The sequence below is a fragment of the Bufo bufo genome, chromosome 6, assembly GCF_905171765.1.
Source record: "Bufo bufo chromosome 6, aBufBuf1.1, whole genome shotgun sequence".
NCBI lineage: Eukaryota > Metazoa > Chordata > Amphibia > Anura > Bufonidae > Bufo > Bufo bufo.
This window is the reverse complement of record NC_053394.1, coordinates 213,956,447-214,100,625: the sequence shown is the minus strand read 5'-3', so window position 1 is coordinate 214,100,625 and position 144,179 is coordinate 213,956,447.

Below are 144,179 nucleotides of genomic sequence, written 5' to 3'. Positions count from 1 at the left end.
GTCTCTCCTATGGGGGCGGGGTTTTTCTTCGTTAAGAAAAAAGATGGTGGTCTTAGGCCATGTATCGATTACCGGAGATTAAATAAAATCACTGTCCAGAATAGATACTCCCTCCCATTGATTCCGGATTTATTTAACCAGGTCCTGGGGGCAACCTGGTTTTCCAAAATTGACCTGAAAGGGGCATACAATCTAATCCGAATCATGGAGGGAGACGAATGGAAGACGGCGTTCAATACTCCGGTAGGACACTTTGAATATCAGGTGATGCCTTTTGGACTCAGCAATGCCCAGCTGTGTTCCAAAACTTCATGAATGACATTCTTAGGGAATTCTTAGGTAAATTTGTTATTGTCTATCTTGACGACATTTTGATATTCTCTCCTGACTTCGAATCCCATGTGTCTCATGTTAGACAAGTATTAGAGGTGTTGAGGGAGAATCAGCTATCCGCTAAACAAGAGAAATGTGTCTTTGGTGTGCAGGAGATTCTGTTTCTAGGGCATGTTCTGACTCCTCACGCCTTCAAGATGGATCCTGGTAAGGTACTAGCAATTAAGGAATAGTGATGAGCGGGAGGTGCCATATTCGATTTCGCGATATTTCGCGAATATTCGCATGAATATTCGTGTTATATTCGTCGAAATCGAATATTCGCAATTATTCCAATTATCGTGAAATTATTTTTTCGCATATTGCGAAAATTTATCTTGATAGTATAAGGCAACGTTCCTATGCTAATGACTATGGCTAGGCTAATATGTGTATTTTACGAAATTTCGTAATATTGCTCTAACTTCGTCTCTTAGAATATTACGAATATTCTAAAAGACAAAGTTAGAGCAATATTAAGAACATTTGCAAAAGTCGAAATTGCGATGCGAGTAATATAACACGAAATAGTCGCATGAAGATTTCAACTTAGCACTGCTATATTCCATATTCTAGCCTAATATGGAATATAGCTGTGCTAAGTTAGCACTGCTATATTCCATATTAGGCTAGAATATGGAATATAGCTGTGCTAAGTTGAAATCTTCATGCGACTATTTCGTGTTATATTACTCGCATCGCAATTTCGACTTTTGCAAATGTTCTTAATATTGCTCTAACTTCGTCTTTTAGAATATTCGTAATATTCTAAAAGACGAAGTTAGAGCAATATTACGAAATTTCGTAAAATACACATAGATTGTATTTAAGCTAATATACTGCTATAGTAATAATTTTTAATAGTGTACATATTTTACAAAACTTAAGTTCAGAAGAGGCAAAAAAAAATTACAGGAAAAAAAAGGGATTATAGCACTATATTAGCTAAATTACAATCTATATGTGTATTTTACGAAATTTCGTAATATTGCTCTAACTTCGTCTTTTAGAATATTCGTAATATTCTAAGAGACGAAGTTAGAGCAATATTACGAAATTTCTAAAAGACGAAGTTAGAGCAATATTAAGAACATTTGAAAAAGTCGAAATTGCGATGCGACTAATATAACACGAAATATTCGCATGAAGATTTCAACTTAGCACTGCTATACTCCATATTCTAGCCTAATATGGAATATAGCAGTGCTAACTTAGCACAGCTATATTCCATATTAGGCTAGAATATGGAGTATAGCAGTGCTAAGTTGAAATCTTTATGCGAATATTTCGTGTTATATTACTCGCATCGCAATTGCGACTATTGCGAAATTTCGTAAAATACACATATAGATTAGATTGTAATTTAGCTAATATGGAATATAGCAGTAAGTTGAAAACGCCACTGACTGGAGCAGCCAGGAAGCCAGGAATCCAAAGGACAGGTAAGAACAACTTTAGGGAAGTGGGAAAGAAAAAAATATAATAAAAAAAAAAAGAAAAAAAACGAATATTTCCCTTCCCCCTGTGTGTGTGTGTACGCGACCGTTACAATGAGGTTGTCCACATCTCCACCTCGTGCTTATACTCTGATATGCTCGATTCCTTGAAATCTAATTCAATCAATAGTGTCGGGATGCTGTCTCAGGATGTGCTGAGCAATTGGTGAATTGGCTTTGTTCAAGATATCACATAGATGTTCACCGATACGGCGTCTAAATTCGCACTTAGTTTTCCCCACGTATTGCAAATTGCAGATACATGTTGCTACCTATATCATCCCAGATGTTATGCAATTAATGAAGGATCGAATCTCATATCTCTTGCCTGTGGTCATGCTCACCACCTCCTTTCCCTTCTTGATAACCTTGCACGACACACACCCACTAGAGTTGAAGGTACCTGATGGTCTATTGGGCAACCATGTTTCCGATACTGGGGTGGAGAAAGAACTGTGTACCTATCTATCTCTCAGATTGCAACCTCTACAGAATGTTATGAGAGGATATTCTCCCACTAAATGCCCCACTATCGTATCAGACTACAAGTGGCCCCAGTTGTCTTTAAGAACCTTACGCACTGACCTATGCGCTATATCAGATGTGCCAATGATTCTCGCTTTAGGGTCAAAGTTCTAAAAAATGTTGATCGCGCTGCCTATGAGTGTAGAATTCCAATCCCAGATTAGATTCTTATACCAAATGCGCAGTTGTTTCACCTTGTAGCCAAACAATCGGTTTCCAGAGGCTGGTGCACTCACGTGCACCTGCACCCTAGAGAGAAGTTATAACACAATAGTGAAGTTCCACTAGGTAATTCCGCATAAAGCAGTTTATTCTACTTACAAAAAGGACATAAAATTCAGCCTTCTAAAATCAATATATTCTCATCACAAAAAGTCCACCCTACCCGGGTTTCGCCAGTCCAGCTTCGTCAGGGGCGATGGTATCCTCTCTCACAGGTGCGGTATTTATTAGTCCTAGATCACATCCACGGACCGCCCATCTATGCAAAAACCTTTTCTTTTTTGTTCCTCTAGGATACTCATCATAACTCCACAATCTTACTTCAAACAATAAATAAACATTCATTTCTAAAATCCACAAATGCTAGCGGTATTTTAACATAAAAATATAGCTCCTTCACTGCTTCCCAGAGCGTATAATCCCCACATTTCCAATAACCCTCCCCTTTCCATTCATAGAAAGGTCACATGGTTACACTCCGATCACATGGTTCCCTAGAGCCAATCACAACCCACTATATTCTGTTCATTCTTAATAAACTTTAACAGGTATCCAATGACAGCGGCAACACACCACCCCCCACTTACAACTCATCCTCATTCCACCAAGCACTGCTTCAGATCGAACTCAGCATTTAACCCTGCTGGTTTTAGGGTCCCCAATCTATATATCCATCCAACTTCCTTGCGGTTGATATTAGCAACAGGATCCCCCCCTCGCCAATTCCTCTCCACCTTTTCCAAACCACTAAACTTCAAACCCGCTGTATTTTTCCCATGCATAAGCTTGAAGTGTAGTGGAACACTGTGGTCCTCTTTGCCCTTCCTGATATTCCCTATATGTTCCTGCAATCGGGTCTTCAGTTTACGTAGGGTTCTACCCACATACTGGAGCCCACAAGGGCACTCCAGCATGTAGATAACCCCCATCGTCTCACACAATATTTCCCCTTTAATCTTATGTACCTGCCCTCCCTTCGATACAACTTCCTGCTGGTTCTTTTGTCTTCTTGTCCTCTCTGGTGCGGTTTCTGCAGACACTGCAGAAACCACACCAAGTGAACTGATCTCTACTTTGCTTTTTATTTTTCACTAAGCAGCTATGTACTAGTGCATCTTGCAAATTAGGTGCTCTTTTAAACAGGACTCTCGGCCGCTCGGGGATAACTTGTCCCAACACTGGGTCATTTTTTAAAATGAACCAGTTTTTCTACAAATAATTTTTTAATGGTCCTACTTGCGTCTTGTATTGGGTGAGGAAGGTGAATTTAAAATCCAGCATTTTATTCTCCTTATCTACTTCCTTATTTCTATTTGTATTTTTATTTAACCCCCCTTCCCATTCTTCCACTTCTTTCCTGACCTTCTCCAAAGCTTCGGGGTTATATCCCTTCTCCTCGAACCTCTTCTGAATCACTCTGCTTTGTTCTCTGTAGTCTCTGACCTCAGTGCAATTACGCCAAACACGTATGAATTGCCCCTTAGGAATATTTTGTTTCCAAGAGGCATGGTGGCAGCTCTGCATATCGATGTATCCATTCACATCTGTTGGTTTGAAGTACGTGTTTGTCTTCAGCCGACCTTCCTCCAAAAAAATAGTCAGGTCCAAGAATTTAATACTAATGGGGCTCATTTCACTGGTAATTTCAGGTTGAATGTATTCTGGTTTAGACTGTCCATTAATTTTTCCAAACCCCAACGTTCACCTTCCCACATAATTAGACAATCGTCGATAAAGCGCTTCCACAATATCAACGTACCTCCCTCCTGAACTTTCTTTAGAAGGGGGTCAATAGCTAACTTCTCCCAGGCAGCCATATAAAGATTGGCGAAACTTGGAGGTGAACTTCGCCTCCATCGCCGTCCCGGTCAGCTGGAGATAAAACGCTCCATCAAACCAAAAATTGTTCTTACTAAGGCAAAAATCCAAACATTGTAAAATAAATCCTCTCTGCAAAGGTGACATACATTCATCTTCCTCCAAATAATTTTGAATCGCCTCCAATCCCAGATCTTTAGGAATGACTGTGTAGATGGAGGATACGTCAGCAGTCGCTAGCCACAAGTCAGTATGAACTTCCCCAATCTCTTTAATGATATTCTGGACCATACCCGTATCCTTAAGATAAGATGCTGTTTTACCCACATATCTTTGCAGAAAATAGTCTACATATTCAGTAATGCCGCTTGAAAAAAGACTGGAGACCCGAAACAATCGGCCCGCCTTCAAGCTTATGCATGGGAAAAATCCAGCGGGTTTGAAGTTTAGTGGTTTGGAAAAGGTGGAGAGGAATTGGCGAGGGGGGGATCCTGCTGCTAATATCAACCGCAAGGAAGTTGGATGGATATATAGATTGGGGACCCTGAAACCAGCAGGGTTAAATGCTGAGTTCGATCTGAAGCCGTGCTTGGTGGAATGAGGATGAGTTGTAAGTGGGAGGTGGTGTGTTGCCGCTGTCATTAGATACCTGTTAAAGTTTATTAAGAATGAACAGAATATAGTGGGTTTTGATTGGCTCTAGGGAACCATGTGATCGGAGCGTAACCATGTGACCTTTCTATGAATGGAAAGGGGAGGGTTTTGGAAATGTGTGGATTATACGCTCTGGGAAGCAGTGAAGGAGCTATATTTTTATGTAGGAATTAATGTTTATTTATTGTTTGAAGTAAGATTGTGGAGTTATGATGAGTATCCTAGAGGAACAAAAAAGAAAAGGTTTTTGCATAGATGGGCGGTCTGTGGATGTGATCTAGGACTAATAAATACCGCACCTGTGAGAGAGAATACCATCACCCCTGACAAAGCTGGACTGGCGAAACCCGAGTCGGGTGGACTTTTTGTGATGAGAATATATTGATTTTAGAAGGCTGAATTTTATGTCCTTTTTGTAAGTAGAATAAACTGCTTTATGCGGAATTACCTGGTGGAACCTCACTATTGTCTTATAACTTCTCTCTAGGGTGCAGGTGTACGTGAGTGCACCAGCCTCTGGAAACCGATTGTTTGGCTACAAGGTGAAACAACTGAGCATTTGGGATAAGAATCTGGGATTGGAATTCTACACTCATAGGCAGCGCGATCAACATTTATTGGAACTTTGACTGTGAAGCAAACTTTACCCACGTTGCTTGGTGGATCTGCAGCGCCGATAAGTAACCACAAAGATCAGAGACTGTTTGTTTGAATTTTAGCATTCTCGCTTTAGGGTTATCACTGATGGCGACTTTTGGATGCAGCAAACTTTCTCTGTTGCATCCAGCGGCATGATGATATGCTTCCTTCAATGGTTCCGCTGGGTAGCCTCTCCGACTAAATCTAGTTCATAGATCATTTGCCGCAGTCCTAAAATCGTCTCACTCCGAACAATTCCACCTTGCCCGCAGATATTGTCCTTTAGGGATGCCACGCTTCAGCAGGAGTGGGTGACCACTCTCCCATCTGAGCAGCGTGTTTGTGGCTGTCGGTTTTCTAAACATGTTGATGATGATTGTCCTATCCGGACCAATCTTGATGCACAAGTCAAGGAATGTCAGTTTCATGTCACTAATCTCACTGGTGAAATATAATCCTAAATCATTCTTATTAAGGATGGAGACAAATTCCTTAAACATTGAGGCAGTGTTATCCCAAAGAATGAACACGTCATCGATGAACCTCAGCCACAATGTGATGGATGAGGCCCATCGACCCATGTTCTCCCCAAAGACAACATTTCTCTCCCACCAGCCCAGGTATAGGTTGGCGATGGTCGGGGCACAGGGACTGCCCATCGCCACCCCCTTGAGCTGGTGGAAGACCTGTCTGTCAAAAAGGAAAATGTTATTTGTTATGTCCCTCTTCAGGATGGAGTCCAGCAACTTGATGACAAACTCATTGTGTGATACTAAATGGGCCCCTCTTTGTGCCAGAAACACCCTCACAGCCTCACACTCCCTCTCATGCGGGATGGAGCTATAAAGGGCTTCCACGTCCAAACTAGCAAGGAGTGTGCCGTTCTCACATGTCACGTCATTCAAACGCCTCAGCACATCCATTGAGTCCCTTACGTATGAAGGCAGACTCAACACAAAGGTGCGCAAGATCACATCGACATAGTTGCTGACTTTTTCTATGAGGCTCCCCACTCCCGACACTATAGGCCTGCCCTTTAGGGGATTAACCCCTTTAGGTATTTTCGGCAAGGCGTAAAACACAGGGGTGATGGGGTTGTCAGGTAGCAGGTAGGTGTATTCATCCCTGCTCACCAGGCCATGTCTTTTCACCTCCCCCAGCATGTGTCAAGCTGATTTTGAGTGTATCAGTGGGGTTACTATGGAGTTTGGCATAACATGATCTGTCATTTAGGATGCGTAGACACATCTCCCTGTATGCTTCCCTACCTAGAACCACCACATTCCCTCCCTTATCGGAAGGCTTTATGCAGCGATTCTAAGGCCGCGGATTTACCAGGGGGAAGATTACATTGTCCCTGTTCATACACATGCAGCGTCATGAGTTTTTCAGTGACAGTCATGAGGAACGCATCCAGAGAGGAGTACTCAATAACAGGCGGATACTTCTTAGAGGGTGATTTGAGGTGGGTGAAAGGGCTGGTGCCCACAGATCTTTGCCCTTCCTCCCACAGTTCTGCCAACAGGCGAACATCAGACAGTTCTTCCTCATCTATGCCTAATCTTCGGCATTCATCCCAGTCATGGGTGAGGAAGAACTTCCTCCATTTAAGCTTCCTAAAAAAGAGGTTAATGTCCTTTACCCAGATGAACGGGTTATATTTACATACTGGGACAAAGGACAACCCCCTGCGCGACAGCTCCATCTCGGTTCTTGACAGGACTCGATCAGATAAATTAATTATTTGCAAGTCTCAGCATGTCCCGAGTGGAGTTATTGATTTTTCCTGTTTCTTAGGGGGTAGTTCTGTACCCATGCCTAAACCCCCCCCCCCCTGTCACTCCTGTCTGTCCTGCCTTTGCACGATTCCTGTTTGGTCGACAACCCTCGTCCTCTGCCTTAGTATTTTTTTATATTCGCAGATGATGCTGCTATAATATCAGCCTCTATTTCACCCTCTGAACAAGAGAAATCTGTCTGTTTTCTACGTTTGTTTTACTTTTTCTACCTGTAAAGCTAAAGACAGTACCCTCCTTAAAATCACTGGTATCACGCACATAGAGCTTATGCTTCCCTCTCCTGATATATCCAGTAAATCTCTGTACTAATTGCTGTAGTGCACTTTTCCTTTTCTCAAAATTGGGGATGTTGTAAATGCATTCGCTGATCTCAATCTGTTCCTGCAGATCGCTGGTGGTCTTGGCTAGGATGTTCTCTCTTCCTTAGTAATAATTTCATGAGACAAAGGGAGGATTCAATGGATTCTTTCTCTATTTCCTCATGAATGATTTTCCTCTGATTTGACCCTTAGTGTTCGGTAATACTGGAATTCGCAACCCCCTAGGAACTATTTTGTTTTTAAGATACGTCTCTAGGGTCTGCGTCTCCCACCATGACCAAACATGTTTTTTATATATTCTTGTCAGGTTTTTAAATATAGAGGAGATACTAGCCGACTGCGAAGAAGTAGGTAATTCCTGTTTAGAGAATACTTCCCGCGGGTTACCCAGCCAATTGTCAGAGCTAATATCACTGGATAAAAAAACCTTCCATCACTTATCTAAGGCAGCAAAGGATCAAAAATGGTTCACTACGTAAATTAATGCGTTGTAGGCGACTACCTTGCAATGAACGTGTAACTATAATATCTGTGGTCGCTAAAATATAACTTTTATTAAATTATCTAAAAAAGACATATGGAAATTCTCAAATACATATATAAACTACATATATACACTGTCTTGGGTGGCACCCACTACATGTATACAGGTGATACCGGCCAAACCCAAGACTGTATGTATCGCCAGGGGGGCAGACCAGTGACCAAATCTGGGATGAATACACCTACCTGCTAGCTGACAACCCCATCACCCCTGTGTTTTACGCCTTGCCGAAAATACATAAAGGGGTTAATCCCCTAAAGGGCAGGCCTATAGTGATAACCCTAAAGCGAGAATGCCACTTGCTCCTGATGAAGGGGAAATCTTGATCCCCGAAACGCGTTGAGCCACATATATTCTAATAAAGGTGATTTGATCAGAAGCACACTGCCTTGCTGCCATCATTCACTGAGACTCTACACACGATCCTGGCCAAGGGGGAATCGTCACAGGTGTTTTATGCTTATCCTGCTGACGACCCCCCAGTGAAGTAAGTGCCTCACTGGATGTTTTCTCATCCATTTTATTCCTTGTTTTTAACCTTTGTTTTTAACCTTTGCCTTCTACCTTCTGCGTAAACCGCAAACAGGGACCTCATTTTACTTTTTCATTTTACTTTACCTGCATATCGGTCTCAAACTAACTTTGTACACTATTTTATTTTATTTAAAGTTTTTTACCTATCTGTATAATATGCTAGTACTATAGCACCAGGATACCATATTCTTGACCTTTTGTACGTTCCCCCATTACCCTTGTTTTTTGATCCCCTCCCTTGTGTTTTTTGAAATCTATAGTGTCGGGAGTGGGGAGCCTCACAGAAAAAGTCAGCAACGGGCTTCCGGTTCCGGCGCTGGTATGAGGAGACGCGTTTAGCGGAGCTCCGCCACCTTCCCTAACAGCCTTATCCTCCGATTACCGCCTACCGGCTCAAGTAACCACACAAAGTGTGGCAAGTGTTGGCAGACAGCGCTGGGTGCATGGAGAGATACCTGCTACGTAATGGGAAGAAACCGGAGGACGGAGAAGAGCCCAAGATGGCGGCCGAGATTGAGACCACGCCGCGGGTAGTTGATTTGAACCAGCCCCTGATATCCTCACAAGAGGACTTGTTCCAGTCTACCCCGCTACCAGCTGCAGACCTCAAAAGGCTGGCATTAGAGGTCGCGGCCCACCTGGCACCTGATCTCAAATCTACGCTGGCAGCGACGATACAGGATTCCCTTACAGAGCTGCAGGAAGCCTACAACCAGCAGGGATATCGCATAGACGAACTTGAGCAGAGGACGTCATGCGTGGAGGAAGACATGCAGGGCACACAGTCGCGAATAAAAGTGCTGATGCAGACGGTGAACGAGCTAAAGGATAAGGTCGATGACCTTGAAAACCGCTCATGGCGCAGTAACCTCAGGTTAGTGGGTCTCCATGAGGACATACCGGGCACAGAGCTTAAACACATTTGTGAGTCAGAACTCCCCAGAGCGCTGGGACTGTCGATTCCCCGCAAAGTGGAAAGAGCGCATAGGCTGGGGTCCCTGCAGAGCCCTCCGGAGGGATCTAAGGAGGTGGCTAACCGTTCACAGAGAGGCAGACAGGTCATAATGAAGTACCTCGATTTCTCTGATAAAGAGGACATTATACGCGCTTTTAGGGCACGAAAAGAGCCTCTAACCTATAGGGGGCAGAAGATCATGCTTTTCAACGATTACTCGGCAGTGATCACAAAGAAAAGGAGAGGTTTCAGCGAAATATGCACTTTACTGTTTCAGAGGAAAATCAGTTTTCAACTACTGTATCCGGCAGTGTTAAAGGTGAAGTGTGCAGATGGAGTCTTCAGGAACTTTAATAACGCCTCAGATGCTGCAGCTTTTTTTGCTCAAGGCCCATATCTCACCGAACCTGAGGATCCAGTGGAAAAAGGAAGAAGAGGGTCACAGAGTCCACAATCAGGCTCTCAAGGGACTTCCAGAGACAAGCTGCAACGGAGAGATGAGACCCTGCACTTTTCGTCTGGCAATCAGAGGAAGCAGCGAAAATGAGAGGTGCCATGCCTCATGTATCTGCGCCTTCATAAAGGGGGATGTAAGAAATAAGTGAGGGGAGTGAAGGATCGGGTGGTTTTCAATCCTCCATTGTAAGCTATTCAGGGGAAATTGTGTGGGTTGAAAAGATGGTACCAGAAAAAAGTGGAGCCCAGGATGTAATGTTTGGGTCACTGGCCTGTACAGGCTATTCAGGGATGTTTGTTTCTGTTTTTTTCTCATGTTTTAGTTATGTTAATGTTGTCCTGCCAATCTCCTCGTCTCATACAAACGACAGCGGGGGGAAAAACCTTCTAAAAATGTGGGGTGATGATTAAGATTGTAACGTGGAACGTCAAGGGCCTGCGCTCCCCACAGAAACGCATAATGGTGCTACGCCATCTCAAGCGCTTGAAGGCAGATATTGCGGTTCTGCAGGAAACGCATCTCCTGGAGGCAGATTTTATGAGAATGTCAAGGCTCTGGGTGGGCAAGGTATATGGTTCTCCGGCTATACAGGGCAAGGCGGGTGTGATCATACTGGTACACAAGAACTTACTACATAGGGTCCAGGGTTACACTGCTGATGATGAGGGCAGGGTGTTGATTCTGACATTGAAAGATGGGAGCAGGAATCTCAACATATATAATGTTTATGCACCCAATGTACAGCAAGGTCATTTTTTTGCCTCCCTGAGAGATAAGATACTGGCAGATCAGGTGGGAAATATATTGGTGGGAGGGGATTTTAATGCCACAATGGTGGAAAGCGAGGATCGTAAGCAGTCAGGGGCGGTGAGGAATAGGGCTCATGGGAGAGGTGGGGTTTTGTCTTCCCTTACAGAGGACATTGCTATGGTGGATACCTGGAGGATGTCACATCCGGATGAGAGGGACTTTACCCACTTCTCCCATGCGCAAAACTCGTGGTCCCGTATAGACTACTGGTTGGCTAAGCCAGAACTCTTATCCAGAGTTAGAAAGGTAGTTATTGAAAACCTGGTGATCTCAGATCATTCGCCAGTGGTTCTGTCTTTGGCGGATATGGAACCAAGAGGGACAGAATACATCTGGAAATTCCCGTCTTTCCTTGCTGAGGATGAGACCTTTGTAGAACTACTACGGGGTTGGTGGCTGGAATACAGCACTACTAATCAGGAGCATGAATCTGACCCTCTTCTTTTCTGGGAAGCAGGCAAGTCAGTTATACGGGGCAGACTGATAGCATACATAACAGGTCTCAAGAAAGCTACGAAGGCACAATTTATTAAGTGTAGTCAGGCGGTCCAAGGTTGTTATAGGATTTTTGTGCAATCTCCTACGTCAGAGAACAAGGAAAAGTGGAGTGCAGCAAGGGAGGAGTTCGAGATTTGGGCAAAGAGAAAGGAAAGCTTTCACACAGCTAGATGGGAACTGGAGCTGCACAAGTTCGGTAACAAGGCTGGCAAACTCCTGGCAAATCTGGCTAAAGGGCGTAGACAAACAATCCCTATCACCCATCTACGTGACTCAGCAGGGAAAGTTAGGTCCCAACCCCCCGACATCCTGAAAATCTTTAGGAGTTACTATTCTGACCTATATAGTATGCCTCCTGACAATGTAGGCTTGGGCCCTAGTATCTTGGAAGGCTTAAATCTCCCAGTGATAGCACAGGAGGAACTAGATCAGCTTAATAGGCCCATCACGGAAGAGGAAATCTTGAAAACGATAGCACAGTTACCTGGGAATAAGGCACCGTTCGGGTGACTTCTATAAAGCCCTTAAAGCACAAATATCACCGATACTATCTAAACTGGGAAATGTCCTCTTGCAGGGGGGGAGGTTATCTGCTCAAATGAATATGGCACACATACGTATGCTCCCTAAGGAGGGTAAACCAGCAGAGGACCCCGCGTCGTACAGACCTATATCCCTCATTAATCAGGATGTTAAAATCCTCTCGAAACTTATGGCCAATAGATTAGCATGCATCCTCCCGAGCCTGATCAGCCCATCACAGGTTGGTTTCATTAGAAACCGGTCAGCAGTCACCAACATTCGTCGAGTCCTGGCGGTCTTGGATGAGGTGGGTCGGGGGAAGGGAGGGGTTTCGACGCCCTCCATAGTCACTCTTGACGCTGAAAAAGCTTTTTATAAAGTACATTGGGAGTGGCTATGGAGGGTGTTGGATAAATTTGGGGTGAGAGGCTCTTTTAGGGAATACCTTACTCAGCTTTACACAACTCCTATGGCCAGGATAGGCATGCAAGGCTTTCTTTCTGACCCTTTTAGCTTACATAGGGGAACAAGGCAGGGCTGTCCTTTATCCCTTTTGTTGTTCGACCTGGCTGTAGAGCCTCTGGTTCGTCTTCTAAACTCGGGCGGGATTTTGGAGGGTATTAAAATAGGGAACTCTGAACTGACAGCTATTTTTTTCGCAGATGACATACTTTTATTTATGGGTAACCCTGTGTCAGATCTACAGGCAGTACTTGGTCAGTTCTCAGGATTCACGATAAATACAGCCAAGTGTGCTCTTCTACAGCTGGGGAGAGGGGAAACTATATTGAAGCCTGGGAGTACTTTAGAAGGGATACCGGTGGCTAAAGGTCACATTACATATTTAGGTATCAAGATAGGTCCTAGGGCAGAATAATTATACGGTCTGAATTATACCCCCTTATTAAGTAAGGTGACTAGTGAGTTGCGTAGATGGCAGAACCTGCCCCTACCCCTACTAGGCAGAATCCATTTAGTCAAAATAATCAGCTTCTCCAGACTCCTTTATCCTCTCCAGACATTACCCTTGCTGATTAAGCATGTGGATGTCAGTAGGCTCCATGGTGAGGTGACACACTTCATCTGGAAGGGAAGGAGACCACGTATAGGTCTGAGGAAGCTGATGGCCCTTAAACTGAAAGGGGGAATGAACATGCCAGATGTCAGAATGTATAACCAGGCATGTCTTCTTAGACACATTATTGACTGGCTGCGCCACACAAGTTTCCATTCTGATTATTCTTTGGAGAGGGAACTTTGCGCACCTTGGGATCCCTGCACCCTATTACACACGGCCTTGAGAGCCCTACCCATGCATCTGCGGAATTCGATTATCTTCCTCCACACATGGGTAGCGTGGAGAATTATTAGGAAGAATTTACGACTGTGTCAGAGAGTCTCGAAATTTTTACCTCTGTGGGGGCATCCGGAATTTGAACAGGGAAGGAGGAATGCTCTGTTTAAGGAATGGAAACAGAAAGGAATACTGACGGCCCAGCAGTTGTTACACAAGACTGAGAATAGATGGCTATCATGTCAGGAGGTTAGGGACATTTTTCACCTGAGTCCTTTTCAAACTATTCATTACTCCCAGGTTAATAAATTCTTAACTGATAGGCTGAGGGATGTCTCTAAGGAAATTGCGACAAATGACTTTGATAAGATAGTAATGAAGGGTACAGGCCCACAATCCATTTCTCTATTAAATTCCCAATTAAGGGTGATTTTTGGGGATGGCCTGCCACACCTAGCTTTTCGCCCCCATGGGCTCGTATATTAGAGGACAACGAGGCAGGAGAGAAGATTCTGAAGGGATGGTGGGCCATGAGGAATTCAGTCATAAATGAAGTTTGGAGGGACATACATTTCAGGATAATGCATAATGCTATTTATGCTTTTAGCCTCCCGACAGGTCCCAACAGGTTGGACAGGATCACCAGTTGCCCAAAGTGTAAGGTCATGCACACTGATCTATTTCATGGTCTTTGGTCCTGCCCCCACATACAGGATCTATGGAAGCAGGTGGCCCAAATATCTAAGGATAGTTGGAATTTGACGGTCCCGTTGAGCCCTATGACCTTTCTCTTTCATTATTGGGAGGAGCTAAAGGATGGGGTCCTTCTGGAGCGGAGACTACCGACCCTCTTCCATGCACTCTGTATGGTAACTAAGAGGAGCATTTTACAACATTGGCTCCGGCCTTCGGTCCCCTCAAGGGATGACATTTTAGCATGCCTTAGAGAGCTACTGAATCTGGAGCGAGGGGATGTTATGAAACATAAGGAAGGGAAGGGAGGCAGGTTCCTAAAGAGGTGGAGAGGCTTTCTGACACAGTTTTTCTCTGACTCTGATATTGAACACATCATGAGACCCTTCACTTTAACAAAATGGTATCTGGAGGAACAGTTGAAGGGGTCGCTAGGGCGCTTGGCACAATAACAGGTTTCCTACAACCACCCACAACGTTACTAATATGTTGATATCATTATTCTAGACCATGTCTGTCGAAAGGTATGGCGAATGTTCTGGCAGGAGGTTAGTTAGTTTCGAATAGGGGCGGGGGGGAGGGCAATTGAGTTTTCAGATTTGGGGAGGGGGGGGGTTTAATTTGAAGGGTTATGAAAATAATTAAAATAAAGGACAACTTGTTTTGAGTCTCTACTGTATACATAGACATCAATGTCTGTTTTCTGAAAATATTTTGTAACAAACATACAATGCTTTTGAATTGTACTTTATGTATGTCCTTTCTTTTGAAAATGAAAAATTTTCTTGAAAAAAAAATAAAAATAAGTCAGCAACTAAGTTGATGTGATCTTGCGCCCCTATGTGTTGAGTCTGCCTTTATACGTAAGGGACTCAATGGATGTGCTAAGGCGTTTGAATGACTTGACATGTGAGAACGGCATACTCCTTGCCAGTTTGGACGTGGAAGCCTTTTACAGCTCCATCCCGCATGAGAGGGGGTGTGAGGCTGTGAGGGCGTTCCTGGCACAAAGAGGGGCCCATTTAGTATCACACAATGAGTTGGTAATCAAGTTGCAGGACTTCGTCCTGAAGAATAACATTTTCCTTTTTGACAGACAGGTCTTCCACCAGCTCAGGGGGGTGGCGATGGGCAGTCCCTATGCCCCGACCTTCGCCAACCTATACCTGGGCTGGTGGGAGAGAAATGTCGTCTTTGGGGAGAACATGGGTCGTTGGGCCTCATCCACCACATTGTGGCTGAGGTTCATCGATGACGTGTTCATTCTTTGGAAAAACACTGCCACAGCGTTTAAGGAATTTGTCTCCCTCCTTAATAAGAATGATTTAGGATTATATTTCACCAGTGAGATTAGTGACATGAAACTGACATTCCTTGACTTGTGCATCAAGATTGGTTCGGATAGGACAATCATCACCAACATGTTTAGAAAACCGACAGCCGCAAACACGCTGCTCAGATGGAAGATTGGTCACCCACTCCCGCTGAAGCGTGGCATCCCTAAAGGACAATATCTGAAGGCAAGGCGGAATTGTTCGGAGTGCGGCGAATGATCTAAGAACTAGATTTAGTCGGAGAGGCTACCCAGCAGAACCATTGAATGAGGCATATCATTATGCCGCTGGAGGCAACAGAGAAAGTTTGCTGCATCCAAAAGTGGCCATCAGTGATAACCCTAAAGCGAGAATCATTGGCACATTTGATATAGCGCATAGGGAAGTTCGTAAGGTTCTTAAAGACAACTGGGGCCTCTTGCAGTCTGATCCGATAGTGGTGCATTTAGTGGGAGAATATCCTCTAATAACATTCCGTAGAGCTTGCCATCTGAGAGATAGATTGGTACACAGTTCTTTCTCCACGCCAGTATCGGAAACATGGTTGCCCAATAGACCATCAGGCACCTTCAACTGTAGTGGGTGTGTGGCGTGCAAGGTTATCAAGAAGGGAAAGGAGGTGTTGAGCACGACTACAGGCAAGTGATATGAGATCCGATCCTTCATTAATTGCAGAACATCTGGGGTGATATATGTAGCAACATGTATCTGCAATTTGCAATACGTGGGGAAAACTAAGTGCGAGTTTAGACGCCGTATCGGTGAACATCTATGTGATATCTTGAACAAAGCCAATTCACCAATTGCTCAGCACATCCTGAGACAGCATCCCGACACTATTGATTGCATTAGATTTCAAGGAATCGAGCATATCAGAGTATAAGCACGAGGTGGAGATGTGGACAACCTCATCCTCCGCAAGGGGGCCCAGTGGACTTTTACATTACAGACAGTGAAACCACGTGGGCTGAATGATTACATCTCGTATACCAGCTTTATTCAGTGACACTATTCTGGTTAAAGTTGAATATGCCAGCATCACCTGTAATTTGTATGACAGATAATGTCCTACAGGTGTCAAGCCATGATGCATTAGTGCTGGCTCTATACTGGTTAATCTCTGTACATTGTTGTTGTTATATATTATCCATGTGGCTGTGATTTATGCCATATGGACGTCATCTTGCACTTTAATGCTTATCCAGGCGTTTATACGCTTGGTAACCATTCACACATACCAGTTATAGCGTTTATGCTGGTCCTGTGTTTTCTAGCAGGGTTCCTTCCTTGTCAGTTTATATAGGGAGCATGACCATACCTGGAACAAAGTTAACCACCGATTAGTCACTTCACTTAATATTTCCTACCTCCTATGCCTCCGAGAATACTGTACAGAGGCGGGACAGGGGCGCGCTTCTGTTAAGCAATACCCCATATCCATTGGTTCCCGCAAGATGACGTTCGGCATAGGGGGCGTGGCGTTCTCTTCTTTAGCAGTGGAGGAGGGCAGCCGCGCTACGGCTGTCCCAGTGCCGCAGGCTACGTGCTGCATACTATGCACCAGAGCGTGTGAGCACATTTGTGTGTGTTTGTATGTGTCTACAGCGCTCCTGATGTTTGGGGTTGATGGAGGAGCATACATTACAATAAATCCACCCCCCACAGATTTGGTCACTGGTCTGCCCCCGTGGCGATACATACAGTCTTGGGTTTGGCCAGTATCACCTGTATACATGTAGTGGGTGCCACCCAAGACAGTTTATATATGTATTTGAGAATTTACACATGTCTTATTTAGATAATTTAATAAAAGTTACATTTTAGCAGTTGTTAGCAGATATTATAGTTACACGTTCATTGCAAGGTAGTCGCCTACAACGCATTAATTTACGTAGTGAACCATTTTACATCCTGGAAGTAGATCCACTGTAGATCTTATTTCTCAGAGATTCTGGTGGCCAGGGTTGCATAAATGTGTTGAGGGTTATGTAGCAGCTTGCGAGACCTGTGCACGCGCGAAGGTGGCTCACACTCGGCCATCAGGATCTCTTCTTCCTTTGTCCATCCCATCTCGTCCTTGGACGCATTTGTCCATGGACTTCATGACTGATTTGCCGAGTTCCTTTGGGAAAACTGTGATTTTGTTGGTAGTGCACCGCTTCAGTAAGATGGCTCACTTTGTACCATTATCAGGTTTGCCCAATGCGAAAAAACTCTCGCTCAGGTTATTGATAACATTGTGAAATTTTATAGCATTCCCTCTCATGTGGTGTCTGATAGGGGGACGCAATTTGGAGGGCGTTTTGTTCTCGTCTGGGTATTCAGTTGTCTTTCTCTTCGGCTTTTCATCCTCAGTCGAATGGGCAAACTGAGCGCACTAACCAAAACCTGGAGACCTATTTGAGGTGTTTTGTCACTGAGAATCAGGATGAGTGGTCCTCGTTCTTGTCTTTAGCTGAGTTTGCCTTGAATAACCGTAGGCAGGAGTCAACTGATAAGTCACAATTTTTTGGCGCATATGGTTTTCACCCTCAGTTTGGTACTTTTTCTGGGACCGAATCTTCTGGTATACCGGTAGAGGAGAGATTCTGTTCCTCTTTGTCATCTATCTGGCGGAAGATTCAAGTTAATAAAAAAAAAAAAAATGGATGAAAGATATAAACGGATGGCTGACAAGAGACGTATGACTGGTCCAGACCTGTGTGTGGGTGATTTGGTGTGGTTGTCCACTAAGAACATTAAGCTGAAGGTACCCTCTTGGAAATTGGGTCCAAGATTTATTGGCCATTGTCGGTCATTGTCAATCCGGTGGCGTTTCGTCTGGAACTTTCGCAGGCCTGGAAGATCCATAATGTGTTTCACAGATCCTTGTTGAAGAAATATGTGGAACCATCTCTTTTGCCTCATCCTCCGGTTTTGGTTGATGGTAATCTGGAGTTTTAGATCTCTAGAATTCTCAACTCACTTGTTCTTCGGGGTTCCCTTCAGTACCTGGTGCATTGGAGTGGATACGGTCCCGAGGATAGAATGTGGGTTCTGGCTACAGATGTTAATGCTAGCCGCCTTGTGAAGGCCTTTCACAGGGCACACCCGGATAAAGTTGGTCCTGGGTGTCCGGAGGTCACCCGTAGAGGGGGGGTACTATAACGCCCTGCCCTTTGGGTGTTCTGAGGAGATCTGTCAGAATTTCTGCACGTGACTCGATCTAACAGTTTGTTTTGTTGTGGGTTTGAGCAGAATCCCACCTCCTCCCAGGTGTTATTCTTTAAGTAATTGGTGAGGCTATTTATTCCTCTCTCTCCCTATAGCCTTTGCGGGTTATAATTTTGCCATGTGTGAGCTCTGAAGTTTGGTGGATCGTCTGCTCCAGCTCATCTCTAGATACAGTCATGTGAAAAAATTAGGACACCCTTTGAAAGCATGTGGTTTTTTGTAACATTTTTAATAAATGGTTATTTCATCTCCGTTTCAACAATACAGAGAGATTAAAGTAATCCAACTAAACAAAGAAAACTGAAGAAAAGTCTTTTCAAGATCTTCTGTAAATGTCATTCTACAAAAATGCCTATTCTAACTGAGGAAAAAGATAGGACACCCTCACATGTATTCCCTCTTAAATTGGCTCAGATCTCACACAGGTATATCACACCAGGTGCACATAATTAGTAGATCGTTACTCTGCATGTTGAATGAGGCTTGCCCTATTTAAACCTCAGACATTTAGTTTGGTGTGCTCCTGACTGTTGAAGTGAGAGTGAGCACCATGGTGAGAGCAAAAGAGCTGTCAGAGGACTTCAGAAAAAAGATTGTAGCAGCCTATGAGTCTGGGAAGGGATTTAAAAAGATCTCAAAAGATTTTGAAATCAGCCATTCCACTGTCCGGAAGATAGTCTACAAGTGGAGGGCTTTCAAAACAACTGCCAACATGCCCAGGACTGGTCGCCCCAGCAAGTTCACCCCAAGAGCAGACCGCAAGATGCTGAAAGAGGTATCCAAAAACCCTAAAGTGTCATCTCGAGAACTACAGCAGGCTCTGGCTACTGTTGATGTAGAAGTACATGCCTCTACAATCAGAAAGAGACTGTACAAGTTTAACTTGCATGGGAGGTGTGCAAGGAGGAAACCTTTGCTTTCCAAGAGAAACATCGAGGCCAGACTGACATTTGCCAGCGATAAAGTTGACAAAGACCAGGACTTCTGGAATAATGTTCTTTGGACAGATGAGTCCAAAATTGAATTATTTGGACACAACAGCAGAGGACATGTTTGGCGTAAACCAAACACAGCATTCCAAGAAAAGAACCTCATACCAACTGTGAAGCATGGAGGTGGAAGTGTCATGGTTTGGGGCTGCTTTGCTGCAGCAGGACCTGGTCAGCTCACCATCATAGAATCCACGATGAATTCTACTGTGTATCAGAAGGTGCTTGAAGAACATGTGAGACCATCAGTTAGAAAATTAAAGCTGAAGCGGAACTGGACCATGCAACATGACAATGACCCAAAACATACTAGTAAATCAACCAAAGATTGGCTGAAAAAGAAGAAATGGAGAGTCCTGGAATGGCCAAGTCAAAGTCCAGATTTGAATCTCATTGAGATGCTGTGGGGTGACTTGAAAAGGGCTGTACGTGCAAGAAACCCCTCAAACATCTCACAGCTGAAAAAGTTCTGCATTGAGGAGTGGGGTAAAATTTCCTCAGACCGATGTCGAAGACTGGTAGATGGCTACAAGAACCGTCTCACTGCAGTTATTTCAGCCAAAGGAGGTAACACTCGCTATTAGGGGCAAGGGTGTCCTATCTTTTTCCTCAGTTAGAATAGGCATTTTTGTAGAATGACATTTACAGAAGATCTTGAAAAGACTTTTCTTCAGTTTTCTTTGTTTAGTCGGATTACTTTAATCTCTCTGTATTGTTGAAACGGAGATGAAATAACCATTTATTAAAAATGTTACAAAAAACCACATGCTTTCAAAGGGTGTCCTAATTTTTTCACAAGACTGTAAGTCCTTTTCCCTTTTTCCTTCTGTGTCTGTTTTGACTAGGCCTCTAGGGAGACGCCAGCTCCTTCGGTTATTTGAAGGAGCTTGGTGTCTCTTTCCCTCTTCCTTACAGCTGAGGGTTTGGTTCAGTGTGTTTTAGTCTTAGGTACGTGAGCATGTGCATGTACCTATATTGTGCCATATTCTGTTTCCTTCCCTTATCTTACCTACCGTGACAATAACCCCCCTGCTTCAATCAGTTTTTTGGGGGGGCAACTGTTGTATCACACCAGTAGAAATTATTTGTTCCAATGGCGATTGTCCCTATCTGTAGCCAAGGAAACACAGCAATACCGCAAACCGGTGCTGTACTACCCAAATGCACTATATATACAGTTGCAAGAAAAAGTATATGAACCCTTTGGAATGATATGGATTTCTGCACAAATTGGTCATAAAATGTGATCTGATCTTCATCTAAGTCACAACAATAGACAATCACAGTCTGCTTAAACTAATAACACACAAAGAATTAAATGTTACCATGTTTTTATTGAACACACCATGTAAACATTCACAGTGCAGGTGGAAAAAGTATGTGAACCCCTAGACTAATGACATCTCCAAGAGATAATTGGAGTGAGGTGTCAGCCAACTGGAGTCCAATCAATGAGATGAGATTGGAGGTGTTGATTACAGCTGCCCTTCCCTATAAAAAACACAAACCAGTTCTGGGTTTGCTTTTCGCAAGAAGCATTGCCTGATGTGAATGATGCCTCACACAACAGAGCTCTCAGAAGACCTACGATTAAGAATTGTTGACTTGCATAAAGCTGGAAAGGGTTATAAAAGTATCTCCAAAAGCCTTGCTGTTCATCAGTCCACGGTAAGACAAATTGTCTATAAATGGAGAAAGTTCAGCACTGCTGCTACTGTCCCTAGGAGTGGCCGTCCTGTAAAGATGACTGCAAGAGCACAGCGCAGACTGCTCAATGAGGTGAAGAAGAATCCTAGAGTGTCAGCCAAAGACTTACAAAAGTCTCTGGCATATGCTAACATCCCTGTTAGCGAATTTACGATACATAAAACACTAAACAAGAATGGATTTCATGAGAGGATACCACAGAGGAAGCCACTGCTGTTAAAAAAAAAACATTGCTGCACGTTTACAGTTTGCACAAGAGCACCTGGATGTTCCACAGCAGTACTGGCAAAATATTCTGTGGACAGATGAAACCAAAGTTGAGTTGTTTGGAAGAAACACACAACACTATGTGTGGAGAAAAAGAGGCACAGCACACCAACATCAAAACCTCATCCCAACTGTGAAGTATGGTGGTGGGGGCATCATGGTTTGGGGCTGGTTTGCTGCGTCAGGGCCTGGACGGATTGCTATCGTCAAAGGAAAAATGAATTCCCAAGTTTATCAAGACATTTTGCAGGAGAACGTAAGGCCATCTGTCCACCAGCTGAAGCTCAACAGAAGATGGGTGTTGCAACAGGACAACGACCCAAAGCATAAAAGTAAATCAACAGAATGACTTAACAGAAGAAAATACGCCTTCTGGAGTGGCCCAGTCAGAGTCCTGACCTCAACCCGATTGAGATGCTGTGGCATGACCTCAAGAAAGCGATTCACACCAGACATCCCAAGAATATTTCTGAACTGAAACAGTTCTGTAAAGAGGAATGATCAAGAATTACTCCTGACCGTTGTGCACGTCTGATCTGCAACTACAGGAAACGTTTGGTTGAAGTTATTGCTGCCAAAGGAGGTTCAACCAGTTATTAAATCCAAGGGTTCACATACTTTTTCCACCTGCACTGTGAATGTTTACATGGTGTGTTTAAAAAAAACATGGTAACATTTAATTCTCTGTATGTTATTAGTTTAAGCAGACTGTGATTGTCTATTGTTGTGACTTAGATGAAGATCAGATCACATTTTATGACCAATTTGTGCAGAAATCCATATCATTCCAAAGGGTTCACATACTTTTTCTTGCAACTGTAGAAAGTATATAATTGGTATATAACACCCGTGCTTCAATCCGTTCTTTTGGAGGGCAACTGGTATATCACATCAGTAAAAATTATTTGTTCCAATGGCGTTTGTCACTCTTTGTAGCTAAGGTAACGCAGCTAAACCGCAAACCAATGCTGCACTTACCAAATGCACTATATAGAAAGTAAATATTTGGTATATAACACTCCTGCTTCAATCAGTATTTTTTGGGGTTGGGGGGGGCGAACTGGTAAATCACACCAGTAGAAATTATTTGTTCCAATGTCGTTTGTCCCTATCTGTAGCTGAGGTAATGCAGAAAAACCGCAAACCAATGCTGCACTACCCAAATGCACTATATAGAAAGTATATTACAGTAGAAATTATTTGTTCCATTGTTGTTTGTCACTCTGTGTAGCTAGTTAATTGCGCATTGGCACCTTTAAATCTTGGGAATAGTGATGGACGAACATCGGCCGGGATGGTTTGCGAATGCGATCAAATGTTCGCGAACCGCGAGTTCGCGGCGGGCCCCATTCACTTTTAAGGCAGGCGAACCTGGAATGCCTTGAGGTCATATTTGCAGCCACCAAATACTTACTAGAAGTGCACAAATAGTCCCACAACATGGACAGTGACATACCAGATGTATTATTCGAATTTGCGATCTCCATTCATTATTTTTTTCAATGCGAAATATAGGCAATGTAATTTTCGCCTATGCGCAAAATATGAGTGGCCTACTACAGCAACTGGGTTTCCACCAGACCGAAGTTGGATGCGATCAGAAAAGATGGTTGGCAACAATTTCCACGACGTTGAGCGTTGAGGAAAAATTTCTGATCACTGTAAGTAATTTGACATTAAAGCAGTGTATTTGATTACATTTCACATGCATGTTATAACAATCGCTGTATATGCAGATCGAGTGTTTAAAAAAAGCGCCATTGCGAAAATCCCTAATGATGCGATGAATTTTTTCGCGGTACACACAACTTCACATTTTATAAGGTCTCATGAGATATTAGTGATTGGTGCACTAAGTATTGTTGTGAGAAATTGCCACTCCAGTACAGGCCCCAAAAATTAGCCAATAGGCATTCACCTGACAGCACACAACTTTGTAGGATTCTATGGCTGGAGGGACATTAGCCGTTGACTGGATAAATATGTAACTGTAGGCCAGTACAGGCCCCAAATATTAGCCAATAGGCATTCACCTGTCAGCAAAGAATTTGCGATTCTGTGGCTGGAGGTACATTAGGCGGTCAAAGGATAAAAATGTAACTGAAAGCCAGTACAGGCCCCAAAAATTAGGCATTAAACGGACATAAAAGGCCTTCAATGCCGCTGTATTTACCTAAGACAGGGACCATGATTTGTTCTGGCGGATATTTGTGGGCTGTCATGAGGAATTTCAATCAAACATGGTCGACTCGTCACATGTGTTGAATTCCTCCGAGATCCATGCCATTTTTAGAAATGTGAGGTAGTCCAAACTGTGTCGTGAGCTAGGCGAGTGCACTTATCGGTCACGATCCCCCTACTGCACTGAACGTCCTTTTGGACAGGACACTGGATGAGGGGCAAGCCAACAATTCCATGGCAAATTGTGCCAGCTCTGGCCACAGGTCCAGCCTGCACACCCAGTAGTCCAGGGGTTCATCGCTTCTCAGAGCTTCCACATCGGCCGATAACCCTTCCATGCGCTGTTGGTTTGGTATCTGCAACAGTTTCTCTGTGAGTGGAAAATTCCTCTGCCAGCGCCCGCAAAAGCAGAATGCAGCATTTCTCGATGCAAGGCCTGGAAGTGCTGCATTCTGAAAGCCCTCTTGCTCCTCCTTTGCCCCGGCACCATCCTCCTCTGACTCCTCTTCAAACTCCTGTTGATGACTTGTCTCAGATGGAGTAGCCCCCCCTGGGAAATCATCCAGCATTACGACTTCCTCATCTTTCTGCTCCTGCTCCTCGACGGCTTGATCAATGACACAACGCAATGCACGCTCCAGAAAGAAGGCGTAAGGTACGATGGTACACGGCACGTGTGTCAATTTGCCCTGTTTCAGCACGCTCAGCAGATTGACACCGTTGTCGCACACCACTTTACCAACTGTCAAATTGAGCGGGGTTAGCCACTGATCTGTCTGTGACCGCATAGCTGAGAGCAGTGCAGGACTGGTGTGGCTCTTGGCTTCTAGGCACAACAGACGCAGCACAGCATGGCAACGTCTCACCTGGCACCTGGAGAGGGAGGATGGAGTAGGAGGAGGAAAAGAGGCGGGCCTGCATGCAATACGTGGCGGTAAAACCAAATGTACAATCGTGGCCAAAAGTTTTGAGAATGACACAATAATTAGTTTTCACAAAGTTTGCTGCTAAACTGCTTTTAGATCTTTATTTCAGTTGTTTCTGTGATGTAGTGAAATATAATTACACGCACTTCATACGTTTCAAAGGCTTTTATCGACAATTACATGACATTTATGCAAAAAGTCAGTATTTGCAGTATTTGGCCCTTCTTTTTAAGGACCTCTGCAATTCGACTGGGCATGCTCTCAATCAACTTCTGGGCCAATTCCTGACTGATAGCAACCCATTCTTTCATAATCATTTCTTGGAGTTTGTCAGAATTAGTGGGTTTTTGTTTGTCCACCCGCCTCTTGAGGATTGACCACAATTTCTCAATGGGATTAAGATCTGGGGAGTTTCCAGGCCATGGACCCAAAATGTCAACGTTTTGGTCCCCGAGCCACTTAGTTATCACTTTTGCCTTATGGCACGGTGCTCCATCATGCTGGACAAATGCATTGTTCTTCACTGTTGTTGGATTGTTGGAAGAAGTTGCTGTTGGAGGGTGTTTTGGTACCATTCTTTATTCATGGCTGTGTTTTTGGGCAAAATTGTGAGTGAGCCCACTCCCTTGGATGAGAAGCAACCCCACACATGAATGGTCTCAGGATGCTTTACTGTTGGCATGACACAGGACTGATGGTAGCTGTGGCGAAAGCCACTTCGCCACAGTGTTTTGGAGCGGACTGTTTGCCCACCTCCTGCCCCAGGATTATGGCCCATCCTAACTTTGAAGGAGAAGATAGACCGGCCGCACAGCTTAAATCTGTGGAACTGTTTTGTGCAGGAAAGCCATGCTTGCGGCCGGCCAAATGTGACTTCCATGGAATTCGGGAACCCCTGCTCAGATCTGGGTGATTTTTGGATATGTTGTTCACCCAGATCAGAGCTATCCATGAATGTATAAATTATGGGCATATGTGGGGTTTTGGGGTGTTTTCTGTGTTTGGGGGAAGAATGTGTGTTTTCTGTCTGTGAGTGATTAAGTTAGCCCATTACGTTTGGTAATTGTATTTTGTGGATTGCGTCTCAGTGTGTTAGTTAATTGTGTCACAGACAATGCTCATTGTATTTTGTTGATTGCGTTACAGACAGAGGGAAGGGGATTTTGTGTACAAATGCTGGGAAGGTTCAATACTGTAAATGCATGTGATTGGCTAAAATATAAACTGTCACAGTCTTTTACAAGGGCCCCAGGGGGAGTGTCCCTTGCTAGGAGACCTGCATAAAAGGCTGGAAAATAACCCATTAAAGAGTGCTGCTTGACCTCAAAACGAAGTGCCGTCTCGTTATTGGGGGAATTGGATTGTATGCTGATTGCCAGGAGTGTAAGCCGATTGTATGCTTTTCCTGTTCCGCGGTTTCCAGTGTCCGTGTAGTTGGCAGTTCGGCAGACTGGTGCTTGCAGTAGCTGCCTGTGCATGGAAAGGAGAATATCGTCGGAACGGAGTTGTGTGCTGAACGGTCCGTTACAGTAGCGCTCACCTTTTCTTCTCCGGACAAGCCTTTTTTCAGATGCCCCAAACAATCGGAAAGAGGCTTCATCTGAGAATATGACTTTGCCCCAGTCCTCAGCAGTCCATTCACCATACTTTCTGCAGAAGATCAATCTGTCCCTGATGTTTTTTTTGGAGAGAAGTGGCTTCTTTGCTGTCCTTCTTGACACCAGGCCATCTTCCAAAAGTCTTCGCTTCACTGTGCGTGCAGATGCGCTCACACCTGCCTGCTGCCATTCCTGAGCAAGCTCTGCACTAATGTTTATGCACCCAATGTACAGCAAGGTCATTTTTTTGCCTCCCTAAGAGATAAGATACTGGCAGATCAGGTGGGCAATATATTGGTGGGAGGGGATTTTAATGCCACAATGGTGGAAAGCGAGGATCGTAAGCAGTCAGGGGCGGTGAGGAATAGGGCTCATGGGAGAGGTGGGGTTTTGTCTTCCCTTACAGAGGACATTGCTATGGTGGATACCTGGAGGATGTCACATCCGGATGAGAGGGACTTTACCCACTTCTCCCATGCGCAAAACTCGTGGTCCCGTATAGACTACTGGTTGGCTAAGCCAGAACTCTTATCCAGAGTTAGCGAGGTAGTTATTGAAAACCTGGTGATCTCAGATCATTCGCCAGTGGTTCTGTCTTTGGCGGATATGGAACCAAGAGGGACAGAATACATCTGGAAATTCCTGTCTTTCCTTGCTGAGGATGAGACCTTTGTAGAACTACTACGGGGTTGGTGGCTGGAATACAGCACTACTAATCAGGAGCATGAATCTGACCCTCTTCTTTTCTGGGAAGCAGGCAAGTCAGTTATACGGGGAAGACTGATAGCATACATAACAGGTCTCAAGAAAGCTACGAAGGCACAATTTATTAAGTGTAGTCAGGCGGTCCAAGGTTGTTATAGGATTTTTGTTCAATCTCCTACGTCAGAGAACAAGGAAAAGTGGAGTGCAGCAAGGGAGGAGTTTGAGATTTGGGCAAAGAGAAAGGAAAGCTTTCACACAGCTAGATGGGAACTGGAGCTGCACAAGTTCGGTAACAAGGCCGGCAAACTCCTGGCAAATCTGGCTAAAGGGCGTAGACAAACAATCCCTATCACCCATCTACGTGACTCAGCAGGGAAAGTTAGGTCCCAACCCCCCGACATCCTGAAAATCTTTAGGAGTTACTATTCTGACCTATATAGTATGCCTCCTGACAATGTAGGCTTGGGCCCTAGTATCTTGGAAGGCTTAAATCTCCCAGTGATAGCACAGGAGGAACTAGACAGCTTAATAGGCCCATCACGGAAGAGGAAATCTTGAAAACGATAGCACAGTTACCTGGGAAAAAGGCACCGGGTCCTGATGGATATTCGGGTGACTTCTATAAAGCCCTTAAAGCACAAATATCACCGATACTATCTAAACTGGGAAATGTCCTCTTGCAGGGGGGGAGGTTATCTGCTCAAATGAATATGGCACACATACGTATGCTCCCTAAGGAGGGTAAACCAGCAGAGGCCCCCGCGTCGTACAGACCTATATCCCTCATTAATCAGGATGTTAAAATCCTCTCGAAACTTATGGCCAATAGATTAGCATGCATCCTCCCGAGCCTGATCAGCCCATCACAGGTTGGTTTCATTAGAAACCGGTCAGCAGTCACCAACATTCGTCGAGTCCTGGCGGTCTTGGATGAGGTGGGTCGGGGGAAGGGAGGGGTTTCGACGCCCTCCATAGTCACTCTTGACGCTGAAAAAGCTTTTGATAAAGTACATTGGGAGTGGCTATGGAGGGTGTTGGATAAATTTGGGGTGAGAGGCTCTTTTAGGGAATACCTTACTCAGCTTTACACAACTCCTATGGCCAGGATAGGCATGCAAGGCTTTCTTTCTGACCCTTTTAGCTTACATAGGGGAACAAGGCAGGGCTGTCCTTTATCCCCTTTGTTGTTCGACCTGGCTGTAGAGCCTCTGGTTCGTCTTCTAAACTCGGGCGGGATTTTGGAGGGTATTAAAATAGGGAACTCTGAACTGAAAGCTATTTTTTTCGCAGATGACATACTCTTATTTATGGGTAACCCTGTGTCAGATCTACAGGCAGTACTGAGCAGCATTGCAAAATTTGGTCAGTTCTCAGGATTCACGATAATTACAGCCAAGTGTGCTCTTCTACAGCTGGGGAGAGGGGAAACTATATTGAAGCCTGGGAGTACTTTAGAAGGGATACCGGTGGCTAAAGGTCACATTACATATTTAGGTATCAAGATAGGTCCTAGGGCAGAATCATTATACGGTCTGAATTATACCCCCTTATTAAGTAAGGTGACTAGTGAGTTGCGTAGATGGCAGAACCTGCCCCTACCCCTACTAGGCAGAATCCATTTAGTCAAAATGATCAGCTTCTCCAGACTCCTTTATCCTCTCCAGACATTACCCTTGCTGATTAAGCATGTGGATGTCAGTAGGCTCCATGGTGAGGTAACACTTTTTCTGGAAGGGAAGGAGACCACGTATAGGTCTGAGGAAGCTGATGGCCCTTAAACTGAAAGGGGGAATGAACATGCCAGATGTCAGGATGTATAACCAGGCATGTCTTCTTAGACACATTATTGACTGGCTGCGCCACACAAGTTTCCATTCTGATTATTCCTTGGAGAGGGAACTTTGCGCACCTTGGGATCCCTGCACCCTATTACACACGGCCTTGAGAGCCCTACCCATGCATCTGCGGAATTCGATTATCTTCCGCCACACATGGGCAGCGTGGAGAATTATTAGGAAGAATTTACGACTGTGTCAGAGAGTCTCGAAATTTTTACCTCTGTGGGGGCATCCGGAATTTGAACAGGGAAGGAGGAATGCTCTGTTTAAGGAATGGAAACAGAAAGGAATACTGACGGCCCAGCAGTTGTTACACAAGACTGAGAATAGATGGCTATCATGTCAGGAGGTTAGGGACATTTTTCACCTGAGTCCTTTTCAAACTATTCAATACTCCCAGGTTAATAAATTCCTAACTGATAGGCTGAGGGATGTCTCTAAGGAAATTGCGACGAATGACTTTGATAAGATAGTAATGAAGGGTACAGGCCCACAATCCATTTCTCTATTATATTCCCAATTAAGGGTGATTTTTGGGGATGGCCTGCCACACCTAGCTTTTCGCCCCCATGGGTTCGTATATTAGAGGACAACGAGGCAGGAGAGAAGATTCTGAAGGGATGGTGGGCCATGAGGAATTCAGTCATAAATGAAGTTTGGAGGGACACACATTTCAGGATAATGCATAATGCTATTTATGCTTTTAACCTCCCGACAGGTCCCAACAGGTCGGACAGGATCACCAGTTGCCCAAAGTGTAAGGTCATGCACACTGATCTATTTCATGCTCTTTGGTCCTGCCCCCACATACATGATCTATGGAAGCAGGTGGCCCAAATATCTAAGGATAGTTGGAATTTGACGGTCCCGTTGAGCCCTATGACCTTTCTCTTTCATTATTGGGAGGAGCTAAAGGATGGGGTCCTTCTGGAGCGGAGACTACCGACCCTCTTCCATGCAAGATTGGTTCGGATAGGACAATCATCACCAACATGTTTAGAAAACCGACAGCCACAAACACGCTGCTCAGATGGAAGATTGGTCACCCACTCCCGCTGAAGCGTGGCATCCCTAAAGGACAATATCTGAAGGCAAGGCGGAATTGTTCGGAGTGCGGCGAATGATCTAAGAACTAGATTTAGTCGGAGAGGCTACCCAGCAGAACCATTGAATGAGGCATATCATTATGCCGCTGGAGGCAACAGAGAAAGTTTGCTGCATCCAAAAGTGGCCATCAGTGATAACCCTAAAGCGAGAATCATTGGCACATTTGATATAGCGCATAGGGAAGTTCGTAAGGTTCTTAAAGACAACTGGGGCCTCTTGCAGTCTGATCCGATAGTGGTGCATTTAGTGGGAGAATATCCTCTGATAACATTCCGTAGAGCTTGCAATCTGAGAGATAGATTGGTACACAGTTCTTTCTCCACGCCAGTATCGGAAACATGGTTGCCCAATAGACCATCAGGCACCTTCAACTGTAGTGGGTGTGTGGCGTGCAAGGTTATCAAGAAGGGAAAGGAGGTGTTGAGCACGACTACAGGCAAGTGATATGAGATCCGATCCTTCATTAATTGCAGAACATCTGGGGTGATATATGTAGCAACATGTATCTGCAATTTGCAATATGTGGTGAAAACTAAGCGCGAGTTTAGACGCCGTATCGGTGAACATCTATGTGATATCTTGAACAAAGCCAATTCACCAATTGCTCAGCACATCCTGAGACAGCATCCCGACACTATTGATTGCATTAGATTTCAAGGAATCGAGCATATCAGAGTATAAGCACGAGGTGGAGATGTGGACAACCTCATCCTCCGCAAGGGGGCCCAGTGGACTTTTACATTACAGACAGTGAAACCACGTGGGCTGAATGATTACATCTCGTATACCAGCTTTATTCAGTGACACTATTCTGGTTAAAGTTGAATATGCCAGCATCACCTGTAATTTGTATGACAGATAATGTCCTACAGGTGTCAAGCCATGATGCATTAGTGCTGGCTCTATACTGGTTAATCTCTGTACATTGTTGTTGTTATATATTATCCATGTGGCTGTGATTTATGCCATATGGACGTCATCTTGCACTTTAATGCTTATCCAGGCGTTTATACGCTTGGTAACCATTCACACATACCAGTTATAGCGTTTATGCTGGTCCTGTGTTTTCTAGCAGGGTTCCTTCCTTGTCAGTTTATATAGGGAGCATGACCATACCTGGAACAAAGTTAACCACCGATTAGTCACTTCACTTAATATTTCCTACCTCCTATGCCTCCGAGAATACTGTACAGAGGCGGGACAGGGGCGCGCTTCTGTTAAGCAATACCCCATATCCATTGGTTCCCGCAAGATGACGTTCGGCATAGGGGGCGTGGCGTTCTCTTCTTTAGCAGTGGAGGAGGGCAGCCGCGCTATGGCTGTCCCAGTGCCACAGGCTACGTGCTGCATACTATGCACCAGAGCGTGTGAGCACATTTGTGTGTGTTTGTATGTGTCTACAGCGCTCCTGATGTTTGGGGTTGATGGAGGAGCATACATTACAATAAATCCACCCCCCACAGATTTGGTCACTGGTCTGCCCCCGTGGCGATACATACAGTCTTGGGTTTGGCCAGTATCACCTGTATACATGTAGTGGGTGCCACCCAAGACAGTTTATATATGTATTTGAGAATTTACACATGTCTTATTTAGATAATTTAATAAAAGTTACATTTTAGCAGTTGTTAGCAGATATTATAGTTACACGTTCATTGCAAGGTAGTCGCCTACAACGCATTAATTTACGTAGTGAACCATTTTACATCCTGGAAGTAGATCCACTGTAGATCTTATTTCTCAGAGATTCTGGTGGCCAGGGTTGCATAAATGTGTTGAGGGTTATGTAGCAGCTTGCGAGACCTGTGCACGCGCGAAGGTGGCTCACACTCGGCCATCAGGATCTCTTCTTACTTTGTCCATCCCATCTCGTCCTTGGACGCATTTGTCCATGGACTTCATGACTGATTTGCCGAGTTCCTTTGGGAAAACTGTGATTTTGTTGGTAGTGCACCGCTTCAGTAAGATGGCTCACTTTGTACCATTATCAGGTTTGCCCAATGCGAAAAAACTCTCGCTCAGGTTATTGATAACATTGTGAAATTTTATAGCATTCCCTCTCATGTGGTGTCTGATAGGGGGACGCAATTTGGAGGGCGTTTTGTTCTCGTCTGGGTATTCAGTTGTCTTTCTCTTCGGCTTTTCATCCTCAGTCGAATGGGCAAACTGAGCGCACTAACCAAAACCTGGAGACCTATTTGAGGTGTTTTGTCACTGAGAATCAGGATGAGTGGTCCTCGTTCTTGTCTTTAGCTGAGTTTGCCTTGAATAACCGTAGGCAGGAGTCAACTGATAAGTCACAATTTTTTGGCGCATATGGTTTCACCCTCAGTTTGGTACTTTTTCTGGGACCGAATCTTCTGGTATACCGGTAGAGGAGAGATTCTGTTCCTCTTTGTCATCTATCTGGCGGAAGATTTAAGTTAATAAAAAAAAAAAAAATGGATGAAAGATATAAACGGATGGCTGACAAGACACGTATGACTGGTCCAGACCTGTGTGTGGGTGATTTGGTGTGGTTGTCCACTAAGAACATTAAGCTGAAGGTACCCTCTTGGAAATTGGGTCCAAGATTTATTGGCCATTGTCGGTCATTGTCAATCCGGTGGCGTTTCGTCTGGAACTTTCGCAGGCCTGGAAGATCCATAATGTGTTTCACAGATCCTTGTTGAAGAAATATGTGGAACCATCTCTTTTTCCTCATCCTCCGGTTTTGGTTGATGGTAATCTGGAGTTTCAGATCTCTAGAATTCTCAACTCACGTGTTCTTCGGGGTTCCCTTCAGTACCTGGTGCATTGGAGTGGATACGGTCCCGAGGAAAGAATGTGGGTTCTGGCTACAGATGTTAATGCTAGCCGCCTTGTGAAGGCCTTTCACAGGGCACACCCGGATAAAGTTGGTCCTGGGTGTCCGGAGGTCACCCGTAGAGGGGGGGTACTATCACGCCCTGCCCTTTGGGTGTTCTGAGGAGATCTGTCAGAATTTCTGCACGTGACTCGATCTAACAGTTTGTTTTGTTGTGGGTTTGAGCAGAATCCCACCTCCTCCCAGGTGTTATTCTTTAAGTAATTGGTGAGGCTATTTATTCCTCTCTCTCCCTATAGCCTTTGCGGGTTATAATTTTGCCATGTGTGAGCTCTGAAGTTTGGTGGATCGTCTGCTCCAGCTCATCTCTAGATAAGTCCTTTTCCCTTTTTCCTTCTGTGTCTGTTTTGAATAGGCCTCTAGGGAGACGCCAGCTCCTTCGGTTATTTGAAGGAGCTTGGTGTCTCTTTCCCTCTTCCTTACTGCTGAGGGTTTGGTTCAGTGTGTTTTAGTCTTAGGTACGTGAGCATGTGCATGTACCTATATTGTGCCATATTCTGTTTCCTTCCCTTATCTTACCTACCGTGACAATAACCCCCCTGCTTCAATCAGTTTTTTTGGGGGGGCAACTGTTGTATCAGACCAGTAGAAATTATTTGTTCCAATGGCGATTGTCCCTATCTGTAGCCAAGGAAACACAGCAATACCGCAAACCGGTGCTGTACTACCCAAATGCACTATATATACAGTTGCAAGAAAAAGTATATGAACCCTTTGGAATGATATGGATTTCTGCACAAATTGGTCATAAAATGTGATCTGATCTTCATCTAAGTCACAACAATAGACAATCACAGTCTGCTTAAACTAATAACACACAAAGAATTAAATGTTACCATGTTTTTATTGAACACACCATGTAAACATTCACAGTGCAGGTGGAAAAAGTATGTGAACCCCTAGACTAATGACATCTCCAAGAGATAATTGGAGTGAGGTGTCAGCCAACTGGAGTCCAATCAATGAGATGAGATTGGAGGTGTTGATTACAGCTGCCCTTCCCTATAAAAAACACAAACCAGTTCTGGGTTTGCTTTTCACAAGAAGCATTGCCTGATGTGAATGATGCCTCACACAACAGAGCTCTCAGAAGACCTACGATTAAGAATTGTTGACTTGCATAAAGCTGGAAAGGGTTATAAAAGTATCTCCAAAAGCCTTGCTGTTCATCAGTCCACGGTAAGACAAATTGTCTATAAATGGAGAAAGTTCAGCACTGCTGCTACTGTCCCTAGGAGTGGCCGTCCTGTAAAGATGACTGCAAGAGCACAGCGCAGACTGCTCAATGAGGTGAAGAAGAATCCTAGAGTGTCAGCCAAAGACTTACAAAAGTCTCTGGCATATGCTAACATCCCTGTTAGCGAATTTACGATACATAAAACACTAAACAAGAATGGATTTCATGAGAGGATACCACAGAGGAAGCCACTGCTGTTAAAAAAAAAACATTGCTGCACGTTTACAGTTTGCACAAGAGCACCTGGATGTTCCACAGCAGTACTGGCAAAATATTCTGTGGACAGATGAAACCAAAGTTGAGTTATTTGGAAGAAACACACAACACTATGTGTGGAGAAAAAGAGGCACAGCACACCAACATCAAAACCTCATCCCAACTGTGAAGTATGGTGGTGGGGGCATCATGGTTTGGGGCTGGTTTGCTGCATCAGGGCCTGGACGGATTGCTATCGTCAAAGGAAAAATGAATTCCCAAGTTTATCAAGACATTTTGCAGGAGAACTTAAGGCCATCTGTCCACCAGCTGAAGCTCAACAGAAGATGGGTGTTGCAACAGGACAACGACCCAAAGCATAAAAGTAAATCAACAGAATGGCTTAACAGAAGAAAATATGCCTTCTGGAGTGGCCCAGTCAGAGTCCTGACCTCAACCCGATTGAGATGCTGTGGCATGACCTCAAGAAAGCGATTCACACCAGACATCCCAAGAATATTTCTGAACTGAAACAGTTCTGTAAAGAGGAATGATCAAGAATTACTCCTGACCGTTGTGCACGTCTGATCTGCAACTACAGGAAACGTTTGGTTGAAGTTATTGCTGCCAAAGGAGGTTCAACCAGTTATTAAATCCAAGGGTTCACATACTTTTTCCACCTGCACTGTGAATGTTTACATGGTGTGTTTAATAAAAACATGGTAACATTTAATTCTCTGTATGTTATTAGTTTAAGCAGACTGTGATTGTCTATTGTTGTGACTTAGATGAAGATCAGATCACATTTTATGACCAATTTGTGCAGAAATCCATATCATTCCAAAGGGTTCACATACTTTTTCTTGCAACTGTAGAAAGTATATAATTGGTATATAACACCCGTGCTTCAATCCGTTCTTTTGGAGGGCAACTGGTATATCACATCAGTAGAAATTATTTGTTCCAATGGCGTTTGTCACTCTTTGTAGCTAAGGTAACGCAGCTAAACCGCAAACCAATGCTGCACTTACCAAATGCACTATATAGAAAGTAAATATTTGGTATATAACACTCCTGCTTCAATCAGTTTTTTTTTTTGGGGGGGGGGCGAACTGGTAAATCACACCAGTAGAAATTATTTGTTCCAATGTCGTTTGTCCCTATCTGTAGCTGAGGTAATGCAGAAAAACCGCAAACCAATGCTGCACTACCCAAATGCACTATATAGAAAGTATATTACAGTAGAAATTATTTGTTCCATTGTTGTTTGTCACTCGGTGTAGCTAGTTAATTGCGCATTGGCACCTTTAAATCTTGGGAATAGTGATGGACGAACATCGGCCGGGATGGTTTGCGAATGCGATCAAATGTTCGCGAACCGCGAGTTCGCAGCGGGCCCCATTCACTTTTAAGGCAGGCGAACCTGGAATGCCTTCAGGTCATATTTGCAGCCACCAAATACTTACTAGAAGTGCACAAATAGTCCCACAACATGGACAGTGACATACCAGATGTATTATTCGAATTTGCGATCTCCATTCATTATTTTTTTCAATGCGAAATATAGGCAATGTAATTTTCGCCTATGCGCAAAATATGAGTGGCCTACTACAGCAACTGGGTTTCCACCAGACCGAAGTTGGATGCGATCAGAAAAGATGGTTGGCAACAATTTCCACGACGTTGAGCGTTGAGGAAAAATTTCTGATCACTGTAAGTAATTTGACATTAAAGCAGTGTATTTGATTACATTTCACATGCATGTTATAACAATCGCTGTATATGCAGATCGAGTGTTTAAAAAAGCGCCATTGCGAAAATCCCTAATGATGCGATGAATTTTTTCGCGGTACACACAACTTCACATTTTATAAGGTCTCATGAGATATTAGTGATTGGTGCACTAAGTATTGTTGTGAGAAATTGCCACTCCAGTACAGGCCCCAAAAATTAGCCAATAGGCATTCACCTGACAGCACACAACTTTGTAGGATTCTATGGCTGGAGGGACATTAGCCGTTGACTGGATAAATATGTAACTGTAGGCCAGTACAGGCCCCAAATATTAGCCAATAGGCATTCACCTGTCAGCAAAGAATTTGCGATTCTGTGGCTGGAGGTACATTAGGCGGTCAAAGGATAAAAATGTAACTGAAAGCCAGTACAGGCCCCAAAAATTAGGCATTAAACGGACATAAAAGGCCTTCAATGCCGCTGTATTTACCTAAGACAGGGACCATGATTTGTTCTGGCGGATATTTGTGGGCTGTCATGAGGAATTTCAATCAAACATGGTCGACTCGTCACATGTGTTGAATTCCTCCGAGATCCATGCCTCATTAATTTTTAGAAATGTGAGGTAGTCCAAACTGTGTCGTGAGCTAGGCGAGTGCACTTATCGGTCACGATCCCCCTGCTGCACTGAACGTCCTTTTGGACAGGACACTGGATGAGGGGCAAGCCAACAATTCCATGGCAAATTGTGCCAGCTCTGGCCACAGGTCCAGCCTGCACACCCAGTAGTCCAGGGGTTCATCGCTTCTCAGAGCTTCCACATCGGCCGATAACCCTTCCATGCGCTGTTGGTTTGGTATCTGCAACAGTTTCTCTGTGAGTGGAAAATTCCTCTGCCAGCGCCCGCAAAAGCAGAATGCAGCATTTCTCGATGCAAGGCCTGGAAGTGCTGCATTCTGACAGCCCTCTTGCTCCTCCTTTGCCCCGGCACCATCCTCCTCTGACTCCTCTTCAAACTCCTGTTGATGACTTGTCTCAGATGGAGTAGCCCCCCCTGGGAAATCATCCAGCATTACGACTTCCTCATCTTTCTGCTCCTGCTCCTCGACGGCTTGATCAATGACACAACGCAATGCACGCTCCAGAAAGAAGGCGTAAGGTACGATGCCGCTGATGGCGCACTGGCTGCAACTGACCAGTTTGGTGATCTCATCAAATGGCCACAGACGTCTGCATGTGTCGCGCATGAGCAGCCACTGGCGCGGTGAAAAAAAAACAAGCTCACCAGAACATGTCCTGCCGCAGAGTTCGTACAGGTAGTCATTAACTGCACATTTCTGCTGGAGCAGCCTATCAAGCATATACAAGGTGGAGTTCCATCGCGTCGGGCAGTCACAAATCAGACGTCTGATGGGCAGGTGGTGTCGCTGCTGAATGTCAGCAAGGCGAGCCATGGCCGTGTAAGATCTTCTGAAATGGCCCGAGATTTTCCTGGCCTGCCGCAAGACGTCCTGGACCCCGGGATATTTGGCAACGAATCACTGCACGACTAAGTCAGGACGTGTGCCATGCACGGCACGTGTGTCAATTTGCCCTGTGGCTCTTGGCTTCTAGGCACAACAGACGCAGCACAGCATGGCAACGTCTCACCTGGCACCTGGAGAGGGAGGATGGAGTAGGAGGAGGAAAAGAAGAGGCGGGCCTGCATGCAATCCGTGGCGGTAAAACCAAATGTACAATCGTGGCCAAAAGTTTTGAGAATGACACAATAATTAGTTTTCACAAAGTTTGCTGCTAAACTGCTTTTAGATCTTTATTTCAGTTGTTTCTGTGATGTAGTGAAATATAATTACACGCACTTCATACGTTTCAAAGGCTTTTATCGACAATTACATGACATTTATGCAAAAAGTCAGTATTTGCAGTATTTGGCCCTTCTTTTTAAGGACCTCTGCAATTCGACTGGGCATGCTCTCAATCAACTTCTGGGCCAATTCCTGACTGATAGCAACCCATTCTTTCATAATCATTTCTTGGAGTTTGTCAGAATTAGTGGGTTTTTGTTTGTCCACCCGCCTCTTGAGGATTGACCACAATTTCTCAATGGGATTAAGATCTGGGGAGTTTCCAGGCCATGGACCCAAAATGTCAACGTTTTGGTCCCCGAGCCACTTAGTTATCACTTTTGCCTTATGGCACGGTGCTCCATCATGCTGGACAAATGCATTGTTCTTCACTGTTGTTGGATTGTTGGAAGAAGTTGCTGTTGGAGGGTGTTTTGGTACCATTCTTTATTCATGGCTGTGTTTTTGGGCAAAATTGTGAGTGAGCCCACTCCCTTGGATGAGAAGCAACCCCACACATGAATGGTCTCAGGATGCTTTACTGTTGGCATGACACAGGACTGATGGTAGCTGTGGCGAAAGCCACTTCGCCACAGTGTTTTGGAGCGGACTGTTTGCCCACCTCCTGCCCCAGGATTATGGCCCATCCTAACTTTGAAGGAGAAGATAGACCGGCCGCACAGCTTAAATCTGTGGAACTGTTTTGTGCAGGAAAGCCATGCTTGTGGCCGGCCAAATGTGACTTCCATGGAATTCGGGAACCCCTGCTCAGATCTGGGTGATTTTTGGATATGTTGTTTACCCAGATCAGAGCTATCCATGAATGTATAAATTATGGCGATATGTGGGGTTTTGGGGTGTTTTCTGTGTTTGGGGGAAAAATGTGTGTTTTCTGTCTGTGAGTGATTAAGTTAGCCCATTACGTTTGGTAATTGTATTTTGTGGATTGCGTCTCAGTGTGTTAGTTAATTGTGTCACAGACAATGCTCATTGTATTTTGTTGATTGCGTTACAGACAGAGGGAAGGGGATTTTGTGTACAAATGCTGGGAAGGTTCAATACTGTAAATGCATGTGATTGGCTAAAATATAAACTGTCACAGTCTTTTACAAGGGCCCCAGGGGGAGTGTCCCTTGCTAGGAGACCTGCATAAAAGGCTGGAAAATAACCCATTAAAGAGTGCTGCTTGACCTCAAAACGAAGTGCCGTCTCGTTATTGGGGGAATTGGATTGTATGCTGATTGCCAGGAGTGTAAGCCGATTGTATGCTTTTCCTGTTCCGCGGTTTCCAGTGTTCGTGTAGTTGGCAGTTCGGCAGACTGGTTCTTGCAGTAGCTGCCTGTGCATGGAAAGGAGAATATCGTCGGAACGGAGTTGTGTGCTGAACGGTCCGTTACAGTAGCGCTCACCTTTTCTTCTCCGGACAAGCCTTTTTTCAGATGCCCCAAACAATCGGAAAGAGGCTTCATCGGAGAATATGACTTTGCCCCAGTCCTCAGCAGTCCATTCACCATACTTTCTGCAGAAGATCAATCTGTCCCTGATGTTTTTTTTGGAGAGAAGTGGCTTCTTTGCTGTCCTTCTTGACACCAGGCCATCTTCCAAAAGTCTTCGCCTCACTGTGCGTGCAGATGCGCTCACACCTGCCTGCTGCCATTCCTGAGCAAGCTCTGCACTGGTGGCACTCCGATCCCGCAGCTGAATCCTCTTTAGGAGACAATCCTGGCGCTTGCTGGACTTTCTTGGAAAGCCTTCTTAACAAGAATTGAACCTCTTTCCTTGAAGTTCTTGATGATCCTATAAATTGTTGATTGAGGTGCAATCTTAGTAGCCACAATATCCTTGCCTGTGAAGCCATTTTTATGCAAAGCAATGATGGCTGCACACGTTTCTTTGCAGGTCACCATGGTTAACAATGGAAGAACAATGATTTCCAGCATCACCCTCCTTTTAACATGTCAAGTCTGCCATTTTAACCAAATCAGCCTGACATAATGATCTCCAGCCTTGTGCTCGTCAACATTCTCACCTGAGTTAACAAGACAATTACTGAAATGATCTCAGCAAGTCCTTTAACTGCCTCCAGACCGCCTAAAGCAGGATTGCGTTCCGGAGGCGGTAGATTCATTCCTCCTTGACGCGCCGGCACGTCATCTCGCGAGACGCGAGATTACGCTCACAGCCGGCCCGTGCATGCGCATTGCGGGCTGGCAAAAGTCAAAGGAGTATTTTGTCACCAGCCTGCCAGCCAATGATCATCGCTGGCAGGCTGGTGATTTTCAAAAAATCTAATCACAAGCCAGTTAACACATTATATTTATAAATATAATGTGTTAAATGGCTTCTGTGCTCCTCTGCTGGTCCTTTTCGTCGGTTGGTCCCAGCAGAGAAGCACACATCACTGTGAGTACACCAAACGCTACACTTAGCCCCAGATCATCCCCCATCACCCCAATTAACCCCTTGATCACCCCTGTCAATCACTAGTGAAAGGGAAAAAAGTGATCAGTGTAAACTGTCACTTTTTTTTCCCACTAGTATTGACAGTTAGGTTTTAAGTTAGTTTAGGCCCCTTTGTTAGGTAGTTAGAGTCGGTTAGCGCTCAGCCCACCGCACCGCAGTCACTGATTCGCTGATTAGCGTATCGCTAATCAGCATTGGTACTTTTATAGTATCTGTAAGTGATCAGAACTGATCAAAGTCAGATCTATAATAGTATTAGTGTCACATTAGTTTGCCCTCCACCCAAAACGCAGTGTTTGCCCGATCAGGCCTGATCGGTCGCCCACACGTGCGTTCACCCATGCCCGCCCCGCCGCAGTAACAAAATTGTAATTTTTTTTTTATCACTGCACAATCACTTTACAAGCGCTGCAGCGATAAAAAAAAATCAGTACTAGGTCCAGGATGGGCTGCGCTGCTGGTGTATGCTTCACCACATAATCCGACAGCGCCAGCCCCACTCTGCTGCCCTTGAAGCGAATCCTGCGCAACCTGTGGTCTAGCAACACAGGGCCGGGTGCGCCTGGTGGTATCAGGGACCTCAACCTCATCGTCCGAACTTTGGGTCAGACTGCCACTGCTTTCTACAGGTTCGTATTCTGACCCGCTGGATTCGTCAGATGAGGGTTCCACATCCTCATCCGACTGGGTCAGAAGCCTGTAGGCCTCTTCAGAAGAATAACCCTTACTTGCCATTTGGTCAACTAAATTTAGGGGGTATTCCCTGAGACTACCCAAGAAAAAAAGCAAGCCTGTCTTACAAATGGGAGGCTAGCGAAGTACCAGAAGCCGCAGCGGCTTCCGGTACTTCGCTAGCCTCCCATTTGTAAAACAGGCTTGCTTTTTTTCTTGGATAGTCTCAGGAAATACCCCCTAAATTTAGGACGATGAGGTTGAGGTCCCTGATACCACCAGGCGTACCCGGCCCTGTGTTGCTAGACCACAGGTTGCGCAGGATCCGCTTCAAGGGCAGCAGAGTGGGGCTGGCGCTGTCGGATTACGTGGTGAGGCATACACCAGCAGCGCAGCCCATCCTGGACCTAGTACCAGCACTGCTGTAGAACATGGTGAAGTGGCGAGCACCAGAAGGGCAGTTGAAGCTGGTACGGTGGCACGTGCATTAGTTCCCCCGTCGCAGCCACCGCACAGACAGGCCCGTAGAGCCCCTAGAGTCCCTGAGGTGCTGGCAAACCCTGATTGGCAGCCCCCAACTTCAGCCGCACCAGTAGTTCCCCCTTTCACCGCCCAGTCTGGAGTTCGGGTTGAGACAGCTCAGATCGGATCGGCACTGGGGTTTTTTGAGCTGTTCTTGACTGCGGAGCTCTTGGACTTAGTCGTGGCAGAAACAAATCGGTATGCCACTCAATTTATAGCCGCCAACCCGGGAAGCTTTTATGCCCAGTCTTTCCGGTGGAAACCCCGTCCAAGTTTCCGAATTTAAAACTTTTCTGGGCCTTCTCCTCAACATGGGACTGACAAAAAAGCATGAATTGCGGTCATATTGGTCCACGAACCCAATTCATCACATGCCCATGTTCTCTGCTGCCATGTCCAGGATACGATTTAAGACCATCCTGCGTTTCCTGCACTTTAGTGACAACAGCACCTCTCGTCCCAGAGGCCAACCAGCTTTTGACCGGCTCCACAAAATTTGGCCCCTCATAGACCACCTTAACACCAAATTTGCAGATTTGTATACCCCTGAGCAAAACATCTGCATAGACGAGTCCCTTTTACCAGGCACCTTGGCTTCAAACAATACATCCCAAGCAAGCGCGCCCGGTATGGGGTCAAATTGTATAAGCTCTGTGAAAGGGCCACAGGCTATACGCACAAATTTCAAGTCTATGAGGGTAAAGATCAGACCCTGGAGCCGGTCGGTTGCCCTGACTACCTGGGGAGCAGTGGGAAGACAGTCTGGGACTTGGTGTCACCCTTATTTGGCAAGGGGTACTATCTTTATGTGGACAATTTCTACACAAGTGTGCCCCTCTTCAGGCATTTGTTTATAGAACAGATTGGCTGCTGTGGCACCGCGCGACATAGTCGCCGGAGCTTCCCCCAACGGCTCGTTACCACCCGTCTTGCAAGGGGGGAGAGGGCTGCCTTGTGTAACGAAGAACTGCTCGCGGTGAAATGGAGAGACAAGCGTGACGTTTACATGCTCTCCTCCATTCACGCAGACACAACAATCCAAATAGAATGAGCAACCAGTGTCATTGAAAAGCCCCTCTCGGTCCACGACTATAATTTGCTCATGGGAGGGGTGGACTTCAATGACCAGATGTTGGCTCCTTATTTAGTGTCCCGCTGCACCAGACGCTGGTATAAGAAGGTGTCTGTATATTTAATTCAATTGGCTATGTACAATAGCTTTGTTCTCTACAATAAGGCTGGGAGAACAGGATCCTTCCTCAAATTTCAGGAAGAGATCATCGAGAACCTCCTGTATCCAGGAGGTGTCACGGATGGTGTACAGGAAACAAGACAAAACCATATAAACAATGTCTCTCTGGATCCACAACTAAGAAACAAAGGGAGACCCCTGCAATAGACCTGCCGCTCTCCCTCACTGCTCAGCCTATGCGAACACCCCAAAGGTGGATGGCCGCATATCCACGTTCCTCGGCTATCTATTACCTGAAGACCCTACAATAGTGAAGGGACACGACCACCGGCTCCCTACACTGACACGGAGGGAGTCAGGGTCACCTGGATCCAGAAAAGACAAAAACATAAATACATAAACAGCACTTATCTGCAGACGACTGAGGACTGGGAACTGGGAACTGGGAACAGCATGCACACACACTCCAGGAAGTTGTATCAGCCGCACACTACTGCATTATGGGGAGGAACTTAAAGGGTAGCGATCAGTCTGACTGCATGACAGCTGAGATAGACTAACGAGATGAGAAACTAAACCAAAACAAAGAAATTCAAGGAGGAGGATCTGAGAAGCTCCTGTGAGCGCTTCTCAGCTGTCTGGCTGTGACAGGAGGTTCCGTGGCCCCATCCACCAGTGTAGTGAGCCGTCTACACGAGCGACATTTCCCCAATGTCGTTGCTGGTACCTCAACCCAAGCGCCACCCCGAAAAAGATGTCTTGTCTGTAGCAGGAGTGGAATAAGGCGTGACACCCGCTATTTCTGTCCTGACTGCCCTGACCACCCTGCCCTATGCTTAGGGGAGTGTTTCCGGAAGTACCACACACAGGTACACTATTAGCATAGGGATTGCGTGACACAGGACAGGCACACAGGGCTCTTAGGGCCCTTTCACTCACAGCTGCTGCAAACCTCTCCTTTGCACATTGTCCCATGGGGAAGGAGAGGTTTGTCCTATAAAAGGTAAAAAAAAAAAAAAAAAATCACCGGTAAGCAAAAAAGTTAATGTTCTATTCCAAAAGTTCAATAAAGTTTATAAAAGTTAATGTTCTGTTCAAATGTTATATAAAGTTAATGTTAATAAATTTATTGCGTTGCGGCCTGTTTTTTTTTTTTTACCTTCTAGGTGGACTAACCGTTGAACCAGCTGCAGCACTGATGTACATTCTGATAGAAGCATTGCGCTGCTGTCAGATTACACAAAAGTCGGTGTATGCGGCGCTGCAAGACGAGATTTCTCCTCTGCAGTAAAAAAGATACGTTTGCCGAGGCTTATGAGCTGAGGGGCGGTGTTCATATGCTTTGGCAAACACTTTGTATATAAAAAAAAAAATACCGGCAATGATTTATTCATCCACATCGATTGATGTGAATGGAGAAATCGGGTTTGCCGGGGCATACGGGCCGAGTGGGTTTGGATGTTGGGCGGAGCTCCTATGTCCTGGCAGATTTTTTTGCCCTCCTTTTTTTTTTCTGGCAGAGATTTTTTCATCCACATTGATCGATGCGAATTAAGAAATCTGTGCCGTTCATTTTTTCTTTCAGCCCAGAGGCTGAACTGAAAAAAAAAAATCTCATTACCCGTATGCTCAATATAAGGAGAATAGCAGAAACTCCTAATGCTGGCTATACATGTAATGATTGTGGAGACCCTCAAATGCCAGGGCAGTACAAACACCCCACAAATGACCCCATTTTGGAAAGAATACACCCCAAGGTATTTGCTGAGGGGCATATGGAGTCCATGAAAGATTGAACTTTTTGTCCCAAGTTAGCGGAAAGGGAGACTTTGTGAGAAAAAAGAAAAAAAAAATCAATTTCCGCTAACTTGTGCCAAAAAAAAAAATCTTCTATGAACTCGCCATGCCCCTCATGGAATACCTTGGGGTGTCTTCTTTCCAAAATGGGGTCACATGTGGGGTATATATACTGCCCTGGTATTTTAGGGGCCCAAAAGCGTGAGAAAAAATCTGGAATCCAAATGTCTAAAAATGCCCTCCTAAAAGGAATTTGGGCCCCTTTGCTCACCTAGGCTGCAAAAAAGTGTCACACATGTGGTATCTCCATACTCAGGAGAAGTTGGGCAATGTGTTTTGGGTGTCTTTTTATATATACCCATGCTGAATGAGAGAAATATCTCTCTAAAATGACAACTTTGTATAAAAAAAATGGGAAAAGTTGTCTTTTAGAGAGATATTTCTCTCACCCAGCATGGGTATATGTAAAAAGACACCCCAAAACACATTACCCTACTTCTCCTGAGTACGGCAATACCACATGTGTGACACTTTTTTGCAGCCTAGGTGGGCAAAGGGGCCCAAATTCTAAAGAGCACCTTTAGGATTTCACAGGGCATTTTTTACACATTTGGTTTTCAAACTACTTCTCACGCATTAGGGCCCCTAAAATGCCAGGGCAGTAAAAATACCCCACAAGTGACCCCATTTTGGAAAGAAGACACCCCAAGGTATTTCGTGAGGGGCATGGCGAGTTCATGTAAAATTTAATTTTTTGTCACAAGTTAGTGGAATATGAAACTTTGTAAGAAAAAATAATAATAATAATCATTTTCCGCTAACTTGTGCCAAAAAAAAATATTCTAGGAACTCGCCATGCCCCTCAAGGAATACCTTGGGGTGTCTTCTTTCCAAAATGGGGTCTCTTGTGGGGTATTTATACTGCCCTGGCATTTTAGGGGCCCTAATGCGTGAGAAGTAGTTTGAAATCCAAATGTGTAAAAAATGCCCTGTGAAATCCTAAAGGTGCTCTTTAGAATTTGGGCCCCTTTGCCCACCTAGGCTGCAAAAAAGTGTCACACATGTGGTATCGCCGTACTCAGTAGAAGTTGGGCAATGTGTTTTGGGGTGTCTTTTTACATATACCCATGCTGGGTGAGAGAAATATCTCTCTAAAATGACAACTTTGTTTTAAAAAAATGGGAAAAGTTGACTTTTAGAGAGATATTTCTCTCACCCAGCATGGGTATATGTAAAAATACACCCCAAAACACATTGCCCTACTTCTTCTGGGTACGGCGATACCACATGTGTGACACTTTTTTGCAGCCTAGGTAGGCACAGGGGCCCAAATTCTAAAGAGCACCTTTAGGATTTCACAGAGCATTTTTTACACATTTGGATTTTCAAACTACTTCTCACGCATTAGGGCCCCTAAAATGCCAGGGCAGTATATATACCCCACAAGTAACCCCATTTTGGAAAGAAGACACCCCAAGGTATTTCGTGATGGGCATAGTGAGTTCATGGAAGTTTTTATTTTTTGTTACAAGTTAGTGGAATATGAGACTTTGTAAGAAAAAAAAAATAAAAAAAAAATCATCATTTTCCGCTAACTTGTGACAAAAAATAAAAACTTCTATGAACTCACTAGGCCCATCAGCGAATACCTTAGGGTGTCTACTTTCCGAATTGGGGTCATTTGTGGGGTGTTTCTACTGTCTGGGCATTGTAGAACCTCAGGAAACATGACAGGTGTTTAGAAAGTCAGAGCTGCTTCAAAATGTGGAAATTCACATTTTTGTACCATAGTTTGTAAACGCTATAACTTTTGCGCAAACCAATAAATATACACTTATTGCATTTTTTTTATCAAAGACATGTAGACCAATAAATTTTGAGAAAAATTTATATAGAATAAATGAGAAAGCGAAAATAGGGGACGGCTCACCTCTGGTTTCAGGATGGCACGGTGCTCCAAACAGATGTTGTACCCAATCACCAGAAAACAATAGTAATAAAAATAGAATGGGCACTCATATACCTGGTACACTAGGTAGGCAATGCGACTCAAACAATATTATATTAATATATTGATTTATTAATTTAATGATAGCAATTGTAAGCAAGTGTATATAAATATACAATTATTACCCTAATAGTTATACCCTCTAAATAAACCTAAATGGTTAAAATACACATAAAACTAATTGATAAAATATGCATATATCTCTCCACTGGTATAGCTAATGAAAGTCGGTCCAGCGTTGATAGAAGGCAAACACTGGTAGATCTTCCGTTATCTACAGCAGTGGCTGACAGCAAATCTGACTTCAGAGATAAATATATATGTGAATAAATATAAATAAAATTCAGGAGTGAAAATACGTGATATAGCAAAGTGACTTGAAATGTCCAATAGATAAAAAGTAGCAAATCTACTGGATCAACATACTAAAGTGCAAATGGATAATAAAATGGTGAATATATAAATATAAATGTGTAAATATCTCTAAAAAATCAATACAATCGCTGTCTCCCACTGGTAGTTCTATTCCTCAAATAGTCCTTCTTAATATTAGAACGTGTAGCCTGGATTACGGCTTCATCCACATAATTCTCCGCAGGTGCTCAGTTTGAGCTGATAGGTTGTGTAATAGAGCAGCCGCAACAAGCACGGCAGGGTGCTTGCACAATGGTATTGAAATGTCCAATAGTGTTACAATGCGGTCAAGCAATAATACCAGTATAACAAACTGTTAAGCAGCCATGAACATAAGTCCAGCAAAATTAGGCCGATTCACATATATCGGAGCTGTAGCTTTTACTTACATGTACTCTCACCGTGGCGTCCCACGTGGTGTAAGTTTCAAGCAAACTTGCCTTTCTGTAGCGCAGCTGAGCTGTCTGCTCCGATGCTGTATCCTCAGTGGGAAATCAAGTCACTGAAATTGTACATTGAGGACAAGAAAATACCTAAGGGGTTAATGATATCTAAGATCCCTGCACAAGATCTTTGTAATGATGAATTTAATAAGGAGTGGGAAGCATTGCTCTTCTCCCAATCAATAATGTTAATACAACTTATCATAAAAAGGAGAAGCAAATAATTAGAAGAATTGACTGAGAGAATAAACCAAATAAAAATCTCTGTTGAAAAATTACCAGCCAATGAAGAATTAGCTATATGGCAGGCACGGATATGCAAGAGTTTAGATAAAATGGAATCAGAGATAATATATAAAAAATCAAAAAAATATAGATTTAATGCCAAACCAATGGAAGGATATCAATATAGAAATAATTCACAAGAAGGGGATTTAAATATTAGACCTTTGAGTCACCAAAATGATGATATACATCCTCCAAGGTTTAACATACCGGTAAATAATAGATTTGAGGCATTGAACGATAACCATTTTTTAGACAGAACTCCACCCCACCACAAGACAAGAATCAGACAGAGATCACAAACACCAATCAATACACATGTTCAACACCAACAGTTAGAGACAGGCCACAACATGAGAATCAGACACAGATCGAGATCACCAAGAAGAGATCAACCACATACGTACAATCTGAGGACCAGGCCCAATTACCAAATAGACGATTACGAGCCACAACAGAGGACGCGTCCCCCCCAGAATTACAGACAGCAATACACACCCAAATATCTGAGAGAGGGGACCCACAGACATCCACAGAATCTAGACCTAAAAGAAAGATACGAAGATCCCAAAGAAAAAAGAGGGACTTACAACAGACACAGATAAATAATTCAGACGCTGTAGTGAACCTCAGTTTGGCCGTCTTGACTGACTCTCAGAGAAGACTGCTAAACAGGGGTCTCAAGTTTGCACCTACAGCGAAACTGAATAAATTTGACACGTACATAGGTATAGAGAAATTTGTGAGGAAACTGTGCTTGAAAAAATATTTTCTAAAAAATCCGATATCAGCAAGTATAGATGAACATGTGGATGGTGAAATCCAACACACAATCTTGAAACCAAAATCCAAAAAATTTCCTAGACAGGAAATTGGAGTAGAGATAGCAACTTTTAGAAAAAACATAGAGACAGACTTGAGGAAAGTATCTGATAAACAGTTGAGGAGAAATAATTTGACCCCACAGGAGATAAAAGCAATCAAAGAATTGCAAACAATTAATAACCTTACTATTCGTCCCGCTGATAAAGGTGGAGCCATTGTGCTTCTGGAAACTACAAAATATAATGCAGAGTGCCTAAGACAGCTTGCGGATACAACTACATACAAAAAACTTAGGAAGGATCCAAGGGAGGAATTCTCGGAATTATTAAATCAATATTGTGATGGAGGGTTGGAAGACGGACTGCTTTCCAAACAGGAATTTGATTTTATCTTGGGGACACAGCAGAGACTACCCGTGTTTTACTGTCTTCCCAAGATACACAAAAGTATGTCGGATCCACCGGGTCGCCCTATAATTTCGGGCATAGAGTCTTTGTCATCCAATCTGTCCAAATATATAGACCAATTAATTCAGCCCACAGTGAAGAATACTCCATCGTATTTGAAAGACACCACACAGATTGTCCAGATATTGGAGAATCTGAAGGTGGAGCCTCACTGGCTTATAGGGACATTGGATGTTCAATCGCTCTATACCGTGATTGACCACGAACAGGGCATAAATAATATGAAATTACAGTTACGGAATTATGGTAATCTTGGAGAGAGACAAATTGAATTTCTGGCGGAAGGTGTGAGATATATTCTAACACATAATTATTTCTTTTTTGAGGGGGCTTATTACCTCCAGACCCGTGGCACTGCCATGGGCACCAGGTTCGCCCCCAGCTATGCCAATCTCTTTATGGCACAGTGGGAACAAGAGACCATCTTGCCCAGGCTGGGGTCGGACCTGGTGCTCTGGCAGCGCTACATCGACGATATCATTTTTGTCTGGCAGGGAGATATATCTAGCCTCCATACCTTTTTGGAAGATATTAATAGAAATGAATGTAATCTCAAATTCTCCTCCAACATCAATCAGGAATATACAGAATTCCTGGATATTCGGATCACTACTCAGATGGAACACTATGTCTGTACTACATTCCAGAAAGAGGTAGCCAAGAACAGCTTCATCCTCTTTTCTAGCTGTCATCTGCCATCATGGTTATTGAACATACCCACGGGACAGTTCCGTAGAATAAAGAGGAACTGTACTAACCAGACAGAATTTGAGGATGAAGCTGTTTCTATGAAAGAAAAATTCTTGGAGAAAGAATATCCAGAGACAGTTGTTGAAAAAGCACTATGCAAGGTTAGAAAAATAGATAGAAAGATGTTTTTCGAAAGCAAACAAAAGAAGGATGAGAAACCCAGCGATGATAATAAATTCCGTATTATACTGCCTTATAATGCACAACATAAAAAAATAGAACAAAGTATTAAAAATAATTGGCACCTTATCCAGAAGGATAAAATTATAGGCCCTTTAATCCCACCATTACCGGAGATAGTGTATACTAAGGCCCCTAATTTAGGCCTAAAAATAGCACCATCTATTAAAAATCAGATAAGAGAAACCGGTTCTGTGAATAAATGGCTAAAAAGGAGCGGGTTCCACAGATGTGGAGGCTGCATTAATTGTAGGAATACGTCGTTCGCAAAAAAGACTATGCGAGTGACCTCAACACAAAACAACTTTTCAGTTGAGATAAAAGATCTTCTCACTTGCAATAGTTCAAACGTAATCTACATTATTGAATGCCCATGTGCTAAACAATATATTGGCAGGACTAAAAGACCCCTAAAAGTGAGGATAGCGGAACATATAAATAATATCAAGAAAGGGTACGACAAACATGTACTTTCAAAACATTTTAAATTGATACATAATCAAGATCCCAAGGCTTTAACTTTTGCAGCATTCGAACAAATAGAACGCCATTGGAGGGGGGGCAATCATATTGCCCGTATGTCTAGGGCGGAGTCTAGGAAGATCTTCGAATTCGGCAGTTTGGCTCCAGCTGGACTAAACGCCGAGTTGGAAATATTTGGGTTTCTATGATGGGTCGGGTGTCTTCGGCTCATGGGGGGTAATGGTCGGGCTGTTTAGCAGCACTATGACCCCCCCTGCGCTGGAGATCTCCGACCCCAGTCCATCCATCTATACCCTATACACTCTGCCTGAACCATTGAGGGGATGAGCCCCAATACAGTCTGCTGTGTATTAATGAATATATACTCTGCCCGAACCATTGAGGGGATGAGCCCTATCAGATACAGTCTGCTGTGTATTAATGAATATGAATATTCATATTTATATTTATTTATGCATATATTACCAAAATAATATTTTTTATTTTATTTTTATATTTATATTTTTAGATTTTTTTACATATATATTTTAGTCCCAATATAGAAGCTCTCTACTATTTAATATGTTTTTAATATAATAAAGTCTTATTAGCATTTTAGTAAGAACAATGTGTTTTTAACAATCCATGAGACAGGATGATATTATCCATATAAGTTTGGATTTTTTATCAGATTTTTTATCAGGTATAACAAATTTTACATGCATAAGGATTCTGATGGACCTAGGAATATATAATATAGAAAAACGCATGGGTATATAGTAAAACTGCAAATATACCGCAATATTACCGCAATATAAAACAATTGTATCTATGAAATCCAGATTTCTTAGGTCCATTTCAGGTTTAATTAAGAGCCTTATGGAGGATAAAAAGCCGGCACAGTCAGTTCCAAATTAGCCACTGAGGAAGAAGGCAGGTAGCCTTTGAAACGCGTCTGGTGAGGAATAATTGGATCTGACAATATACCGGCAATAACTCTCTACTATATTGGATTGAGAAAGCGCTTTCTAAAGGATTTCTAAAGGAGGCCAAAAATTGCGGTTCTAAGGACTATCGAACTGCGGGTCTCCTCGGATACAATACAGAGACTGATGGGTTAAAGATTTCACTATCAGTACTGACCCAAACAGGTGGAATATCCAAAAGAAACCGGACGTGCACCTGCAGCGTGACACAGCCAGCATTCCAGTTCACAGTCGGGAGGATACAGCATCGGAGCAGACAGCTCAGCTGCGCTACAGAAAGGCAAGTTTGCTTGAAACTTACACCACGTGGGACGCCACGGTGAGAGTACATGTAAGTAAAAGCTACAGCTCCGATATATGTGAATCGGCCTAATTTTGCTGGACTTATGTTCATGGCTGCTTAACAGTTTGTTATACTGGTATTATTGCTTGACCGCATTGTAACACTATTGGACATTTCAATACCATTGTGCAAGCACCCTGCCGTGCTTGTTGCGGCTGCTCTATTACACAACCTATCAGCTCAAACTGAGCACCTGCGGAGAATTATGTGGATGAAGCCGTAATCCAGGCTACACGTTCTAATATTAAGAAGGACTATTTGAGGAATAGAACTACCAGTGGGAGACAGCGATTGTATTGATTTTTTAGAGATATTTACACATTTATATTTATATATTCACCATTTTATTATCCATTTGCACTTTAGTATGTTGATCCAGTAGATTTGCTACTTTTTATCTATTGGACATTTCAAGTCACTTTGCTATATCACGTATTTTCACTCCTGAATTTTATTTATATTTATTCACATATATATTTATCTCTGAAGTCAGATTTGCTGTCAGCCACTGCTGTAGATAACGGAAGATCTACCAGTGTGTGCCTTCTATCAACGCTGGACCGACTTTCATTAGCTATACCAGTGGAGAGATATATGCATATTTTATCAATTAGTTTTATGTGTATTTTAACCATTTAGGTTTATTTAGAGGGTATAACTATTAGGGTAATAATTGTATATTTATATACACTTGCTTACAATTGCTATCATTAAATTAATAAATCAATATATTAATATAATATTGTTTGAGTCGCATTGCCTACCTAGTGTACCAGGTATATGAGTGCCCATTCTATTTTTATTACTAAAAATTTATATAGAAATGTAGTTTTATTTGAAAAAATGTATAACTAAAAGTGAAAAATTTCATTTTTTTGCAAAAAATTTGGTAAATTTCGATTAATAACAAAAAAAGTAAAAATGTCAGCAGCAATGAAATACCACCAAATGAAAGCTCTATTAGTGAGAAGAAAAGGAGGTAAAATTCATTTGGGTGGTAAGTTGTATGACCGAGCAATAAACCGTGAAAGTAGTGTAGTGCAGAATTGTAAAAAGTGGTCTGGTCATTAAGGGGGTTTAAAGAGAGTCTGTCACCACTATATGACCATATACAGCACTTACATGGCGCTGTAGCACACCTATACATGATTCTAATGGTACCTTTGTTATTTTCTTTAGACATCCAGAAGTAGGAAAAACGACGTTTATTTCATATGCAAATGAGCACTCGCAAGTGCCCAGGGCCTGTGTTCCGTGTGTAGGTGCCCAGGCTGCTCTGCCTTCTTAACCGTTACTCCTCCCCCAGCCTCTTCCTTTGCCCGCCTCCTATTCCCTTGTATCATCCCTAGGTCCGGCCGAGATCCCGCGCCTGTGTAACATCCTGATGTCACTACACTTCTGTTCCCCTGCTTCATAATGTTAAATGTAAATGTGTATTGTCATCTAATGTGATTTAACTGTGCATTGCCATTTTATATATATTTCTAAGCCTGTTTTGTATTTATGCTGTAATTCTTAATGTACACCAGCAGGTGGCAGCAGGTCAGAGTTAGTATCTAGCCTGGAATAGTCCATTCCAGTCTAGTCTCCCCTTCACGAGCAGAAGTGGGATGTCCCATGCCATGCTTTATGAGGAGGAGAACGAAGTTAGAGCGGAGTGTGAGCCTCCCCCTGCTGGGGTAGGCTGTGTTAGTAGGAGCTCCCAGAAACAGGGATCCCAACCAAGGATCCAAGCCTCGGCTGAGGCCCAAGATCAACCTTCCCAGCCTGAGTCCCTTACCTCAGCTGGTAGACAAAGAAAGCAGCTCTTCACAGAACTATCAGATCTCCAGGAAGCCACCATCATACCCTGCAAGCAGTCCTGTAAGTAAGGATCCTAAGACAAAGAGAAGATAAGTACCTCTTCAGCTAGTCAGACCCAAACCAAGCAGACTAAAGACAGAGCAGAAGATAGATACCTGCCAGATTCTAATAGGCGTATGATCAGATGCAGAATACTTATAAATTCCTGCCACATATTGCCAAAACCTGCTGGGACCCTAGACTATTGCTGTATACTTGTATGGATCAAAGCTGCATATCATACCACCAAGTAAAGACAAGTTGGACCCTATTATCTGTGTGGATTTCCATCATTCCTCAATTACTCCTATTAACCACACTCATTTTGTTGCATGTGAGCCGGGATACAGGAGTCTAGCCGTACCACAGGTAGGAGACACCGTTGACACTACCATATATGCTATACAGAGACAATATCCCCCTCTGGCATTCCTCACCTGGTACGTGAGCCTATACCATCTTAAAGGGCCCTGCTACAGTACCTGCGCAAGCTGCAACTGGCGTCACGAACTTATACACATATAAACTGACCCACTGCATAGCATGCCCACTGACCCAGTGTCCTGCTCATTGCACCTGCGCACTGCTTCGCTGGCTGGCGCATGCGCACTAGTTGAATTGATGCCGTACCCAAAATGGGCATTGCAGTGTGCATGCCCCGGCCCGGCGAAGCAGTGTGCAGGTGCGGGATCTCGGCCGGACCTAGCGATGATACAAGGGAATAGGAGCGCGGGCAAAGGAAGAGACTGGGGGAGGAGTAACGGTTAAAAAGGCAGAGCAGCCTGGGCACCTACACACTGAACACCGCCTCTGGGCACTTGTGAGTGCTCATTTGCATATGAAATAAACGTCGTTTTTCCTGCTTCTGGATGTCTAAAGAAAATAACAAAGGTACCATTAGAATCCTGTATAGGTGTGCTACAGCGCCATGTAAGTGCTGTATATGGTCATATCGTGGTGACAGACTCCCTTTAAGCTAGGGGTGCTGAGGTGGTTAATGACAGCAATGAAATGCAGTGGAAAGTTTTTTTGGGGATTAAGTAAATTTTCATGGCAAAGAAGGACTATGCAATTCATCTGATCACTCTTCATAACATTCTGGAGTATATGCAAATTGCTATTATAAAAACTTAAGCAGCAACTTTTCCAATATTTATGTAATTCTCAAAACTTTTGGCCACGACTGTACACGGGTGCCACGGGTAGCATGCTTGTCGGCCGTCAGAAGGTTCACCCAGTGGGCAGTAAAACTTATGTACCTTCCTTTGTAGACCACGTGTCTGTGGTCAGATGTATCTTGGCACCGACACTGTATGCCAGAGATACAGTACATTCATTTGCCGCTGAACGTGGCCATATAACTCTGGGATGCCCTTCTGGGAGAAATATTTCCTTCCGAGGACCTTCCATTGTGGTGTTCCAATGGCCACAAATTTTCTAAAGGCCTCCGAGTCCACCAGTTTATACGGCAGTAGTTGGCGGGCTAGCAGTTCTGGCAAGCCAGCGGTCAGCCGTTGGGCAAGAGGGTTATCTGGCTTCATCATCTTTTTTCCGCTCGAACATTTGAGGCAAGGAAGCCTGCCTTTTGCCAGATGAGCGCGACGACGGGATGGTGGAAGTGGGATTGGAGGATTATTGGGAGTAAAGATGAGAAGGAGTAAAGAGGCAGGACAGTGAGCGCCGGGAGTGTGGCTTTGTGGGTTCTTACGGTTTTGCTCCAACTGGGCTTGGTGATGGGAGGCCAGGTGCCTTCTTAAGGCGGTCGTCCCTAGGTGAGTGTTGGGCTTACCGCGACTTATGCGTTGACAGCACAGGCTGCAGATGGCAACACTATTGTCAGCAGCGGACACATAAAAAAAAGCCCACACTGCGAAGCCATATGTCAGCGTCCTGGGAGCGCCAGATGTGACCGTGCATGGTGGATGTTTCATTCCAGATACATTAGCTGTCTGCTTTTTGCCTCCTGTGCACTGTAAGTTCTGCCTGCTTCTCCTCCCTATCTGCTGCTCCGTATCTCCCTCTGTACTCCCCTCCTCTTCCTCTCTTGTGGGCACCGACGTGACGTCCATCGACACGTCATCATCTGATTCGTTACCTTCACCACCACTGACATTAGAGATCTCGGAATAGGAAGCAACAGCGGGGACCACCCTCTGATCTGGGTACTGTCTTCAGACTGCTGGGTGGCGACCGTTGATACCTATTCTTCCTGATCCGATGCCAAGAATGGCTGCGCATCGGTACGGTCTTGGAATGTATGGGAAAATAATTCCTCTGATTCGAGCGGAGTGGATATGGTGGTGGTGGTGGTGTCTTTGTGGTGGACACAGCAGAGAGTGAAGAGGGTGTAGATAGAGAGGATGAGGAGGATGCAGAAGCGGAAGGCTGACTGAGCCACTAAACCAAGTCTGGTGCGTCCTTTGACGTAATCATACGCACCTTCTGCAAGCATCCCATTTAGGCTCCGGCCTGGTGCACCTGCCTGACCCCTACCACCCCTGGGGAATGGCCTGCCTCTTCCTCTGCCTGTCATTTTCAAAATGACCCTGTGACAAAGTCCCTATAGAAGAGCAGTATTTGTGGAAGAAGGCATATCACACTCCTGCCTCAATCAGCTTTTTTGGGGGGCAACTGGTAAATCACACCAGTAGAAATTATTTGTTCCAATAGTGTTTTTCACTCTATGGAGTTGCGGTAATGCAGCAAAACCGCAGACAAATGCTGCACTACCTAAATGCACTATATAGAACGTATATTATTTGTATATAAAATCCCTGCTTCAATCAGTTTTTTGGTGGGGCAACTGGTAAATCACACCAGTAGAAATTATTTCTTCAAATAGTGTTTTTCACTCTGTATAGATATGGTAAAACGCAGCAAAACGGCAGACAAATACTGCGCTACCTAAATGCAAACTAACAAGAATAGCATGGTGTTAAACAGGCAGGATGTGCTCAAACCCATATGCAGTTGTGCATATATATACAGGGGAGCAAATCCTGCACTTGTGGCCCGTTGCTAATGGCAATCCCCAACAAAAATGCATACAGTGGAGGATGCCCGCAGCGGACCTCAAGTACCACAATAAACATCCTACACAAGGTAGCAATTATGTGGATGTGAGAACCAATATAACAATCTAATAACAAGGAGAAGTGCACTCTGCGATCTACCTAAGCCCTCAAACTGATGTTAAAATTGAGAGATTAGCAAACATGTCCTATCAGGAGGACATGTCTGAGCCCGAGCACCGCGCCAAGGTTTCTCAAGTAGCTCGGGTCCTAACACTCACCTACCTGAGCCGTATGGGCAATACCAGGGCCCAGATAGCATGGTAGATTCTGGAGTTAACTGGTGAGTTGTCTGTGAGTGGGTCCTCACACTCGTGTACTTCGCCCACTGGCCCCTGGTATTGCCCATACGACTTAGGTAGGTGAGTGTTAGGACCCGAGCTACTTGAGAAACCTTGGCGCGTTGCTCGGGCTCAGACATGTCCTCCTGATAGGACATGTTTGCTAATCTCTCAATTTTAACATCAGTTTGAGTGCTTAGGAAGATCGCAGAGTGCACCTGCCCTTGTTGTTATTAGATCACTACCTAAATGCACTATATAGAACGTATATTATTGGTATATAAAATCCCTGCTTTAATCAGTTTTTTGGGGGGGCAACTGGTAAATCACACCAGTAGAAATTATTTCTTCAAATAGTGTTTTTCACTGTGTAGATGTGATATGCTATAAAGTATATTATAAGTATATTACACCCCTCAGTATGTCACACCTATCTATAGCACACCTATACCAGTCCTTAAAAGGACTTTTGTGGCCCTATTAGCTAGCGATTTGTGTCCCTAACAGTCTGTCCCTGCTCCACACAGCAACCTTCCCCTACACTGGCAAAAGAGTGAATGTAAAATCAGATCAGGTTTATTTATAAGGTAGAGGGTATATCCATGTGCTGAAACATCTCAATTGGCTGTCCTGTACCACCTGATGGATGTGTCATGGGTCAAAGTTCTTCACAATGTAAAAGAATATGGCGGGCGAGAATATTGCAATATGTTTGCATGTTCGGCGAATCGCGAACGGCCAAAGTTCACCGCGAACCGACCGCCGGGCGAACCGCAAGGCCATCACTACTTGGGAACGCATAGTGCGGGACTCCTCATCTTGTTCTCTGACAGAACTCCCTTGGTTTGTAGGTGTTCACGTCTAGGGATGAGCGAACCCGAACTGTATAGTTCGGGTTCGTACCGAATTTTGGGGTGTCCGTGACACGGACCCGACCCGAACTTTACGTAAAAGTCCGGGTTCGGTTGTTTCGGCGCTTTCTTTGGCGCTTTTTGAAAGCTGCAAAGCAGCCAATCAACAAGCGTCATACTACTTGCCCCAAGAGGCCATCACAGCCTTGCCTACTATTGGCATGGCTGTTGATTGGCCATTGCAGCATGTGACCCAGCCTCTTATATAAGCTTGGGTCAAGTAGCGCTGCACGTCACACTGCAGATACAAGCGTAGGGAGAGGTTGCTGCTGCGACGTTAGGGCGAGATTAGGCAGATTAACTCCTCCAAAGACTTCATTCAGTGATCGATCTCCAGCTGTGGATCATTGAAGTCTGATATTGAATTGCTCACTTTTTTAGGCTGCCCAGAGCGTTTTTATATCACTTTTTTCTGGGGTGATCGGCGCCATTTTGTGGCTTGTGGTGCGCCAGCACAAGCTACCACCAAGTGCATTTAACCATCAATAGTGTGGTTATTTTTTGCTATATCCTACATCAGGTGCAGGCTGAGCCTGTGTCACCCAAGTGCATTTAACCATCAATAGTGTGTTATTTTTTGGCCATATACTACATCAGGTGCAGGCTGAGCCTGTGTCACCCAAGTGCATTTAACCATCATAGTGTGGTTATTTATTGCTATATCCTACATTAGGGTCAAGCTTTCATCAAGTGCATTTAACCATCAATAGTGTGGGTTATTTTTTGGCCATATACTACATCAGGTGCAGGCTGAGCCTGTGTCACCCAAGTGCATTAACCATCAATAGTGTGGTTATTTTTGGCCATATACTACATCAGGGGCAAGTTGAGCCTGTCACCCAGCGCCTAAAAAATAGGCCTGACATTCTATTCCTCCAAATCAGTACTGTTTTAGCTGGTCAAGTTATTTTAGTGACCGTAAAAACACAGTTTTTGTTCTGGGTTGAAAAACAATTCCCAAATTTGCCATTCTCAAAATTAGTAGTTTCTGCTATATCAGGCCTACATAAAACTATCCCAAAAAGGGTATATTAGATTCAAGGTGCTGATAGTGTCATTCTGAAAACTTAACACACAAGCTACAGTGCAGATACAAGTCTAATTCTGTGATTAAACGTATACCTGTCACCCAGCGCCTAAAAAATAGGCCTGACATTTCTATTCCTCCAAATCAGTACTGTTTTAGCTGGTCAAGTTATTTTAGTGACCGTAAAAGCACAGTTTTTGTTATGGGTTGAAAAACATTCCCAAATTTGCCATTCTCAAAATTAGTAGTTTCTGCTATATCAGGCCTACTTTAAATCTATCCCAAAAAGGGTATATTAGATTCAAGGTGCTGATAGTGTCATTCTGAAAAACTTCACACACACGCTACAGTGCAGATCCAAGTCTAATTCTGTGATTAAACGTATACCTGTCACCCAGCGCCTAAAAATAGGCCTCACATTTATATTCAGCTAAATCTGTCATTAATGGTGTGCCTGTATTAGGCTACTTTCACACTTGTGTTGTTCTTTTCCGGCATAGAGTTCCGTCACAGGGGCTCTATACCGGAAAAGAACTGATCAGGTATGTCCCCATGCATTCTGAATGGAGAGTAATCCGTTCAGTTTGCATCAGGATGTCTTCAGTTCAGTCGTTTTGACTGATCAGGCAAAAGAGAAAACCGTAGCATGCTACGGTTTTATCTCCGGCTAAAAAAACTGAAGACTTGCCTGAATGCCGGATCAGGCATTTTTTCCCATAGGAATGTATTAGTGCCGGATCCGGCATTCAGAATACCGGAATGCCGGATCCGTCCTTCCGGTATGCGCATGCGCAGACTGAAGAAAAGGTGAAAAAATAAATGCCGGATCCGTTTTTGCCGGATGACACCGGAAAGACGGATCCGGCATTTCAATGCATTTTTTCGACTGATCAGGCATTTTAAGACTGACAGGATCCTGATCAGTCTTACTTAAAATGCCATCAGTTAGCATACATTTTGCCTGATCCGGCAGGCAGTTCCGGCGACGGAACTGCTTGCCGGATCTCTCTGGCCGCAAGTGTGAAAGTAGCCTTAGTGTAATACGGTACCTAAAATAGATAGCCAGACAGTGTTAGGTGTCTGTAAAAAAAAGGCCTGAATTTTAATTCAATACATTGGCCCGAATAATATTTTTCTTATTGTGTGAACGTAACAATGAGGAAAACATCTAGTAAGGGACGTGGACGTGGACATGGTCGTGGTGGTGTTAGTGGACCCTCTGGTGCTGGGAGAGGACGTGGCCGTTCTGCCACAGCCACACGTCCTAGTGTACCAACTACCTCAGGTCCCAGTAGCCGCCAGAATTTACAGGGATATTTGGTGGGGCCCAATGCCGTTCTAAGGATGGTAAGGCCTGAGCAGGTACAGGCATTAGTCAATTGGGTGGCCGACAGTGCATCCACACGTTCACATTATCTCCCACCCAGTCTTCTTCAGAAAGCGCACAGATGGCGCATGAAAACCAAGCCCATCAGTCTGTCACATCACCCCCATGCATATCAGGGAAACTGTCTGAGCCTCAAGTTATGCAGCAGTCTCTTATGCTGTTTGAAGACTCTGCTGCCAGGGTTTCCCAAGGGCATCCACCTAGCCCTTCACCAGGGGTGGAAGAGATAGAATGCACTAACGCACAACCACTTATGTTTCCAGGGCCTGTTCCAGTGGTGGGTGACGTAAAGCCTGATTCTCTGCTATGACATGAAGACTGATTCTGTGCTGACATGAAGCCAGATTCTCTGTTACGGGACCTCTCTCCTCTGTCTGGGTGCCGGGGCCTAAATATGTGACAGTGGCCTGTTCCAGTGGTGGGTGACGTGAAGCCTGATTCTCTGCTATGACATGAAGACTGATTCTCTGCTGACATGAAGCCAGATTCTCTGCTATGGCATGAAGAGACTGATTCTCTGCTGACGTGAAGCCCGATTCTCTGCTATGGGACCTCTGTCCAATTGATATTGGTTAATTTTTTTTTTATTTTTATTTTTTTTATTCATTTCCCTATCCACATTTGTTTGCAGGGGATTTACCTACATGTTGCTGCCTTTTTCAGCCCTCTAGCTCTTTCCTGGGCTGTTTTACAGCCTTTTTAGTGCCAAAAAGTCAGGTCCCCATTGACTTCAATGGGTTCGGGTTCGGGACGAAGTTCAGGTCGGGTTCGGATCCCGAACCCGAACATTTCCGGGAAGTTCGGCCAAACTTCTCGAACCCGAACATCCAGGTGTTCGCTCAACTCTATTCACGTCTCACCTCTTCCACATTGTCCTTCATAGCCTATCATACTTTTGCAATACTAGCGTCCATTAGCCATCACACCTCCCTCATAGACCTTAAAGGCCCCCTCGCCCCGATTACTGATAACCAGCTATTCCCCCCGGGCACTCCACTTCTTCTTTTTTCCAGGGCGCGAAAATACGCCCACTAAGGTTTTGTCATTTCCTTTCGGGACCCTCCCTGAAACCTCTACCTCTGCTGTTGGGGAATCCCAACCCATCGTCAAGACACTCCTTCGAATACCTACAGCTCCAACATTTCTATTCTTCTATGCACTTGACCCACTCACTGTCCTGAACCCTATCAGCCTTCGAACAGTTATGCCTGGCTCCATCAGCGATACTTAGAAACATTTCAGTTATATACAAGTTACTCTTACATCAACGCTCGTCACTCCTTCCCCCATTCTCTCAGGCTTGGGAATGTGACCTAGGTATTCAACTCACCCCTTCTCAGTGGAACAGGAGCTATCTTCTGTCTCACAAATATTGATGGATGAACATCGGCCGGGACGTTTCGCGTACGTGCTCGCGTACGCGGTGGGCCCGATTCACTTTAATGGCAGGTGAACCTGAAAAAACTTCAGGTCATATTTGCAGCCAACAAATGTAACAAAACAAGAAAAAAGTCAAGGGGGGTAAATACTTTTGCAAGGCACTGTATTTTGTTTACTTGGGGTTTGATCACTCCGTGCTTAATGACATACCCCAGGTATTTTGTCTCCTCTAACCCTATTGACCATTTTTTTGGGTTAGCGGTTAGTCCAGCTTTTCACAGGGAGTCTACTACAGCCTGGACTTTTGGCCTGTGACTTTCCCAGTCGGTACTGTGGATAACAATATTGTCCAGGTAACGATGTGGTCGCAGCACAATGTCCGATAGCCTTCGGAAAGTGGCGGGGGCGCCATGCAGACCAAAGGGTAACACCTTATACTGGTATAGCCCCTCCAGTGTGATGAAGGCTGTTTTCTCTTTGGCAGCCTCAGTTAGGAGTACCTGCCAGTACCCTTTGGTGAAGTCTAAAACAGAAAAATACCGGGCTTGTCCTAACCTCCCTATTTAGCTCATCTACCCAGGTGGTCGCAGCACAATGTCCATTAGCCTTTGGAAAGTGGCGGGGGCGCCGTGCAGACCAAAGGGTAACACCTTATACTGGTATAGCCCCTCCGGTGTGATGAAGGCTGTTTTCTCTTTGGCACCCTCTGTTAGGAGAACCTGCCAGTACCCTTTGGTGAGGTCTAAAACAGAAAAATACCGGGCTTGTCCTAACCTCTCAATCAGCTCATCTATCCGGGGCATGGGATACGCATCGAACTTGGATATTTAGTTTCGTTTCCGGAAATCATTACAGAATCGTAACGACCCATCCGGCTTTGGTATTAAGACTATCGGACTGGCCCACTCACTTTTGGACTCCTCAATGACGTCTAGTTGCAGCATTAACTTCCTCCGAGATGGCTTTTCGCCGAGCCTCAGGTACCCGGTATGGTTTCAACCGGATTTTGGCCTGAGGCTCAGTGACAATGTCATGTTGGATTATGGAAGTGGGTCCAGAGAAATCTGAGAAAACATCCATGTTCTTGCTGACAAACTCCCTGGCCTCCTGAGTCTATTTAGAGGAGAGACTGTCAGCAATCTTCACTGTGGCAACCGCTTCCCTTGCATCAGACTGAGGGGCCGGAACCTTTCCTCCTAGAAAACTCGTCTATCGTCAGTACTGGTGTCCCTATCTTTCCAACGTTTGAGCAAATTCACATGGTACACCTGCTCCGGCTTCCACCGCCCTGGCTGGTGTACCTTGTAGTTTACTTCTCCAACATTTTCGAGTACCTCGTAGGGACCCTGCCACCTAGCCAGTAACTTACTGTCCACTGTCGGACAGTAAGTTACTGTAGGGATATTCTTGAGCAAAACCTGTACAAAACCTGACTTGTGCGCTAAAAACAAAAAGGTACGTACGTTGTGAGTTTGCAAAAAGCATGTGGGAGACTCCCAAAATGTATGGAAGAAGGTGCTTTGGTCTCATGAGACTAAAATTGAACTTTTCGGCCATCAAAGAAAACGCTATGTCTGGCGCAAACCCAACACATCACATAACCCAAAGAACACCATCCCCACAGTGAGACATGGTGGTGGCAGCATCATGCTGTGGGGATGGGACTGGAAAACTGGTAAGAATTGAGGGAAAGGGATGGTGCTGAATACAGGGATATTCTTGTAAGCAAAACCTGTACCACTCTGCGTGATTTGAGGCTAGGACGAAGGTTCACCTTCCAGCAGGACAATGACCCCAAACAAACTGCTAAAGCAACACTTGAGTGGTTTAAGGGGAAACATGTAAATGTGTTGGAATGGCTTAGTCATAGCCCAGATCTCAATCCAATAGAAAATCTGTGGTCAGACTTAAAGATTTCTGTTTACAAGCGCAAACAATTCAACTTGAAGGAGCTGGAGCAGTTTTGCAAGGCGGAATGGGCAAAAATCCAAGTGGTAAGATGTGGAAAGTTCATAGAGACTTATCCAAAGCAACTTGGAGCTGTGATTGCCGCAAAAGGTGGCTCTACAATGTATTGACCTTAGGGGGGTGAATAGTTATGCACATTGACTTTTTCTGTTATTTTGCCCTATTTGTTGCATGCTTTACAATAAATAAAAAAAAAAACATCTTCAAAGTTGGCCCTGACCTGTCACCACTAAACTACTAAAGTCATTCTTAGGAATGATAGGCTATTACATAAGATTTATTTTCCACTTTGCTACTATAGCTGCGCCATTGACAGGGTTATTGAAGGGACGCAAGTCAGTGATGGTTCACTGGAATGACCAGGCGGAAGAGGCTTTCTCCGCTTTGAAGTCGGCGCTGTTTGGGTCCCTGGTTTTGGTGACGCCCGACTTCAAGCAAGAATTTATAGTACAGACAGACGCCTCCAAAGTAGGCCTCGGTGCTGTACTGTCTCAGGAAGTCAACGGGGAGGAGCATCCCATTGTCTTCCTAAGCCGCAAGCTCACCCCAGCCGAGACCAGAATTGTAAAGGCAAGTTCTGCATTCGGTAGACTGCGGACCATTGCGTGGGACCGCCGTGGAATAAGCCTTGCTACAAAGCTTAAAGTCTACCAGGCTGTAGTGTTAACCATCCTGATGTATGCTAGTGAGACCTGGACAGTATAAAGAAGACATACTAGACAGCTGAACCACTTTCACATGACTTGCCTCTGTAGAATCATGAGGATCCAGTGGCAGGATAAGTTGCCAGATACAGAAGTCCTCTCCAGAGCAGGCTTACCATCAGTTTACACCTTATTGATGAAAGCCCAGATGCGCTGGGTAGGCCACGTCGTAAGGATGCCAGACCATCACATCCCTAGACAGATCTTCTATGGTGAGCTGTCCAAAGGTTAGCGATTAGAGATGACCCGAATAGTTCGCCGGCGAATAGTTCCCGGCGAACATAGCTTGTTCCGCGGCGGGTGAACATATGCGATGTTCGGTCCACCCCCTATTCGTCATCATTGAGTAAACTTTGACCCTGTACCTCACAGTCAGCAGACACATTCCAGCCAATCAGCAGCAGACCCTCCCTCCCAGACCCTCCCACCTCCTGGACAGCATCCATTTTAGATTCATTAGGAAGCTGCATTCTTAGTGAGAGAAGGGACAGAGTAGCTGCTGCTGATTTAATAGTGAAATCGATAGCTAGGCTAGTGCATTCAGTGTCCACTACAGTCCTGAAAGACTCATCTGATCTCAGCTGTAAGGACAGCACCCCAAAAAGCCCTTTTTAGGGCTAGAACATCAGTCTGCTTTATTATTTTTTTTCCTGTGTAATCTAATTGCAGTTGCCTGCCTGCCAGCGTGTGTGTCAGGCTCACAGCGTATACTGTGCCCACTTGCCCAGTGCCACCATTCATATCTGGTGTCACAATAGCTTGCATTTAAAAAAAACAACACTTTTTGGACTGAAATAATAGCAGTCATTTTCCTTCACAAGTGTGCGTTTCAGGGCCTGCAAGGGCACATTGTCACACCAGTGCAACTCATATCTGGTGTAACAGTGGTGCACATTTTAAAAAAAAAAACACTTTTTGGACTGAAATAATAGCAGTCATTTTCCTTCACAAGTGTGCGTTTCAGGGCCTGCAAGGGCACAGTGTCACACCAGTGCAACTCATATCTGGTGTAACAGTGGTGCACATTTAAAAAAACCAACACTTTTTGGACTGAAATAATAGCAGTCATTTTCCTTCACAAGTGTGCGTTTCAGGGCCTGCAAGGGCACAGTGTCACACCAGTGCAACTCATATCTGGTGTAACAGTAGTGCACATTTAAAAAAAAAAATACAATTTTGACTGTAATAGATTGAATAGCAGTTAGTTGTCTGCAAGCGTGTGTGTCAGGCCTACAGCGTCTACTCTGCCAACTTCTGCCAGTGCACAGTGCCACTCATATCTGGTGTCACAGTAGCTTGCACGCATAGTACAACTTAACTAATCAAAAAAAAAATGACAGGCAGAGGCAGGCCACCCCGCAGGTGCCGTCGTGGTCGTGGTGCTGTGATTCCCTTTGGCCCTAGAATAATGGCCAGTGTTCAGAGGCCATGTACCCTGAACTCGAAAAGTTCTGAGGACATAGTTGACTGAGGACACCCAATCTTCTACAGCTTCCGCTTGGAACCTTGACGCACCATCCTCCTCCAGCTTAGCTTCGGGCACCTCTCAAGTTACCACTCGCCCGCCTGCCGCCACCACCAACACTAGCACCACAGCCGCTTCACTTGATCTGTCAGAGGAGTTATTTACACATCAGTTGGAAGAAATGAGTGATGCGCAACCATTATTGCCAGAGTATGTAGATAACAGGGATATGTCTCAGTCAGGCAGCATTACACACATGGACGTACGGTGTGATGATGATGATGTTGTACCCGCTGCTGCTTCCTTTGCTAAGTTGTCAGATACAAGTGAAGCGGTTGATGATGACGATGTGTCAGTGGATGTCATGTGGGTGCCTGCTCGAAGAGAAGAAGAACAGGGGGAAAGTTCAGATGGGGAGACAGAGAGGAGGAGGAGACGAGTTGGAAGCAGGGGGAGGTCGTCGCAAGGAGCTAGTGGCAGAGTCAGACAGCATACATCGGCACCCGGGGTCAGCCAGACAGCACGCCAATCAACGCATGCTGTTGCCACCACCAGAATGCCGTCATTGCAGAGCTCAGCAGTGTGGCATTTTTTTGGTGTGTCTGCCTCTGACAACAGCGATTCCATTTGCAACCTGTGCCAAAAGAAACTGAGTCGTGGGAAGTCCAACACCCACCTAGGTACAACTGCTTTGCAAAGGCACATGATCGCACATCACAAACGCCTATGGGATCAACACATGAGTACAAGCAGCACACAAACTCAAAGCCGCCATCCTCCTCCTGGTCCAGCATCTTCAGCCACGTCAACCACTGCTGTCCTCCTTGCCCCCTCTCAACCATCCGCCACTCCGTCTCTCGCCTTGAGCAGTTCCTGCTCATCTGCCCACAGTGAGGTGTCTGTCAAGGACATGTTTGAGCGTAAGAAGCCAATGTCACAAAGTCACCCCCTTGCTCGGCGTCTGACAGCTGGCTTGTCTGAACTCTTAGCCCGCCAGCTTTTACCATACAAGCTGGTGGAGTCTGAGGCTTTCCAAAAATTTGTAGCTATTGGGACACCACAGTGGAAGGTACCCGGCTGAAATTTCTTTGCACAAAAGGCAAACCCCAACATGTACTCGATTGTGCAAAAGGAAGCAATGGCATGTCTGGCACACAGTGTTGGGGCAAGGGTCCATCTGACCACTGATACCTGGTCTGCAAAGCACGGTCAGGGCAGGTATATCACCTACACTGCGCATTGGGTAAACCTGCTGACGGCTGCCAAGCATGGAATGCGTGGCTCTGCAGAGGAGTTAGTTACACCGCCACGACTTGCAGGCAGGCCTGCAGCCACCTCCTCTACTCCTCCTACTCCATCCTCTTCCATAACCTCCTCGGCTGAGTCCTCTTCTGCTGCTGCGTCTTGCTCCACATCAGCTGCACCCCCCCAGCTCCCCAGGGGCTATTCCACATCCCGGATACGGCAGTGTCACGCTGTCTTGGGGTTGACTTGCCTGAAAGCTGATAGGGGACATAACAGGGATTAAACTGATAAGAATAGAACTACTTAACACACCACTCCTATCTGGTGGCACATTAGATTACACGCGCAGTGCCCCAAATTTGAAGTAGGAGGACCGACCAAGCATCTTTTTCCATCTCCCCGTTCCTAAAATCGATGCCATATACACGTCCCCTGATAGGGGACGTAACAGGGATTAAACTGATAAGAATAGAACAACATAACACACCACAACTATCTGGCGGCACATTAGATTGCACGCGCAGTGCCCCAAATTTGAAGTAGGAGGACCGACCAAGCATCTTTTTCCACCTCCCCGTTCCTAAAATCGATGCCATATACACGTCCCCTGATAGGGGACATAACAGGGATTAAACTGATAAGAATAGAACAACATAACACACCACAACTATCTGGCGGCACATTAGATTGCACGCGCAGTGCCCCAAATTTGAAGTAGGAGGACCGACCAAGCATCTTTTTCCATCTCCCGGTTCCTAAAATCAATGCCATATACACGTCCCCTGATAGGGGGCATAACAGGGATTAAACTGATAGGAATAGTGCTACTTAACACACCTTATAATAACGCAGAGAGAGGAGTCTGAAGAAGAGGAGTCAGAGGAGGAAGGTGGCTTTGAGGAGGTGGAAGACCAACCACAGCAGGCATCCCAGGGGGCTTGTTGTCACCTTTCGGGGACCCTTGGTGTTGTACGTGGCTGGGTGGAGGAAGAGACCTTCAATGACATCAGTGAGAAACAGGAACGGGACATGGCTAGCTTGGTATCCAACCTTGTGCAAATGGGGAGTTTGCAGTTGTGCAAATGGACTGTTTGCGGTGCGTTAAACTGGGATTTTAGTTTGTCACTGTGAAGTGGGCGTAACCCTTACACTACCTGATCGATACAACATCATACCTGATGTTTTAAAGCACGTTATTCCAAACAAATTAGGAATGTTAGGTGATTTATGCCCTTTATGGATTAAAACCAGACTCTGCGTCAACTACGTAATTTTCCATGGGAGTTTTGCCATGGATCCCCCTCCGGCATGCCACAGTCCAGGTGTTAGTCCCCTTGAAACAACTTTTCCATTACTATTGTGGCCAGAAAGAGTCCCTGTGGGTTTTAAAATTCGCCTGCCTACTGAAGTCTATGGCGGTTCGCCAGTTCGCGAACATTTGCGAAAAATCGCGTTCGCCGTTCACTTCTCAGTTCCTATGCTTCCTGGCTGATGTTTTGGTCACTTTTGAATGCTGGTGGTGCTTTCACTCTAGTGGTAGCATGAGACGGAGTCTACAACCCACACAAGTGGCTCAGGTAGTGCAGCTTATCCAGGATGGCACATCAATGCGAGCTGTGGCAAGAAGGTTTGCTGTGTCTGTCAGCGTAGTGTCCAGAGCATGGAGGCGCTACCAGGAGACAGGCCAGTACATCAGGAGACGTGGAGGAGGCCGTAGGAGGGCAACAACCCAACAGCAGGACCGCTACCTCCGCCTTTGTGCAAGGAAGAACAGGAGGAGCACTGCCAGAGCCCTGCAAAATGACCTCCAGCAGGCCACAAATGTTCATGTGTCTGCTCAAACGGTCAGAAACAGACTCCATGAGGGTGATATGAGGGCCCGACGTCCACAGGTGGGGGTTGTGCTTACAGCCCAACACCGTGCAGGACGCTTGGCATTTGTCAGAGAACACCAAGATTGGCAAATTCGCCACTGGCGCCCTGTGCTCTTCACAGATGAAAGCAGCTTCACACTGAGCACATGTGACAGACGTGACAGAGTCTGGAGACGCCGTGGAGAACGTTCTGCTGCCTGCAACATCCTCCAACATGACCGGTTTGGCATTGGGTCAGTAATGGTGTGGGGTGGCATTTCTTTGGAGGGCTGCACAGCCCTCCATGTGCTCGCCAGAGGTAGCCTGACTGCCATTAGGTTCCGAGATGAGATCCTCAGACCCCTTGTGAGACCATATGCTGGTGCGGTTGGCCCTGGGTTCCTCCTAATGCAAGACAATGCTAGACCTCATGTGGTTGGAGTGTGTCAGCAGTTCCTGCAAGACGAAGGCATTGATGCTATGGACTGGCCCGCCCGTTCCCCAGACCTGAATCCAATTGAGCACATCTGGGACATCATGTGTCGCTCTATCCACCAACGTCACGTTGCACCACAGACTGTCCAGGAGTTGGCAGATGCTTTAGTCCAGGTCTGGGAGGAGATCCCTCAGGAGACCGTCCGCCACCTCATCAGGAGCATGCACAGGCGTTGTAGGGAGGTCATACAGGCACGTGGAGGCCACACACACTCCTGAGCCTCATTTTGACTTGTTTTAAGGACATTACATCAAAGTTGGATCAGCCTGTAGTGTGTTTTTCCACTTTAATTTTGAGTGTGACTCCAAATCCAGACCTCCATGGGTTGAAAAATTTGATTTCCATTTTTTTTTTTTTGTGTGATTTTGTTGTCAGCACATTCAACTATGTAAAGAACAAAGTATTTCAGAAGAATATTTAATTAATTCAGATCTAGGATGTGTTATTTTTGTGTTCCCTTTATTTTTTTGAGCAGTGTATATATATATATATATATATATATATATATACAGTTGCAAGAAAAAGTATGTGAACCTTTTGGAATGATATGGATTTCTGCACAAATTGGTCATAAAATGTGATCTGATCTTCATCTAACTCACAACAATATACAATCATAGTCTGCTTAAACTAATAACAGACAAAGAATTAAATGTTACCATATTTTTATTGAACACACCATGTAAACATTCACAGTGCAGGTGGAAAAAGTATGTAAACCCTTGGATTTTATAACTGAACCTCCTATGGCAGCAATAACTTCAACCAAACGTTTCCTGTAGTTGCAGATCAGACATGCACCTCGGTCAGGAGTAATTCTTGACCACTCCTCTTTACAGAACTGTTTCAGTTCAGCAATATTCTTGGGATGTCTGGGGTGAATGCTGTCTTGAGTTCATGCCACAGCATCTCAATCGGGTTGAGGTCAGGACTCTGACTGGGCCACTCCAGAAGGCGTATTTTCTTCTGTTTAAGCCATTCTGTTGTTGGTTTACTTCTATGCTTTGGGTCGTTGTCCTGTTGCAATACCCATCTTCTGTTGAGCTTCAGCTGGTGGACAGATGGCCTTAAGTTCTCTTCCAAAATGTCTTGATAAACTTGGGAATTCATTTTTCCTTCGATGATAGAAATCCGTCCAGGCCCTGACGCAGAAAAGCAGCCCCAAACCATGATGCCCCACCACCATACTTCACAGTTGGGATGAGGTTTTGATGTTGGTGTGCTGTGCCTCTTTTTCTCCACACATAGTGTTGTGTGTTTGTTCCAAACAACTCAACTTTGGTTTCATCTGTCCACAGAATATTTTGCCAGTACTGCTGTGGAACATCCAGGTGCTCTTGTGCAAACTGTAAACGTGCAGCAATTGTTTTTTTGGACAGCAGTGGCTTCCTCTGTGGTATTCTCCCTTGAAATCCATTCTTGTTTAGTGTTTTATGTATCGTAGATTCGCTAACAGGGATGTTAGCATATGCCAGAGACTTTTGTAAGTCTTTAGCTGACACTCTAGGATTCTTCTTCACCTCATTGAGCAGTCTGTGCTGTGCTCTTGCAGTCATCTTTACAGGACGGCCAATCCTAGGGAGAGTAGCAACAGTGCTGAACTTTCTCCATTTATAGACAATTTGTCTTACCGTGGACTGATGAACAGCAAGGCTTTTGGAGATACTTTTATAACCCTTTGCGGCTTTATGCAAGTCAACAATTCTTAATCGTAGTTCTTCTGAGAGCTCTTCTGTGCGAGGCATCATTCACATCAGGCAATGCTTTTTGTAAAAAGCAAACCCAGAACTGGTGTGTGTTTTTTATAGGGCAGGGCAACTGTAACCAACACCTCCAATCTCATCTCATTGATTGGACTCCAATTGGCTGACACCTCACTCCAATTAGCTCTTGGAGATGTCATTATTTTAGGGGTTTGCATACTTTTTCCACCTGCACTGTGAATGTTTACATGGTGTGTTCAATAAAAACATGGTAACATTTAATTCTTTGTGTCTTATTAGTTTAAGCAGACTGTGATTGTCTATTGTTGTGACTTAGATGAAGATCAGATCACATTTTATGACCAATTTGTGCAGAAATCCATATCATTCCAAAGGGTTCACATACTTTTTTTTGCAACTGTATATACACTCGCCTAAAGAATTATTAGGAACACCTGTTCTATTTCTCATTAATGCAATTATCTAGTCAACCAATCACATAGCAGTTGCTTAGGGCAAAAGGGCAAAAGCTTAGGGCAAGGACCTCAAAGGTAGTATTTTCCGAAATACTACCGGTACCACGGGCCACACAAGAAAGGCAGCGGGAGATTAGGGAAATTAACAAGTGGCTCAAGAACTGGTGTAGGATGGAGGGGTTTGGGTTCCTGGAGAACTGGGCCGACTTCACTGTCGGCTACAGGCTCTATCGTAGGGACGGGCTGCACCTCAATGGGGAAGGGGCAGCTGTGTTGGGGAAGAAGATGGCTAGAAGGTTGGAGGAGTGTTTAAACTAGGGACTGGGGGGGAGGGTAATTACACTATAGAAGGGGAAGATAGTGCACATAGAGACCGGGGGCAAGCTAGTGGGACTGGGGGAGAAATGGAAGGAGGGACAAGAACAGTTCAGAAGGAAAGGTGTAGGGTAAAAAATATACATAAACCTCTCATATGTATGTATACTAATGCCAGAAGCCTGACTAATAAAACTGGTGAACTGGAATTAGTGATGTGTGAGGAGGACTATGACATAGTGGGAATAACTGAGACATGGCTGGATGATAGCTATGACTGGGCAGTTAATGTACAAGGTTACAGTCTGTTCAGAAAGGATCGTCAAAACCGGAGAGGTGGAGGGGTCTGCCTTTATGTAAAGTCTTGTCTAAAGCCTACACTCCGTGAAGATATAAGTGAGGGACATGAACATGTGGAGTCACTGTGGGTAGAGATACATGGAGCTAAAAACAACAATAAATTACTAATAGGAGTCTACTATAAACCACCTAATATACCAGAGTCCACAGAAAATCTACTACTAAACGAGATAGACAAGGCGGCAAATCATAATGAGGTGGTTATTATGGGGGACTTCAACTACCCAGATATAGACTGGGAAACTGAAACTTGTATATCGCATAAAGGAAACAGATTCTTGGCAATAACCAAAGACAATTATCTCTCCCAACTGGTTCAGGACCCGACTAGAGGGACGGCCATACTGGACTTAATATTAACCAATAGACCTGACAGAACAACAGACGTGCAGGTTGGGGGACACCTGGGAAATAGTGACCATAAAGTAATAACCTTCCAATTATCATTCAAAAGAGCGTTTCTACAGGGAGGAACAAAAATACCAAACTTCAAAAAAGCTAAATTTAGCCAACTAAGAGAGGCCATAGGCCTAACTAACTGGGACAAAGTCCTCAAAAATAAAAATACAGCCAAAAAATGGGATATCTTTAAAAACATCCTAAAATCTCATTGTGAGAGGTACATACCGTATGGGAATAAAAGGTTAAGGAACAAAAAGAAACCAATGTGGATAAATAGAACTGTAAAGAAAGCAATAAATGACAAAAAGAAAGCATATAAAACACTAAAACAGGAGGGTAGCACGGAAGCACTGAAAAACTATAAGGAAAAAAACAGAACATGTAAAAAACAAATAAAAGCGGCCAAACTAGAGACCGAGAGATTAATTGCCAAAGAGAGTAAAACTAACCCTAAAATGTTCTTCAATTATATAAATGTTAAAAAGTATAAATCTGAAGGTGTCGGCCCTTTAAAGAGTAATGAGGGGGGAGTCGCAGAGAGCGACGAGGAGAAAGCAAAGCTGTTAAATATTTTTTGCTCCAATGTATTCACTGAGGAAAATAAACTGTCAGATGAAATGCTGAATGCTGAAATAAATTCGCCATTAAAAGTGTCCTGTCTGACCCAGGAAGAAGTACAACAGCGACTTAAAAATATCAAAATAGACAAATCGCCAGGACCGGATGGCATACACCCCCGTATCCTAAGGGAATTAAGTAATGTCATAGCCAGACCCTTATTTCTGATATTTGCGGACTCTGTACTGACAGGGAATGTCCCACAGGATTGGCGCATGGCAAATGTGGTGCCAATATTCAAAAAGGGTCCAAAAACAGAGCCTGGAAACTATAGGCCGGTAAGTTTAACATCTGTTGTGGGTAAACTGTTTGAAGGTTTTCTGAGAGATGCTATGTTAGAGCATCTTAACGGAAATAAGCAAATAACGCCATATCAGCATGGCTTCGTGAGGGATCGGTCATGTCAAACTAATTTAATCAGTTTCTATGAGGAGGTAAGTACTAGACTTGACAGCGGCGAATCAATGGATGTCGTGTATCTGGACTTCTCCAAAGCATTTGACACTGTACCTCATAAAAGGTTAGTATATAAAATGAGAATGCTCGGACTCGGAGAAAACGTCTGTAAGTGGGTAAGTAACTGGCTCAATGATAGAAAACAGAGGGTGGTTATTAACGGTACATACTCAGATTGGGTCACTGTCACTAGTGGAGTACCTCAGGGGTCAGTATTGGGCCCTATTCTCTTCAATATATTTATTAATGATCTTGTAGAAGGCTTGCATAGTAAAATATCAATTTTCGCAGATGACACTAAACTGTGTAAAGTAATTAACACTGAAGAGGACAGTATACTACTACAGAGGGATCTGGATAGATTGGAGGCTTGGGCAGATAAGTGGCAGATGAGGTTTAACACTGACAAATGTAAAGTTATGCACATGGGAAGGAATAATGCAAGTCACCCGTACATACTAAATGGTAAAACACTCGGTAACACTGACATGGAAAAGGATCTAGGAATTTTAATAAACAGCAAACTAAGCTGCAAAAAACAGTGTCAGGCAGCTGCTGCCAAGGCCAATAAGATAATAGGTTGCATCAAAAGGGGCATAGATGCCCGTGATGAGAACATATTCCTACTACTTTACAAATCACTGGTCAGACCACACATGGAGTACTGTGTACAGTTCTAGGCTCCTGTAAACAAGGCAGACATAGCAGAGCTGGAGAGGGTCCAGAGGAGGGCAACTAAAGTAATAACTGGAATGGGGCAACTACAGTACCCTGAAAGATTATCAAAATTAGGGTTATTCACGTTAGAAAAAAGACGACTGAGGGGAGATCTAATTACTATGTATAAATATATCAGGGGGCAGTACAGAGATCTATCCCATCATCTATTTATCCCCAGGACTGTGACTGTGACGAGGGGACATCCTCTGCGTTTGGAGGAAAGAAGGTTTGTACACAAACATAGAAAAGGGTTCTTTACGGTAAGAGCAGTGAGACTATGGAACTCTCTGCCTGAGGAGGTGGTGATGGTGAGTACAATAAAGGAATTCAAGAGGGGCCTGGATGTATTTCTGGAGTGTAATAATATTACAGGCTATAGCTACTAGAGAGGGGTCGTTGATCCAGGGAGTTATTCTGATTGCCTGATTGGAGTCGGGAAGGAATTTTTATTCCCCTAAAGTGAGGAAAATTGGCTTCTACCTCACAGGGTTTTTTTTGCCTTCCTCTGGATCAACTTGTAGGATGACAGGCCGAACTGGATGGACAAATGTCTTTTTTCGGCCTTATGTACTATGTTACTATGTTACTAGAGGGGTGGCCACACTTGCATGACTTGTTCTCTATTCACTGCTTTGGAACTTCTGAAAATAACTGCGCCCTTGCTTTGCTATTTTCACATTAGCCAATACAGTGAATGTAGAGGATGCCACGCATATGTGTTGTGCTGTTCGTTCACCTTGGGTGCTCCATTCTGTAGGTTCCCAGAGGTGGCATATCCTAGACACTTTCTCTATGAGAAGCCCTCAAGACATGAACTCTTGGGGTTCCTTGAGGACAGGTATGGGAAACACTGCATTAGAACATTTGTAGCTGACACTAGTGGTTTTTGAAAATTCCACTCTTAGACCCTCTAGGTGCAACTTACACTGGGTATAGGGTTGTCCAGCTTCTTAACACTTTTTGGTCACCACTGTTGTATCTGTAGAGGGAAGCACACTTACCAGTTCCCCACTGTTTGGTTCCGGCTCCTTAGGTCCACTACTTACTGTGCTCTGATCTCCACTCCAACTTCCAGAATGGACGGGGGTAAGGTGTGCCCCTGTAGCCAATGATTGGGCTCTGTGCATGTCACTGGGACACTTGGGAGACACATCACTGCTGACCTGCACCAACTAGTGAAAAACAGTTCATTCAACATGCTGAAATTCAAGTCAGTTTATTAAGATATTCCAGCACAATGAAAATATTTTATGTCCTCTAAACAGTTAAAAATTTTTAATGATCTTATACTCCTCTCAGTGATCCCCCGGCGCTGCCGCTGGAACAGTGTTAGTTCCCTGTCGCACTACGCTTCCTACACCTGTTGTCAACACAGCAGGAAATGTCTGGGAATGCCACTCAGCAAATCACTGGCTGAGGCTGGTCATCGATCCATTGTTGCAGTGAGTATAGGATAATTTTTTTTAACCATTTGCAGGCTATGAAACTGTATTTTAATTTAAATACCCCTTTAAATTATCTTTTTTTGTTCACCATATCTTCTATGTGCCTTACTGAACTCGACTGTTTCCTATTTCCTACATCCCATTCCCCCTCCCCTTTCATTCTCCCTCTACCCCTCCTTCTCTGATACTTGTGTTCATTATCTGCTCTAAGGATCAGTCCTGGAGACAGAGCGGCAGCCAACTCTGTAAAGTGAGATCTCTGTCTACAGACAAAGAATTCCAGGAGCTGAGCGTGTCTTGCATACAACTGCAGCAACATCAGCAGCCTCATTAATTCCACCCCTCTCAAAGTGAGCATCTAGGGCATTTCACCCCTCTCAAAGTGAGCATCTAGGGCATTTGGCTATTTATGAAGCAAAATGTTGCATTTGTGAGCTCCAAATAAATGCACTGAAGTGGCAGCAATGCATTGCTTTATTAACCCATACAGTACTAGTGGGGTCAATCATAGGTCAGATTGTTTCTTAATGACATCAATTATACAAAAAGTATCAACATGTTCAGCTGTGTTGTATGCTAGAGGCTAAAACAAGTGATAACAAATACTGAATGCCAAATGAAATGCACTACACACAGCTTTCAGGAGGGAGAGACCTGCCTTTATTGAAGTCCTATGACTCACCTCATTATATCAAAAAGTATGCCCTATATAATATATATTTTTAAAGACATCACTGCTGAACAAGAAATTCGATTACTGTTTTGTAAAAAATATATGTTTCTATATCTTCCTATATTTCTAAATATGTACCGTAATTCCCTATTGAGATAAATTAGATGTTGTACACAGAATGTGTTCTCTAATGGGATTTGTACCTAGTTAGATCACAACCTATTTCTCATACCTCATATACGCACAAACATATACAGCCAGGGCCATAAATATTGGGACATCGACACAATTCTAACATTTATGGCTCTATACACCACCACAATGGATTTGACATGAAACAAACAAGATGTGCTTTAACTGCAGACTGCCAGCTTTAATTTGAGGGTATTTTTATCCAAATCAGGTGAAGGGTGTAGGAATTACAACAGTTTGCATATCTGCCTTCCACTTGTTAAGGGACCAAAAGTAATGGGACAATTGGCTTCTCAGCTGTAACATGGCCAGGTGTGTTTTATTCCCTCATTATCCCAATTACAATGAGCAGATAAAAGGTCCAGAGTTCATTTCAAGTGTGCTATTTGCATTTGGAATCTGTTGCTGTCAACTCTCAAGATGAGATCCAAAGAGCTGTCACTATCAGTGAAGCAAGCCATCATTAGGCTGAAAAAACACAACAAACCCATCAGAGAGATAGAAAAATTATTAGGTGTGGCCAAAACAACTGTTTGGAACATTCTTACAAAGAAGGAACGCACCGGTGAGCTCTGTAACACCAAAAGACCCGGAAGACCACAGAAAACAACTGTGGTGGATGACCGAAGAATTCTTTCCCTGTTGAAGAAAACACCCTGCACAACAGTTGGCCAGATCAGGAACACTCTCCAGGAGGTAGGTGTGTGTGTGTGTCAAAGTCAACAATCAAGAGAATACTTCACCAGAGTGAATACAGAGGGTTCACCACAAGATGTAAACCATTGGGGAGCCTCAAAAACAGGAAGGCCAGATTGGAGTTTGCCAAACAACATCTAAAAAAGCCTTCACAGTTCTGGAACAACATCCTATGGACAGATGAGACCAAGATTAACTTGTACCAGAGCAATAGGAAGAGAAGAGTATGGAGAAGGAAAGGAACTGCTCATGATCCTAAGCATACCACCTCATCAGTGAAGCATGGTGGTGGTAGTGTCATGGCGTGGGCATGTATGGCTGCCAATGGAACTGATTCTCTTGTATTTATTGATGATGTGACTGCTGACAAAAGCAGCAGGATGAATTCTGAAGTGTTTCGGGCAATATTATCTGCTCATATTCAGCCAAATGCTTCAGAACTCATCATGAATCCGATTGAGCATGCATTTCACTTGCTGAAGACAAAACTGAAGGGAAAATGCTCCAACAACAACCAGGAACTGAAGACAGTTGCAGGAGAGGCCTGGCAGAGCATCACCAGCGATGAAACCCAGTGTCTGGTGATATCTATGCGTTCCAGACTTCAGGCTGTAATTGACTGCAAAGGATTTGCAACCAAGTATTAAAAAGTGAAAGTTTGATTTATGATTATTATTATGTCCCATTACTTTTGGTCTCTTAACAAGTGGGAGGCACATATGCAAACTGTTGTAATTCCTACACCGTTCACCTGATTTGGATGAAAATACCCTCAAATTATAGCTCAAATTATAGCTCAAATTATAGCTTGTTTGTTTCATTTCAAATCCATTGTGGTGGTGTATAGAGCCAAAAATTTTAGAACTGTGTCCATGTCCCAATATTTATGGACCTGACTGTATGTTAACAGCAAATTGTTTATATTTTGCAATCATATGTTAAAGGCAATTTACCATTGAGGCTGGTTGCACATCACAGTTTCCTTTTCCGTTCGTCTAATCCGTCCTAAAGACAGAAAAAAAAGGATGCTGTAAAAAAAATGGATCTTGTGCATCTGGTATGTATATTTGGCATCCGCTTGTGCCATTTCCGTATGAAATACATTTTTTTTACACTGAAAAAGAAAAGTTCTGAATGCATTGCTCACCACATAAGAGTGCCTGAAGTGCTTGGACAGTCTACTGGACTTTGCCAGCACCTTGTGCAAGCCAGTGTACTTATTTAGAAAGCTCTGCACCACTATGTTGAAGACATGCGCCATGCAAGGAGCATGTGTAATTTCACCCAGGTTCAGGGTGGCCACGATGTTGTGCCCATTTTCGCTGACCACCTTACCCAGTTGGAGTCAGCAGGGCAACAGCCAGCAGGATGTTTGCTGCTTGATTTACTTAAGGAACTGCTCGCAGTTGTGGCTACTCTCTCCCAGGCCTATCAGCTCCAACATGGTGTGGCAACGCTTGACCTGACACATGTGATAGGAAGGAGGGATAGTGTGAGTGACCCTGTGCCCTGTTGCTGTTAGGGACTGGATTGTGTCCATGGAGGAGGAGGAGGCAGATAAGTGCCTGCTGGGGGAGACAGCCCCATGATATAATGGGAGGTGGTCAAAAGGACTTGGCCATGTTGATGGGGCGCGGCTTCTCCACTGCAACAAAAAACATTGACCTAGTGGGCCATGAAAGACATGTACTGTCCCTGCCCATATCAGCTGCTCCAGGCATCCACTGTGGAGTACAGCTTGATGCACATTGAGAATCTCAAGGAGCATCATTCTCTGACAAAAGAGAGTACAAGGCTCTACTACAATGGTACTACAGCGACTGCACCACCAGCAACATGGCCAGGTGGTGGTTCAGATAAGCTAATTGCTGGTGGAGAAATGTTTTTTCATGGCCAAACATTCCGTTATAGATGTCTCAAATTGTATTTGAATGGCCATGACTTATTTTAATCCTGTAGATCTTGCACACTGCGGTGGTTTTGTGTGCTCGCCTTGTGGAGAAAAGGTGCCAAACGGGTGTTGCTCACAGAGAGCTACAGGCAGCCAAGCTGGGCTTAGCTCTGGCACATTTTGGGCCTAACCCAACCACAGTGTCAGCAGCATCACCAGATCCTGAAGCAGACGTGGCTGTTTTTTGGGAGGTACGTTGCCTCTTTATTGTTGTCCTTCTCTACTGATGTTGCCTCCTCCTCAGTACACCGATCTGGTTTTCAGGTCTTGTCAAGCACAGTCATCATCAGAGTCCTCCCCCTCCCTGCCGCTATTATTAGACCGTGATATATCATGGTGGGCTCTTGGGCCACCTTGACCTGCTCTGCGTTTTCCCCGACTCCAACTGTTGCTGCCCCCACCACCAATGCTGTCGCTACAACCCCAGGCCAGTCTAAACGGTGAGGGCTCTCACACAAATTGTCAACAAGGAGACTCTCTTGACTATCTGCTGTAGGAAGTGGTGGGGGTTTCTTGCCACTTCTTAGGAAAAAGGATGGCGCACCTCCAGGAAGGGGCAGTGAAGACTGGGAGGTCTCCAATAAAAGCCTTCTTTGCGGCTGCAAGGAGAAGGATCAGGAAGAAAGCTGTGACCCCTGGCTCCATGACACGGTTGAAGTCAGCTTTGAAGTCAGCTCCACGTCATCTTGCTGCGACTGAGAGGGGAGTGAGCCATACAATCCACTATCTCATCCTCTTTCTCCTCAACTATAATGTTGGGCCTTTCCGAAGCCAGCAGCACGGATAGATGGTGCTGCTACTACACACATTCTGGCTTTGGGTCTTTTGTTTGGAACCCTTCTGTAGCCTGCACGTTTTTAGGCATCTCAGGTAATGTTATGCACTACCCTGTGTCTTTGTGTGGTAAACACGTATATATGTTGCAAGTTTGAATATAATCAACAACCCACCCCCCCAAAAAAAATATTCAAATTATTAAAAAGGTGTGAAACAGGGAAACTGATTTGGGTCTAAATTAGTTATCACTCCCAGATATTTTTTTGTGCTACCCTGTGTATTGGTGTAGTAATTATGTATATATGGTGCTAGTTTGAATACAATAGTCTCTGATAAAAAAAAAATATTTTGATTAGAAACGTGTTTGTGAACTCAAAAATAAAGGGAAACTGATTTAGCCCTAAATTCATTGACCCTCATAGATACTTTTGTGTGCTGGCCTGTGTATTGGTGTTGATCTGCTGGTTTAATTAAATGAAACAAGTCCCAAAAAACATTTAAATTCTAACCATGTGAACTGAGGCTTGATGCTCAATTTCTTGTTAATACACACAGGTAGATTGCTGCTATACCTTGTGTCTTGGAGAAATAACCTATATAAGCTGGTTTAATTATATTTAAAAATTCCCAAAAATATTTAAATTCCAACTGTGTGGAAAGCAAAAAATACGTAAATAGACGACTGACGACACTCAATTTCAACTTAACAAACAGGTAGATTGTTGCTACACCATGGGTATTGCTGCAATAATAACATTAATATACTGCTTAATTAAATTGAAAGCACCCCCCAAAAAAAATTGCGACCATGCGGGAACTTAAAAAACTTAAATGGAGAATGGCTGACTTAGGTGTGACGCTCAATTTCAACTTAACACACAGGTAGATTGATGCCACAATGTAAGTTTTGCTGCAGTAATCATAGATATGTGCTCCTTATTTAAATTGAAAGCACCACCCAAAAATAAATTAAATTGCAACTGTGTGAAAAGTAAAAATACATAAATGGACAGTTGAGGCGTGATGCTCAAATTCAACTTAACACACACAGGTAGATTGCTGCTCCACCGTGGGTATTGCTGCAGTAATCATGTGTGTGTGTGTGTGTATGTATATATACGGTATATATATATATATATATATATGTGTAGGAAGGTGCAAGGGTCCGTTGTTGACGGAAGGTACCGTATTTATCGGCGTATAACACGCACAGGCGTATAACACGCACCTTCATTTTAAGGGAAATTTCAGGAAAAAAAATTAAATTTCAAATAAAGAACTTTGAAGCAAAATAAGGGTAGCTCAGAACTTTTTTTTATTAATATTATTACCACTTATAAGGTAAATAATGTAAAAGGACAGTAAAAGCAACTGTTGATCTGTGGATGGCACTGTTATGGGGTGGGGGATCTGTGGATGGTGCTGTTATGGGGGATCTGTGGATGGCATTGTTATGGGGTGGGAGATCTGTGGATGGCATTGTTATGGGGTGGGAGATCTGTGGATGGCATTGTTATGGGGTGGGATATCTGTGGATGGTACTGCTATGGGGTGGGAGATCTGTGGATGGTACTGCTATGGGGTGGGGGGATCTGTGGATGGAACTGTTATGGGGGGATCTGTGGATGACACTGCTATATGTCATACACAGATGCCCCTCATAACAGTGTCCCCCAATACACCGGGCCCCAACGCTCACCGAAGTATTTATAAACGTGAATCCTTATCCTGTTATTAAGTTGAACTAACGCTGCCCTCTCCCATGTTCCCATGTTCCCCTGTATCCCCACAGCACTTACGATTCACACGCTTCCATAGCAGGCAGGGCGGACGGCACCAGTAACGTCACTCACTGACGTCGCGCGTCTGCTCCGCCTGCTTCATTCATAAAGTGGGCGGAGCAGGCGCTCGACGTTAGTGAGTGACGTTACTGCTGCCGTCTGCTCTGCCTGCTATTGAAGCTTAAGTAAGTGCTGTGGGGATACAGGGGGGACATGGGAACATGGGAGAGGGCAGCTTAATAACAGGATAAGGATTCACGTTTATAAATACTTTGGTGAGCGGCGGGGCCCGGTGTAAGAGTACAGTGACTGCACCGGGCCCCGCCCCTAGTTACGGACTCCAGCCCCTCCTCTCTCCCGGCTCATACAGCGCAGTCTGTGATGCTGCATCTTTGCCGGGCCGCAATGAATATCGGCGTATAACACGCATACATCATTTGCCCCCTATTTTCAGGGGGAAAAAGTGCGTGTTATACGCCGATAAATACGGTATATGTTCCGGGCCTCGGTGGAGTAAGAGACAGTTTTTATGTGTCAGCAGCAGTTGCTGTTTGACACCTATCTATTTAGTATAGCTGTATAGCTGATCCGGGACGGCTCTTACAGGAAGTAGTCAAAGTGCTGGGTGGGTGACTATTCCCCACGTTCCAGGCCGGGTCTTGACTGGCCTATAAAAAACCCAGCCGGCAGTGTCAGCTGGGTGTGATTACCTCTTTCTCTGACAGAGGAGCTCTGGCAATCGCTAGATTGGGATCTGAACCGTGTGCTAGGCTGGAGGCCTGAGTTTGGGAGGTCTGCTCTGTCCTGAGCAATGCCGATTGGGTGTGAACTAACACCTAGAATAACAGATGACTGTGTTGCTGTATGAACTATGTATGTCTAGGTGTGAACGAACACCAAAACTGCAAATGGACTGTCCTACTGTTTTGTTGCCATAAGTGTGAATAAAACACAGAAGTTTTTTTGAGTTACAAACTGGTCTTTGCCTCTATACTGCGTCCGCTTGTCCTGTCTACCAGAGCGAATCCCAACAATTGGTGGTGGATGCGTGCATCGCAGTGAGGCTGGCGTGAAGGCCGAAATATTTTTGTTTTTCCGGGCACGGTTGTATGTCCTACATCAAACCAACGAGATTATAACCCGTGTCCCTCGACAAAATGGAAGCTGTCGTGAAAGCCCTCGTGGAGGCTAACCTGCAACAGTGGGAGGCCAATAAGAAGCAGCAGGAAACAAACCAGCTGCTGTTACAACATGTGATGGTTTTACAAGCAGTAGGAGCATCCAAGAGCGTCCATGATGCCCGGAAAGCGGTCCGTTTGGCGGCCCCCCACCGTGCAATGACAGTGGCTGCAACGCCAGATAGCAGGGAACAGGGAGCAGGTCACCTCCTAATGCAACCCTGAAATCTCCCTAGACTCCTAGTGCATGAGCCGCCTCTGAAGGTAAGGGGGGCCATGCTCACCAACCTAGAACCCTAAGTATCCCTGCTATGCCCTAGGCCTGATGACAGGCAGAGACCACCCATTCATCCTTTACCACGGATAAATGGTGTCCCCAGAGGCCCAGTAGCTGGCAGGATGCAAGACTATGGGAAAAGCAGTACGGCAGGTAAGTAACACAGCAACAAAACAAATGCTATAAACACTTACCTGCCGCAGCCGAGATGGAAGGACAGCTCCAGGCTGGGAAGCCCACAGTCTTGCTATTGCTTAAACCCCTCTGGGAAAGCAAGCCCCATTCGGAGCAGGCACACCAACATATAAACCTCCAAACACAGACCACACCAAAACAACATACACCAGGGGGAGGAATAACAGAAACACAACGGAGGGGACACACAGCCAGGGAAAGGTAAACAATATAATAAATAAGGGTGACTCACACAGACACCACATTCAGCCAGGGAGCAAAGCTCCTACACAGACTGAAAACCAACAAACTATGACCTCAGGCTCCAACACACCAATATATAAGGAGGCCTGAGGTCACACTCACCACACCACTAGTAATTAACCCTGTGTCAACCAAAACAGGAAAAACACCATATAAAAGGAAAGTGCACGGGCAAACAACAAACTACACGTTGCCACAGGCAACGAGTCTGCATGGCAACCACGTCACGGTCAAACACTAAAATGACCGTGACAGTGGCTTTGTTGGACTCAGGGAGTCTGGTATCCCTGTTAAGAGCTACCCTGGTGCGGCCCGACAAGTATACTGGCCGAAAAATAGGGGTAGTGTGCATACATGGAGATTTAAAGGACTATTCCACCACCCTGGTGTCTCTATCCACGGGAGGCGGCAGGTGGACCCATGAAGTGGCCGTTGCCACCACTTTACCTTCTGAATTAATAATAGGGAAGACTTTCTGGGCTTCCCGGCTCTGTGGCCGGCCATGAGAGTTGTTGATGCCCTTGAGCCAGGGGTAATTCCAGCAGAGTGGCCTGGCTCGAGTGGGAGGCCAGAACCCTGGGAACCCAAGGCCGAGGGGTGATCGCCACTTCGGTGGAAGAGGGGGAGACAACCCCGCTGAGTGTGTTGGTAGGAGACGTTGGAGGACTTGTGGTCGGGTCCTGAATTGGCAGACCTCAATGTCTCCGGTGAAAATTTCTGAACCATACAACACTGGGACCCAACCTTATCCCGGGCCTGGGAGAATGTTGTAATAATTGATGGTGAACCACAAAAACCTGGGGCTGAGTCGATGTTTACCCGTTTTGTCATTCACCAGGAAATGCTGTATCGGGTAAACCAACATGTTGAGCATGTTGAACAGCTGGTGGTGCCCAAGGCGTATCGCAAGCTCGTATTGGAGCTTGCCCACCAACATGTTCTTGGGGGTCACTTGGGATGGCAGAAAACGCAGGACCAAATACTACAGCGGTTTTACTGGCCCAGTGTGTTCAGAGAGGTAGAAGAGTTTTGTAAATTTTGCCCAACCTGCCAGATAAATGGCCCTCAGCCACATTTCCGGAGTCCCCTGGTACCTCTCCCCAATTATCGAAGTCCCGTTTGAGCGAATCGCTATGGATCTCATAGGCCCAGTACCGAAGTCCGCTAGAGGGCACCAACACATCTTGGTCGTCCTCGACTACGCCAGTCGGTACCCGGAGGTGGTGCCACTGTGACATACATCAGCCAAACTCATAGCTAAGGAGTTAATGGAGATGTTTTCCTGAGTGGGTCTACCTAAAGAGGTTTTGACCGACCAAGGGACCCCTTTTATGTCCAAGGTCATGAGGGAACTCTGTAAGTTGCTCCACATAAAACAGCTACTGACGTCCGTGTATCATCTGCAAATTGATGTCCTGGTAGAAAGATTTAATCAAACATTAAAAAACATGTTAAAAAGAGTGGTGTCTAAGGATGGGAGGGACTGGGGCCTTCTTCTGCCCTATCTTATGTTCGTAGTGCGAGAGGTGCCCCAGGCCTCTACTGGGTTCTTGCTCTTCGAACTGCTACATGGCAGACACCCTCGCGATCTGTTGGACATAGCTAAAAAAAGCACAACCCACACCGGAACCGCAACCCACACCGCACAAAAGTGTTATTGAGTACATCACCCAGATGCAAGGCAGGATGGAGACAGTGTTGCCTCTGGTCAGGGAGCATATGGAGGCAGCACAGCAAGCCCAGAGTAGGGTCTATAATCGGCAGGCTCGAGTCCGGAACTTTAACCCGGATGATAGGGTTTTGGTACTGATACCAACCATAGACAGTAAGTTCCTAGCTAGGTGGCAGGGGCCCTACGAGGTACTCGACAAAGTTGGAGAGGAAAATCACAAAGTACACCAGCCGGGGCGGCGAAAGCTGGAGCAGGTGTACAATGTGCATTTACTAAAACCATGGAAAAATAGGGAGTCCTCTACTGAAGACAGCCCGCGGCCAGGTTTTCTAGGAGAAGTGGTCTGATGCAAGAGAAGCAGTTGCCACAGTAAAAATTGCTGACAGCCTCTCCTCTAACCAGGCTCAGAAAGCCAGGGAGTTCATTAGTAGGAACGCCCTGGATGCACTTCCATAATCCAGCATGACATTGTCACTGAGCCTCAGGCAAAAGTCCAGTTAAAACCATACCGGGTACCCGAGGCTCGGCGACAAGTGATCTCGGAGGAAGTGCAGCTAATGCTGCAACTTGACGTCATTGAGGAGTCCAAAAGTGAATGGGCCAGTACGATAGTCTTAATACCCAAGCCGGACAAGACGTTACGGTTCTGTAACGATTTTTGCAAACTAAACGAAATCTCCAAGTTCGATGCGTATCCCATGCCCCGGGTAGATTATCTTATCGAGAGGTTAGGACAAGCCCGATATTTTTCTGTTTTGAACTTCATGAAGGGCTACTGGCAGGTGCCCTTAACGGGGGCTGCCAAAGATAAAACTGCCTTTCTTGCCCCTGAGGGGCTGTATCAGTATAAAGTGTTACCCTTTGGTCTTCATGGTGCCCCCGCCACGTTCCAACGACTCATGGACATTGTACTTCGTCCACAGAGTCGGTACTCGTCGGCTTACCTGGATGATATTGTTGTCCGCAGTACTGACTGGGAAAGTTATCTACCCAAAGTGCAGGCTGTAGTGGACTCCCTTAGGAAGGCTGGACTGACCACTAACCCAAAGAAATGCACGATAGGGTTAGAGGAGACTAAGTACCTGGGGTACGTCATTGGACGTGGAGTTATCAAACCCCAAGTGAATAAAATAGAGGCTATTCGGAATTGGCCCCAACCTGTCACCACTAGGCAAGTAAAGTTGTTCCTGGGAATGGGGAGCTATTATTTGAGGTTTGTTCCCCATTTTGCCACTTTAGGGGCTCCATTGACAGGGCTCTTCAAGGGACGGAAGTCCGTGATGGTCCGCTGGAATGACCAGGCTGCAGAGGCTTTTTCCACGTTGAAGTCGGTCCTGTGCGGATCACCGGTTTTGGTAATGCTCAACTTCAAGAGGGAGTTTGTGGTACAGACTAATGCCTCTGAAGTAGGCCTCGGAGCTGTACTCTCTCATGAAATCAATGGGGAGGAACATCCCGTTGTTTTCCTGAGCCGCAAACTCACCCCAGCCGAGACTAGGTACAGTATAGTGGGGGGAGAGTGCCTGGCCATCAAATGGGCACCCTAGTTTCTCCGCTATTATCTGTTGGGGAGTAATTTCCGTCTGGTGACCGACAACTCCCATTCTCAAGTGAGCCAGGCCAAAGCGGGGAATGCTCGGGTCACCAGATGGTTCTTGTCTTTACAGAATTTAAAGTTCTCAGTGGAACACAGGGCAGGCCGCTTAAAGGAAAACGCGGATGCCCTGTCCCGGGTACACTGTCTGGCAAGTGTTCACCCACTCAGGGGTGAACAAAGGGTATGAAGGAAGGTGCAAGGGTCCATCGTTAACTGAAGGTATGTGTCACCGAGGTTCCTGGCCTCGGTGGAGTAAGAGTCAGTTTTCATGTGTCAGCAACAATTGCTGTTTGACACCTAGCTATTTAGTATAGCTGTATAGCTGATCTGGGACGGCTCTTACTGGGAGTAATCAAAGTGCTGGGTGGGTGACTACTCCCCACGTTCCAGGCCGGGTCTTGACTGGCCTATAAAAAACCCAGCCGGCAGTGTCAGCTGGGTGTGAATACCTCTCTCTCTCTGACAGAGGAGCTTCAGGTCATATTTGCATCCACCAAATACTTACTAGAGGTGCACAAATACTCCCATTACATGGACAGTGACATAACAGAGGGGGATCTATGGCAAAAATTCCCACGAAAAATATGTATTTTAATCAGGGGCCATTTTTATGCGTCTTAAAGGGAAACTCTCAAAAATGTGCCCTGCTGGGGCCTAGAAAAAGTTTATTCTAGGCCACGGGAGTACGGGCCCCAAAAGTTAGGCATTCACCTGACAGAAAAGACTTTGTGATTATGTGGCTCGCGGTACATTAGGCGGTCACTGGAAAAAAATTGTATAGTAGGGCACTGGAGTAGAGGCACCGAACATTAGACATTCACCTGACAGAAAAGAACTTATGATTATGTGGCTGGAGGTACATTAGCCAGTCACTGAATATAAATTTTACTGTAGGCCAGTACAGGCCCCAAAAATTAGGCATTCACCTGATGGAAAAGGCATTTTAGGCCGCTGTATATACATAAGACAAGGACCATTCTTTATTCTGTGTGGTGGCGGATATGTGTGGGCTGGCTGTCACGAGGGTATCAAGAGCCACGTCTGACTCCGTTATACCCGGGGTCAGGAGGTCGCAGCGGGTGGCTGCGCGCTCTATATCTAAAGATCACGTTGTTTCTTAGTGATTGTTTTCTGTGTTTGCCTTGCTATCCTTTTTGTCTCAATCAGGGATCCGTAGCTTCTCCTCCTCAGCTGTTTCTTGTCTGCCACTCCCTACCTCCTTATATTCTCCCCTCACACTTCTCTAGTTGCCAGTTATAGAGCTTCCTGCCTGGACATCTATACTGACCCACTGGAGTTGTGAATCCTGGTTGTCGTTCCAGAGTGCTACCCTCCGGATCCCTGTTGGGCTTCTTGTTGTCTCCTGTTGTCGCCCACCTGGGATTATATGTTGAGTTTGTATTGTCTGTCCTTCCCTTGGTGTTTTCCTTTAGAGGTAGTGGTGCGGACTAGTGTTCCCACCGCCCTGTTCACTATCTAGGGCTCAGCTTAGGGAAAGCAAGGGCTTTAGGCACGTGATCGGCGTACGGGTGAGGAACCCGTCTAGGGACGTCAGGGCAGCCAGGTGCCAGCCGCTAGGTGAGTCAGGGGTCACCATCTTCCCTCTCACTTGGGCAGGGCCTTCCTTGTTCCCTCCCTCTGCGTCACCTATGTGATAGTCACGCCGACCGTGATATTATAACTGGCCTTTACTTTTTGAGAAAAAAAATAAATACAATTTTTTTGTTGTTTTTTTTTCTCTACCTAGAATCCAATATGGATCCTATTGCTGCCTTGGCAAAACAGCTTCAAGGCCTGTCTTTGGAGGTGGCAGGATTGAAGTCGTCTGTCCTCCAACAACAGCAGCAAATGCAGCAGACCGCACCCCCAGCGGTTGCTATGGGTAACCAGATAGTTACAGAACCCAAGGTTGTTCTTCCTGACAGATTTTCTGGGGGAAGGGACAAATTTGCGACGTTCCGTGAGGCCTGCAAATTATACTTTAAGTTGCGCCCTTACTCCTCAGGTAATGAAGAACAGCGGGTAGGGATTGTCATTTCCCTGCTTCAGGGGGACCCACAATCCTGGGCGTTCTCGTTACCCCCTGGTTCCCAGGCTCTCCGGTCAGTGGAGGGATTTTTTGGGGCTTTGGGTCTCATATATGATGACCCTGACCGAGTCGCCCTGGCTGAGTCGAAGTTACGGAGACTCCTACAGGGAGATCGGTCAGCAGAGGAATATTGCTCAGAGTTCCGTAGGTGGGCTACGGATACTCAGTGGAACGACCCGGCTCTCCGGAGTCAGTTCTGCTCTGGGTTATCTGAAAGGGTTAAGGATGCACTGGCGCTGTATGAGACCCCCCTTTCCCTTGATGCTGTTATGTCCCTCTCTATCAGAATAGATAGGCGTCTTAGGGAGAGATCGAAAATTCCTGAGCAATTGGTTACCTCTCCCAAACAACAATTAGTCTGTACTGACTTAGATGAGCCTATGCAGCTAGGCGGAACTTCTCGTCAGGTCCGTCCTCCTGAGGTTCGCCGCAGGGGGGCTTGTTTTTTCTGTGGGGGGAAGGGTCATTTCATTAATGTCTGTCCCTCTTTTCTCATAAACAAAAGACCGTCGGAAAACTACTAACCCCAGGCTGTGCGGAGGATGTCAGCCGGGGGGTATACGTTTCCTCCATACGAACATCTCAATTTGTGTTACCAGCGGTTATTGTTTTTGGTGTTAAGATGGAGTCTATTTCTTTTTTTCTAGACAGTGGAGCAGGGGTAAATTTGATAGATGCCCATTTTGCCCGCACTATGGGATTGTCTCTCTGCACGCTGCAGAGACCTATTCCCGTATTCGCTATAGATTCGGCTCCTCTGTCTCAGAGAAACCTCACCCACATTGTTCATAATTTACACCTTCGGGTAGGGGACCACCATAATGAGTGTCTTTCATGTTACGTTCTGGAGGGCCTTCCCTCTCCTGTGGTATTAGGTCTCCCCTGGTTGGTAGCGCACAATCCAGTGGTGGATTGGCAGGCCAGGGAGATATTGGAGTGGAGTGAGCATTGCAGAGAGAATTGCTTAAATAACAATTGCTTAATCGCCTCCATAGCTTCCCTACCTACATTTATTTCGGACTTTGAGGACGTTTTTTCTGAAAAGGGTTGTCAGAAGCTACCACCTCATCGTCCTTATGATTGCCCGGTTAACCTGATTCCCGGTGCAAAATTACCCAAGTCCAGGTTGTATAATCTTTCGGGTCCCGAGAGACAAGCCATGAAAGATTATATCTCCGAGAGTCTGGCTAAGGGACACATCAGACCCTCTTCTTCACCCGTGGCTGCAGGGTTTTTCTTTGTTAAAAAGAAAGATGGGGGCCTGCGTCCTTGTCTAGATTTCCGTGAGCTAAACCAGATAACCATCCGAGACCCATACCCTCTTCCTCTCATTCCTGACCTTTTTAATCAGATTGCTGGTGCTAGGTGGTTCTCCAAACTTGATCTTAGGGGGGCCTACAATCTGATTCGTATCAGGGAAGGGGATGAGTGGAAGACAGCTTTTAACACCCCTGAGGGGCATTATGAAAATCTAGTTATGCCTTTCGGTCTGACCAATGCCCCCGCTGTCTTCCAACATTTCGTTAATGATATTTTTAGTCATCTCATCGGCAGGTTTGTAGTCATATACCTAGATGATATCTTAATTTATTCGGCTGATCTGAAAACACATGAGGTGCATGTCAGGCAAGTACTGCAGGTCCTACGGACGAATAAATTATATGCAAAAATTGAAAAATGTGTCTTCGCCGTTCAGGAAATACAGTTCCTGGGATATCTATTATCTGCTTCAGGTTTCCGTATGGATCCTGGGAAGGTCCAGGCAATTTTAGATTGGGATCTTCCTGAGAACCTTAAAGCCCTACAACGGTTTTTGGGTTTCGCAAATTTCTATAGAAAGTTCATTAAAAATTATTCAGTGATCGTTAAACCCCTTACCGACATGACTAGGAAGGGGACTGATTTTTCCAAATGGTCTGACGCCGCTAAAAATGCATTTTCCTCTCTAAAAGAGAGGTTTACCTCGGCACCTGTTCTAATTCAACCTGATGTCTCCCAGCCTTTTATTGTTGAGGTGGATGCGTCAGAGGTGGGAGTGGGGGCTGTATTGTCTCAGGGTCCGTCTCCTGGCAAATGGCGCCCTTGCGCTTTCTTTTCCAAAAAATTATCTTCTGCAGAGAAGAACTATGATGTTGGAAATAGGGAACTGTTGGCGATTAAACTGGCGCTTGAAGAGTGGCGTCACTTCTTAGATGGAGCAATCCACCCCGTCACGGTGATTACGGATCACAAAAACCTTCTGTACCTAGAATCGGCTAAGCGTCTCACCCCTAGACAAGCTAGGTGGTCGCTATTCTTTACCAGATTTAACTTTGTAATCACCTATCGTCCTGGGGCAAAAAATACCAAGGCAGACGCGTTATCTCGTAGTTTCCCTGGAGGGGGTAATGTTAGTGATCCGGTACCTATTTTACAAAGAGGAGTGGTTGTCTCTGCTGTACACTCTGTTCTAGAGGGAAAGGTGTTAGAGACCCAGGGGGACGCCCCGGCCTCTTGCCCCTCAGAGAAATTGTTTGTACCGTTAAACCTGCGTCTTGAATTATTAAAAGAATATCATAATTCGGCACTTGCTGGGCACCCGGGTAGTAAAGCAACCTTGGAGCTATTATCTCGTCGTTTTTGGTGGCCAAGGTTGCGTCAGGATGTTATGGATTTCTTGTCTACTTGCTCTACTTGTGCACTCGCGAAAGTCTCTCATACACGTCCAGCAGGGTCTTTATTGCCACTTTTTATCCCCAATAGGCCATGGACACATCCTTCAATGGATTTCATCACTGACTTACCGTTGTCTGCGGGTAAAACAGTTATTTTGGTAGTAGTAGACAGGTTTAGCAAAATGGTACACTTTATTGCGCTACCCGCACTTCCTAATGCTAAAACTCTTGCTCAGGTGTTTATCAGTGAAATCGTGAAGCTTCACGGGGTCCCCTCCGATGTGGTTTCGGATCGAGGAACCCAGTTTATTTCTAAGTTTTGGAAAGCTTTTTGTTCCCGTTTGGGGGTACACTTGTCCTTTTCCTCAGCTTTCCATCCTCAGTCGAATGGACAGACTGAGCGTACCAACCAAAACCTAGAAACATATTTAAGGTGTTTTGTGTCTGAAAACCAAGAGTTGTGGTCATCATATTTACCGTTAGCTGAGTTTGCCATAAATAATCATTATCAGGAGTCCACTGGCAAGTCACCATTCCTTGGTGCATACGGTTTTCATCCCCAATTTTGTACTTTCAGAGAGGGGGGGTCTTCTGGGGTTCCCGAAGAGGAAAGGTTTTCTTCATCTCTTTCATCGGTATGGCAGAAGGTGCAAGTTAACTTGAAAAAGATGAGTGGTAAATATAAATGCATGGCCGATAAGAAACGGTCGCCAGGTCCGGACCTAGGAGTGAATGACTATGTGTGGTTGTCTACTAGGAATATTAAGTTGAAGGTTCCCTCTTGGAAACTGGGCCCTAGGTTCATTGGTCCTTATAAAATAGTAGCCGTTTTTAACCCTGTGGCTTTTCGCCTGGAGCTACCTCAGACTTTTAAGATCCATAACGTCTTCCATAAATCGTTACTCAAGAAGTATGTTCCACCTCTAGAACCATCACCACTGCCACCTCCTCCTGTTATTGTGGATGGTAATCTGGAGTTTCAAATAGCCAGAATTGTTGATTCTCGTTGGGTCCGCCGCTCTCTTCAGTATCTGGTGCATTGGAGGGGTTACGGTCCCGAGGAAAGAATGTGGGTTCCAGCGTCAGAGGTAAACGCCAACAGGTTAATTCAGGCTTTCCATACCTCTCATCCGGAGAGACCTGGTCCTGAGTGTCCGGAGGCCCCTTGTGAAAGGGGGGGTACTGTCACGAGGGTATCAAGAGCCACGTCTGACTCCGTTATACCCGGGGTCAGGAGGTCGCAGCGGGTGGCTGCGCGCTCTATATCTAAAGATCACGTTGTTTCTTAGTGATTGTTTTCTGTGTTTGCCTTGCTATCCTTTTTGTCTCAATCAGGGATCCGTAGCTTCTCCTCCTCAGCTGTTTCTTGTCTGCCACTCCCAACCTCCTTATATTCTCCCCTCACACTTCTCTAGTTGCCAGTTATAGAGCTTCCTGCCTGGACATCTATACTGACCCACTGGAGTTGTGAATCCTGGTTGTCGTTCCAGAGTGCTACCCTCCGGATCCCAGTTGGGCTTCTTGTTGTCTCCTGTTGTCGCCCACCTGGGATTATATGTTGAGTTTGTATTGTCTTTCCTTCCCTTGGTGTTTTCCTTTAGAGCTAGTGGTGCGGACTAGTGTTCCCACCGCCCTTTTCACTATCTAGGGCTCAGCTTAGGGAAAGCCAGGGCTTTAGGCACGTGATCGGCGTACAGGTGAGGAACCCGTCTAGGGACGTCAGGGCAGCCAGGTGCCAGCCGCTAGGTGAGTCAGGGTCACCACCTTCCCTCTCACTTGGGCAGGGCCTTCCTTGTTCCCTCCCTCTGCGTCACGTATGTGATAGTCACGCCGACCGTGATACTGGCATGAGGAAATTTGATTACACGTGATCGTCACAGGTGTTGAATTCCTCCGAAATCCATGCCTCATTCATTTTTAGAAATGTGATGCAGTCCACACTGTCGTGAGCTAGGCGAGTGCGCTTATCGGTCACAAAATCCCCTACTGCGCTGAACGTACTTTCGGACAGGACACTGGACGAGGGGCAAGCCAACAGTTCCATGGGAAACTGTGCCAGCTCTGGCCACAGGACAAGCCTGCACACCCAGTAGTCCAGGGGTTCCTTGCTTCTCAGAGCGTCCACATAGGCCATTAACCCGATGTATTTGGAGACCTGTCGGTGTAGACATTCCGTGAGGCTGGATCCGGAGGGCAGCTGTCGATAAGTTGGCTGCAAGAATGATCTCATATAAGAAGGGACCAACATATCTTCAAACCGCCCTCTTCTTGCATGCGCTGTTGGATTTGCACCCCCAACTGTTTCTCTGTGAGTGGAAATTTCTCTGCCAGCGCCCGGCATTTTTAGAAATGTGAGGTAGTCCACACTGCCACAATTCTCCCTGCTGCACTGAACGTCCTTTCGGACAGGACACTCGACGAGGGGCAAGCCAAGAGTTCCATGGCAAATTGTGCCAGCTCTGACCATAGGTCAAGCCTGCACACCCAGTAGTCCAGGGGTTCCTCGCCTCTCAGAGCGTTCACATCGGCCGTTAACCCGATGTAGTTGGACACCTGTCGATCTAGGCGTTTCCTGAGGCTGGATCCGGAGGGCGGCTCTCTATGGGTTGGCTGCAAGAATGATCTCAGATCCGAAGTGACCAACACATCTTCAAACTGCCCTCTTCTTACAGGCGCGGTAGGATTGGTACCCACACCTGTTTCGCTGTGGGTGGAAATTCCTCTGCCAGCACCCGCAACAGCAGAATGCAGCATCTCTCACAGCAAGGCCTGGAAATGCTGCATTCTGACAGCCCTCTGTGATGCTGGTAACATGTCCGCCATTTTGTGTTTGTACCGGGTGTCTAAGTTCATTGCCACCCAGTACTGATCCTTTCCCTTTAAGATTTTTATACGGGGATCCCTCTTCAAACATTGGAGCATGAAGGCCCCAATTTGCACTAAATTGGAGGCGGTGGAGCACACACTGAATGCTAAAAAGGGGTTAGGGATGGGGGCAACCACATTATAAACATGTCAAGAGTCGAATCCAGAAGGGGGCGGAGCCTGACCGCTGAGCGTGATGGAGGTCTGAGAAAGAGCTCCTGCCGCCTAGACCCGTGTTTCAGGATAAAAAGACACCCTAACTTCGAGGAACATGGTTAAAATTGGGAGAGACAAGCCCAGAGACCACCAGGCTACCCCTAAGCAAAAGAAAGGGCAGACGGAGATGGATCGCTACGTCAGGAAAAAGTTGGCGCTTTCACCAGCGCGACTAAGCAAAATGACGCCGCATCCCTCACTACTAGAATCGGAGGAGGAGGACGGAGATGAATGCAGAGGTGCTGAAGGAGGAAAGGAAGAGTTCGGTACCGTACAATCGGACGACAGCAACACCATTCTCACTAGATCCTTCCTCAAAGACTCACTCACCCAAGCAATGGCACCGCTGCTCCAGGAAATCAGAGAAATGAGGGAGGACGCAAAGTCACTGGGCCACAGAGTCGATTCTCTGGAAGGGAACCAGGGCCTCATAACTAACAGAGCGTCTGCAGTATCCGTTCTCCTGGAAAAACAAGAAAAATCACTCAATACAGCTCTGATGCTAATTGAAGACCAGGAGAATCGGAGCAGAAGGAGAAATATCCGGTTTAAGGGCCTTCCAGAATCTGTGAGTAATGCAGATCTGCAAAACACTGCAGAACAACTTTTTATTGATCTTTTGGGGGCAGACAAAGCTCAGGACATTACTATTGAAAGGATTCATAGATCCCTGCGGCCTCCCCCTAAAAAAGGTGAACCACCACGCGATGTCATCTGCGGCCTCCTGAGCTACAGAAGCACTGCGGCCTTATTACAAGCGGCGAGGGAAAGGAAAGAATTGCGCTATGAGGATGAAAGGATCTCCCTATATCAAGATATAGCCCCATCAACGCTTTATAAAAGAAGGTTGTTAAAACCACTAACAGACCACCTCAGAGAACAAAAGGTACTATATAGATGGCTGTTTCCTTTTGGGCTCACCTTCACCAAAGATGGCCGACGCTTCACGATCCGGACCCCGGCTGACCTTCCAGAATTATGGGATCACCTGGAAATTGATCCTATACCGATGGACTCTTGGATGCCTGTAAACAACTTCCCTAGACAGCTTCTTCCTCTACCAAGTCTGGAGCCGTGGTCGACCCCTTCAAGAAATAGACACTCGAGAGCTAACAGAAAATGAAAAATTCTTCTCACTCAGAAGATTTCCTTCAAGAATTCCAACCATTTGAGTATTGTGTCTCTTTGAGCCAGCTAACTCATTTATTGTTGGTTTCTCAATACATGTATGGTTAAGTCCAGTGTACTAGCTACGCTGCGTACTATACATTTATATTTCATTTATTACCTCTCCACTATTTCTCCATCTTTCCCATTATTCTGTTATCCCCTATCTTGTTTTTACAAAGTCTTGTCTCTCAATATATCCTCTTGTCACTGCTTTTTTATATGTTCTATCTATTGTCCCACCAAAGATCTAACATATTTCTAAAAACTACCGATCAGAAACAGGTATGTGATCAGTGTGGTGGTCGCATAGCAGGACCACTTACTGCTCCACGTACAATCACAGTTAGCATTAGTTTAATTGGTGTCTTTATCTTACCCCACTAACTTAGGATAAAGGTTAAATATAGCCATATCCTGTCCCAGGATTAAAATTAACCCTTTACAGAACAATGCTCTAGCGTCCATTTAGGTTGGTCTCATCTTCTGCCTACCTCGCTAAATTCCTTACCACTCTCCTCCTCTAATCCCCTCTTCTTCTGCCATTGTGGTATACCTCCCTCCCTCCCCCTCCCCCCCCCCCCCCCCCCCGCTACCCTCACCCTCTCAATGAAGTTTTAATATCTGGGATAACCAGTTGCCTCAGGATTAGATCATCGTCTACATCCACTATTAGTTCGTCATTGTTTGCATACCTTTACCTACAATATACACGTATGTCCCTTCTGCATGAGTAAGAATGGCCAAAGTACCAGGCCCTTTCTATCATGTAGAAGAACTTGGTCCTTCTCTAAACCTAATTTAAAAATAACAACATTTGGACCTGCTGTTGATAACAAGTTAAATGTTATTACCTCTGTTTACAAGTTAGTTTTTAATGATTTTGTTATTATTTCTTTTACTTATGATTTACCACAGGCTGCTCTGGAAAACCTTATTCATGAAGATTGTGCTCCCTTGCAGATCTCAACTCCATGGCTTCAGTAACTACTACCACCTTTAACGTAAGAGGCTTCAATTCACCTCAAAAGAGGTCTCAGGTACTAGCTCTCTTGAAGAGAGGTAAAGCAGATATCTGTTTCCTCCAAGAGACCCATCTAAAATCTGACAGAATTCCTAAACTATCACATTTACGTTATGATAAATGGTATCATTCCACTTACAAGAAAGCAGCCAGAGGAGTTAGCATAGCAATAGCTAAACACATCCCCTTCGAGCACATATTAACGATTTCAGACCCGGATGGTCGTTATATTTTTGTCAAGGGCAAAATAGGTCTAACCTTAATATCCCTAGCAAGTATTTATGCACCTAATAAAAATCAATTCAGATGGCTCAAAGCCACACTTGAAAGATTCCAAACTTTTGCTGAAGGCCTAAGGTTAGTTGGAGGAGACTTGAATGTTTCACTTAACCCCAGTTTAGATACTTCAAAAGGTGTCTCAGCCCTAGCACAAAAGACCCTTGGTGGCATCCAAAAACTATTAACCAATTCCCACCTAGTAGACACATGGAGAACCCTCAATTCATCAACTAAAGATTATTCCTACTTCTCATAAACACATCATTCTTTTCAAAGAATTGACTACATATTCATTTCAGACACACACTTGAGCACCCTTAAGAAAGCAGAAATCGGATCTATCACAGTTTCTGATCATGCGCCGGTCTCGGCTTGTATGTCCCTTTCCTCTCTCCCGGCGAGGGAGTGGACATGGAGGCTTAATGAGACCCTGCTTGACTCAGATGTCTCTGTATTGGACCTATCTAAAAAACTGTCCCTTTACTTTCAAGAAAACAAACCCTCTGACACCTCTCAGACTATAGTTTGGGAAGCACATAAAGCTTTCATTAGGGGAGAATTGATAGCCCTAGGCTCTAGGGTCAAAAAAGATAGACAAAAAAAGTATAAATTCCCTTTTGTCACAAATTGCAGCTCTGGAATCCATTCAGAAATATTCCAAAGCAAAGATCATGAATGAAGACTTGATCTCCCTTCGAACTAAACTAAAAGAATTGCTCAATATTAGATGCGCTAAAGCGTACCAGTATGCGCAATTCAAGCATTACGCACATGGGGACAGGGGAAGCAAGCTAACATCCCTCCTAATCAAAAAAAGGAAAGATGCACAATTTATTAAATGCATTAAAACGCACACGGGCAACTTAGTCAACGACACCGGGGAGATAGCCACTGAATTCTGTCATTTTTACAGCCAACTATATAATTTATCCTCAACATCACAGACAGAAACAAAATTACAAAAAATTGATGCCTTTCTCTCTAAGCTCAACCTCCCTAGCATTTCCAAAGAAGATAACCTTTCTCTATTAGCCCCTATCACCATAGAAGAACTCACGAATATAGTTAAAGCCCTCCCTAATGGAAAAGCCCCAGGCCCTGATGGACTCCCTGCGGGTTATTATAAAAAGCTTCTCCCTACTCTCCTACCGCATATGACAACATGGTGTCAGGCACTAATGTCAGGAACTCGGCCTCCAAAACAAACTTTAGAAGCTACCATCACAGTAATAGCGAAAGAGGGAAAAAAGGAAACAGATTGTAGCAGTTATAGACCAATATCTTTGCTAAATTTAGACGTTAAGGTCTGGGCGAGAATATTAGCTAATCGACTTAATAAAATTGTCCCAAGTATAATACATCGAGATCAAGCTGGATTTGTGAGGGGTAGAGAGGGAAACCATCACTCTTGTAGAGTACTACATGCGATTCAACTAGCGAAGTCGAAGAATTATCCTCTCATCCTTCTCGGCACGGATGCCGAGAAGGCTTTTGACCGTGTGGACTGGTCTTATATGCAAAAAGCTCTCCTTAGATTCGGTGTACCCCCCTCTTTGTTGACGCAGTTATGTCACTCTATCATCTTCCCAGTGCAAGGGTGAGGATTAACGGTACATTATCAAAACCATTCATCATAAGTAATGGCACTCGCCAAGGGTGTCCGTTATCCCCCACCCTTTTCATCATTACTATGGAGACACTGCTGCAAGCAATAAGGGACAATCCACAAATCAAAGGTTTGAAAACCACTACGGAAGAGCATAAATGCGCTGCTTTTGCGGATGATCTCCTTCTCCTAATCACAAATCCTATCCAAGCATTCCCTCCACTTATGACTTTATTTGAACAATTTGGCACGCTTTCAAATTTTAAAATTAATTACTCTAAATCTGAAGCACTTAATATTTCCATCCCATCAGCCCAAGTCCAATCTCTACGCTCTTCTTACCCTTTTGTATGGCAACAAGAAAAGATCAAATATCTTGGTATTTTCTTAACAAAAGATACAAAATCCCTATACTCCAAAAACTATACTCCGTTACTGAAAAATATCAAAGACCAACTGAGCTCTTTGTCTCTTCCCTTTGTGTCTTGGCTAGGCAGAAAAAACCTACTCCAGACATATATTATGCCTAAGCTGTTATACCTCCTTCAAATGATTCCCATCTACCTGCCACAAACCTTTTTTACTTCCATACGCTCAATATTCTCTACCTTCCTTTGGAAAGGAAAAAAATCACGCTTAGCATACGACAAATTAAGTAGAGATAGATCACAAGGGGGCATGGGTCTTCCGGATGCGCAGACATATTATAGGGCAATCCAACTAAAAAGGTGGCTACAACTCTGCATACCTAAGTTCAGAATCTTAGGTTCTGATTTAGAAATCCTTTCCTTGACCAAATGTCAATTAGCGAACCTGTGGGGCATAAAAAAATCTGCTTACCCGCTGGGTGAACTATCCAGAGGTATCCTCACAACTTTCAACAATATCTCCAAAAACACACATTTGCTTTCTGACCCCCCCAATTTTCTCCCCTCCTCACTAAGCCCCTTTCTAATCTACCCTAACACCTCAAACCCACCAGATTTCTGGAACTCATTTAAAGACATAACCATAACAGAACTATTAATTAACTCTACCTCAACTTCAGCAAGAGAAGCATTAAGTTCCTCTCATATAAAACAGAACAATTTCCTGGATATAGAAATGTTTAGAGATGTGTGCTCTAAATTACATAACAAATATACCTTAATCAAGGAGTTAACTTGGTTTGAAAAAATTATTCATGAACAAAAAACTCTTAGACATACAATCTCCAACATTTATAGGAACCTGCTCCACTCACGAAAACAGAACAAACCAGACTATATTGCTCAATGGGAGAAAGACCTGGGAGTAACATTTAGTGCAAAAGAAATAGACCAAATTCACTTAAGATCACATGGTTTCTCTAGATGTGTTAGAATTCAAGAACACTCATACAAAACAATGGTTAGGTGGTATAACGACCCGAGTAAACTTTCTAAAATGGGTCTAACTAATTCAGACACTTGCTGGCGGTGCTATCAAGGGGTAGGAACTCTGGGACACATAATGTGGTCATGCCCTAAAATAACTGGCTTTTGGTCAACCATTGAATCTGAAATAAATAAAATTTGCAATACCTCAATTAAGCTCACTCCCACTTCAGTGCTTTTATGGCTACCAGTAAAAAGTTGGTCCCCTAAGGCCTATGATCTAGTCACCTGGCTGGTTCAAGCTGCTAGATCACTGATCCCTCTACACTGGCTAGATCCAGACCCTCCCACATTAAACCAGTGGAAAGACAAGATAAATCAACTCTACCTCATGGAGGAACTTAGCAGCTGGGCCAACCGTTCACACTCCAAGTTCCTTAAATTGTGGAAACCTTGGACTGATTACAGAAAAGATTAAACAAGTTAGACTCTTTATCTGATAACTTCTGCGCAAAAAATATTGGCCACACGATAAATCGTCTTATACAAATCCATTCATATCTTCAACTACCTCTTGGTATAAACAAAAAGAAAAAAGATAGGAAGACTTTCACGAATAATGCCTCATTTGGGATCTGCAAGGGTCACAACCATAACAGTAGTTCAAACATTTTTATCCTCAAACTATACATCTTATCCTAGTAACCTTATTTTTCCATAACTTGAAGCAACCTGTGTCGTTATGTAAGTTGTTATTATGTTTTTATGTTTCTTTGGTTTATTGATTTCTGAGGAACTTTATTCTTCCTCTAGATGATATATATCCATACAAGTAGTCTGACATTTAAGTACTGCTCTTCAATGTGATGTTAGTCTATATGTTATAAGTGAACAGCATTAAGATGCGTTCTGACTTATGTCAAGCACACTACAAACCTATACGTGTATCTACCACTTACATCAGTCATAATTCCTGTATTTGTATTATTAACACATCATTACAAGATGATTTAATGTTATCTTACTGTAATATCTGCATATTTTTCATATTTCCGGTACTTGCTCTACAACAATTGTTATGTATCTATAATTCACGTGAAAAAAAATAAAAAGATATTTGTTAAAAAAAAAAAAAAAAGAGTCGAATCCAGAATAATCTTCGAGTTTGACACCATTATTCCTTCAGGCCTCAACGCTGAAATGAAACTCTTTGGGTTTCTGTAGACATGGGGTGGGTGCCCTTTTGAAAACGGGACATCGACGTCCAGCTGTCTATCATCACCTCGATCTCCCCTCCTTGAAGGGCCCCCATCCCTAAGCCCTCAATCCCTTCTTTTCCTTCCTCCCCAACACATGTCTGTCCACCATTAAGTCCAGTTGGAATGAAGAAAACAAAAGAAACAAGCAAAACATATGTAAAATAAGGAAAATAAATCCCAAAATAATATCAAACAACATTACGTTGATCTTTTATGACATATTGTATAAAGGAATGGAAATATGAATCATTTTTTGTTCTAAACAAGAAACGCATGAAAACCACAGCAAAGACGCATTGCGCGCTGTTACCCAATATTGTGACTTCTGGTTGTTGTTTTTATTTCTTATTTATATTGTATTCATTTTTAAATAGTTTTTATTTTTTTATGTTATTTGCATCTCTTATATAAAATGGTTCTTTTATCTATTTCTGCTTTCTTGAATTTATCGAACACACAGAGCTGGAATCTAGAACAGCTATTAATTGCCTGTATCGAGATACCCAGATACTCCTCCTCTTCGTTGATAGAAGACCCTATATAAAAATCTATTCAGCTTAGTCACTGTTCATACCCACTGAAGAAGGAGCGTGTGTGCTCCAAAACGCGTTTGATTTGAACAGTGATTTCCTAACCAACATCTAAAAGGAAAATACATTATGATCCAGCAAACCAACTAACGACATTCCACATGGATATATACAGTCATCTAATATCCAAGGTATCCTCCTACCTCCACCGCCTACATACACTCCGAACCGCAAGCAACAAAGCAACCGGCCGAACAGGAGTCATATGATCAACCATCGCGTTAATAAAAATCAATTATAATAATAGTTGGACTTAGTGTATGAATCAAAGCTGTAATAAAGGCAATCCAACTATACAGGGGATTTAGAGTGTTGAAAATAATGATGCGAATATGGTTTGACCACTAACCACCAACATTGACGTCCCTAATACGATTTGAGTACTAACCACCAACCATTTGGAATATTTCTTACCTTATTATAAGTGGAGACATTGTTACAACCTGAGGAACTATTATTTTTTATATTTTTATATCTTCATTCCTATACTATAAGAAGACTAACAACTAAAAAGTATACTTTTATCACTGTACTTTATTTTCTATATATTTATGAGTAATTGAATCGTCTCTGACAAACAAGAGATATATTTCATTAATGGATACCTGATACTGTTTTCATGTCATTTTAGAACTATTTTGATATGATACTTTTGTTTAGATTTTGTACTATATCATATTATGTTATTGACATAATCAAAATCGGACACAAACTACTATAAGAGTTTACCACTCTTCTGATCCTCTGATAATCACACTTTTGTCCGATCTTGGTTTACCATTCTTTTAACTATTTATTTGCTAGTAATTTATCCATAGGCTTATTTGTAGGGATGAGCGAACCCGAACTGTATAGTTTGGGTTCGTACCGAATTTTGGGGTGTCCGTGACACGGACCCGAACCCGAACATTTTCGTAAAAGTCCGGGTTCGGTGTTCGGCGCTTTCTTGGCGCTTTTTGAAAGGCTGCAAAGCAGCCAATCAACAAGCGTCATACTACTTGCCCCAAGAGGCCATCACAGCCTTGCCTACTATTGGCATGGCTGTGATTGGCCAGTGCAGCATGTGACCCAGCCTCTATATAAGCTTAGGTCACGTAGCGCTGCACGTCACTCTGCTGATTCAAGCATAGGGAGAGGTTGCTGCTGCGACGTTAGGGCGAGATTAGGCAGATTAACTCCTCCAAAAGACTTAATTCAGTGATCGATCTCCAGCTGTGGATCATTGAAGTGCTGATATTGAATTGCTCACTTTTTTTAGGCTGCCCAGAGCGTTTTTATATAACTTTTTTCTGGGGTGATCGGCGGCCATTTTGTGGCTTGTGGTGCGCCAGCACAAGCTACCACCAAGTGCATTTAACCATCAATAGTGTGGTTATTTTTTGCTATATCCTACATCAGCTGCAGGCTGAGCCTGTGTCACCCAAGTGCATTTAACCATCAATAGTGTCGTTATTTTTTGGCCATATACTACATCAGGTGCAGGCTGAGCCTGTGTCACCCAAGTGCATTTAACCATCAACAGTGTGGTTATTTTTTGGCCATATACTACATCAGGTGCAGGCTGAGCCTGTGTCACCCAAGTGCATTTAACCATCAACAGTATGGTTATTTTTTGGCCATATACTACATCAGGTGCAGGCTGAGCCTGTGTCACCCAAGTGCATTTAACCATCAATAGTGTGGTTATTTTTTGGCCATATACTACATCAGGGGCAAGTTGAGCCTGTCACCCAGCGCCTAAAAAATAGCCCTGACATTTATATTCCTCCAAATCAGTACTGTTTTAGCTGGTCAAGTTATTTGTAGTGACCGTAAAAGCACAGTTTTTGTTCTGGGTTGAAAAAGTATTCCCAAATTTGCCATTTTCTAAATTGGTAGTTTCTGCTATATCAGGCCTACTTTAAATCTATCCCAAAAAGGGTATATTAGATTCAAGGTGCTGATAGTGTCATTCTGAAAAACTTAACACACACGCTACAGTGCAGATACAAGTCTAATTCTGTGATTAAAGGTATACCTGTCGCACAGCGCCTAAAAAATAGCCCTGACATTTATATTCCTCTAAATCAGTACTGTTTTAGCTGGTCAAATTATTTGTAGTGACCGTAAAAGCACAGTTTTTGTTCTGGGTTGAAAAAGTATTCCCAAATTTGCCATTTTCAAAATTGTGGTGAACGGGAACAATGAGGAAAACATCTAATAAGGGACGCGGACGTGGACATGGTCGTGGTGGTGTTAGTGGACCCTCTGGTGCTGGGAGAGGACGTGGCCGTTCTGCACACAGCCACACGTCCTAGTGTACCAACTACCTCAGGTCCCAGTAGCCGCCAGAATTTACAGCCATATTTGGTGGGGCCCAATGCCGTTCTAAGGATGGTAATGCCTGAGCAGGTACAGGCATTAGTCAATTGGGTGGCCGACAGTGCATCCAGCACGTTCACATTATCTCCCACCCAGTCTTCTGCAGAAAGCGCACAGATGGCGCATGAAAACCAAGCCCATCAGTCTGTCACATCACCCCCTTGCATATCAGGGAAACTGTTTGAGCCTCAAGTTATGCAGCAGTCTCTTATGCTGTTTGAAGACTCTGCTGCCAGGGTTTCCCAAGGGCATCCACCTAGCCCTTCCCCAGGGGTGGAAGAGATAGAATGCACTAACGCACAACCACTTATGTTTCCTGATGATGATGACATGGGAATACCACCTCAGCACGTCTCTGATGATGACGAAACACAGGTGCCAACTGCTGCGTCTCTCTGCAGTGTGCAGACTGAACAGGAGGTCAGGGATCAAGACTGGGTGGAAGACGATGCAGGGGACGATGAGGTCCTAGACCCCACATGGAATGAAGGTCGTGCCACTGACTTTCAGAGTTCGGAGGAAGAGGCAGTGGTGAGATCGAGCCAACAGCGTAGCAAAAGAGGGAGCAGTGGGCAAAATCAGAACACGCGCCGCCAAGAGACTCCGCCTGCTACTGACCGCCGCCATCTGGGACCGAGCACCCCAAAGGCAGCTTCAAGGAGTTCCCTGGCATGGCACTTCTTCAAACAATATGCTGACGACAAGACCCGAGTGGTTTGCACGCTGTGCCATCAGAGCCTGAAGCGAGGCATTAACGTTCTGAACCTTAGCACAACCTGCATGACCAGGCACGTGCATGCAAAGCATGAACTGCAGTGGAGTAAACACCTTAAAAACAAGGAAGTCACTCAGGCTCCCCCTGCTACCTCTTGTGCTGCTGCCGCCCCGGCCTCTTCTGCTGCTGCAGCCTCGGCCTCTTCCTCCGCCTCTGGAGGAACGTTGGCACCTGCCGCCCAGCAAACATGGGATGTACCACCAACACCACCACCTGCGTCACCAAGCATCTCAACCATGTCACACGGCAGCGTTCAGCTCTCCATCTCACAAACATTTGAGAGAAAGCGTAAATTCCCACCTAGCCACCCTCGATCCCTGGCCCTGAATGCCAGCATTTCTAAACTACTGGCCTATGAAATGCTGTCATTTAGGCTGGTGGACACAGACAGCTTCAAACAGCTCATGTCGCTTGCTGTCCCACAGTATGTTGTTCCCAGCCGACACTACTTCTCCAAGAGAGCCGTGCCTTCCCTGCACAACCAAGTGTCCGATAAAATCAAGTGTGCACTGCGCAACGCCATCTGTGGCAAGGTCCACCTAACCACAGATACGTGGACCAGTAAGCACGGCCAGGGACGCTATATCTCCCTAACTGCACACTGGGTAAATGTAGTGGCGGCTGGGCTCCAGGCGGAGAGCTGTTTGGCGCACGTCCTTCCGCCGCAAGGATCACAGGGCAACATTCTTTGCCTCCTGTCTCCTCCTCCTCCTACTCAGCTTCCTCCTCCTCTTCTTCCACCTGCTCATCTAGTCAGCCACACACCTTCACCACCAACTTCAGCACAGCCCGGGGTAAACGTCAGCAGGCCGTTCTGAAACTTATATGTTTGGGGGACAGGCCCCACACCGCACAGGAGTTGTGGCGGGGTATAGAACAACAGACCGACGAGTGGTTGCTGCCCGTGAGCCTCAAGCCCGGCCTGGTGGTGTGCGATAATGGGAGAAATCTCGTTGCAGCTCTGGGACTAGCCGGTTTGACGCACATCCCTTGCCTGGCGCATGTGCTGAATTTGGTGGTGCAGAAGTTCATTCGCAACTACCCAGACATGTCAGAGCTGCTGCATAAAGTGCGGGCCGTCTGTTCGCGCTTCCAGCGTTCACACCCTGCCGCTGCTCGCCTGTCTGCGCTACAGCATAACTTCGGCCTTCCCGCTCACCGCCTCATATGCGATGTGCCCACCAGGTGGAACTCCACCTTGCACATGCTGGACAGACTGTGAGAGCAGCAGCAGGCCATAGTGGAGTTTCAGCTGCAGCACGCACGGGTCAGTCGCACTGCGGAACAGCACCACTTCACCACCAATGACTGGGCCTCCATGCGAGACCTGTGTGCCCTGTTGCGCTGTTTCGAGTACTCCACCAACATGGCCAGTGGCGATGACGCCGTTATCAGCGTTACAATACCACTTCTATGTCTCCTTGAGAAAACACTTAGGGCGATGATGGAAGAGGAGGTGGCCCAGGAGGAAGAGGAGGAAGAGGGGTAATTTTTAGCACTTTCAGGCCAGTCTCTTCGAAGTGACTCAGAGGGAGGTTTTTTGCAACACCAGAGGCCAGGTACAAATGTGGCCAGACAGGGCCCACTACTGGAGGACGAGGAGGACGAGGATGAGGAGGAGGTAGGGGAGGATGAGGATGAAGCATGTTCACAGCGGGGTGGCACCCAAAGCAGCTCGGGCCCATCACTGGTGCGTGGCTGGGGGGAAACACAGGACGATGACGATACGCCTCCCACAGAGGACAGCTTGTCCTTACCTCTGGGCAGCCTGGCACACATGAGCGACTACATGCTGCAGTGCCTGCGCAACGACAGCAGAGTTGCCCACATTTTAACGTGTGCGGACTACTGGGTTGCCACCCTGCTGGATCCCCGGTACAAAGACAATGTGCCCACCTTACTTCCTACACTGGAGCGTGATAGGAAGATGCGCGATTTCAAGCGCACTTTGGTAGACGCGCTACTGAGAGCATTCCCAAATGTCACAGGGGAACCAGTGGAAGCCCAAGGCGAAGGCAGAGGAGGAGCAAGAGGTCGCCAACGCAGCTGTGTCACGGCCAGCTCCTCTGAGGGCAGGGTTACCATGGCAGAGATGTGGAAAAGTTTTGTCACCACGCCACAGCTAACTGCACCACCACCTGATACGGAACGTGTTAGCAGGAGGCAACATTTCACTAACATGGTGGAACAGTACCTATGCACACCCCTCCACGTACTGACTGATGGTTCGGCCCCATTCAACTTCTGGGTCTCCAAATTGTCCACGTGGCCAGAGCTAGCCTTTTATGCCTTGGAGGTGCTGGCCTGCCCGGCGGCCAGCGTTTTGTCTGAACGGGTATTCAGCACGGCAGGGGGCGTCATTACAGACAAACGCAGCCGCCTGTCTACAGCCAATGTGGACAAGCTGACGTTCATAAAAATGAACCAGGCATGGATCCCACAGGACCTGTCCATCCCTTGTGCAGATTAGACATTAACTACCTGCCCTTAACAATATATTATTGTACTCCAGGGCACTTCCTCATTCAATCCTATTTTTATTTTCATTTTTCCATTATATTGCGGGGCAACCCAAAGTTGAATGAACCTCTCCTCTGTCTGGGTGCCGGGGCCTTAATGTGTGACAGTGGCCTGTTCCAGTGGTGGGTGACGTGAAGCCTGATTCTCTGCTATGACATGAAGACTGATTCTGTGCGGACATGAAGCCAGATTCTCTGTTACGGGACCTCTCTCCTCTGTCTGGGTGCCGGGGCCTAAATATGTGACAGTGGCCTGTTCCAGTGGTGGGTGACGTGAAGCCTGATTCTCTGCTATGACATGAAGACTGATTCTCTGCTGACATGAAGCCAGATTCTCTGTTACGGGACCTCTCTCCTCTGTCTGGGTGCCGGGGCCTAAATATGTGACAGTGGCCTGTTCCAGTGGTGGGTGACGTGAAGCCTGATTCTCTGCTATGACATGAAGACTGATTCTGTGCTGACATGAAGCCAGATTCTTTGTTATGGGACCTCTCTCCTCTGCCTGGGTGCCTGGGCCTAAATGTGTGACAGTGGCTTGTTCCAGTGGTGGGTGACGTGAAGCCTGATTCTCTGTTATGACATGAAAACTGATTCTGTGCTGACATGAAGCCAGATTCTCTGTTACGGGACCTCTCTCCTCTATCTGGGTGCCGGGGCCTAAATATGTGACAGTGGCCTGTTCCAGTGGTGGGTGACGTGAAGCCTGATTCTCTGCTATGACATGAAGACTGATTCTGTGCTGACATGAAGCCAGATTCTTTGTTACGGGACCTCTCTCCTCTGCCTGGGTGCCTGGGCCTAAATGTGTGACAGTGGCTTGTTCCAGTGGTGGGTGACGTGAAGCCTGATTCTCTGCTATGACATGAAGACTGATTCTGTGCGGACATGAAGCCAGATTCTCTGTTACGGGACCTCTCTCCTCTGTCTGGGTGCCGGGGCCTAAATATGTGACAGTGGCCTGTTCCAGTGGTGGGTGACGTGAAGCCTGATTCTCTGCTATGACATGAAGACTGATTCTCTGCTGACATGAAGCCAGATTCTCTGTTACGGGACCTCTCTCCTCTGTCTGGGTGCCGTGGCCTAAATATGTGACAGTGGCCTGTTCCAGTGGTGGGTGACGTGAAGCCTGATTCTCTGCTATGACATGAAGACTGATTCTGTGCTGACATGAAGCCAGATTCTTTGTTACGGGACCTCTCTCCTCTGCCTGGGTGCCTGGGCCTAAATGTGTGACAGTGGCCTGTTCCAGTGGTGGGTGACGTGAAGCCTGATTCTCTGTTATGACATGAAAACTGATTCTGTGCTGACATGAAGCCAGATTCTCTGTTACGGGACCTCTCTCATCTATCTGGGTGCCGGGGCCTAAATATGTGACAGTGGCCTGTTCCAGTGGTGGGTGACGTGAAGCCTGATTCTCTGCTATGACATGAAGACTGATTCTCTGCTGACATGAAGCCAGATTCTCTGTTACAGGACCTCTCTCCTCTGCCTGGGTGCCTGGGCCTAAATATGTGACAGTGGCCTGTTCCAGTGGTGGGTGACAAGAAGCCTGATTCTCTGCTATGACATGAAGACTGATTCTGTGCTGACATGAAGCCAGATTCTCTGTTACGGGACCTCTCTCCTTTGTCTGGGTGCCGGGGCCTAAATATGTGACAGTGGCCTGTTCCAGTGGTGGGTGACGTGAAGCCTGATTCTCTGCTATGACATGAAGACTGATTCTGTGCTGACATGAAGCCAGATTCTCTGTTACGGGTCCTCTATCCTCTGTCTGGGTGCCGGGGCCTAAATATGTGACAGTGGCCTGTTCCAGTGGTGGGTGACGTGAAGCCTGATTCTCTGCTATTACATGAAGACTGATTCTCTGCTGACATGAAGCCAGATTCTCTGTTACGGGACCTCTCTCCTCTGTCTGGGTGCCGGGGCCTAAATATGTGACAGTGGCCTGTTCCAGTGGTGGGTGACGTGAAGCCTGATTCTCTGCTATGACATGAAGACTGATTCTCTGCTGACATGAAGCCAGATTCTCTGTTACGGGACCTCTCTCCTTTGCCTGGGTGCCTGGGCCTAAATATGTGACAGTGGCCTGTTCCAGTGGTGGGTGACGTGAAGCCTGATTCTCTGCTATGACATGAAGACTGATTCTGTGCTGACATGAAGCCAGATTCTGTGTTACGGGACCTCTCTCCTCTGTCTGGGTGCCGGGGCCTAAATTTGTGACAGTGGCCTGTTCCAGTGGTGGGTGACGTGAAGCCTGATTCTCTGCTATGACATGAAGACTGATTCTGTGATGACATGAAGCCAGATTCTCTGTTAAGGGACCTCTCTCCTCTGTCTGGGTGCCGGGTCCTAAATATGTGACAGTGGCCTGTTCCAGTGGTGGGTGACGTGAAGCCTGATTCTCTGCTATGACATGAAGACTGATTCTCTGCTGACATAAAGCCAGATTCTCTGTTACGGGACCTCTCTCCTCTGTCTGGGTGCCGGGGCCTAAATATGTAACAGTGGCCTGTTCCAGTGGTGGGTGACGTGAAGCCTGATTCTCTGCTATGACATGAAGACTGATTCTCTGCTGACATGAAGCCAGATTCTCTGTTACGGGACCTCTCTACTCTGTCTGGGTGCCGGGGCCTAAATATGTGACAGTGGCCTGTTCCAGTGGAGGGTGACGTGAAGCCTGATTCTCTGCTATGACATGAAGACTGATTCTGTGCTGACATGAAGCCAGATTCTTTGTTACGGGACCTCTCTCCTCTGCCTGGGTGCCTGGGCCTAAATGTGTGACAGTGGCCTGTTCCAGTGGTGGGTGACGTGAAGCCTGATTCTCTGCTATGACATGAAGACTGATTCTCTGCTGACATGAAGCCAGATTCTCTGTTACGGGACCTCTCTCCTCTGTCTGGGTGCCGGGGCCTAAATATGTGACAGTGGCCTGTTCCAGTGGTGGGTGACGTGAAGCCTGATTCTCTGCTATGACATGAAGACTGATTCTGTGCTGACATGAAGCCAGATTCTGTGTTACGGGACCTCTCTACTCTGTCTGGGTGCCGGGGCCTAAATATGTGACAGTGGCCTGTTCCAGTGGTGGGTGACGTGAAGCCTGATTCTCTGCTATGACATGAAGACTGATTCTGTGATGACATGAAGCCAGATTCTCTGTTAAGGGATCTCTCTCCTCTGTCTGGGTGCCGGGGCCTAAATATGTGACAGTGGCCTGTTCCAGTGGTGGGTGACGTGAAGCCTGATTCTCTGCTATGACATGAAGACTGATTCTCTGCTGACATGAAGCCAGATTATCTGTTACGGGACCTCTCTCCTCTGTCTGGGTGCCGGGGCCTAAATATGTAACAGTGGCCTGTTCCAGTGGTGGGTGACGTTATGCCTGATTCTCTGCTATGACATGAAGACTGATTCTCTGCTGACATGAAGCCAGATTCTTTGTTACGGGACCTCTCTCCTCTGTCTGGGTGCCGGGGCCTAAATATGTGACAGTGGCCTGTTCCAGTGGTGGGTGACGTGAAGCCTGATTCTCTGCTATGACATGAACACTGATTCTCTGCTGACATGAAGCCAGATTCTCTGTTACGGGACCTCTCTCCTCTGCCTGGGTGCCTGGGCCTAAATATGTGACAGTGGCCTGTTCCAGTGGTGGGTGACGTGAAGCCTGATTCTCTGCTATGACATGAAGACTGATTCTGTGCTGACATGAAGCCAGATTCTGTGTTACGGGACCTCTCTCCTCTGTCTGGGTGCCGGGGCCTAAATATGTGACAGTGGCCTGTTCCAGTGGTGGGTGACGTGAAGCCTGATTCTCTGCTATGACATGAAGACTGATTCTGTGATGACATGAAGCCAGATTCTCTGTTAAGGGACCTCTCTCCTCTGTCTGGGTGCCGGGGCCTAAATATGTGACAGTGGCCTGTTCCAGTGGTGGGTGACGTGAAGCCTGATTCTCTGCTATGACATGAAGACTGATTCTCTGCTGACATGAAGCCAGATTATCTGTTACGGGACCCCTCTCCTCTGTCTGGGTGCCGGGTCCTAAATATGTGACAGTGGCCTGTTCCAGTGGTGGGTGACGTGAAGCCTGATTCACTGCTATGACATGAAGACTGATTCTCTGCTGACATGAAGCCTGATTCTCTGTTACGGGACCTCTCTCCTCTGTCTGGGTGCCGGGGCCTAAATATGTGACAGTGGCCTGTTCCAGTGGTGGGTGACGTGAAGCCTGATTCTCTGCTATGACATGAAGACTGATTCTCTGCTGACATGAAGCCAGATTCTCTGTTACGGGACCTCTCTCCTCTGCCTGGGTGCCTGGGCCTAAATATGTGACAGTGGCCTGTTCCAGTGGTGGGTGACGTGAAGCCTGATTCTCTGCTATGACATGAAGACTGATTCTGTGCTGACATGAAGCCAGATTCTCTGTTACGGGACCTCTCTCCTCTGTCTGGGTGCCGGGGCCTAAATATGTGACAGTGGCCTGTTCCAGTGGTGGGTGAGGTGGAGCCTGATTCTCTGCTATGACATGAAGACTGATTCTGTGCTGACATGAAGCCAGATTCTCTGTTACGGGACCTGTCTCCTCTGTCTGGGTGCCGGGGCCTAAATATGTGACAGTGGCCTGTTCCAGTGGTGGGTGACGTGAAGCCTGATTCTCTGCTATGACATGAAGACTGATTCTGTGCTGACATGAAGCCAGATTCTCTGTTACGGGACCTCTCTCCTCTGTCTGGGTGCCGGGGCCCAAATGTGTGACAGTGGCCTGTTCCAGTGGTGGGTGACGTGAAGCCTGATTCTCTGCTATGACATGAAGACTGATTCTCTGCTGACATGAAGCCAGATTCTCTGCTATGGCATGAAGAGACTGATTCTCTGCTGACGTGAAGCCAGATTCTCTGTTACGGGACCTCTCTCCTCTGCCTGGGTGCCTGGGCCTAAATATGTGACAGTGGCCTGTTCCAGTGGTGGGTGACGTGAAGCCTGATTCTCTGCTATGACATGAAGACTGATTCTGTCCTGACATGAAGCCAGATTCTCTGTTACGAGACCTCTCTCCTCTGTCTGGGTGCCGGGGCCTAAATATGTGACAGTCGCCTGTTCCAGTGGTGGGTGACGTGAAGCCTGATTCTCTGCTATGACATGAAGACTGATTCTCTGCTGACATGAAGCCAGATTCTCTGTTACGGGACCTCTCTCCTCTGTCTGGGTGCCGGGGCCTAAATATGTGACAGTGGCCTGTTCCAGTGGTGGGTGACGTGAAGCCTGATTCTCTGCTATGACATGAAGACTGATTCTGTGCTGACATGAAGCCAGATTCTCTGTTACGGGACCTCTCTCCTCTGTCTGGGTGCCGGGGCCCAAATGTGTGACAGTGGCCTGTTCCAGTGGTGGGTGACGTGAAGCCTGATTCTCTGCTATGACATGAAGACTGATTCTCTGCTGACATGAAGCCAGATTCTCTGCTATGGCATGAAGAGACTGATTCTCTGCTGACGTGAAGCCAGATTCTCTGCTATGGGACTTCTGTCCAATTGATATTGGTTAATTTTTTTATTTTTATTTTAATTCATTTCCCTATCCACATTTGTTTGCAGGGGATTTAACTACATTTTGCTGCCTTTTGCAGCCCTCTAGCCCTTTCCTGGGCTGTTTTACAGCCTTTTTAGTGCCGAAAAGTTCGGGTCCCCATTGACTTCAATGGGGTTCGGGTTCGGGACAAAGTTCGGGTCGGGTTCGGATCCCGAACCCGAACATTTCCGGGAAGTTCGGCCGAACTTCTCGAACCCGAACATCCAGGTGTTTGCTCAACTCTACTTATGCTGTTTGAAGACTCTGCTGGCAGGGTTTCCCAAGGGCATCCACCTAGCCCTTCCCCGGGGGTGGAAGACATAGAATGCACTGACGCACAACCACTTATGTTTCCTGATGAGGACATGGGAATACCACCTCAGCAAGTCTCTGATGATGACGAAACACAGGTGCCAACTACTGCGTCTTTCAGCAGTGTGCAGACCGAAACGGAGGTCAGGGAGTGGAAGAGGATGCAGGGGACGATAAGGTCCTAGACCCCACATGGAATGAAGGTGTGCCACTGACTTTCAGAGTTCGGAGGAAGAGGCAGTGGTGAGACCGAGCCAGCAGCGTAGCAAAAGCGGGACCAGGGTGCAAAAGCAGAGCAGCCGTCACCAAAACAGTTCGCCTGCTACTGGCCACCGTCACCAGGGACCGAGCACACCAAAGGCAGCTTCAAGGAGTTCCCTGGCATGGCACTTCTTCACACAATGTGCTGATGACAAGACCCGAGTGGTTTTCACGCTGTGCCATCAGAACCTGAAGCGAGGCATTAACGTTCTGAACCTTAGCACAACCTGCATGACCAGGCATCTACATGCGAGACACGGGCTGCAGTGGAGTAAGCACCTTCAAAACCAAGAAAGGGCTCAGGCCCATCCTGCTCCCTCTTCTGCTGGAGGAACGTTGGCACCTGCCGCCCAGCAAACAGAGGATGTGCCACCAACAACACCACCTCCGTCACCAAGCATCTCCACCATATCACACGGAAGCGTTCAGCTCTCCATCTCACAAACCTTTGAGAGAAAGCGTAAATTCCCACCTAGCCACCCTCGATCCCTGGCCCTGAATGCCAGCATTTCTGAACTACTGGCCTTTGAAATGCTGTCATTCAGGCTGGTGGAGACAGACAGCTTCAAACAGCTAATGTCGCTTGCTGTCCCACAGTACGTCGTTCCCAGCCGCCACTACTTCTCCAGGAGAGCCGTGCCCTCCCTGCATAACCAAGTATCGGATAAAATCAAGTGTGCACTGCGCAACGCCATCTGTGGCAAGGTCCACCTAACCACAGATACGTGGACCAGTAAGCACGGCCAGGGACGCTATATCTCCCTAACTGCACACTGGATTAATGTAGTGGCGGCTGGGCCCCAGGCGGAGAGCTGTTTGGCGCACGTCTTTCCGCCGCCAAGGATCACAGTGCATCATTCTTTGCCTCCTGTTGCCTCCTCTTCCTACTCGGCTTCCTCCTCCTCTTCTACCACCTCCTCATCCGGTCAGCGACAGACCTTCACCACCAACTTCAGCACAGCCAGGGGTAAACGTCAGCAGGCCGTTCTGAAACTGATGTGTTTGGGGGACAGGCACCACACAGCGCAGGAGTTGTTGCGGAGTATAGAACAACAGACCGACGAGTGGTTGCTGCCTGTGAGCCTTAAGCCCGGCCTGGTGGTGTGCGATAATGGGCGAAATCTCGTTGCAGCTCTGGGACTAGCCGGTTTGAAACACATCCCTTGCCTGGTAGTTGCCCATTCACAACTACCCCGACATGTCAGAGCTGCTGCATAAAGTGCGGGCCGTCTGTGCGTGCTTCCGGCGTTCTCATCCTGCCGCCACTCGGCTGTCTGCTCTACAGCGTAACTTCGGCCTTCCTGCTCACCGCCTCATATGCGACGTGCCCACAAGGTGGAACTCCACCTTGCACATGCTGGAGAGACTGTGCGAGCAGAAGCAGGCCATAGTGGAGTTTCAGCTGCAGCACGCACGGGTGAGTCGCACTGCGGAACAGCACCACTTTACCACCAATGACTGGGCCTCCATTCGAGACCTGTGGGCCCTGTTGCGTTGTTTCGAGTACTCCACCAACATGGCCAGTGGCGATGACGCCGTTATCAGCGTTACAATACCACTTCTTTGTCTCCTTGAGAAAACACTTAGAGCGATGATGGAAGAGGATGTGGCCCAGGATGAGGAGGAGGAAGAGGGCTCATCTCTAACACTTTCAGGCCAGTCTTTTAGAAGTGGCTCAGAAAGAGGGTTTTTGCAACAGCAGAGGCCAGGTACAAATTTGGCCAGCCAGGGCCCACTACTGGAGGACGAGGAGGAGGATTATGAGGAGAAGGAGGATGGGGATGAAGCATGTTCACAGCGGGGTGGAAACCAACACAGCTCTGGTGCGTGGCTGGGGGGATACGGAGGACGCAGACGATACGCCTCCCACAGAGGACAGCTTGTCCTTGCCTCTGGGCAGCCTGGCACACATGAGCTACTACATGCTGCAGTGCCTGCGCAACGACTGCAGAGTTGCCCACATTTTAACGTGTGCTGACTACTGGGTGGCCACCCTGCTGGATCCCCATTACAAAGACAATGTGCCGTCCTTAATTCCCTCACTGGAGCGTGATCGGTAGATGCACGACTACAGGCGCACGCTGGTAGACGCGCTCCTGAGAGCATTCCCGACTGACGCCAGGGGACAAGTGGAAGCACAAGGCGAAGGCAGGGGAGGAGGAAGAGGTCGCCAACGCAGCTGTGTCAGCGCCAGCACCTCAGAAGGCAGGGTTAGCATGGCCGACATGTGGAAAAGCTTTGTCACCTCGCTGCAACAACCGGCCCCAACTGTTGATATGGAGCGTGTTAGCAGGAGGCAGCATTTGAACAACATGGTGGAACAGTACCTGTGCACACGCCTACACGTACTGACTGATGATTCTGCCCCATTCAACTTCTGGGTCTCCAAATTGTCCACATGGCCAGAGCTTGCCCTGTATGCCTTGGAGGTGCTGGCCTGCCCTGCAGCCAGTGTACTCTCTGAACGTGTGTTTAGCACGGCAGGAGGCGTCATTGCAGACAGACGCAGCTGCCTGTCCACAGCCAACGTGGACAAGCTCACATTCATTAGAATGAACCAGGCTTGGATCCCACAAGATTTGTCTGTACCTTGTGCAGAACAGACATTTATACCACCATCAAACATACATTCTTGTACTCAAGTCAAGTGCAATGATTCTTTTTTTTTTTATTTGTCCCAATATTTTGGGGGCTACCTACCCCAATAAAAAATAATAAAAAACATTGTTGGCTACCTTCTCCTCCTCCATTGCTGCCTCCACCTACAACACCACATTCTCCGCCTCCTCAACCTCCAACTTCATATCCACCTCCTTCTCTGAGTTGCAGGTTAATAATTTGTAATTGTTAGTTATTTTATTTCATTTTAAGTTATTTCCCTATCCACATTTGTTTGTAGAGCAGTTGCCATGCTCTTAATCACATTTTACTGCCTTTTACATCCCTCTAGCCTTTTCAAGGACTATTTTAGAGCCATTTTAATAAAAAAAAGTGCCAATTTTAGTGCCCTAAATTGAAAAAAAATCTTATTTTCAATTGTCGGGTGACATTTTACAATTTTTGGCGTATACAAACCCCTGCTGTGCCTGGGTGACAGGGGCCTAAATCTCTCAAAATCCTCTGTTGTATTGCTGGGTGACAAGAACCCCCTTTTGCCGTGAATGAACCCCCGCTGTGCCTGGGTGACAGGGGCCTAAATCTCTCAAAATCCTCTGTTGTATTGCTGGGTGACATGAACCCCCTTTTGCCGTGAATGAACCCCTGCTGTGCTTGGGTGACAGAGGCCTAAATCTCTCAAAATCCTCTGTTCTATTGCTGGGTGACATGAACCCCCTTTTGCCGTGAATGAACCCCTGCTGTGCCTGGGTGACAGGGGCCTAAATCTCTCAAAATCCTCTGTTCTATTGCTGGGTGACAAGAACCCCCTTTTTCCGTAAATGAACCCCTGCTGTGCCTGGGTGACAGGGGCCTAAATCTCTCAAAATCCTCTGTTTTATTGCTGGGTGACATGAACCCCCTTTTGCCGTGAATGAACCCCTGCTGTGCCTGGGTGACAGGGGCCGAAATCTCTCAAAATCCTCTGTTCTATTGCTGGGTGACATGAACCCCCTTTTGCCGTGAAGGAACCCCTGCTGTGCCTGGATGACAGAGGCCTAAATCTCTCAAAATCCTCTGTTGTATTGCTGGGTGACAAGAACCCCCTTTTGCTGTGAATGAACCCCGGCTGTGCCTGGGTGACGGGCCTAAATCTCTCAAAATCCTCTGTTGTATTGCTGGGTGACAAGAACCCCCTTTTGCCGTGAATGAAGCCCTGCTGTGCCTGGGTGACAGAGGCCTAAATCTCTCAAAATCCTCTGTTCTATTGCTGGGTGACAAGAACCCCCTTTTTCCATAAATGAACCCCTGCTGTGCCTGGGTGACAGGGGCCTAAATCTCTCAAAATCCTCTGTTGTATTGCTGGGTGACATGAACCCCTTTTGCCGTGAATGAACCCCTGCTGTGCCTGGGTGACAGTGGCCTAAATCTCTCAAAATCCTCTGTTCTATTGCTGGGTGACAAGAACCCCCTTTTGCCGTGAATGAACCTCTGCTGTGCCTGGGTGACAGTGGCCTAAATCTCTCAAAATCCTCTGTTCTATTGCTGGGTGACAAGAACCCCCTTTTGCCGTGAATGAACCCCTGCTCTGCATTGCTGACAGGGAACTAAATTTAGTGAAAACATCTGTCACTGATTGGAAGATGCGCGACTACAAGCGCACGCTGCTGATGGCATTCCCACCTGACAGCGGGTGCACAGTGGAAGCTCAAGGCGAAGGCAGAGGAGGAGGAAGAGGTCGCCAATGCAGCTGGGGCACCACAAGCACCTGAGAAGGCAGGGTTAGCATGGCCCAAATGTGGAAAAGCTTTGTCAGCCTTGGAGGTGCTGACCTGCCCTGCAGCCAGTGTATAGTGTGAACGTGTGTTTAGCACGGCAGAGAGCATTATCACAGGCCACAGCCAATGTGGACAAGCTTACGTTTATTAAAATGAACCAGGCATGGATCCCACAGGATTTGTCCGTACCTTGTGCAGAATAGACATTTATACCAGCTTCAACCATCCATTCTTGTACTCAAGTGCACTTATTCTTTGTTTTATTTTGTTATATTTCCCAATATTTTGGGGGATACCCCAATTTAAAAATAAAAAATAACACAAATCAGTGTTGGCTCTCTATTCCTCCTTCACCGCCGCTTCCACCTACAACGCCACGTCAACCTACAACGCCACATCCACCGCCTCCTCAACCTCCTACTCCTAGATACAGATTGTTATTTTTAATTTTTCTGTATTTTATGTTATTTGAAGTAATTTCCCTATCCACATTTGTTTGCCATGCTCTTAAGCACATTTTGATGCCTTTTTCAGCCCTCTAGCCCTTTCCAGGACCATTTTAGAGCCATTTTAGTGCCCAAAAGTTCGGGTCCCCATTGACTTCAATGGGGTTCAGGTTCAGGGTCAAGTTCGGGTCAAGTTCGGGTCCCGAACCCGAACTTTTTTTTCACGTTCGGCCGAACTCGTCGAACACGAACATCCAGGTGTCTGCTCAACTCTAGTAGGGGCTAATTTTTTTCCGGATGAGATGACGGTTTGATTACACTTTTTTGGGGTGCGTATGACTTTTTGATCGCTTGCTATTACACTTTTTGTGATCTAAGGTGACAAAAAATAGCTTTTTTTACACCGTTTTTTTAATTTATTTTTTACGGTATTCACCTCAGGGGTTAGGACGTGTGATATTTCTTAGGTCATGTGATATTAGAGCAGGTTATTACGGACGCGGCGATACCTAATATATATACTTTTTATTTATTTATGTAAGTTTTGCACAATGATTTCATTTTTGAAACAAAAAAAATCATGTTTTAGTGTCTCCATAGTCTGAGAGCCATAGTTTTTACAGTTTTTGGGCGATTATCTTGGGTAGGGTACGATTTTTGCGGGATGAGATGACGGTTTGATTGGCACTATTTTGGGGTGCGTATGACTTTTTGATCGCTTGCTATTACACTTTTTGAGATGTAAGGTGACAAAAAATTGCTTTTTTTACACAGTTTTTTTTTTTAAGGTATTCACCTGAGGGGTTAGGTCATGTGATATTTTTATAGAGCAGGTTAATACGGACGCGGCGATACCTAATATATATACTTTTTATTTATTTATGTAAGTTTTACACAATGATTTCATTTTTGAAACAAAAAAAATCATGTTTTAGTGTCTCCATAGTCTGAGAGCCATAGTTTTTTCAGTTTTTGGGCGATTATCTTGGGAGGGTACGATTTTGTGGGATGAGATGACAGTTTGATTGGCACTATTTTGGGGTGCGTATGACTTTTCGATCGCTTGCTATTACACTTTTTGTGATGTAAGGTGACCAAAAATTGCTTTTTTATACCTTTTCAATACCTAATATGTGTGGTTTGTCTTTTTTTTTATTAGAAAATCAGGGGAATGGGGCGTGTTTTTTTTTTACTTTAAACTTTTTTTTTTTTATTCAAAACATTTTATTTTAACTTTATTTCTGTCCAACTCTTTTGGGGGTCTGATCCCTTTCTGCAATGCTTTACAATACATCTGTGATAGACCATGTGATTGGACCATGTGATCTGACGTCTCCACAGGTCCTTTAGCCGGCAGCTCATGATTAAAGAAGTAAGAAGAGACCGGCAGCTACGCGATCAAGAGGAGAAGGTGAGTTAATATTTTTTTATTTTTTAGCCCTCAATTGACCACCTACTAAGCATTCTGTATTAAAGAATGCTATTATTTTCCCTTATAACCGTGTTATAAGGGAAAATAATAACATCTACACAACACCGAACCCAAACCTGAACTTCAGTGAAGAAGTTCGGGTCTGGGTACCACAGTCAGTTTTTTATCACGCGCGTGCAAAACGCATTGCACCCGCGCGATAAAAACTGAACAACGGAACACAGAATATGAAAGCTGTATATTTTAAACTTGAATTTAACACTTGCAGATCTGGAAAATACAGTTTTTTGAAAAAAAAAAAAAAAAAAAAGGGTGTTTTTCAAAAAGCCCAGAAAATGATGGGTGTATTTCCAACTTAAATTGCACACTGACTAATCCAGATGTTGTAGATTGCCAAAAAAGTCTTTTTTTGGTAACAGAATATAAAAGCTGTATATATTAAACTTGAATTTAACACTTGCAGATCTGGAAAATACCGTTTTAAAAAAAAAAAAAGTGTGTTTTTCAAACCACAAAAAATGATGGGTGTCTTTCTAGCTTAAATTGCACACTGACTAATACAGATGTTGTAGATTGCCAAAAAAGTGTTTTTTTGGTAACAGAATATGAAAGCTGTATATATTAAACTTGAATTTAACACTTGTAGATCTGGAAAATACTGTTTTTTGAAAAAAATATTGTGTTTTTAAAACCCCAGAAAATGATGGGTGTATTTCTACCTTAAATTTCACACTGACTAATCCAGATGTTGTAGTTTGCCCAAAAAAATTGTGATTTGCAATGCCCCAAAAGCTCAGATGCAGTGCTGGTGCACTGAGCTTGCAAAAAATGGCTGCCGCCGCCACCCACCTAACTAGCAGAATTATAAAAGTTACTTTTTTTTTTGGTCAATGGCCCCAGGGCAGGGTAAAATGATTGTGTCCTGCACCCACACAACTATTTCTCTGTAGATCGCTGAGTTAGATTCTCTCCTATTCTCTCCCTGAAATCACAAGTCCAGCAGCATCCTCACCCTACACTTGTAACAGCAGAGTAACGTGCAGCGCTACGTGACTCAAGCTTATATAGAGCCTGGGTCACATGCTGCTCTGGCCAATCACAGCCATGCCATTAGTAGGCATGTCTGTGATGGCTTCTAAGGTCAGACAGTTCACCGCTTGTTGATTGGCTGCTGTGCAGCTTATCAAAAAGCGCCAAGAAAGCGCCGAACGCCGAACCCAAACTTTTAAGAAAAAGTTCGGGTTCGGGTCCGGGGTCCAAAAATCCTAAAGTTCGGGTTCGCTCAACCCTAATTGTCACCGAGCCCCAGGTCAAAGTTTGCTTAAAGCCATATCAGGTGCCTGAGGCTCGGTGACAAGCCATCTCTGAGGAAGTGAAGTTGATGTTGCGACTAGGAGTCATTGGAGAGTCTCAGAGTGAGTGGGCTAGTCCAATAGTCCTTATACCAAAACCAGACGGAACATTACGACTTCCGGAAGCTCATCGAAGTATCAAAGTTTGACGCCTACCCCATGCCTCGGGTCGATGAATTGATAGAACGGTTAGGGCAAGCACAATACTTTTCGGTCTTGGACCTCACGAAAGGGTACTGGCAGGTGCCCTTAACGGAGGCTGCAAAGGAGAAAACTGCCTTTGTCACACCCGAAGGGCTGTTTCAGTATAAGGTGTTGCCCTTTGGCTTAAATGGCATTTTGGCCACCTTCCAACGGTTAATGGATATCATCCTCCGGCCCCATCGTCTGTATGCTTCGGCCTATCTTGATGATATTGTAGTGTTTAGCACGGACTGGGAGAGTCACTCACCCAAGGTGCAGGCGGTGGTTGACTCTCTCCGGAAAGCGGGGTTGACCGCCAACCCAAAGAAATGTACAATAGGGTTGGAAGAAGCTCGGTACCTGGGGTATGTAATTGGACGGGGAGTCATTAAACCCCAGGTAAATAAAATAGAAGCCATACAGAACTGGCCCAGACCTCTTACGACGAGGCAGGTAAAAGCTTTTTTAGGGTTAGTGGGATATTACTGGAGGTTTATTCCCAACTTTGCCACGTTGTCTTTTCCATTAACGGACCTCCTGAAAGGACTGAAGTCTGTGATGGTCCGCTGGAGTGTTCAGGCAGAGGAGGCCTTCAGGTCTCAAAGCCGCAAACTAACACCAGCCGAATCTAGGTATAGTGTTGTCAAGAGAGAGTGTCTCACCATCAAATGGGCACTTGAATCGCTACGCTATTATCTGCTGGGGAGGACGTTCTGCCTGGTGACCGATCATTCACCTCTCACGTGGATGAGTCAGGCGAAGGAGAGGAATGCTCGGTTCACCAGATGGTTCCTCTCCATCCTAAATTTTAAGTTTACAGTGGAACACAGGTCGGGGACGCTGCAGGGGAATGCGGACGCCCTGTCCAGAGTCCACTGTATGGCATGTGTTCACCCCCACAGGTTTGTACAAAGAGGGGGGGTATGTGTCATCTATGAGGGGAGATATGTGTCACCCAGAATGTTGCAGGAAGCATTCTAAACCGGCTTGCTTACCAGGAATGTGCCACCAAGGTGCCCAGCCTTGGTGGAGTAAAAGCCCTAGTCTAGGTGTCCACTGTTAGCTAGTGGACACAGAAAATAGATAGTGTAGCTGGGTCAGCTAGTTCAGGGCGGGCTTTTACTGGGAACAGGCAATGTGTTTGGTGGGTGCCTGTTCCCCAGGTTCCAGTCCGGGACTTGAGGCATGCTCATGTCCAGGGATCCTATTTAATCCTATTGCTGGATCTTGGGTGTGTCTCAGTCTGGAGGAAAGGCAGACAGTGTGAGGTAACACTGTCAGAGTGTGCTACGACTGCTTGACCCGGATGTACTGGCTGTACTTTTGATGAAAAAGCCTAAATAAAGAGGACTTTTGTTGAACCTTTTGGTGTCCCTGCCTCTGTACACTGGTCAAGTGAGTACGGTTCCCCACAAGTTATATGTGGTAAAATCTTTTGTGACATATTTTGGTCGAAAAACTAAATTTATTCAGCATTCAGCGCTGTAGTTATATGAGGTAAAATTTCCATGATGTTTCCATGATAAATCTGCAGCATGGGGCCCCGTGTGGCTTCTACACACTTTCAAAATAATCCTTCAGCGGGTCGAATAGATATCGGATGACCGGGAGGCTCCATGACCTTCCCAGGAGCTGCTGTCGGGAGCAGTGGATCATTTCTGAGACGTACGTATAGTGCGGGGGGAATCCGAAGACCCTCTCCATCTCCGTGCACCACGGGATGTCCTCCTTCCCATCCATGATAACTGGGAACTCGTGAGGTTTTCCCTGATGAAGAGACCAGGGGCTGGTAGTTATGGTTTCAATTTTTAAGAACTTTGCGACTCTTCCGTGCTCCAAGCTCTCTTGAAGCTTTGTCTTTTCATTGTCTGTAGCTACTAGAGGCCTATTTATGTCAGGCAGGTTCCCCCAGAAGTATCTGGCTCGATGAGCATCCGATACCGCACTTGCATCAATCTTGACAGGATTCGTCTCCAGGTGGAGAGAAATTGTTTTTTGGAATACTCCATCGCAAGCACGTCGTCGAATAAACAGAAGACTGGTGGATTCTCTCCTGTCTTAGGCAACAGTTAATTTTTATTATTATATTTATTAAATATTTATTATTAAATTGAACCAAAACTTTAAAAAAGTAAGTAAACTTAAATTTGCCAATATATCATCCAAATCTTCAAGGGAAATTCACGGACAATCAATTTGCCAAGCATTTTGTGCCAGAGGACGTGTATTATTAAATCGTCTTTTAAGCAGCACTTTATAAAGTTGAGAAATCTCTCGTCGTCGTGCCCCTCTGTGGCCTCCTAATACTGTGACCTCCTCATGCTGCCACCACCTCCAAACTATGTCACCTTGCCACTCTGTGGTCTTCTGATGCTGCCACCACCTCCCTACTTGGTCATTGCAACACCCTGTGGCCTCCCCCTGATGCTGATGCCGCTGCCACCTCCTCACTCTGTCATTGTGCCACTCTGTGGCCTCCTACTGATTCTGCTGCTGCCGCCTCCTCCAGACTCTGTCATTGTGCCACTCGGTGGCCTTCTCCTGATGCTGCTACTGCAGCTGCCGCTACCTCCAGATTCTGTCATTGTGCCACTCGGTGGCTTTCTCATACTGCTGCCACCTCCAGACTCTGTCATTGTGCCACTCTGTGGCCTCCTCATGCTGCCGCCACCTCCAGACTCTGTCATTGTGCCACTCGGTGGCCTCTTCATACTGCTGCCACCTCCAGACTCTGTCATTGTGCCACTCGGTGGCCTTCTCCTGATGCTGCGACTGCTGCTGCCGCCACCTCAAGACTTTGTCATTGTGCCACTCGGTGGCTTCCTCATACTGCTGCCACCTCTACACTCAGTCATTGTGCCACTCTGTGACTTTCTCATGCTGCCGCCACCTCCACACTTGGTCATTGTGCCACTCGGTGACCTCCTCATACTGCTGCCAACTCCAGACTCTCTCATTGTGACACTTTGTGCCCTCCTCATACTGCTGCCACCTCCATACTCTGTCATTGTGCCACTTGGTGGCCTTCTCCTGATGCTGCTACTGCTGCTGCCGCCACCTCCAGACTCTGTCATTGTGCCACTCGGTGGCTTCTTCATACTGCTGCCACCTCTACACTCGGTCATTGTGCCACTTGGTGGCCTTCTCCTGATGCTGCTGCTGCCACCTTCAGACTCTGTCATTATGCCACTCTGTGGCCTCCTACTGATTCTGCTGCTGCCACCACCTCCAGACTCTGTCATTGTGCCACTCAGTGGCCTTCTTTTGATGCTGCTACTGCTGCCGCCGCCACCCCATACTCTGTCATTGTGCCACTTGGTGGCCTCCTCCTGATGCTGCTGCTGCCACCACCTCCAGACTCTGTCATTGTGTCACTCTGTGGCCTCCTCCTGCTGCCGCCACCTCCAGACTCTGTCATTGTGCCACCTGGTGGCCTTCTCCTTATGCTGCTCCCGCCACCTCAAAACGTTGTCATTGTGCCACTCAGTGGCTTCCTCATACTGCCGCCATCTCAAAACTTTGTCATTGTGCCACTCTGTGACTTCCTCGTGCTGCTGCCACCTCCACACTCGGTCATTGTGCCACTCGGTGACCTCCTCATACTGCTGCCACCTCCACACTATATCATTGTGCCACTCTGTGGCCTTCTCCTGATGCTGCTACTGCTGCCACCTCCACTCTCTGTCATTGGGCCACTCTGTGGTCTCCTCATGCTGCTTCCACCTCACCACTCTGTCATTGTCACGGCGGACAGGATATAAGATACATAAATCACAAAACAAGTTTTCTAGGCGAGAAGCTGGGGATAAGGTCACCTCCTAGCTAATCCCTAACTGCTCTCCCTATTCTGCTTTGCCCACATTCAGACCTTGAAGGTAGGAATAATGTGTCCTCGTGCCTGGGCTGAGAATAGCCTAGAATCCCTGAGATGGGGAAAGGGGAAAAAGGGACAGCCTGCTCCCTCAGAACCAGGAGGGGACAGACGACACACAAAAGCCAAGACAGCAAACCAAAGAAATAAGAAACCAACTTATCTTATCTGAGCCGGAAAAGCCAATCCTTCACTCCTTACTTCCTCAGACTGACTGAGCTATAACCCGCACAGCCCCCTGGGAGTGAAAGTAATTTAAGCCAATGACCCCACCCAGAGCACCTGAAGGGAGGCGGATCTAGCACAACTCCAAAACAAAACAAATGATTAGACACGTGCTGCTAATCTGACAGACCTCCGCACATCGTCTGAGCAGGGCATGACAGTCATAGGGCCACTCTGTGGACTTCTCATGTTGTTCCCACCCTCCCCACTTCATGACTGGGCCACTATTTTGCCTTTCGGCCTGGCTGACATCATCATTTGTTTGACCCATCTTCTGATCTGTCAGAAAGAAGGAAAAATGAGACGCATAACGGCTTCTGTCTGTGTAGCAGCTAGCAGCTGTAAGGCCTATATGGTCCCATATTATTGGCTTATGATTTGGTAGCCAAAAGCAGGAGTGGGTACAAAACAAACTAGCAATACAGGGATTATTGAGCAAATGCTGACCGTTTTTTGTTGGTTATTGTTCTGACAGATCAGAAGAAGGGCAACTTAACCAGTGACGTCAACACAAACTTACTGCTGACACCCTCTCCACTCTGTGCCTTTACTTGTATAAGCGTTTAATAGAACAGGTTCTGTTTACATCTATGTGGAATCAGCTGGAGTGCGCTGTAAAAGAAGTGTGCTTCTTCTTAACGCTCACATCGACCTGTAAGGCTGAGTTCATACTTGAGTTATTTTGTCGGTTTTGGCCCCGTGACTTCCCAAATAAGTGCAGAATTATTAGGCAAGTTGTATTTTTGAGGATTAATTTTATTATTGAACAACAACCATGTTCTCAATGAACCCAAAAAACTCATTAATATCAAAGCTGAATATTTTTGGAAGTAGTTTTTAGTTTGTTTTTAGTTTTAGCTATTTTAGGGGGATATCTGTGTGTGCAGGTGACTATTACTGTGCATAATTATTTGGCAACTTAACAAAAAACAAATATATACCCATTTCAATTATTTATTTTTAATAGTGAAATCAATATAACATCTCAACATTCACAAATTTACATTTCTGACATTCAGAAACAAAACAAAAACAAATCAGTGACCAATATAGCCACCTTTCTTTGCAAGGACACTCAAAAGCCTGCCATCCATGGATTCTGTCAGTGTTTTGATCTGTTCACCATCAACATTGCGTGCAGCAGCAACCACAGCCTCCCAGACACTGTTCAGAGAGGTGTACTGTTTTCCCTCCTTGTAAATCTCACATTTGATGATGGACCACAGGTTCTCAATGGGGTTCAGATCAGGTGAACAAGGAGGCCATGTCATTAGATTTTCTTCTTTTATACCCTTTCTCGCCAGCCACGCTGTGGAGTACTTGGACGCGTGTGATGGAGCATCGTCCTGCATGAAAATCATGTTTTTCTTGAAGGATGCAGACTTCTTCCTGTACCACTGCTTAAAGAAGGTGTCTTCCATATACTGGCAGTAGGACTGGGAGTTGAGCTTGACTCCATCCTCAACCCGAAAAGGCCCCACAAGCTCATCTTTGATGATACCAGCCCAAACCAGTACTCCACCTCCACCTTGCTGGCGTCTGAGTCGGACTTGAGCTCTCTGCCCTTTACCAATCCAGCCACGGGCCCATCCATCTGGCCCATCAAGTCTCACTCTCATTTCATCAGTCCATAAAACCTTAGAAAAATCAGTCTTGAGATATTTCTTGGCCCAGTCTTGACGTTTCAGCTTGTGTGTCTTGTTCAGTGGTGGTCGTCTTTCAGCCTTTCTTACCTTGGCCATGTCTCTGAGCATTGCACACCTTGTGCTTTTGGGCACTCCAGTGATGTTGCAGCTCTGAAATATGGCCAAACTGGTGGCAAGTGGCATCTTGGAAGCTGCACGCTTGACTTTTCTCAGTTCATGGGCAGTTATTTTGCGCCTTGGTTTTTCCACACGCTTCTTGCGACCCTGTTGACTATTTTGAATGAAATGATTGTTCGATGATCACGCTTCAGAAGCTTTGCAATTTTAAGAGTGCTGCATCCCTCTGCAAGATATCTCACTATTTTTGACTTTTCTGAGCCTGTCAAGTCCTTCTTTTGACCCATTTTGCCAAAGGAAAGGAAGTTGCCTAATAATTATGCACACCTAATATAGGGTGTTGATGTCATTAGACCACACCCCTTCTCATTACAGAGATGCACATCACCTAATATGCTTAATTGGTAGTAGGCTTTCGAGCCTATACAGCTTGGAGTAAGACAACATGCATAAAGAGGATGATGTGGTCAAAATACTAATTTGCCTAATAATTCTGCACTCCCTGTAAGAGCGATGTCTGTCATCTGCATGTCATACGTTAGAGAGGCTCGCCCCCATCGCGGCCTGCTATTGGCTAACCTCCCCCCTCCCCGGCACCAGATGTTTTGAGACGTGTGATGGGGGATGCAGTGGTGGCTGTGCGGGGATCAGAAGCTAGGGCTCCCTGCTTCTCCATAGTAATCAACTGTTTCTATGTGCTAAGGACGCAGAGACAGCTCAAAGCTGGCCATACCTTAGCCGGGACCACAGGACAGCTGTTGGAATCCAGGACTGTCCCTCTGGATCCAGGATCATTGGGAGGTATGCTTGTAGTGACTCCAGTACTTATAGTGTCTTCAGTACTTACAGTAGGGTGCCACATGTAGTGCCCTTAATATTTATAGTGCCCTTGTGTAATGCCCAGTCTATTTATAGTGCCCCCAGAACTTAGAGTACCCCTGTATTTATGGTGCCCCAGTTCTTATAGTACCCTCATGTAGTGCCCTCAATACTTACCGTATAGTGGTCCTGTGTAGTGCCCCCATGTAGGATCCTGAGTATTTATGGTGCCCCCAGTACTATCAAAGTGACAAAGGCAAAAAAAATACACATCTCACTCCAGCTCCCTCAGCCACTTGAGGTGTAGGCCACAGACCTTGTCCAGCTTGCGGCATGAGTTGCCTAAGTCAACCCGTTGCCTGTGTCATGGTGCAGGCAGTTGTTATATCATTACTTTATGGCCTAGTGATCTGAGGCCTTTGAGGGTAAATGGCAGGGCAGGGAGTCAGCAGATCACATTCCCCACACAGTATTCAATTGTATTGCCGCCCCAAGGACTACATTCAGGACCCGGATGTTTCGTCGACCTAGTGACAAGCCTGGCTGTACAAAATGTGTTAACTGTGAAAGACTTGATAAGAAGTATGACAGTGGAGCGAGGCGCAGACGTAGCGCAGCGAGAATTGACTGGAAGGGGGAAGTTTCTAGGCCTGGATAGGGTTAAATTGTAGGGGAAGGGGTAGTGTTTCAGGGGCGGGTTTGGGGGCGGTTTTTGTATTTGCGCGCGCTGTTATATTCTGGGATGGAGGCGGGAACGGCACCAGTGTCCGTTGCGCTTTGCGAGTTGCTAGCGGTGTGAAGCGCAGGCTAATTTGGTGTCATGTCGTCGTTGGAGGATTTAATGGCGGCGGTGCGGGCAGCGGCAGAACAGCACGGTTCTGGCTGGCTTGTGAGTAGTTTGCAGGCAGCGATGGGGCCCCATAGTGTCCCTGCGGTAGCTCCGGGTGGTCGGGTGAGGGCCAGAAGATCGGTACCGCCGGAGCGGTTGAGCCCGGAGGCGACCCCTCGGGTTCGGCGGCGTCTCAGGAGCCCCCCTGGGGACCCTCCGCTGCCGTCGGCTGGGGTGGCAAGTGTCTCTGCCAGCCGGCGCAGCGGGAGGAATCCTGCGCCGCGTCGTGCGTTTGCGGAGGATTCGATGTGTGGTGCCCGGTTAGTGTCTCCTTCTCGGCGGGGGGGTAGGGCGCGCAGCGGTGCAGTTAGTCGGGGCCTGGTGAGTGCTGTTCGCCGGAGCGATAGGGGACAGGCGTTCGGCGCAGGGGGCGGAGGGGTTGAGGCGGCCTCACTGACTGGCGGTGGGGGCCCGACGGCCTACAGTTCTTCCAGGGGACAGTGGTCGGCACCGCGGTCTGAGCAGGTGTCCGGCGGCAGCGGCGATGAGGGAGGACAGGTGGATGCGGCCTCACTTACCTCCGGTGGTGGCCGGGCTGCGAGCGGAGAGTCCAGATTGAGGCGGGCGGCGTCACGGTCCGGGTCTGCAGGTCGGAGGCAGTCTGCTGGGACGCAGCGTCGGCGAGAGTGTGAGGAGATGTCGCCAGCTGCTGGTCAGTCGCAGCATGGGCCAGGCAGAGGTCTGCTGAGTAATGCGCTGGCTGGGGATCTGGATGTGGCTCCGCCCCCAGTGCAGCTGGTTGATGCCTGTAATATGAGGGATCGGGTTGCGGCTCGCGGTGGACAGGCCGTGGAGCTGGGGCTGGTGGACCCTGAAGCAGGAGATGATCGGCGATGGCGGCCACCTGGTGGTGGGCCGGCATGCAGGGAACTAACGTCCTTGCAGCCACGTCCAGTGGTTCCTGGCGGGGGTTTCGTGGCGGACCAATCGTTGGAAGATGGAGAAGTCAGCCAGGAGGCGTGGGAGATCGAGGGTCGGATGGACGATGCTGACGGCGCATGTCCTTCAACGTCCAGGTCATCGGCTGGGTCGACGCGGAGAGGAGCAACGGTGAGGTCGGCGGCTGCTGGGAGGATACCCCAGGGACGGCCAGGTGAGAGGACGTCGGGTCAGGTTCCTGTTGGGGGGGGGCGTGGATGTACTGTCGGGAGAGGAGGGGTTAGCGAGTGAAGTGTTGGCGGGTATGTGGACTTTATTGGCGCGTTGGAATCTGGGGCTGTGTCCGTCTCCGGCCGCAGTATGGGCCGCTGCGCCTGCGGTTGGGTATGGGGTGTGTTTGAGCGCGGCTGGTGGTGGTGGCTCTCCTGCTGTTGTGGCTGGGTCAGCGGCGGTTGAAGTCGCCGTGAGCGGAGGTGGTAGAGGGACGGCCGGTGAGGAGGTCAGGTTGGCGGACGCGGCAAAAGGGGAGGTATACGTGTGCTTTGATGGGCCGTTGGGGGCTCATTTGAAGAGTGAGGTCAGGGAGAAGATTTGGAAGGACGAGTATGTCGAGATATTCTCCTTGCTTCCGTTAGACAAGTTTCATTTGGATAGGGTGAAGCCAGATGAGAGTAAGAAGGAGGAGGAGGAGAGGAGGAGGTACAGGTTGATTCCGCATACTTTTTTAAATTGGCTTCAGGCTTTTGCTATTCTTGCTAGTATGGTGGGTGAGAAGGCGCCTGAACACTGTTCCCCTCTTTTTTGCTATATGGACGCCATAGGGGAGGCGTATCGGACGTATGGCGGGGTGGCGTGGCTCAGGTACGATGAGCAGTTTCGCCAGAGGAAAGCGGTCAGGCCTAGTATTCGGTGGGACCACAAGGACATTGGTCTGTGGATGCGGTTGATGACTGCTCCGAAAGAAGTTGGCCTGCCCTTTCGTGGGGCGGCCGGGGGTTCCTCGGCAACGGATGCGGCCGGTAGTAACAAAAGGGGATGTTGCTGGCAGTTTAACGAAGGTTACTGAAAGTATCTTGCCGATTGCCGTTTCAAACATGAGTGTTCCGGTTGCGGCGGAGCTCATAGTTTTGCGCGGTGTTTCAAGCGCGGTAGGGGGAGGGGACTGGAGGTTACGCAGAAGAGGGGTGACCCCGGTGAGGGTGGACGTGATGGCACCGTTTCTAGAGATTTATCCAAATAGGGAGGCGGCAGCTGTGTTATTGGCTGGTTTTTTAGGGATGGTTTTAGGATCCCGTGTGCCGCAGTGGGTCAGAGCGTTGCAGTGCGAAATTTGTCGTCAGCATTGCAGCGGCCAGAAGTGGTGTCTGACAAGATTGCGAAGGAGGTGGCAGCGGGGAGAGTAGTGGGCCCCTTTAGGAAGTGTCCTTTACAGGACTTGTGGGTTTCTCCGTTGGGGTTGGTCCCTAAGAAGGAACCTAACAAGTTTCGGCTTATTCACAACCTGTCTTACCCGGCTGGGGGTTCCGTAAATGACGGTATAGATGATGAGTTGTGTTCTGTGTCTTATACGTCATTTGATGAGGCAGTTCGGTGGGTGCGGCGTTTTGGGCAAGGGACTTTGTTGGCTAAGACCGATATCGAGGCTGCGTTTCGCTTGTTACCAATTCATCCGGATAGTTTTCGTTTGCTTGGTTTTAAATAGGAGGGGCAGTTTTTTGTGGATTGTTGTTTACCCATGGGGTGTGCGATTTCTTGTTCGTTGTTCGAGACGTTTAGTTCTTTTTTGGAATGGGTGGTGAAGCGGGAGCAGGATGGAGTTCGGTGCTGCATTACCTTGATGACTTTCTTTTTTTAGGCCCGGCTGGGTCAAGAGTGTGTTCGGTTTTGTTGCATACTATGGAGAGGGTGGCTGCGAGTTTTGGGGTAGCTTTGGCTCGGGAGAAAACGGAAGGTCCGTCTACGACGGTGACGTTTTTGGGGATTGTGATTGATAGTGTTGCTATGGAATGCAGGTTGCCCTTAGATAAGGTGGTGGATTTGTGTAGCGAAGTGGGGTTTTTGCGGAAGGCAAGGAAAGTCCAGCTTAGACGGGTGCAGTCTGTTTTAGGTAAATTGAACTTTGCCTGTAGGATTTTGCCCATGGGGCGGGTTTTTTGTAGGCGCTTGTCCATGGCCACGGCGAGGGTGAAGGCGCCTTTTCATTTTGTGCGGTTGGGGGGTGAGGTGCGTGCAGATCTGGAAGTGTGGGAGAGTTTTTTGAGTGAATTTAACGGTCGTTTCGTTTGGATGGAGGCGCCCATTTCTAATGTGGATTTGGAATTGTTTACGGACGCGTCAGGTTCATGTGGTTATGGTGCCTTTTGTCAGGGGCATTGGAGTGCGGGTACTTGGCCGGAAGAATGGAGGATGGCCGGGTTTCTTGGGAATTTGGCGTTGCTGGAGTTGTTCCCTATAGTTTTGGCGACTGAGTTATGGGGTGAGTTGTTGAGGAATAAACGGGTGCGTTTTTGTTGCGACAATTTGGGGGTGGTGCAGGCGGTGAATAGTCATTCAGCTAATTCCCCACCATTGGTGCGGTTGCTTCGGCACCTGGTTCTGACCGGTTTGAGGTTGAATGCTTGTTTTGTGGCGGTGCATGTTCCAGGTGTCGATAATTGCATAGCTGATGCTCTTTCTCGTTTCCAGTGGGATGGTTTTCGCAGCCTGGTGCCGGGTGCGGACGTGACGGGTTTGCTGTGTCCTCAGTGGCTCTGGAGCGTGGCCTTGGGGTCTCATTAGATCTGATTCAGCGGTCCGTGAGTAGCGGTACGTGGTCGGCTTATTCATCTGTGTGGTCTCAGTGGGAACGTTTAATAGAGCAGGTGGGGGGGTGCGAAGGGGTTGAGGATTTTCATTGGTTGCTGGTGTACTTTGTGGGCATGTCGTTTAGTGCGGGTTTGTCTTTCTCTGTTGCGGCAAAAAGGGTGGCGGCGGTTGCTTTTTGGTTGAGGCTGCGCGGTTTGGCTGATGTGTCCAGAAGTTTTCTAGTGCGGCAGGCATTGAAAGGGTATCGGAGTAGTGTGGTTAGGAAGGATGCTCGTCGTCCGGTTTCTTTTCAGGTGTTGCAGAGGTTGTGGGACCGGGCGGGGAGTGTGTGCTCGTCTTGGTATGAGGCGTGTTTGTTTCGGGCGGCTTTTTCTTTGGCTTTCTTTGGAGCCTTTTGGGTTTCAGAGCTGGTGGCTGGCAGTCGTGTGAGTGGTGGGGGTTTGCTGCGGGATGACGTGTGTGTTGGTGAAGACGGATTGCGGTGTAAGTTGCGTAGGTCTAAAACGGATCAGGTGGGGAAAGGGGTGTGCATTCTGTTGCGGCCTCTTGTGGGGTCGGTGGTGTGTCCGGTGCGGTGTTTAGAGGAATTTCTGGCGCTGCGGCAGTGTACAGGGGGTTCTTTATTGATTCATATGGATGGTTCGGCATTGTCTCGTTATCAGTTTGTGGCGGTTTTCAGGAAATGTTTGACAGCGGCTGGTTATACGGCGAGTGAGTTTGCGTCTCATTCGTTTCGCATTGGTGCAGCGACTGAGGCTGCCAGATGGGGTCTTGGTGATGAGGCCATTATGCGGATTGCAGGTGGGAGTCAGCGTGTTTTCGTTCTTATGTTCGTCCTCACATGTTGTAACGGTGATGTGTGTTGGGGGTGTTATCTGTTTTTAATTGTTAAGTGGCATGTTTGGGTTCTAATTTAATTTGTTTGTTTGCAGCACCGCCTTCATGTTTGGCTTGGATTCTCGGCCATTCTTATGTGTATTGGGGAGCGTTAAGAGCTGATGTGAGGAGAAATGGACGACAGTTAGGTTTCCGGCCGGATGATTTGCGGGTCCGGTGGATTGGTGTCTCCTATGTGCGTCTATGGCAGGTTAACGGGGGTCCTGGAAGGCAATACTATGTTTTTTATAGGTGCATGACACGTTGGAACGTGCATCTTATGTGGTTTGGTAAGCTGAAAGCTGGGGGGCTCCTGTTGGGCTAAAAGGCCTACAGGGGTAGAGGAAGATATGGATTCTGGAGGATTTGGTGCCCTTGGGTCGGAGAGTGCGGCCGAGGGTAAAGGAAAGATGTGTGGAGTAAAGATCGCAGCTTGCTTGTGTTGCCTTCTAGGATCCTTCCGCAAAGTGAATGTTGTTACATTGTATTGATATGTTTACCTTGATATATTAATGTATGCATTAAATGACGTTGGATAATTATGGTTGTTTAATAAACGGCTGCTCTGGCCTTTTCCACCAAGAATTTGGATTCTGTGTGTTTACTGGGGATGGGAGGAGTTGTTGGTGGAAGGGGTCTGGAAATGATCTTACCTCCTTAAGTCAAAGATTGCATCACTACAGAAAACTATGGCATTTTAACTTATATGTTAAGGTAATAGCTTTTTAGTACTAGTTCAGTACTATGAAGAATAATTTTTTAACAAGAGCACTATGCTTTCCACTGTCAGCTACAGGGTTAAGTTATGGTAAGTAATTTGAACTGCATGTCTTATTTTCTGTGTTTCAAGGTCATTTGTCCTTCTAACATGTTGTGAGTCAGTGAGTTATTTTTGAGAGCTAGCACAGGAGATATTAGTCTACATGAGGATCAGAGAGAGATGCAGGGTGATGCATCTCATTCTGACCCCAGAGCATCATTTTTATCCCTGTTGTCCAATGGCAGGCGGGAGGCACAGAAATAATCCTGACAAACACGCCGCATTTAACATAAGAGACTGGATTATCAGGCCTCCTATGTGTGACGCATAGACCTGCAGAATTAGATTTTCTTGTGCTTTGATAAATTGTTTTGTCACACCTCCTCTCACCCCCTCTAGTTTTTCCATATTTACTATCACGCGTCCTTGCCATATTTTTATGTTTTGGCTTTTCAAAATGAAGTTCCAACATTGCACTAATTTATCCTCTTTAGCATTAACAATGTTTTTACTGTGAACTCTTATTACCTTAGCAAATAGTCTCTAAATATTGGTTTACTTTCATTCCTATTTTATTTGCATAATGCATCATCACATTGTTTTTATGCTGCTTTATTGAACTCTAGTAACCAGACAATCAGCCTGCGGATCCAAGCAACCTTAAACATCTTGAGGTCCAGGACAATATCATCTGAAGTCGATAGTGAAGCGGAGGATATGAGAAATGTAGTCTGTCAAGTCATTTTCACCAATTCACTAAGGCTGCTTTCACATCTACAGCATTTCCGGCAGGGAATGCTGGGAATTTGCCGGACACAAACTGCAGTGTGCATTTTTGCTGAATTGCAGACGGATCTCTGCCAGACACCATTATAGTTAATGCAGTAGCGGGCGTTCTGGTTGCCTCCGACAGTGATGGATTCTGCCAGAATAGCTGTCACAGGTGTGAAACTAGCATAACAGCATTGCTCCACATAAGAGTGCAAATACATTTCAAACATACCTGTGTGTACTTTGTGTCTTTATTCCCTGTACAGGAGAAGTACTTTTATTCTGCTGAAAAACAGCTTCCAAGTGGCCGAACTTTGCTGTTCCAAGTGCTCAAAGCAAAGCCTGCCCAGCTGGGCACTTAGGAGCCTTTTTTAGCAGAATAAAAGTGGCTTTTCAGGACATGGAATAAAGAAACAAAGTACACACAGGTATGCTTAAAATGCTTTTTTCAATCTTCTGTGGGGCAAAGTTAGTTAAATTGGTGAAAATGACGTGACAGACTCTCTTTAAGAACTCAATAACATGTAACTTTATACTGTATTGTCTGATCAAACGCAGGTGGCAGGCAATGATCTGAGCACTCATGGCTACATAGGATGGTGGGCAGTGGTATTTGATTACCCACTTTCTGTGAAATGGATATGATCTATTTAGATTTTGTTGGTGGTATCCTATGTCCATGAAAAAGATGCAAGATGAATAACAATATGTCTGTAAAAGTAGAGTTACTTATATTTTCATGTCATGAGTAGAGTTGAGCGAACACCTGGATGTTTTTCACAAAAAAGTTCGAGTTTGGGACCCGAACTTGACCCCGAACCCCATTAAAGTCAATGGGGACCCAAACTTTTGAGCAATAAAATGGCTGTAAAAATGTCATGGAAAGGGCTAGAGGGCTGCAAATGCCAGAACAATGTGGTTAAGAGCATGGCAAGTGCTCTGCAAACAAATGTGGATAGGGAAATGACTTTAAATAACATAAAATATGTAAAAATAAAAAATAATAATCGTGATCTAGGAGGACGAGGTCCATATGGAGTAGGAGGTTGAGGAGGCGGTTGATGTGGCGGTGTAGGTGGAAGCGGCGGTGGAGGAGGAGGAGGTAGCCTACACTGCTTTTTGGTTTTACATTATTATATATTTTTTTAAATTAGGGTACACCCCAAAACATTGGGAAATATAACCTGTGATAATCCCTTCCAGTCATGCTAAACACACATTCAGACAATACACTGGCTGCAGGGCAGGCCAGCACCTCCAAGGAGTAAAGGGCAAGCTCAGGCCATGTGCCCAATTTGGAGACCCAGAAGTTGCAGGGGCTGACCCCTGTCAGTCAGTTCATGTAGGCGTGTGCTCACATACTGTCCCACCATGTCACACGCCCCCGTGATGTTCACGATCCAATTGGATATCTGCTCTATCAACTTTCAATGTTCTTTTCTGCGCCTACCATGTTGATCACTGTTATCGGCGAATCAGGGTTCCACCCCGGAGAGGGAGGCCACATCCAAAGGGAGATCAATGGATGAAATTTAATTGTGATCGAGCGGAAATGTGGGAGAAGCTATTAAAACGGAAGAATTTTGAGGAAAGTAGGGGGCGCGAGGGAATTACCCACTCCTGACTCGGGGAGGTAGTGATGATAAATAACAATACAGGACTCCTAAGATGCCCCGTTATTGGAATGATTAATACAAAATTATAGGGAATGTCACTGTGGTATTTTGGATTTGGAAACGTTAGCCAGGAGAGGCCCTGCTGCCGCTTTGTTGACTCTAGATAACTTCTGCCTGATCGCACGTCCCTGTGACGTCCTCGATCCATTTGGATATCTTCTCTATCAACTTTCGATGTTCTTTTCTGAGCCTACCATTTTGATCACGGTTATCGGCAAATCAGGGTTCCACACCGGAGAGGGAGCGTGAGAAAGAGAGACCACATCCAAGGGAGGTTAATTGTTTCAAATTAAATATGATAGAGGAAATATGGGACAAAGTATTGAAGCGCAAATGTGGGACAACTTGTTAAAGTTTAAACATTGAATGAAAGGAGGTGGCGCGCATGAATTAGAGAAGAATTTTTAAAATTTTATTTTCCTGTCACCTATGCAGAGCAGGGGTTTCTATCCTGCAAAATTTGAAAAATGTCCCCTGACAATGTAACAGACTATTTTTTTTAATTTATGTTCCTGTCACCTATGCAGAGGTGCCCCAGTGACATCCACCATCCATTTTGATATCTTCTCTATCAACTTTCGATGTTCTTTTCTGAGCCTACCATGTTGATCACGGTTATCGGCGAATCATGGTTCCACGCCGGAGAGGGAGCGTGAGAAAGAGAGACCACAACCAAGGGAGATAAATGGATAAAAAAATATTTTGATCGAGCGAAAGTGTGGGAAAAGCTGTTAAAGCGCAAATGTGGGACAAATTATTAAAGCGCAAATGTTGGAAAAATTATTAAAGCGCAAATGTGTAACAAATTATTGAAGTGCAAATGTGGGACAAATTAGTAGAGCACAAATGTGGGACAAATTATTGAAGCGCAAATGTGGGACAAATTATTAAAGCGCAAATGTGTGACAAATTATTGAAGCGCAAATGTGGGAAAACTTGTTAAAGTTTAAGCATTGAATGAAAGGAGGTGGCGCGCATGAATTAAAGAAAAAAATCTTAAATTTTATTCCCTGTCAACTATGCAGAGCAGGGGTTTATTCACGTCCAAATTTGTAAAATGTCAACCCATGAATGTAACAGAAAAATTTGTGAAATTTATTAACCTGTCTACTTGGTAGAGCAGGGGTCTATGACAGAAAAAAATAGTTTAATGTCACCCGAAAATGTAAAAAAAAAAATTGTGAAATTTATTAACCTGTCAACTAGGTAGAGGAGGGGTATATTACACCCAAATATTGGTGAATTTCACCTGAAAATGTAACAGAGAAATTTGTGATTTTTTTTAAACCTGTCTACTAGGTATAGCAGTGGTACATCACACCCAAAAATTTGTGAATTTCACCTGAAAATGTAACAGACAAATTTGTGAATTTTTTTTTATCCGTCTACTAGGTATAGCAGTGGTATATCACACCCAAAAATTGGTAAATTTCACCTGAAAATATAACAGACAATTGTGTGAATTTTTTAAACCTGTCTACTAGGTATAACAGTGGTACATCACACACAAAAATTGGTGAATTTCACCCAGAAATGTAACACAAATGTGTGAATTTTTTAAACCTGTCTACTAGGTATAGCTGTGGTACATCACACCCAAAAATTGGTGAATCTCACCCGAAAATGTAACAGACATTGAAATGAAAGTAAAATGACAAATAATAAAATAGGTACAAAAAAAAATAAAAAATTGATTTATGCGGTGAAGGTCCATATGGAGTAGGAGTTTGAGGAGGCGATGGACGTAGCGGTGTAGGTGGAAGCAGCGTTGGAGGAGGACGAGGTAGCCAACACTGGTTTTTTATTTTAATTTAATTTTTTTTTTTTAATTAGGGTACACTCCAATAGAGTGTGAAATATCCAAAATACAAGAATGAGTAATTGCGCTGCAGTATAACAATGGCTGGTTAAGGCCGGTATACATGTCTATTCTGCACAAGATACGGACAAGTCCCGTGGGATACATGCCTGGTTCATTTTAATAAATGTGAGCTTGTCCACATTGGCTGTGGACAGGCGGCTGCGCTTGTATGTGATAACGCCCCCTGCCGTGCTAAACACACGTTCAGACAATACACTGGCTGCAGAGCAGGCCAGCATCTCCAAGGCATCAAGGGCAAGCTCAGGCCATGTGCCCAATTTGGAGACCCAGAAGTTGAAGGGGGCAGACCCGTCATTCAGTACCTGTAGGCATGTGCACACATACTGCTACACCATGTTGGTAAAATGCTGCCTCCTGCTAAGATGTTCCATATCAGCTGGTGGTGCTGGTTGTTGTGGCGTGCTGACAAAGCTTTTCCACATTTTGGCCATGCTAACCCTGCCTTCTGCGGTGCTGGCAGCTGTGTTGGCGACCTCTTCCTCCTCCTCTGTCTTCGCCTTTTGCTTCCACTTTGCCCCCGCTGTCAAGTGGGAATGCCACCAGCAGCGCGTCTACCAGCATGCGCTTGTACTCGCGCATCTTACGATCACGCTCCAGTGAGGGAATTAAGGACGGCACTTTGTCCTTGTAACGGGGATCTAGCAGCGTGGCCACCCAGTAATCAGCACAAGTTAGAATGTGGGCAACTCGGCGGTCGTTGCGGAGACACTGCAGCATGTAATCGCTTTTGTGTGCCAGGCTGCCCAGAGGCAACGAAAAGCTGTCCTCTGTGTGAGGTGTATCGTCTGTGTCCTCTGTATCCCCCAAGCCACGCACCCTGCTGTTACCATGGTTCCTCCTCCTCATCCACCACCTCGTCATCCTCCAGAACTGTGACCTGGCTGGACAATAGTGTACCTGGCGTTTGTGGGTGCAGGAACCCACCCTCGGAGCCACTTGTTAATGACTGGCCGGAAACCCTGCAAAATGATCTCTCTTCCTCCTCCTCCTCCTGTGCCATATCCTCTTCCATCATCGCCAGCAGCGTTTTTTCAATGAGGCATAGAAGTGGGATAGTTACGCTGAGAACGGTGTTATCGGCACTGGCCATGTTGGTGGAGTACTTGAAACAGCGCAAAAAGGAACACCGGTCTCGCATGGAGGCCCAGTCATTGGTGGTGAAGTGGTGCTGTTCCGCAGAGCGAGTCACCCATGCGTGCTGCAGCTGAAACTCCACTATCGCCTGCTGCTGCTCGCACAGTCTGGCCAGCATGTGCAAGGTGGAGTTCCACCTTGTGGGCTCATCGCATATGAGACGGTGAGCGGAAAGGCCGAAGTTACGCTGCAGCACTGAAAAGGCGAGCAGCAGCAGGGTGAGAACACCGTAAGCTCGCACAGATGGCCCGCACTTTATGCAGCAGCTCTGACATATTGGGGTAATTTTTAAGGAATCTCTGCACCACCAAATTCAGCACATGCGCCAGGCAAGGGATGTGCGTCAAACCGGCTAGTACCAGAGCTGCTACGAGATTTCGCCCATTATCGCACACCACCAGGCCGGGGTTGAGGCTCACTGGCACAAACCACTCATCGGTCTGTTGTTCAAGGCCCGTCCCCAGCTCCTGCGCGGTGTGGGATTTGTCCCCCAAACATATAAGTTTTAAAACTGCCTTCTGTCGTTTACCCCTGGCTGTGCTGAAGTTGGTGGCAAAGGTGTTACGCTGAATGGATGAGGAGCCAGTAAAGGATGAGGACGCGGAGTAGGAGGAGGAAGCAACAGGACGCAAACTGAAGCGCCCTGCAATACTCGGTGGTGGAAGGACATGTGCCAAACAGCTATCAGCCTCAGGCCCAGCCGCCACTGCATTTACCCAGTGTGCTGTTATGGAGATATAACGTACCTGACCGTGCTTACTGGTCCAAGTATCCATAGTGAGGTGCACCTTGCCACAGATGGCGTTGCGCAGTGCACACCTGATTTTGTCCCCTACTTGGTTGTGCAGGGAAGGGATGGCTCGCCTGGAAAATTAGTGGCGGCTGGGCACGACGTACTGTGGTACAGCCACCACCATAAGGCCTTTAAAACTATCCATCTCCACCAGACGGAATGACAGCATTTCAAAGGCCAGTAATTTAGAAATACTGGCATTCAGGGCTAGGGATCGCGGGTGGGTAGGGGGGTACTTCCTCTTCCTCTCCAGTGTTTGGGAGATGGAGAGCTGAACCCTTCGTGGGACATTGTGGAGATGCTTGGTTACCCAGGTGGTGGTGTTGCTGGCAGATCCTCTGTTTGCGGGGTGGCAGGTGGCACTGTCACTCCAGAGGTGGATGAAGAGGCCAAGACTGCAGCAGAAGAAGAAGCAGGAGGAACCAGAGACATTTCTTGGTTTTTGAGGTGTCTACTCCACTGCAACTCGTGCTTTGCACTTAAAAGCCTGGTCATGCAGGTTGTGCTCAGGTTGAGAACGTTTATGCCTCGCTTCAGGCTCTGATTGCACAGCGTGCAAACCACTCGTGTCTTGTCGTCAGCACATTGTCTTCAAAACTGCCACGCCAGGGAACTCCTTGGAGCTGGCTTTGGTGTGCTCGGTCCCTTGCTGCGGTGGGCATTAGCAGGCGTACTGTGTAGGGGAGGGCCGCTCCGCTTTTGCACCCTGCTCCCTCTTCTGCTGTGCTGGTGGCTCTGTGCGACCGCCGCCTCTTCCTCCGAACTACATCGGTCACTCGCATGACCTTGATTCTATGTGGGGTCGAGGACCTCATTGTCCTCCACATCATCTTCCACCCAGTCTTCACCCCTGCCCTCCTTGTAAGTCTGCACACTTTCGAAAGCCCCAGCAGTTGGCACCTGTGTTTCATCATCATCCGAGACGTGCTGCGATGGTCCTCCCATGTACTCATCTTGAAACATAAGTGGTTGGGCATTCGGGGCAATCAAGCTCTTCCACTTCTGGGGCAGGGCTAAGTGGATGGACCTGGGAAACCCTGCTAACAGAGTCATCAAAAAGCAGAAGAGACTGCTGCATGACTGCTCAGACTGCTTGGCTGATTTACAAGGGGGTGAGGTGAAAGACTGATGGACATCGGCTGCAGGTGCCAACTCTGATCTTTCAGCAGGAGACTGGGTGGGAGACAATGGGAAGGAACTGGAGGCACTGTCAGCAACCCAATCTACTATCGCCTGTTCTTGTTCTAGCCTCACCATTTGTAGAGCCGCATTAGGCCCGACCAAATACCGCTGCAGGTTCTGTCGCCTACTCGCACCTGAGGAAGGGGTTTCACTTGTGCGTGTAGCTGGCACAGATCGACCACGTCCTCTCTCTGCAACAGGAGATCCACCAGCAGCACCACGACCTGGGCCACGTCCCTTATTTGACGCTCTCCTCATATTTGTCAATTTTATGATCTTGCCCTAAATGGGTGTTTAATTAATAGCAGAATAGAACGACAGTATGTAAAGGTTGTATCTCACACGTACAGATGCAGACTAGGCCACAATGAAAGTTTTTTGCCCAAAAAAGGGTGTTTTATTAATAGAAGAATATAACCACAGTGTCTAAAGGGTGTATCTCACACGTGCTGATCCAGACTAGGCCGGAATTTAATTTTTTTGCACAAAATGACTGTTTTGCAAATATTTGAATAGAACCACAGTATCTAAAGGGTGTATCTCACAATGACATATGCAGCAAAGACTGCAAAATGAAGTTTTTGGCCCAAAATGGGTGTTTAATAACTGAATATGACAGCAGTATATAACCCTTTAATTTCACACGTGCTGATGCTGCAAGGGCAGTAAAATTGTGTATTTGGCCCAAAAAGGGTGTTTTATTAATAGAAGAATATGACCACAGTATCTAAAGGGTGTATCTCACACGTCCCGATGCAGACTAGGCAGCAATTCAATTTTTTTGCCCAAAATGGCTGTTTTTTTAATTATTGAATAGAACCACAGTATCTAAAGGGTGTATCTCACATGTACTGATTCCAGACTAGGCCGGAATTTAGGTTTTGTGCACAAAATGGCTGTTTTTAAAATAACTGAATATAACCGCAGTATCTAAGTGTGTATCTCACAATGTCATATGCAGCAAAGGGCTGCAAAATTAACTTTTTTGCCCAAAACGGGTGTTTGTTTAATAACTGAATATGGCAGCAGTATATAACCCTTGAATTTCACACGTGCTGATGCTGCAAGGGCTGTAAAATTGTGTATTTTGCCCAAAAAGGGTGTTTTATTATATTTTTTCATCAATAAATTTTTATTGAAAGTTGATTATGCATAGTTGGATATCTGTGCAACCACAAACAAATAAAGAAAGGTTCCTTGCAAACATGCGTTACAATGACATGTTGAAATTTTTACAATGCTCATGTGCATATATATAGGTACAGACAAGTTTGTTCCTCAAGATTTTCTTTTATAGGAGATAGTAAGGATGTGGATCAGCGTATGGGCTGAATAGCCTTATTAACCAAGAGTTATGCGTTGCAATCCTATGTTTTAACGAATAAGCAAAAATTAACCCACATTGCATAAGAAAATTTACTAATTTGAGTACTTCACTAATTGAAGGGAAGTTCGCTACCTTCCATTGGCGCGCAATCACCTTTTTTGAGGCGTTGAGAATGTGGGCTACAGTACCCCTAGCATTGTGAGGAATTTCCGCCAGTCCAATGTTTAGAACGGCTAGTTCCGGGTTTAAGATTCCTCCTATCCCTGTTACCTCCTCAAGAACAGTAGATACTGAGTTCCAGAAGTGTGTGAGTGAAGGACACAGCCACCACATATGGTATGGGGTGCCTATTTGACCACATCCCCTACAACATAAGGGAGAATAGTCTGGGTTAACATGGGATAATCTATTTGGTGTAAGGTACCACCTTAATTGAATCTTTCTATTCTGTTCCGCGTGGTTGATACGTCTCGAGCTTTTCATGGACCAGTGCATAGCATCTGTCCAGGAGTCTAGAGTGAATTCTTTTCCCATGTCAGCTTCCCATTTAGTCATGAAAGGTTTTTTGTAGTTTTTGTCTACTGACATAAGATGTGAGTACTAAAATGAAAGACTAGAGCGGAGAGTGGTGCCCTCTTTAAGTAGGCCGCAGAGTGTGTCATTGTCTTCCTTCTCCGCCCGAGTTGGGAGAGAGGAGATAAAATGGCGGATCTGCAAATACTGGTAAAAGAGAGAATTAGTCAGGTTGTAGGTGGAGTGTAATGTTTCATACGACTTCA